Genomic DNA, 144,179 nt, shown 5'->3' on the forward strand with positions numbered 1-144,179 from the left:
AATATTGAATGTGCTACCTATGAAGGCAAAAGTAGGTCAGAGTGATGTGTTTTTCATGCTCCTGTAAGGTTGAGTTCTTTTTATTTAGATCAGTTCTTTTACCAGTATGGTTTCTATGCAGTCATGAAACATAATGGTGTATTGATATTAGGAATGCAATTAGTGATCAACTTTTAAGGTCACAGTGGTCATCTTTTCATTCTGTAATGATTATGCAGGGTTCTTATATTGTACTATGACAGAACAGCTGAAACATAACATTCTGTATAATTATTGTTTAGTAATTGAATTCCTTGTAAATTCTCAGTTCATTTAAAGTAACTTTTGATTCATGTCATAGATGTCAATCAAGATGGACAATAACTGGCATAACTCACAAAATTTCATACAACACATAATTCAAAACTATCGGAATTTGTAATACATTATATTTGTCCGTAGCATGCAACGTTTCCTTTTTCTGTTCCCATTCTATTCATAAGCCACATACGTTCGATTATTAGCATGCTAGACTAGTGTCAAAAACTGTGCGGGCTTGAATCCTACCATCATATCTGTCCAGATTTGTAACTAGGACTCGTCAATGTGTAAGGCAGTTTCTTCAGATTGCCTCAAAACTAAATGATGTACTTGTGTTGCGGTGCCAAAAAACATCAAACCAACCCCATAACACTCTTTGGAGCAGGAGTATAGTGTTTCTTATTTTCATCTGTCATCTCACTTCGAATCTTTTACAATGAAACAATTGCTTTTAAAGGTCTTCATGGAATAAATCAATTAATTCTGCAGCTTAGTATTTAGTAGATCCAGGTGAGGTTGGATGTTTACCAATTTCACTGCAACGTTCAGATTAACAGTCGCAGTTTCACTAACGCTTACTCTTGCATCATAGATTCACTTTCCAATCAATGGGTTTTAAAGGATTTCTCGGACTGAAAACATAATTTTTGTTAGTTGTATATATGAAAAGATCTTTGTGTTTGAGTGTTGTTAAAATAATCATGTTATCCACCCTTGTTTTGCTTAGAAATAGCTGCTTGCGTTTCTGAGTCCAATTCAAGTTTCTACTTTTTGAAGAACTTTAAGCTCGATCACAAGGGGTTGTTGATCCAATGATCAACCATATGCAATCATTTTTTACTGGTGAAGTCATTATATACTAGTCTAAGTTGAGGTTTAATTAGAAGATATATTTGCTTTAAATCTATCATAGAAGAGTTTTTAAGATTATAGACGATCAAGCATTGTCAAGCTAAATTCGATTTTGACCAGTAAGAAAAAAACCGCCACATAGTACCAAAATCGCAATGACTCAATCGTATCCGTGAAGCCAAGAAGGAGTCTAGCGACGATGCAGCAGCGCATGTTTGGTCAACATTCAGAATTTGGCAGGACGATATTTCTGGATTGATGCGCTGATGAACGACCAACCAACATCAACGGTTATTAATTAGCTTGATACTTTTTTAGAATAAAATGTATCCTTGCCTTCGCCAACGTTAACGTTCGGTGTGACGTTATTGATGATGGCATAACATGGATAATCCGTGATAAACGTGATCCTGTCCGAGTACAACACCGCGAGGGCATTGTCACGTAAGATAGAAATTTTATACATGGAATGTTGACTGGTATGTACAAACCATACTACGAGCGTGCATTTCCTGTGACGGCAGTTTTTTATGCGATTTATCCACTGAATGGTGAACCTGATATAGATGATCGTCAACTGATGCGGACTAGTGTTATTCTAAATTGTGTGGCCCAACGAGTCGTGGAACATTTCATTAACGCATTACGAGGAAGGGGTCTCAGATCTATGCCGTGAAAAAAAAAAAAAAAAAAAAAAAACTCGTGGGAGGTCTAGGTCAGTTCAAGTACAGCCACGATAAGCGATATTGCTGAATTGGAAATGAACTTAATATTTCCAATAGAAGTAAGAACATTAACCGGATAGGTTTTATTCACAGCTAAGTATAAATCGAAGGGTTCTCCGATAATAATGTTTGACCATAACGCTCAAGCATGGACGTCGATAGTAACAATATTTCCAAGAGAAAAGCGGGTTTGATATTATCACGGTGATATATTTTAGTATATTTATGATATCAGTAAGCGCGAAACTGTGTCCATGTTATGATTTGAGAGTGATGAGGAAAATGGTATATATGATCAATCCGTGCTGTCGTCTAGTGGTCTTTATCTTGCGGATTCTCTTCATACGTGGATGACCAAAGTCGCATTGAAATACACCGATGACATCTGCGTGATAGAACAATGACTTAATAGTTGTTTACTGTTTTGTCTATTGTAGCTCATTTGGCTCAGAAGAACAATTTATTGAGACCAACACATGCGGAATTTCATGAAGATATACAACGCCGTTGTATCGGATATGGACAAGGAGGATTATGCAATATTAAATATGATTATAATGAAGTCATCTCGATTGACATGGTTGCATGTTTCGCAGGATCAATTCTTGGAACAGATGAATGTCAAAAATATTTTGAAAGATTTTTTCATCCGACACATCAAATGACTAGAGTTGCAACAAATGGACTTTTACTGGTAGATGTTGATTTAACTGAGATTTAGCCGTTTGAAAATTCGAAACATGTCCATGTGATAATCCCTGTCTGGTTTAGTCGTCATTTTAATAAACCTGATCCAGGGATAAATCCGTTAGACTGTGTTGCAAAAATAAACGTGGTTGGACTCCAATTGTGCAGCTGCGATACATTCTCGATGCTGAAATATTATTATCGCTGACGGTAAACGAAGCAATAATTTCATTTAAACCACAAAGAAGAGCACGCGACTGATCATCGACGATGCTGAACTAGATTTTATAATCAATGATAAAATAAACAAGGTCACGTTTGCATATATCGAAAAGATGCATATTTGCAGGATGGAACTAAACTAGGTAATATCGTATGTTATTATGATGGTGATTCGAGATCATCAATATTAGCTTATGTTTCTATACACCTGCTATCTGTGATTAATACATTTCCTAAAGACGCTGTCGGAATCGCCAAAGATTCATTTTATATCAGTAAAGAAAATGTAGTACTGCAAGATGAACGTGATGTAAGTATAAAAGAAGCACCCGGAGCACTAGTGCCCTGGGACACTGGCGAGTAATAAATGAAACGAAACTTTGTTATTCTGAATCCACAGACGTTAAAGCTGTTGATATATAGTACAGCAATAAGATGGCACAACCATCATTAGCGCCATCGGTAAATGATCATAGATCGATATATAAAACTGTTTATCTTAATGCACCGGGTGGTTCTGGTAGAAGATATGGCAGTGCTAACACCGACACATATACTTGCCAAAGAGATGAAACAATCTGGTGCAATATCTTATATTTAACGTAGTTTCTTTCGATGATGCGGTGATACACCTGAACGAATGGGTAAAAAATATATCCGTAAGATTATTATATGGGATGAGATATGCATGGTATCTAAAGGTGTCTCAAAATATTTCTCGATTGGCTACTGCAGTCGTTATGTGTGGTGATCATGGTCAACCACCACCTTTTGTCGGTGAATCACCATATTGTTGGTTACATGAATACGTATACGTTTATGAAGAAATACATGACGACCACAGAACCGTTCGCTGAAAGAGTTAAAAAAAAATAATTAGACTACAGCCGGATTAGATTAATTGTGAGATAATGCGCACCTTAATTCCAAAAACGCCGATTGGTCAATTTAGAATTTACGGCACCTAGCGATCTCATAGTCGCATCTAGGAAATTAGTTCAGGATTGTCTTCAGCGCAGATTTTTTTGCTTCATCGAGAGAAATTTTCCAGTCTACTTTTACCATTGTGTTAGCGTCCGGCAGATACCCGTCAGTAAAACATCAACGTTGAAATTCTGGGATCTTCTGAGAAACAAAAACTCGTTCTGAATGATACTGTTGTTGTTACTAATCAATATCATAGTAACTGGACGCATTTCTGTACCTTACATCTCATACAAAGTACGCAAATATTCAAATATCTATGCTCTGATATACGCATACGCCCATATTAACTAATCTTACATAATTCAACCATGTCTCCTAATTCACAATTCGAGCATGTGTAAATTTTAATATAACACATTAATAAACGCACTCGTTTACTACGAAGTAACCTAATAGCGAATTAAAAAATTAATTCTGACCACAAACTAACAATCTACATAATTCCGCCTTGTATCTTATAATTCTCTACGTAATGTTCAAGCCCATTTCTCAAATACTCATGTAAATGAAACGCTTCAAAGGTAATTATACATACTAAACGATCCTGGTAATTAATTGTACATACTACAAGTGATTAGAATTATGATGCAGTAATATTCTGCAAAAATCGAGCATTTAACTTACTGACCTTTACGAAGCTGTGTCTTTCCTTAGAATCTACCTCTAAATTCTGCCGCCAGATTACGAGTGGCTTCTTTCTCGGAGTAAACCCTATTAATCTTCAATCCTTCCAGGCGAATACTAAATTACTCTTACGATTTCGGCAGGTATCACACGGGTCTGAATTGTAATTATGCCCTCTATCTCAATTTAGGATATCGCTGTGGAACGATCCCACCAACTTAACGGACAACATCCCTCTCGCTGTCTGTCAAAGTGGGGGCGGATACGAACACGCCCCGTTTACTCCGTGGACTTTCCTTTTGATCCTTGAACTAACCTTTAACATATACGTGTGATCAATTTCTTGAAGTTCCCATGCTTATGCATGTGAACTAAAATACAAATATGTGCAGAGAAGAAAAATAAGTTCTGGGGAACGTATAAACAGCCCAATATCACGTATGGAATCGTAGGTAATATCACTTGGTAATGTTGTTGCAAAGGCCATTATTAATTGCCTTTATTGAACATTGATACTCCATTATAATAGCTATGATTACGTTTACATTGTATAAATGATTTACATTGTATGGTGTCACGTTTGTTCAACCCGAGCTCGTAGGACGTGTATAAACTAAGGCATTATTATTACACGCCATGTTTGATGTCTGAACATGCCGCAGGCTAGAGTTAATCTATTACGCAAGGTTACCGAGACTAGAGAGACGACCCGGCATCTTGAATCGGCAAAGGTGATATATCGAGCGACTTCCCACCTATGTGTTACCAAGATCAGAGGAATCCGCGAGGAACCGGGGCGTGTTCTAAATCCGTTCCCACGTGAACAGACAGCGAGAAGGACATTGTCCATTAAGTTTAATTGGATCGAATCAAACAGGCATCCAATCGGAATTGAGATGGGGTGTGTGACCATAATTTCTATCCGAATTATAACTTCTAGCTAGCAAGCGAAAATTTAGTTCTCCTGGGAAGGTTTCTGAGCAGATAAGATTACTCCCGGAAAGCCACTCGTAATTTGGAGGGAAAACTTAGAGAGGATATTCTAAGGAAAGACAAAGCGTCATAATGGTCAGTAAGTTATTTAATCGATTTGTGCAGAATATTACAGCATAGTAATTGTAATTATGTGTAGTATGTATACTTAATATGATAGTTTAGTTCGTAGAATTGCCTTTATAGTGTTTAATTTACATGCGTATTTAAAAAATGAATTGAGTATTATGTACAGAATTGTGTAGATTGTTAGCTTGTGGTCATAATTAATTTTGTTTCTTCGTAAATATTGTACTTCGTAGTAAACTAGTGCATTTATTCATGTGCTATGTTAGAATTTACACATGCTTAAATCGTGAATTGGGAAAAATGGTTGAAATGTGTAAGACTAGTTAATATGCATGTATGGATATATCAGAGCATGGATATTTGAATAGTTGTATCCTTTCTATGAGTTGTAATGTAAAGAAATGCGTCTGATTGTTGTGATATTGTTTAGTATAATGGGATTAGGAATATGAACTGATATGACGCAATTTATTTATGTATGTATGAGAAGTAATTGATACCGTGCTTTTATTACGACGTTGTTTTACCATACAAGAACATATGGGTATTTCGATGTGAATGAATGCGTGACCGAAGAAATTTAATAGCCGTTATCTGATAATAGGCTAGGTGTAGTGTGAGGTGAGAGGGCTTAGGAAAATATTGTACCGTTCTTGTGTTTTCACAGGAAGCTTTTTGGGGGACAGAACTTCCTGTTCAGTGGGTCCAGAGTCACTAAGAGGGGTGACGGAAATAAGACTAGCAGAGCAGTCGGAGACACCAAGTCTAGTCGGTATAGAGTTGAAGTGGAGGAGATAAAGGAGTCAAGGAGGAGAAAGTGGAGAAGGAGGAGGAGTATCTAGTAGTTGGTGGAGTGAAGGAATTTGAAGAATGATGGAAGGAAGTGGAGAAGGAATTGGAGGAATAGGATATAAGAATACAGATAAGTAGAATGCAAGGACAGGTGGAAAGCTATCACACTACTAATCAAATGATGCAATTATCTATCACAGGGTCGATCGGAAGGAGAGTACTTGGGAAATTGTGATCATTTGATTATTGAATTGTCATTAAATTGTTATTAGTTGAATTTCACTTTTTGTATATTCAATCATTTGACCGTTGGCATGCTGACTGGGGATTGGATCTTTACATCTATCTTTCGCTAATTTAACTTCCAACCAAAATCTAACCTGGGTGGGACTTCTATAATAATTTTTAAAAAAAGTTGGAATCACCCTACCCCACACCTACGATAGTGACAGCATAACAAATCCGACAGGCCACATATACATTATGCAATATATTTGTTTTTATATGATCACAGTGAAAAGAAAAGCCAGCCTATATACCACCGCTGTGCGTGCATTTACACACTCACCTTACACTGATTCTTTATATATGCGTTCTAATATGCGTTTTGAAAGAAGTAAACTTGATGCAGGATCAATGCCGGAATGACCATTAAACACACTAAGCACATGCACCAGCCCAACAGGGACACCATGAATACAATCAAATTAATTGTTTAATATAAAACTGAATGAATTATATATGACTATTTCGAGTATTTTTAGATTTTAACATTTTGTTTTTACATTAACATGGGTGGGGACAACCATAATATTTTCAGTGGAGGAGAAACTGAAACTTAATCTGACACTGAGATGGATATAAGCAATGAATATGGGACCAATACACCTCAAGAGAGAGAGAGAGAGAGAGAGAGAGAGAGAGAGAGATTTGGATTTTTAACGTAGCTTTAACAATTTTCAGTCAAATCGCAGTGTGACGGTTTATAGTGATGTCTAGCACTAGGGCATCATGCCGCAGACATGTAGCATGATGTCCCACCGAGCCACATTATCCTGACACCAGGCCGACCAGTCCTAACACTAACCTATTAATGCTAAGGACCAAGCGAGGCAGCTGTTAGTACCATTTTTGTAAGTCTTTGGTCTGACTCGGCCGTGGATCGAACCCACGACCTCTCGCATCCGCGGCGGACGCTCTAACCATTAGGCCACCGGAACGGTCGATATATATATATATATATATATATATATATATATATATATATATATATATATATATATATATATATATATAGTTAGATAGAAGGAGAGACAGACACATAGGCAGAGACAGAGAGACAGAGAGATACAAAAAAAGCCGGTAAACAAGACCAGAACCTACTTACACAAATACATAAATATAAATCCCGGTAACTGGAAAACTATTTCAATAACACAACAATGTGCATCACGGTAAGGGAGACTTTCTCACAAAAACCGCATCATGGTAAAGGAGATTGAAGCAATCTTTCACAAATATACACATGCACATCCCGCTAAGGTATAATTCAACATTCTCTCACAAGCACACACACATTTTACAGTTAATGAGACTGGAACACCCTCTTACAAAAGCACAGATACATATCCCGGTAATGGAGATTGGAACACTCAAATCAAATTACATACATACACAAATCGGTAAGGGAGACTGAAACACTTTCAGAAAGACACACTTACACGTCACGGTTAAGTGGGCTATATGAAGTAAATAAACCGAACAAAAGCAAGAGTTCTTTTATTTGCAACTCATTCGAAAAATGTGTACAATGCAGACAAATCTATATACATGGAGAGCCTGCTATTCTTTTAAGCCCACTAATATGATTGCGAAATAGTTTGTGAATCATGTGGAAGAGTCTAACCGAAAAAGTTTTTTTTTTTTTTTTTACAGGAAGAAACAAAATGGAAAATTCGAAACGGACACGAATATCTATATTATCTTAAATTTTGAGAAAATCAGCATACTGCAAACCAAATTTGTAAATATTAGACACACACTTGCCAAGTTACTATATACATATTGCTTTTCATCTCTGTACAGATTATCATGTTATATAATTATGCGAAACTTAGGTACAATATATCGTTTTGTATGAATCTTGTCCAATATAGAGCGTTGTATAAATCTTGTCCAATATATTGTGTTTGTCTGAATCTTGCCTAGAATATCGTGTTTGTATGAATCTTGTCCAATATATCGTGTTTGTCTGAATCTTGTCCAATATATCGTGTTCGTATGAATCTTGTCCAATATATCGTGTTTGTTTGAATCGTGTCCAATATATCATGTTGGTATTAACCGTGTCCAATATATCGTGTTGTTTTATTCATTGTGTCAAATATATCGTGTTTGTCTGAATCTTGCCTAGAATATCGTGCTTGTTCGACTTTGTCAAATATTTCTTATTTGTATGAATCAGTCCAGAAAGACATTACTCACAACCATCTAAATTTCTCCAATAAAGTAGAGGGGAATGTATATTTCATGTAAAAAATACGCCAATAAAGTACATGAGATCGTTTTGTTTTGTAGCTAAATTACTCCAAAAGAGCAGATGGTATCATTTATATGTTTAGGTAAAAATACGCCAATAGAATAAATGGGATCATTTATTTTTTAAGTACAATAATGAGATAGAGTATATAGGATCGTATACGGTCTACGTAAATTACTCCAATAAAGTACATGGGGTAATTTTGCTTAGGTAATGTACTCCAATAAAGTATGTGGAATCAATTACTTTTTACGTAAATTACTCTAATAGGGTACATGGGATCATCTATTTTTAGGTAGATTAATTCACATGTAATGCTGACTTACTCATCTCAGTGTTAATAAATATGACAAAGATCAACTTTTTCGGAGTTTGCAAAAGGCTTACAAAGTTTTTAGAGCGAGAGAGAATTCTTGACATTCACGTTTCCTCAGAAATACAACATAGTCTTTATTTGAACATCATCAGACTGAAAAATAAAAAGTAATACTGATCACACACTACACTTTTCCGAATGAAACATGCTTCAAAATAACGTCGTCATAAATATTCACAAATAGCAATTTTTGTAAAGAAAAAGGGCGTGACAGATGCCATTAGAATAGTTTATTATCCTGGTTATAATAAATTATAATCATGCATTATGATGCAAAAATTACATTAGCTTAACTTGTGAGACCCATATTAGTTTATTTTTACCCAAAACTTCTTAGAAGATAATATTGCCAATTAGTGTGCAATAGTGATGGAAAAAATCCTTATTTGAATGATATGATAATGACACAGTTTCATTCACAAGAAACGTTGTTTTGTTTGTTTGTTTGTAGTGTATTTTTGCAACATTACTGATAAATAATTTGATATACTTCACTGGGGCATGCTGGCGTCCATGATAACCCTGAATTAGGGATGATATTGGATGGTGATTGACAACGGCTAATTCATGAGTATACTGATCTCAAATCCATCTTAACTTGAGACGATATTTAACTAGTAATGTAAAATATAGGACCCTAGAAGTTGCATTTAAACTTTTAAGAAAGCCTTTTGCATAGCGTGGCGACATATCACTTTTGCTTATTATCCCAAAGCTTTCCATTACTGAAATGGGGATTGGGTGGGAGGAATTTAGTGAAACTCTCCGTCTATTTGTCCGTCCGTCTGCCAATAACTCTTTTCCCCACTAAAAACCGTTTGGTGAACATTCGCCAAACATTGTGCATAATAGATTCATATGATAGTCATATCCGAGCGGAAAATAATATGGGGGTGGGGACCTCCGCATGAGGGGTTAAAAGTTTATTATTGTATGGCGTGTCTTCCCAAACCTGAGACATGATGTTTTAGAACACGAATACTTATCCTATGTACATAAAAAAAATTGTTTTGTTCGTGATCTCTGAATCAGTGCGTGTGTGTGTGTGTGTGTGAGAGAGAGAGAGAGAGAGAGAGAGAGAATTGGGTAGGTGCGTGAAGAATATGCAATAAATAAGCTTGGAAATTAGACATGACGAGACATATAAATACTGTACTAGACTTTGATCACGATGTTGAGCAGTCTTAAGAGGATACCTTGGTAGAATTGATTACACTGGACAACAAATTTTTACAAAAGTCATGTTACTGAAATAAAATTAGTCAATTCTTATCAATTTTTATGTGCTGAACACGAATATGACAGTCAAATTGCAAAATTGGCTCTAGTTTTTTTGTAATCTGCAAGAAATTAATGTTTACATAATGAAATGCATTCCAATAGTAAAAGGTCAACTGTAATAGCCTACCTATAAAAAATCAAGTCATTGACTACATCTTAGATTTCTTCGCCTGTCTCTTGTACAGCTGTTCGGGAGCATCTCTGAGGAGTGTCCAGCAGTAGTCAGCCAGCATTGTAGTGGACCATTTTCCCTGGTATCTTTGTTCCATTGTTGCGATATCTTGATGAAAACGTTCGCCGTGTTCATCACTAACAATACCACAGTTGCTAGGAAAGAAATCCAAATGGGAATGGAGGAAGTGAATCTTTAGAGACATATTGCAGCCAAGTTTCTTATACTTCATCAACATGTCTTCTACTAGTTCCTTATAGTTTTCTGCCCTAACATTTCCGAGGAAGTTTGTAGAAACTAGGCGAAAAGCATTCCATGCTTGTTTCGCGTCACCTTCCAGCAAGTTGTTGAACCGGTCATCTTTGAAAAGCTCTCGAATCTGAGGACCCACAAAAACTCCCTCTTTAATCTTTGCTTCGCTGAGTCGAGGGAATTTTTCATGCAGGTATCGGAATGCTGGCAAAGTCCGGTCAATGGCTTTCACGAAGTTCTTCATCAAACCTAGTTTGATGTAAAGGGGTGGTAGCAAGATTTTCTGAGCCTCAACCAGAGCTGGGTGTTGGATATTCTTCTCTCCAATGGCTACATTCTGCCTGTGAGTCCATTCCTTCCTCATGTAGTGCATTTCCCTTGTTCGGCTATCCCACTCGCATAAGAAACACATGTATTTTGTATATCCTTGCTGCAGTCCCATTAAAAGGGCAACTACCTTCAAATCATCACAGAGGTGCCAGCTGTACTTGTTATACTCAATGGAATTCAGTAGCTGCCTTAAGTTATCGTATGTCTCTTTCATGTGGACAGCATACGCTACTGGAATAGATGGAAGAATGTTTCCATTGTGCAAAAGCACAGCCTTGAGACTCAGTTTCGAAGAGTCCACAAATAGTCTCCATTCTTGTGGGTCATGAGCGATTTTTAAAGCATTCATGAGGCCCTCAATATCGGAACAGAATATCAGATTACTTTCCTTTCTGAAGAAAGGCTCCAATTGCTGGTGGCGCTTTCGATATGCAGTAATTGTGACATCTTCTTCTAGAAGATTCCATTGTTGGAGTCTTGATCCTAGCAATTCTGCCTTGTTCTTTGATAAGTCCAAATCACGAATCAGGTCATTTAGTTCTTCCTGTGTTATTCTGTGTGGGGTTGATGATGCACCACAGTGAAAATCTGGATCACTGCATGCTGATGGACCAGGAGAAGAACAGGTCGACTCACCTTTGTCTTCGTCAGATGAATCAAGAGAATATTCTGCTGGAGGTTCTGGAATAGGAAGTCCCTCACCATGTGGAACTGGTCTCAATGCAGACGGAATGTTTGGGTAGACTATTCTCGACTTCTTTCGCTTCGTTATTCCGCCGGAAAGAGGAGGAACCAAGCAGAAGTAACAGTCATTTAGGTGGTTGCTTGGCTCTCTCCACACCATTGGGACTGCAAACGGCATTGATGACCTTTTGCAATTCAACCACTGTGAAAGCTGTGTTGTACATGTAGCACAGCATATATGCAGAGCCCAAGGCTTGTCTTGGTCACCAACCTTGCATCCGAAGTAAAGATGATATGCCTTCTTCACTTGAGAATTGATACTTTTCTTCTGGTTGGCAAATGTCACTTCCCCACAAATATAGCAAAAATTGTCCGCGGTATTAACACACTTTCGAGGCATTACTGTTCTTTATTGTACGTAAATGGATAAAATAATAAGTTTTATGTAACAGTAGCTTGAACTGTCTCGCACAACGTCTAAAATATTTTAAATGCTGAACCTATCTGATTGGGCTTTATATAGTACACTGCTTACGTCAGCTTCAGCAGCCGCCTGGCATTAGTATAATAGGCCTACACATGTATAGTACACTGCTGACGTCAACTTACTTCAGCAGCCGCATGGCATTAGTATTGCATTGCATCAGAAAATGATGCAATCAACTGTGGATGATGTGAGCATGATGGTATTATGCAATGTTACATCATTATTCCGGATGTTGCTGCAGTCCTACTGGAGAAATTTACACAGTGAAACATAGAAAATGAGGTATATGAATATCTTCAAAACGAGAGCCAATACAAATTTTTCACGGTTATATTCGTGTTCGGCACACCAAAATACTACAGATTAGGGCCTTTTCAAGTCAGTAATGATTTCACTGTTGACCAGTGTTATAGAAGTATTGTTATGGAGTTTTGAAAATGGAAATGTTCTTATCACCGTTAAAGTTTTGATTCCAAATAGAAACTTAAATGGTAAACACTGAATAATAAAATGGTTCAAATCATGACTTGGCTCAGCCATTGCTTAATATAATAATCTTGCAAGCCTTTGTGTATTATACCAACCTAATAAATACTTACTTTTTAGAAAAGTCTTTCTCCTGCCAGAATTCGAAACCTTGAAAAATTAAAATTGCAAATTATTACTCAGTTTCTTATAATCACAAGTAAATTTTATTACAATCATAGGCTAAACTAACTTCTGATACAACAACTACCATGACATCATCATGTTCTTCTGTTTTTTCTTCTTTTCGTGATTTAAGTACACGCAATAGTGGTAGTTGTGGTAGTTTATACAATTTAGATGTATACATACATCCATATATATATATATATATATATATATATATATATATATATATATATATATATATATATATATATATATATATATATATATATATATATATATATATATATATATATATATATATATATAACGCTCATATGGTGAATTATAATAGACTAATTTTAAAGTTCATTCTACTTTTGACATGGATTAATTAGACACTTGTGTAAACTATCCACACATTACGGCCCAATGTACATAGTACAATAATTATATTTATAAGCGAACCTTTTACAAATAGAACCAGAGATAAATCAAAATAGTACTCTATTTATCAGAAGGCATACAAGAGTGAAGAGAGACTTGTAATTGCATCACATTTTCATAGACATGCAAGAGTAAAGAGAGAGAGAGAGAGAGAGAGAGAGAGAGAGAGAGAGAGAGTTGTAATTGGATCGCATTTTCGCAGACATGCAAGAGTGAAAAAAGAGAGAGTTGTAGTTGTTGTTGTAGGGTTTAACGCGATTGTTTCAGCACACGATAGGCTATACATGGCAGCCAGTATTAATGGTGGAGGAAGAACCCGGGAAAACCCCGAAAAGAACCACCGACAGACGAGATGCAACTGGCTAGCTTTCTCACATACCCACATTCGCTGAATCCGAGACTCGAACCCACGCATACAGAGGTGAGATGGCAGTGATCCGTAACGGAGAGCGCCGTAGACCACTCGGCCACTCCGGGCCCCGAGAGAGATTTGTAATTGCAGCACATTTTCATGGACATGCAAGAGTTAAGAGGGTTTTATCTGCAGTGAAGTTTCACAGATACAAGAGTGAAAAGAGTGTTACACATGCAGTACATTTTCATAGATGTAAAAGAGTGAGGAGAGAGTTAGACAGCAGTAAATTGTAGTAGACATACAAGAAAGAAGAGAGTTATAAATGCGGTATATTTTCATAAACGTGCAAGATTAAATGAGACTGAGAGTCAATGTTATAGTTTATTTTCAAAGAAATACGAGCGATATATATATATATATATATATATATATATATATATATATATATATATATATATATATATATATATAGAGAGAGAGAGAGAGAGAGAGAGAGAGAGAGAGAGAGAGAGATTTTCATTACATCTTCATAGACATGCAATAGTGAAGAGAGAGTTTTACTTACATTATAAATTCATATTTGCTTTGATTTTTATTGTAACCATAATAGCTTGGTACAAATTATGAACTTTGGAATTCACTTATGCAAGGAGGCGGGGGCAGCACGTTTCGCATTTTCGCGGATTTTGTCACTGCTACTAACCATGAACTTATAATCCGAAATTATGATTCCCCCCCCCCTTTTTTTCTATAAGATATATGTCCAAGAAAATAAGGTTAATGTCCAATGATAATATTGTTTTAGACATTTTGCAGAACCGCGAAAAGTGACGCTAACAGCAAGTATTCACAATACAATGATTCCATTACCTTTCCCTATCGAATGTCTTTCTACGTACAGTCTATTGAAGCATAACGAAGCTGTAACTTTGTTTTGGCAAAACTATAAAAAGTGACAACGATAAAAAATAAGTCAAAATTGCATGAGGTATAAAGATCTCCGAAAGACTTTTATAAAAGACTAAGGCATCCTTACCTTCGTAAGAAGGAAGCTGTTTCGGTGGTGGTGGCGGCGGTGGTGGTGATTGGGGGGTTGGTAAAATTGTAGGCATTTTCCGAGGTTCTTTTGCTGTTTAAAGAAATGAAAAAAAAAGCTTTTCCCACTCTTTTCTAGTACTTATTTTGTTTAATTATACGAACCAGAGATTTTATCTTGTACACATTGATGTCTGAGACCATCCTGAATTTCTTTAGTTCATTGGTATTAGTACGACTTAGTTGTATTATGAAATTAAAGCCATCTGTCATTAGTAGTTTTTTGCACATAAACTGTTGTTCTTGTCAGAATATAGTTCTCCTTAATTCTACAATTTCCATAAATTAAACGATTCTAAGCCGTTTTACTGAGTAATCAGAATTTCCTATTCATCACAGAATTATATTATTTTGATTATATTTAATCCGTGTGATAAATGCTTCTTTGTTTTTATATTCATGATTTAGTTTTAATATGGAAATCAAAGGCAAAAGTTAATCAATATACAAAAATAAATCTATATTTATTTATCAGCAATGATAATATGAAGAAAACTTCTTTTAACGAACTGAGTGTTGATTCTAATACATAATTCACAAAACAGGGTGCGTTCTTTGTTTTTTGTCATTATTGGAATAAAACATTCGGTTTCTTTGCTAAATTTATCAGAAATCAAATTAATTTAAAGGACGTCTACCAATATTATTGACAGATGTGGCAACCATTTTTCCATATGTAAGGGAGTGGAAAACAAAAAACAAAAACAAAACACAACACTGTAAAAATAACAATAAATAAAAACGACAATCTCTCTGAATCAAACAAAATCATATTAAAAAAGTCGAATGTTGAGAGGGGTGAAAAATTATCCATTTGTAATCAACTTTAAGGATGGCGAATTTTAGATTATCCTCAAAACATTTACGTTTCACAGGTAATCGTTTCTACAGGTGTTTTGATATGCATTATGCCTATGTTTAGCAGCAGCTTGACTCTCTCTTTCATGATTATTTGAGGTTATTAGTTTTCCTAATCAGTTCCATGAATAGAGACAAGTAATACTAAAAATGGCCATGAAATCAGACAGTATTTTTAACAAAACAACAGTGGAAGCTTTCACTATACACGTCTGTTCAAGAGTTCTTTTAACAATCTTTGTCATGATTATCTGTTACCTTTCTATACATAGAAAGACCGCTCCAGTGGCCTAAGTTGTTAGAGCGTCCGCCTAGGATGCAGGAGGTCGCGGGTCCGAACCCACGCAGAATCATACCAAAGAGTTTTAAATATGGTATGAGTAGCTGACTCGCTTGGTGCTCAACATTAAGAGGTTAGTGTTAAGACTGTTCAGGATAATGTGTCTGGGTGCGACGTAATGATACATGTCTACGGCATTATGCCCCAGTGCAAAACATCATTATAAATTGCCACACTGCCGGCATCGTACCAATATGAATGAACAATTGTTAAAGCTATGTTAAAAATCTCAATCACACACATACACACACACTATAAATAAATGAAGATAAACTTTTTAACATTTACAGTTGCTTAATGACAATAAATTACCATTTAAAAAATATATTATTCAAATTAATTCTAATTGTTTCAGTGATTGTAAAATCCTACGTAGTCTATTGCGAGAGATGATTAATTAGGCCTTACGTGGCGGGCTCGGTGGTCTTCTTTGGATGATTTTACGTTTTACAACTTTCTCTCCCTTCTGGCAGCTACAATGGAAAACAAACATTTTGTATATCTGGTACGTACAACTATCTACCATTTAGGTTATCTCTCTACTTATTTATAGTTTATTAAATGAACTGTTTAAGTCTACTGCTCTGTGTATTTGATTTAATTGTATCTGATTTAATATATATTTATTTCAACTTAATTACTGTTTGTCGGTTTTATTTTATTTTTTATTTTTCATTACATGCTTTTGTAATATAAATTTATTCACTACAGATGATACTTTCTCCAGAAAATAGTTTGACCGTGACTGTTAAATTTAGTAAACACCAGGTGTTGACCTAGATCCTGACCTTGAGTCAAAATTAGATGCGAACCACGTAAATAAGTTCTACTTTTATTTTAAAATGATTGGTTCTTGTCAAGGTCATGATGGGACTACGTGATTTAAGATGTAAACACTTCTTTTATTTCTTCGAGTAAAATGATTGGTTTTCGTCAGGGTCACACTGGGTGTACGTGATTTTTAACAAGTAAATAATTTTGACGAAGTTCCTGAACATGATCACGTGATCACCCTTTTGTGTTTTAGAATACGATATAACTTTTGTTTTGGAGAAATAATGAGAATTGGGCTTTTTCTTTACACTGGAAGATGTATGTTCTGCTGTTTGGAGTTATTTAAAAAACTTGGATTCAAAAGGATTAATACTTTATTTTCCTGGAAAATACGTGTGCTCATATGAAATTCTTGAACAAAGACAGCTTTTATAAATATAAAAATCATTCGGATTTCCAACACCGGAGTGATACTTCTTGTTTCTACACGGAACTGTACACTTCAACACTACAGGTTACAGAATATGTCTTCGTCTTCCATCTTGGATTCTTTGTCGGGACTCGAACTTGAAATCATTAGAACATTTTGTTATTAGGACTTCTAAAATTTTATTCGTTGATTATTCTTGGATTTGATTCCTAAGACCGCAAGTTCATATTTTAATCATTTTTACCCAAAAAATTTATAGGGAAATAAATTATTATATTTTTAAAAGCTTGTTGTTTTCACTCTTTCTTGTGTTACTGTTTATTCCAGCTTAAACGTGAAACATAAGACTACACTAACCCTGTGTTACCCTTTATTGAAAATTGCGCTTTCTCTTATTTTCTATAAAACTTTCAATTATGATGAAACGTTTATACAACCGCCAGATTCAGATCTCGTAAAAATGTACAGAGCCAAAGTTTTGATAAATACTCTTCAACATAAAAATTTGGATCTATCTTAAAGTGAAAAATTGTTTAATATGACACTATATAATAAATTGTATAACATGAAACTAGATGAGAGTAATCGTCTGTACGTGGCGTAGAAGATGGATTTTCGACATGGACATTTTGCAAATAAAAGTACATTGTTCGACGTTATGGCACAGATTACAGCATATATATATATATATATATATATATATATATATATATATATATATATATATATATATATATATATATATATATATAAAATCTATGTTTCGGTTGGGACCAAGACAAGGAAATCACAGTCAAGGGGTTATTTTATTTGTCTCCCCACGATGCTTGCCCAGTCTTGGTGAGACATATAATATAACTCCGCGACTGGGATTTCCTTGTCTCGGTCCAAACCCCAACGTAGTTTATTTTTCTGACTCAATATTTTCCTTTAAAGTAAAAATAATTCTTCATTAGTGTTCACGTCCAATGTTTACATGCGGCGCATGAATATCAATATATTAACGAGAGCTGTACTGTAGTGCTACTTAGTACAAGATGTAACGAAGAGTAACATCTTGCTACACTTTCAAGTTCACGGATTCTTTGAAAATTTATTTTTCTGTCCTGGAAATATGGCAAGTGCTACAGTGAAATTTTCTCATGGATTAAAGTGTTGACGGATAAATAATTCCTTCTGGCTGGTAAGTGCATTATTTATCATTAAATAGTGTAGGTATATTTTTGATTCAACCGGGGCACAATGGAGATGCTTAACAAAATTAGAATAAAGCATGTTTTATATAACACTTTTCTGGCTGTTACTAAGTTTTCCGTGGTTTAAGAGAGCTGGGAGGCTATGAAGTGTATAGGTCTATAGTCTGTGTGCATGGATCAGTGTTTTCTGTCATAGTTCATTTCACACAGCATTCAGAATTTTATCCTATTTGTAGCACAGCCATTTTTCAGGTCAGCGTCATTAAATGTATCTAACAGTATATGATTTGTTTCGTAGGAAGTATTTAAAACTAGTTATGTAGCTTTAGCTACATTTAATGACGCTGAACTGAAAATGTATTCAGCTAGGCCTGCATATAGGATAAAATTGACCATGCTGTGTGGAACGAACTGGCATAATACCAGAAAGCTCGACATCGTATGCGTTTGTGTCTTTTTGTCTCTTTCGAATGTTTTTATGGTGTGTTCTCAAAGATGGATTTACCATAAGTTACTATGGTTTGGTTATATATTTGTTGCTGTTGTTGTTTTTGCTTGATGTTAGTACAACTACGTCAAGCACAACAGAAGACAACAAGGGTTTCTTTTTTATAAGTAATTCTGAGCGCGTGGACACTTTGACTGAGACGGCTGGTCTGAGATGACTAGACTGACATAAGAAAATAAAGGTTAGCAAAACAGCTAGATTTCTCTGTCGCATGGGTGATATATATATATATATATATATATATATATATATATATATATATATATATATATATATATATATATATATACTTATTATGTACTGAATTGATACATTTTCTGACTTTGGCTTAATTCAAAACAAATGATGAAGCAACAAAAGCCACAAAAGCACACACACAAAAACACAAAAAAGTGGAAATCATGTTTGATTCAGCAAGAACTATATACTGTGCCAATACCGGTATGTAATAAACTAGTAATATAAATATAGCACTGACAGACAGAAAGACAGAGATTATACCTTTTAAATTTGGGACACCCCTCTCTGTTAATCTGACAAGCAAGCCAGAGCATAACAATGACGATAATAAGCAAAACCAGGGCACACAGCACAATCCACGCAATATTACGCCCATCTTCAAAGAAAGTTCGATAACGATCTGTCGTTGTGGTAGTGGCAACTGTTGTGGTTTGTGCGATTTTTACGATTACCGTTGCTGTTGACGTCAACCCTCCGCCGTCGGTTGCTATTGCTTTGAATAACACCGAGTTTCCAATTCCAATCGGATTAACAGAAGAGCTCACATACAGCTTCCCAGTTGTACCATCAATACCGAAGTACGCCGACGCAAGTGACGACTGATCAAGGCTATAAGAAACGGTCCCATAGGTTCCAAGGTCATTGTCAGTGGCCGTCACACTGCCGATGGACGTGCTGATTATTGCGTCGTATGACGCGAAGAAGGTGTAGGAACTTGGAACGAAGATAGGTGTGTTATCATTTATGTTGTCTAAAAAGGAAAACAATTTTCAGATTAAAGAAAGGAAGCTACAGCAACCATTTGCAGGGAATCATGAGGTAGAGATTACCATGGCACACTTTGGTAAAGACCGTTAAGAAAGGTATTTTACAAACATCAGGCCAGGTAAAAGTGCTGTCAGTTTGTATGATTCAAAATATGCTATCTTAATCTTCATATTCATGACGAAAACGTTGTTGCATCTGTCATAAGTGGCCATAATATAGCATGTTATTGAAAATTCAGTCCTTCTCATCACGTTTTCAGCGATGTTTAAAGGCTTCTAGGAATTCCATATCACTCGCTAATCTTTGAATTAATGCAAAAGTCTGACAAAAATTGCTTTTTAGGACATAATTTTAGAACATTATTCAGACGTCTAATATGTAACCGTGCTGCGAATCTGAACTATTGATGGCACGATTATGTGTTGACGGATAAATGATTCCTTCTGGCTGGTAAGTGCCATCGATCGAGGTTGTTTTGTTTTACGTCGTTGAAATGGAAGGTCACCTCACGGTCACGCGTATTTAAAACTGATATTTTTTAAACGTAAAGTGTCCTGCTTCTGTGCGTTATAGTACGGATGATTTTTAAAATTGTTGGGTAAAATACTAAACTTGATGAGCAGCCTTTTCTGATCTCGATGATTACAATTAAAAACATACAAAGTAACAACAAAACACTATACAAAAAGATCGCAAGAGTATATGTATCGCGGATATTTTATAACTAGTCGTAATGCAAAATCCACACGGTTTGTACTGTACTAACCCCGCTCCCTGTTTTCCGACCTCGATTTGCCTCCCAAAAAGTCCCACCACCACCACCATTACCTTGACTTAATGGACTTAGCCCAGAATACGTATCATATAGTGTGCTATCTCTTGCTGTAACTGCATATATAAGGTATGGTGAAAACAAGTTAAAAAATGCCACTGTATTAATGGGTGCCTTTTTGCTGTCTCATAGTTACCCCCTATCCCAATTTCAATGGTAATTCAGGAAGGGGTCCAAACAATATACCTAAATTACAGATTTGACAGCAGTTAAGGTTGAGATGGAGTTACAGACGGAAGGACGGACAGATTGCTAAAAGTCAGGTGATAAAAATATTTTATTTTGTCTTCTTCCAGCATCAAAAGAAATTAATAATGACATTTTTCATGAAGACACATAATGATCGTCTTTGTGACTTACTTAAAGTAATCGACAAAGTTGCAGTTGCTGTTAATCCGCCGCTGTCGGTCACCTTGACTGTACATGTAACCGTTGTCGGCAGAGTCCCAAGGTCATAATCGTAATCAGACGCCAAGGTCAAACGTCCTGTAGCAGACGACATACTGAACAGACCAGTATTCGTACCACAATCATTACTGAATGATTTAGTGTCCCCTGCATCGGGGTCCGTAACGCCATATCCAGGATCAGGTAAAATTGTCCCACTCTGTAATAATAATAATAATAATACTTTTGGGAATGTCGCTATCAAAAGAGGCAGATTCAAAGCAATGTCATTTGTCTTAAATCTGTAAACGTAAAAGTACTGAGACCGCATAAAACAGGATAGCAGCCAAGGAGGACCACAAAGACCAAAACCTCTGGTTTATAATAGAATTAGAAACTGTAGGCATAACGAGTCAACAGGAGGTTTCCTAGTTAATACAGAAAGGCCATTCAAGGCTGATATCAAAAGATCAAAAGACATGCGGGGCTCTGGGATTTTAACATCTAAACTGACCAAACAGGGTCGGATTTAGACACGGTAAGGTCCTAAGCTATGGTAAGCTGTAGGGACCCTATTTGGTAAGTGTTAACCGAAAAAAAGGATGTGAACAAAATTCTGAAATATTGAGAGGCCCCTTCAAAACGTGAGGTCATAAGCTGTAAGCGTGTTTAGCTTATGCCTAAATCCGGTCATGTGACCAAGTAATACAGAACAATAGCTTAGATATAGTACTGGTTGACAAGGAAAGGGATACAACCTAGAAATCATAAAACATTGATCTTATGTCCAGGGCTAAGTTTTCACTATCAACCATTCAGAAATGCTCTGTCAAACGTAAGGTTATTTTTGATTGGTCGAAACAATATTTAAAGCTCAAACTTAAAAATTTTATGATTTGCACATGTTCCCATACTCACAAAACTGTCTGAGTGTGAGGAAATATAATCATCATTTTTCCATCTTTACGGCCGTGAGTTTAACATCTTTGCTGGCTAAATGGTTACGTAGATCTATGACAGTCGGCTAAAGGCTTTTGCGAGACAAACAGCAAATGACCGGCTATGTGTTTATTTAGTAATTAGATGGCTGAGTCTGCTAGTCACTTCAACGGATTTAAGCTCTTTGTGTCGCTAAGAAGGACATATTTCTGCGCTAACAGTTACAAGTGAGAAGATCTGTGCCCAAGCACCGCTGTGTTGATTTGCGAAAATAGGAATTTAGTAGATTGTTAATTATATCGTATAGCTAATTATTAGGACATGGAACGTATATAGTATAGTTATTGGAGACTATTACATCATCGTTTACAGTTGAATCAATTTGAAAATTAAATTAGAATGTGTGGATTTGTATTTATCAGTATGCAAACTAAGCGTGAAGTGAAGTAGACAGAGTAGATTTGCATGCAAATGTATTTACGTATGTATGTGTATGATTCGTAGGACACATGCAATGTGAACGATTACCGCAGCAACGGTAGATTGCTGCGTCAGAAGAAAACATTTAGACGGTGTGTGCGTGCGTTACGGAATGTAAGACAAGACGAGTATGAAATAAGTAGACGTTAGTGTGTGAAAAGGGCCTGGTAAAGTTTTCACCATTTGTCTGATGAGAACCCCGTGAGAGAGTGGTAGATAACGAAGATTAGTATTAGGAGAACAGGATTTACGTTCCTTATATGTTCTACAGGAAGCTCCCAGTGTGTACGTAAAAGACGGCACTGACTTCCAAGAGAGGGAATGAGAAGGTACAAGAATTGGTACAGAATGGCTCAGAAGGAAAGAGTACAAGAAGTAGCACAGGAAGGGTGCAGGAGGAAGGAGAAATAGCACAAGAAGCGGAACAGGAAGAGTTCAGGAGGGAAGAAGAAGGGAGAATAGAAGAAGAGAGAAAAGAATGCAGACGAGTACAAAGGACTACTCAATGAAATGATATTCTCTTACTTTATGACGTTAGCTTTCATTGATGAAATAAAGAAAAAACATTTGTTAAGAGGCTAACAAATGTATTAATTTATGAATGAAGTGGAACTGGAAGATTTATATCCAGAAAGTACTTGAATAGTTTTATTAATTATATTTACCTTGAGTTGTTCGTGTACTTAGACGGTCGGCATTACTGACTTGGGGGCTCGTAAGTCATTCAACCATTCTGTCGTATTAGTCCTTGAGAATAGTAATGTTCGGGCATTGTTCATGCGAGCCGCACAAAAGGACATTTTTGTTCTAGTAATAAAAGTTTATATTTCACCACAATGTAACCATCAAGAGAGCATCGAAAACCGGGGATGTCTTCGATGCAAATATTATAAACAACAACGCTACCACCCAATTATGTGACTATGTACTTTCTCAGCACAGATCCAAATAAAGACCCACACAAGCAGGGCAATGTCACAGAACAATTTTGGGAGATATTTTTTTTTTATCCACGATCGAATCGTTGTCGCCAAAGGGACAACAACCTAGCACGGTAGCTACTTCAGACCCACCTATGATCATCGTCACGAGCTCATACCATTCGGATGACTTCTGTTTTACGCGGTATTTCAAAATAAATTCATTCAGCTGTTGGTGCGACTCTATTACTGCTATTTTAATGATGCTGAAAAAAAGAAGAAATGCCGGAAAATTGCTACATCACCGACATCATACTGCAGAATCCCGAGGCACTTGACGAGGCCACATCCACCGTCTTAGCAATAACACAGATATCTCCTTAGAACTCAGTGCTTAAAATTATCGGCGTCGCTCGCACGCAAATATTATTCACAGCAGTACAGCGAAAAAAAAAAACTATCCGAGCACGGCATCGTCAAAATCAGGAAGACTCCAACCTCGTTTGGAATCATTCTGCTTCGTGTATGAGCAGCGCCTACTTTAAAAATTTGTTAAAATTATCACAATCCTCAGAATAGAGAGAACATATTGGAGACACGGTACTTCACCCACATAATCTTTGAAAACGGAAAGGATCTCGAGTACGCCTTCATTAACGCTTACCTTCTCAATATCGACATCGTTGTTAATCTGACTCTCACCAAAGTCATAGGACGTGGGCCTGAGAAAGTGTTGCTCACAGCACAACAGCAAAAAGAATTTTACGACCAGGGAACGTTGCACATTACCGATGCTAAGGACACAGCACTTTTCGTATCAGTAAGGATCAACTTTACGAACTGATTCACACCACCACCGTGTAATCCAAATCAGAAATCGGGGGCGGGGCTTGGGCGGCGGTAATCGGGGTACAGGGGCGCCTGAGTTGGCACCAAACCGCTATTTTCACTTCACCTACATATAACCTGCTAAAACCGGTATTATTACACACTGTGGGGTGGAGTTCACTCAGCGGCACAGGGACAACAGGTGTAGTCCGAAAAGAGGGGTGCCATTTCTAGCACATAAGGGGTGTTATCATAACAGGGGTACACCTTATAAAAATAAACCTCTTTATGATAAGGTGTCATGTGTTGTGCTAGAACCGGCATAGTTACATACTATTCTCATTACCTCTCCTTTAATTAATTGCCGTATAATGCACCATTTTGTTGACACTGGTTTTACTCTTGATGCAATTTTTCATCTTTGAGCTTGTTACGGTGGAGGGGGGAGGGGCAACGGCGCTGATAAGGAAAATAATTTAAAAATATAAAAAAACATGTATGGTCCATAATTTGTACTTACGGCAGCCTCGTTTGCTGATATTGAATAAATAGCCTGATTAAAAGATGGGCTTTCGTTCTCGTTTACAACTTGAATTGATAAAATCTTTGAGTCCGTAGAAGAGCCATCACTAACTGTAATGGTGAAGTCGAACGTCGTCGTAGCGAGTGTCTCATAGTTTAATAAAGTACCCGATGTAGAGATCTGGCCGGCTGTAAAAGATAAAAAGGACACATACACCAGTAAAAGAAAACTGTAAAACTTAACACGATATTTGGATTTTTAATTCTGCATTAAACTTAAAAATTACAGACACTCTAAAGACATTGCTGAGACGGGTCTCTTCAAGGAATAATGCTATAATGTTATGTGCGTTAGAAAAAATTGGAAAGGAAACAAAACTGAATGAACACGTAACACGCAGATGTCATCAGTGAAATAAATCGAAATACAGAGGGACAGACACTGACTTTCATTTTACAACTTATTAGAACATATTTCTTTATTTCAGCATTTCTAGCACTCTTTCTTTTCTTCTCAATTTTTCATTTATTCTTCGTGTTTCTTTAAATATCTTAATTGATTTTTCATTTGTCGTTACCTGAACCTTATCAGTACTAATATGAAAAGCGTGTCAGTGATTTTTAAGGACTCGTGCCTAATCTCGCGTTGTCTCATTTCTAACAATAATATTCGTTCAAAGTGCTAGAACACGAACAGTTTATGATTGCATCTGCATCTCATTCTGATGTTAAAAGAGAGTTCTTTATATTTCAGACTCTTTTTTTTTTTGACCATATCCTCTACCAAACACACATGGGGCAATAACATACTTGATCCATTAATGGAAAAGTAGTTCATTCCCGATCCCGGAGATGACGTCATAGTGTATGTGTGGGTATCACCAACATTCGAATCAGTCACACTCACTTGGTATACGGAGGTTGACAAAGCTGTATTTTCAAATACGGGCAAAGCCGAGCCCAGTGGAAGATTGTTAATGCTCACCGCTCCATTTATATCTGAACAATAAAAAGGAAGGAGTGTCTATATTAATCATTCGCAACAGTGGTTGTTTCTTAATTGTTGTTGGTGCTTTTTTATTATTTCACGAATAATTTCCGCAGAAAAGAGAAAGAATCGTTGATAACAAATATAAACAAATGTAAAGAAAATGTAGAATAACGAAACATGTAACTCTTGTGATAGCATAGCATTCGCTTTGCTCCTAAAAGGTTCTTGGTTCGTTTATCCTTTCTGGCATGTGCAATAGTAAACTCGTGCTTATTCAAAGAAAGCGGATACCTGCAGCTTCTCTTATTTACAGAGAGGACAACAAAATAATGTGAATTAGTTTAAAAAAATAGACATTTTTATTTTTTATATTGATTTAAAATTAGGTTATGGAAGATTTTAACACCAAGTAATACAAAAATGATCCCATATTCTAGACACTTGTTGAGCAAGAAATTCAGGCTGGAGCCTAAAGTAGTTTTAAACGCGGTATTTTGCTAACGTAGGCCCTTACTCTAGACTGATGTCAACCTCATAGATGCACGCTCCATAAGCCATCTGTATAATGCGGAAGTGGGAGAATTTTAAAATCGTAAAGCTCTTTTCAATCTCACAGATGTAAACTCCATAACAAATCTGCATAGCATGGAAGGGTGTTGGGTTAAATTGTGCTCCAAACATTTTTGAGAATACAGGTTCAGGTCTGGAGGTTATAAAACATTGAGCGTGAATTCGAAACTGAATTTTGGCTCTCAGCTGGTCAAATCTAAAAAGACTTATGAATGTTTTTTTAACTCTCGTCAATTAATGACAGCTAATTTATAATTTATTGTTATAATTTCCAAACTGATTATCGGACTCAAAGGTTTATGTCAGTCAGCCCGAGACTGGTTTGCGTTTAAGAGTTTCTTTCGGGCGAAAATGACTATTTTTGCCAGCCAATCGCAAATGACTTGACTTTGGAAAAGTAAGTTTTGAAAATGTATAACAGCGAAAACTCAAGCTCAGATTATAATCATCGGACCAGAATGCAAACCAATAATTCAAGTTTGAAGCTGAGAGGCAATGTATGTTACCTGTTATATCAATAGTTAATGTCTTCGAACCAACTAGAGTCCTTCCGTCGTACACCCACACGCTTACGTCGTATCCTACAGTGGTCAGGCCACGAAGGCTTTGTGTCACCTGAATCACCCCGGCTATGGGTATAAAAATGATAACCATATTAAGAATTTAAATGTTATTCATATATGTAATTAATGACTGAAGTAAGACAATTTGATTAATTAATTTAATTAACTCCGAAAGCAGCAGTCTTAGTGTGAAAATTATTTTAATGGCCTTTAAAAAGAATGCCATTGCAGCATCCACAACTAATACGGCTTCAGTTGAGAGAATTAACCATTCCTTAGCACTTCTCAGCAGTATAAATCCAAGACTACTTTGATGGGAGAAAATACATGTACATAATATTTCTGAAAAGGCACGCACAAACACATGCTGACTAAAACTATATCACGGTTATTTAATTTGCTGTAGAGACCTCTGACTTTTCTTTTCATACTCAGGCTTCATACTTCGTACTCACGACTTTAGCCTGGCTAAAATCTGTCTGAGGTACCTCTGACTTTAAGATCTTTTTAAAAGAAAAACATTCAGACTTCAGAATTCAAACTCCTAGCTTCAGTCTCACAATGAAGAATCGAAGGAATTTCAGAGATCAAACGTTATACTTCAGACGTGTATGTGCTTCAGACTTCAGAAGATTATGAAAACGCTGCAATGTCTTCACACTCTAGGCTCTAATATCTCAGGTACTAATTCCGAAGTCTATCCAGTGTTTATCTGCAAATCTGAATTGTTAACGTCCGAAGCCCTAAGACTGAGCTCTGAAATATAAAGTCCATGAGTTTCGTGCAACCTTAAAGACTAGAGTCTTCACTCTGAAACAATAGTTCCGGGATCTAACTAACGAACTTCAAAGTTTAAACGTCGAAATATCAAATCAATCCTGGGATTTCATACAGGTCTAAAGTCTGTCGTCCAAAGTATTGAAACTGAAGGCAGACGTCCTTCCAAAGGTTTATGAAAATTATGAAGTCTGGAATCTCAAGACTGAAGCCTTATATCCATGTTACATGCAATAAAAAGAGGAAAATGGAAAAGCAGAAGTGACTACATGTCTACATTATCACGATAATCTCGAATACATGCGAAGTACACATAATGCAACCATTCTGCCGGCGTTCAATAAGCATTTCAGCGCAAATCCAGGCTCATCTCTACCACCACTACCACCCGTACTACCGCTCCTCCCGATAGTGTTGCAATGTTGCAATGTAAATACTTACAATCCAATATCGTAAACGGACAAGAAGCTGGCGAACACGTCATATTGTAATACAGTTGGTCGTTCTCAGCGTCGGTCGAGGTAACTGTATACACAACGGATCCAGTCGTAGATGCGGTGGATAATGTCTTTTGAGCTAACGAAAAAGAGATAAGAACATATTCCATTACACTCATACCGGCGGTGTAAGGTTTTGGGTATTTATTTATTGTTAAAGTTTACGATAGTCGCTAAAAAAGTGTACGATGTCTACCACGCGTCAGATATATTGTACAATATAAGTATAGCTCATATCTTTCTACTAAAAAGGAGTTAACATTTTAAACTTTGACGAGTTGAGGCCGAGCTCATGAGCAAACACTAATCTAATTCAGGGAGGTGATAACTAATTTAAATTGAAGTTTGTTCGCGCCAATAAAATACAAGAAACGTGTCTCAAAATACTTGATTAGAACAGCTGTTATGGAGTAAAAGACATTAATTAACCACTACTGAATAAGAAAAGTACTTGCATATTCCTATACAGATATTTTCGATCTCGAGATATTTATATCCTTCATACATTGTTTAATTACGCATTGCACGTATGACAGGGTGTGATTTTCTTATCTCGTGTCACTACTCACCAAAATGACCACTTAAGCCGCTTCCAGCATATTAGCATATCGAAAGCCTTCCTCGGGTGTGGATTACATTACATGATGTTATATATGCAATTAGGTTAAATTAATTTACTATTAGACAAAATCTAAGATAAAGGGGCCTAAGACGAGTGTTCATTTTGGTATGAACATTTCTGAAATGAATCCGATAATAAAATACGCCACGATCTTCTGGCAGCAGTGACAAATTAAATAGCAAAATATGTAACGATTTGCTGGCAGCAGATGGCAGGAACAAAATAAATACATATTCCACGATCTGCTGGCAGCTGCTGGTAAATGCCATTATTTAACAAGTTTTATCATTTTACCGTGAGAAGAAGACGTATTTAAGATTCTTTTTAAAGCTTATTTTCAATAATTTTATGGGACTCGCTGACAGTTTGATGTGACATTGCTAAGTGTTTTGTCGCGGAATATAGGATTTGTTTATAAATAAAAGCGTAATAAAGGAGATAGATTAGTTTGCAAAAAACTCTTTTGCTATGTCCACAACATTTATGTTGCACAAAGTCCAGTCATCAAAACTTATATCGACCTCTCTCTGTATCCTGTACACAATCATATCTTCAGAACATGAGGCGATAGGACATCGAATTATACTTAGGTTAACATGTTGGAGGCGATTTGCCCTCAGACGGGAATGGTAATCTCAAAATTGTACATAGGTTTAAAATGTGAATGGCATAATAACCTCAATATTGATAGCTATACCTGTATAAAAGGTTAATGATTTATAGCATCAAACAGGAAATTAACATTATGTAGGTTTGAGGCCATAGCACCTCCCGTATGTAAGTCTATGGAGGATGAGCAATATATATATATATATATATATATATATATATATATATATATATATATATATATATATATATATATATATATATATATGTATATATACAGAGACACACACAGAGTCAACCTGGAATGATAATGACAAAATTATATCTACAATCTAAACATATAACATATGCAATCCAACACCCTCTTTTAGATAACAATCCAAACACACAACATATATTGTCCAGCGACTGAACTTTATTACTATCCAACATACTGCATATACAATCCTGTAATGAACTTTTGATCACCACCTAAACACACACATACACACATACAATCCTACTAAAAAGAGTAGAAAGCATATATACACTTTCACACCAACATACTAGCACACACACGGATAGACAGTGTTTATAGACACACTGTGATACCCTTACATACAAACATAATATCACATAGTGTGATGGTGTGATTTAGCTCTTTAACGTAACTTTAATGATTTCAATCATATCGTTACGAGGTCTGCAATGTGGCAATTTATAGTGATATCTAGCATCGAAGCATCACCAGCAGACACGTAGCGTAATTTTCCACCCAGTCACATTATCATGACACCAGGTCAGCCAATATTAACAATAACCTATTAATGCTGAGCGCCAAGCGAGGTAGCTGCTCGTACCATTCTTTAAAATCACTGGCATGACTCGGCCGGGATTCGAACCCGAGGCTTTCCGCATCTGAGGCGGACGTTCTAACCTTTTGTCAATATCACATAGAATAGAGAAGGTTTAAAAGTTTTTTTTCAGTTTTACATGTCAACAACATAGACATACACAAACATAGAAAATACATAACACATTAAACTCAAATTCTGTTTGTAAATAGGATTATTATCTCACTTTTCTAGTGATCTTGGTGGTTCTGAAAAGGTCACTTTGTTTTTGCTACTCCTCGAATTTGTTATATCTCTCTGGTTTGCCACCGCAGGTTGCACATTGCTTACGCCAAGATGTTTTTGTGGAGACCACCAGCTTCAAAGTAGATTCTTTGATCTCCTTCTCTTGCTCCAGTATCCAGCCCGGATAACCCTCTCTTCGGATTGTTTCGTGGATCTTCATCCATTTTTATTTGAGGCGCTGGTGTCGCACCTCTCCCTTCGGCTGCTCCCTTACCCATCTGTCTTTCGGCGCCGTTGCTTTTAACATCTTCGTCCACCGTCTCTGTGACAAACTTCTTGGCTGTTGTGAGTGACGTCAGTTCCCAGCGAATATGAATTTGATATGGGCAACAGTCCATTTCATATATTTGGTTTAGGAGGTACTCCACCCTCTCCGTCAAAATGATGGCTTTCCTTAAAGTTCCTACTTTACAAATTTGAACGATTTCCATTTATCTTTCTTCATTACGCTAATAGGAACTAAGACCAAAGGCACGACTGATTTGACTTGTTTCGGCCAATTACGTTGGGTTAATGCAGATTCGGTATGCTGTTTAATTACTCGTCGATAATACAATTTAATCTGGAATTTGCTGTATGTACGTTTTTCTAATGACATTTCCAAACTCGATTGGGGGTGGGGAGGGGGTCAAGCTCTGTCGTTTCTTCCTAATTAACCAAGATAAATTTTTTGTCTGACGATTTGTGGATGTTTCTTGGCGTGGGCGTTTTCTGTGTTTTTTTATGTCTTCTACGGTTAAAAGTAACGGCAATGATATGCTAAGCATTCCATCGGACGCTGCACAAACAATTTAATATGGCTTTGATAAACGATTGTTTTTTTCTAGTTCTTTTCTACGTATTTCATAGTCAAACCTTCTAAGAATCGGTACCATTTCCGGAATTTGTCTTTGTCTTCTGAAATCTGACAGGAAGATGGATAACCTTTGTCGACGTAACTGAAGAAACTCCCGGGATTTGAGACGCCGTTCTTTTGATATTATTATGTGGTAGGAGAGTGTCAAGTTTAATATACTTTTAACTCCTATTATCCACAGTCTAAAGCATGAAATAATTCCACACTCACCAACGATCCTTTCATGGTGTGTTCTTCATCCATGTAGCAACAAGGTTGGTCTTGATTGCATGTTTCAGGACCCGTAAGACATAAAGTAAACGCCATATATCCTTGGCATCGATGTGATAAGACAGGATGGTACAATGGGGTTGGAGGTAAGACTTTTGTAATGATCAACCTTCGTATTGCCAACAATTGTGAGGTGCCCGGTGTAGGAAATCGTGCATATTTGCACATACAAGTACACAGAACACACTCATCGATCTTTTTTATTTGCTCTCCTTGGAATTCCGCCATGTCGTACAATAATCAAGTTGCACTGATTCGTCCTCCTAACCAAATGTCGCGGAGATTCAAAGGTTCGATGGCCGTCACGTCGTAACTGTCGGCAAAGCGTCACATTTCTGGATCAGTTTTGAAACATCGACCGTACTCGTGCTTCCGCATTTCTATCGTTAGGTATTCCTGACTTTCTGACCTCAGACCTCGTTTGTTATGTTTGTTCGTACAACTTTGCCATGGCAAACACTGAGAAAAAACTGTACAGATTTCCTGGAGGGAAACACGTGCGGCATCCAGGAAATTAGCATCCCAGGAATTCGTAAACTATATGGAGTTTTCGAAATCAACGAAAAACTTCGAATTTTCTTTTCTCCACTTAGAATGTTGTATCCATTCGTCTTCATCTTCAAACCAGTAATGAAGCCAACACAAATCTTTGATAGACTATAGACGGATGACCGAGATATAAGAATGAGGGTATATGATAGCTAGTTTGTTCTCAGACAGGAACTTCTTTTGATTGACTTATCCACAATGGTAATAGTAGAAAGCTTCATTCAAATTTTCGTTATGCATATCCGTGATGCAGAAAATAATTGTAGACATTTTCCACTGCAACGGTGTAAAATGTCCAAATCAGATCAGCAATATTTCAACATATCTTGAAATTCAAACGAGAATGAAGAGTGCGTTTTATGCTAAGTATAGAATGCGCCTCGGTTTTGTGTACATACCATCGGGGACGTAATACTTAAAGACAGGAAAATGTGAGTCATTGAAAACGTGTGGTAAATAAGCTTTGGTCCTTTCTGTCATTCGATACGTTTTAGGCATTCAATCAAAGGTATCACTAAATAACCCACTGAATCTTTCATGCTGATGAGTTTGGTTTAATTTCTGGTGACTGCGGTATATTCAGTACCTTGTTCTTAATAATATACATTTTTAAATTGTCCATCGTATCCCGAGAAATTGTGAGTGTGAGCCATAACTCTAGTATGTCGATGGTTGCCCTCACAATGCTGGATGTTCTCTTCGGTAGGATCTAAGATTCATTTGGCAAAATTGTGAAATGTACAAGAGCCCCTAAAAAAAGTTCTCCACCTGGAATCTTTCTATTTTTCAGACAGTAAAAATATAAGTTCTTGTATGCACTTCTCCCAAGCGCGATGAGCTAGGAAGTAATTATGGATGTAAATACCAGCATCTTGAATGCATTCAGAGATAAAAAATGATAGAATCCACTTTTTCTAGAGTTGGTCTGCCTTGAAGTCATCTTCAAGTTCATTCTCATATGTTTAAATGAAGCACAGATGTTTAAAGTTCACGATTTGTTCAAACATACGACCTAAGTTTCTTTCCGGGATGTACGTGTACCTTTGAGTTATTGATTCAAATATTCTGTCCACAATCAGATCACAATTTCAATAATTCGCAAGCACTTTTCTGTTGCTGGACGTGTTTCATACAATGTTGTTCGTAACAAGTAGGACTGACAAGCGTTCGCTTGCTAGTCTAGCAATAAATTAGTCCGTTTCCATCAGAATTGCATGGGTTGAAAGCGAAACACCCACAACATCCCCCCTTCTCTCTCTCTCTCTCTCTCTCTCTCTCCAATAAATGTGTTGGTCCCGACTTTAAAAGCATTGATCACATTTCTCAAAAGAGTATGAGTATTACCTTCACTCTACGATACTACTATTGATGTCGAAATGCTCTTGATAACGACAAAAATGAATATAGTTTCATTCTGTGATATCGGGTCCTCAAAAAATGACACCTCCACGAAGACGTGAGGGTATAGTTTCAACCGATAATGATAAGAGCCAACACGAAGTTTTCGCTTTTCATGAATGACACATACCGTTTCTTTGGAAATCTCTGCTTCTTGCTAAATGACTTCTGTTTCTCTTTGTTGTTTGTCTCTGTCCGATCGTTGAATACTTTTCTATGCTCTTTCCATTCTGGGTTTCGTTCTTTTCAGCATACTTTCGATCCAAGACGACGTCAAGGCGTAAGCATATCTAGTCTTGTGAGTTGTCAACTCTGTGTGGAGGTGAAACGTGAGTCATGTGAAGAGTTGCTTTTCCGTCAGTGATGTTAAACCTGTCATTTTATTGTTGGACTTGCTATGTTTTCTCAGTGACCTTGGAATGTGTTATTTCTGCTAAACTCCATCCAGATAGGAGACTACAAACTGTCGTGTGTAATCGAGAATCTCAAACGCTCGTCATCTTTAGAATGGCATTGTCGTTCAACGTCTCTAACAAAAAATCCCACAAACAAGTAATGCAAATTGGCTTCTTTCGCGGGTGGCACTTCGCACCAGACTGTTTAAATTAAACCGTGTAGATGTAAACCGCGGTACTAATTATTCTGGAAGTCAATGATCGCACCTTCGAATATGAGTAGTATCTCATTTCTAAGAGATATAGGAGGCCGTGAAAAGGAACGCTGGCGATATTTCAATCACAAAACGCTTATGAACTTGACGTTATCAGCTTTAACTGTCTCATTCTCTTTCCTCGATCAAATCATACTCCTCCTCCTGACGTTGCTGGTTTGGAGATAGAAATAGTAACTGTTGCTGCTGCTGCAGGGATCACAGTGTCGGTGAGCGTAAATGTGGTGATGGAAGGTTCATAAATTTTGACAGGTGAATGTATCTTTTTGTTAGGTTTATCTAAAGAAATCTGATACATCTGTCTGATACAATATTACCGCTAAAATGTCTTGTAGAACAAAATGAGGTATGTTTCTTCTCCCTTTCTTCTTCCTCAGACCTCAAAGGTGTCCTTCTCTCATCTTCTTGCTTTCTTTCCTCCTCTTGTTACTGGTGTTGAATAAATGCTTCAATTGCTTTTTTCTTACGGTGCAAAAAATAAACCTCTTCAATTCTTCCTTTTGTATCTTTTTGTTCTCAACCACCAACGGTAATGGTGGAGAAGGAGGTGTAGTTGTTACCACACAGTCGGGTAAAAATCAGCCAAAGCTAAATTGAACGCATCCTCTCCTGGAGGAATACTGGCTACATATACAGTAGCAGTCGTCGTCATAGTACTATACTCCGAGTATGCGAGGTATCCGCAGCAGACGCACGCTAATTCGTAGTCCTCATTATTTATATCATGGGTTGTTTTACTCAAACTGCTGAAACGCTAAACCATAGGAACACGTGTGTGTTTGTGTGTCTGTGATTTGGATTTTTAACGTAGCTTTAATAATTTTTCAGTCATATCGCTTCGATGTCTGCAGTGTGGCAACTCATAGTGATCTCTAGCGCTGGAGCATCATGCCACAGACATGTAGCATCATGCCACACCCAATCATATTATCCTGATACCAGGTCGATCAGTCCTAGCACTAACCTCTTAAAACTGAGCGCTAAGCGAGGCAGCTGCTAAATAGTATATGTGGTATAATGGAATGTAATCAAAAAGCCGGTTCTGAATTGTAGGGCTTGCTTTTTGATAGTAATTAAAAAGCGATTTCTAGATAGTATATGTGATGTGATTGGATTGCAGATACAAATCATAACATTAGCATTCCCATTTGAGGCTATACCAACTATTTGAGGCCATGAATTCGAAACCTCCATAGCTTTACGTACGAGATGTGACATAGCCTCAAACAAATTATCCATATGAGGCTACAGACTTTTAACCCTTGGATGCTATACACTTAGAGGATTTAATACCACTCAAATGTGAAACCTATGGACCATTTCAACCGTATCATTCCCGGAGGTCACATTGCCTTCTGCATGTTAATCTCCTGACGTCTATAGATTTATTAGCTGAGGCCCAATCGCCTCATATAATTACGTGCAGTATATATCAAAGGAATTAATACATATATCAGGAGTCTGAGACATGGTGAGGTATGGCAGAAACATAGATTCGATTGTTTGCTTATTTGACTTGTAACATATTTAATCTGCTAATTCCTTAGGGACATGAATACCAAGCAGTCAAAGTTCAATTCTAAGAGTATACAAGTACATGTTGTAATAGACAGCTATTTGCATACTATGTTACTGAAAAAATTAAACCGAAAAAATTAAACCTTCCTCAACAAATGTGTATTAGAAATATTTTAAATATACATCTTAAATGAAGAATCTAAAATCTCTCTCACACAGACTGACGCACACACAGTGCCATGATTGAATAATTTGATCGATTTCGAATTTTGAATCTGCTGATTTCCACCTTATCAAGTGTGTCACTTTGTACCTTACCTGGTAGATTTGTGATATTCGGCGCAGAGTTTCGAAGCAGGTAGACGGTAAAGGTTCCAGTAACAGGATCGTACCCATCAGTACACTGGATCGAAAGGGGGTAGTTGTTTTTAGTGGCATAGTTGAATCCAGGATTACTGTTACTGTATATTCCGTAAGCTTAAATGGGGTGGAAAAGGGAATTATTCGTTCTAGTTATTTATATGTCAGTGTGAATTTAAACAATATGATTAGAATGTAAATAAATGACCAAAGAATGTAGAATTTATTAAAGTAATATATAATGCAACTTTCAGAATGTATTGACATAATGCAAAAAGGTGCATACATAAGCATGTTCTTTCTTTCCATATAAAAAAGTTATGTACTTTGACTTTAAATGCTATTTGTCCACGGGAATAACGAGCGCACTCTAATTAGAAGCAATACATATTTTTCTCGAAGCCTATATTTAATTGATCGAGTCCTTGTCCTCGTCTTTCGGAAGCTAAATTGACTCTGTCACAGGATGCAGGATATATATTGCTTTTTAAGCAAATGTCCTAAGGTGCACGGGCTATATAATAAAATAGTTTTACATACCAGGAAGAGTCGATATTTCAGAAATAGGGTGTTAAGTATTTCGACACCAAACTTTGCTATCACATGAGCACTGTTCATTGGTATTTCTGCTGTTACATAATGTTTATATATTGCAAAGAACTTCTTAATATGGTTAACTAAACAGATGAATGATCGAAATAAAATGATACCAAACAATATTCCACGCTTATTTATAACATTATTTTAGTCCCTGTACTGTCATATTGAACATGAGCTATAAACGGCTTTCTGTTTTCATTTGAGGGAAAACCAACGTCAATTTCAAGGTCCTTTCCGTACATTGTTAACTTTGGGATCAAATTAACAAACGAAACAGAAATGGCGTCAAGTAATTCGATCAATCATTTGAACTGGTGCCATCGCTTGAATAACTTGTTGTCTCTTATTGTAAAACCCTCCAAATTCTCCTGCCTTGAAAGCTCGAATAACCCAAAACTAGAGCAACCGAAAACTCGAACAGCCCAAAATAAAGTTCATTGATTTATTTTGCAACATTGCAACGTTTTAAGTCTTTTGTAATATGACAGTTTGACTACCATGTGTCGTCATTGATAGTACGTTCAGTTTGACTACCATGTGTCGTCATTGATAGTACGTTCAGTTTGACTACCATGTGTCGTCATTGATAGTACGTTCAGTTTGACTACCATGTGTCGTCATTGATAGTACGTTCAGTTTGACTACCATGTGTCGTCATTGATAGTACGTTCAATAAACACATTTGATATTTTTTAATATTGCATGAAGATAATACACTACAGACGTCACAAACGACGCTATCACATCGTATAAGGAAAGGGTCATATCCGATGAATATAAATGTGCTTCCGAATCATGTTGCCTACTTTGATTTGCCTTTTGTTTCGCTAAATAAGATCGGTTATGTTAATAACCAGATAAAACCAATCTTACACTTGTGACTTATTAGCAGCTTTAGCGAAAATTTCATCCACAATATTATATATGCTTTTATCATATTATATTATATTATATTACATTATATTATATTATATTATATTATATTATATTATATTATATTATATCATGTTATATTATATTATTATACAGTTGGACGCCTTTGTTAAAGGGAACTTGAATAATTATTAACCTGCAAACCTCATTTTGACTGTTGAGAAATTGGAGTCAGTGTAATATGATTCGTGGTGAATAAATCTTCATAGTCATTGATATAAAAGTCTACACTTTGTACATAATTTGCAGAAGCAATATTCGATCAGAAGTTGCTATAGAATTTTACGGCATCATTTGAACTGTAAGAATCAAAGGACTTCACGTTGTAAAGTCACGTCATAGTCAATACCGTCGGAATTAAGCAGTTTGAAGAATGAGTATGCTAAATTTACGGGTTATTGCTTTTGTATGGGAAAATATGAACGAGTTGTTTTCGGATTAATACTGCACGGCCTTTGTAGCTTCAAAGAATTTGTCGCTTTGGTCTACTTAATATTGAATTTTGACTCATACTATGAATTAATGCTCATTGCAACATTTCCATTTGGTCTGGAATGGATGGTTTTGGGTTTTATATTGAATAATGGGTCAATTCAGTGCAGTAAGGGTAATGTACTCGAAATTCCAGTACAGTATCGGTGTGTATCACGTTGTGCTGTACATGTTATTCGTATTTGCACAACTAAGAAAGTACCATGTAAGGAAATGCAAGATACATAAATGTAAGTAAATTTATTACGATCCTCTACAGCTAGGCTAACATTGTATTAAAATAATTAGACGAGCCAAAGTGCAAAGCAACTGTTGTGTGACAGAAAATTTAGCCACAGGAAATAATACTTTTTTTGTCTTGGCTTAATGTTTCTGAGACTTGGTTTCCTACCAAAACTTTCAGTTGCATTTTTTTCTTTTTCGAATCTAGTATTTTGACAGACTTGTAAAATGGTACCTCTCTGATAGATATGCGACAGCCCGTGGCCACGATATGTTTTTCTGTGCTATATTGTTTATATACCCTGAATATCACTGGTCATAGTCTGCACCATTATATTTCCAAAAATATACGAATATTTCTCCTGAATAACTGTTTCAATTTTCAGAACGGCATTTTCAATTACTGTGTCTCTCACGTTTGTTTTTGACATGCTAATACTACGTTCATTCTTGTGCTTGTGTGAAAGTTTCGTTTCTGACTCAGTGAACTCGTCCACATCATTAACTTCATCATCTATAGTTTTAAATGGACGAAACAGCTTATTTAGTTAATTCACAAACAAATCTGATCAACCAGAACCTAAACGTCTACTACACGCATGTACATTGTCTGTTTACAAAACAGTTCCTAATGCACTATACTATTTCTAGCCACACGTGTTGTGCACGTGAGTGCAATATCAAGGTGATCAGTATCGTAAAATACTGCACGATTCAGATAATGTAAAGTTAACAGAGACAAAATAAGCATAAAATAAGAAGAAATATCACGTGGCATCATGTCTTTCAATGAAAACACATTTTGCGGGAATCATGCAGTTATATCTTATTTTGCATTCAATATTTTAGCATTATGTACCAATCTAAGTTCAATTTACTCTACTGGCCATTTTTAATCGAACCCTGTTTCTAGTCAAAATATTTATATTAAAATAACTCACAAGTGGAGCCAGAGATTTGCCGAACAGTAAAAGGAACACTAGCTGTGAGAAGAGAACAAGAGACGGTGTCCGTTGGATCCGTGACGGACAAGGTGTACAGCAAGGTGGCCACTTGAGTGTTCTCGCTGATCGACGTGGAATTGTCCAGGTTGTGAATTGTTGGTGGCTGTAATTGCACCGTATTAATGTTATTTATACTAAGCAAGCAGGGAATCACAAAAACGTTTTCTAATTTTACTTTCTGTCTTTTCTTTAAAATGATAGTGTTAGTATTCATTTCTAGCTAACAAGAAATGCAGTGGGAAATATCAACATTATTGAACCAACAAGATCAAATCGTTAAAATGTTGGCTAATGGTTTACCTCTTTTCAATTATATGTCTCCTACATTGATTATTGAAATCTCCATTATTTCTATTTTACACAGAAACAAAACGTATTTATACCGATAAAATGTGCATAAAAATATTATCTACAGAATTTTATTTTTTTAAAAAAACTTCAAAAGAATGAAAAACACAAAGTCCCTGGTTGTACCAATATGTTCCGAGGATTCGTTAAATCAAAGTAGTTTTAACATTGCGTGAAAAAATACACAGGTTTCTCATCAGTCGCGTCACTAAATTCGTGTAAATCATTAATTATTCAGTTTCCTGGAACATAAAATATGATTTACAATTATAATTTTGGAACGGAGAATATTCTTTTGTAAAGGTAAGAGTTGGCTTATTCCCAACCTAATTAACATTTAAGAATTTATTTTGAGAAATGAATCACTGTCATCAGTTCCTGTAATGTTGTACAAAATTGGAATTATATTTGACAATTAAATCATTACACTAGGATACAATATATAACTATGCTTGTATTTTGCTCTGATAACCAGCTTAAGTTATGTACAAATCAGAAGAAAAGTTCTCTTTTTAGTTGTAACTATTGCAAGACGGACGAACATGAGTTAACAACACTATATCGACTATTGACTACATTACCGCGTTGGTGACGGTGATGGTGAGTGTACTGGTGGCCGTGGAGCAAGAGTCGGTCACTTTAAATACCAGCAAATGAGTTGCGACTGCGCCAGCTAAGACAGAACCAACAGTCACTTGTTCTTAAAGAAAATGTTTCCCAAAATTATATACAAATGCAGCAAATTGACAACGAAAAGTGCAAAACAAATAGTTCTTAACTAGAATAAACGCTTTCGTCTCTCATTCAGTATTTATCAAAGTCAAGCAAAATCAAAGAAAAGACAACAATAAACACAAACATGGTTTGAAAATAATAAAAAAATACATAATTATTTCTAACGAAATTCAAACTTCAAAATATATGTTTCACCAATGCCATCTATATTTTAGTGTATAATGATGCAACCGTAAATTATGTCCCGGATATTAAATTGTACATGTCATGCAAGTAATGATCAATGCAACAATTATACCAGGATGAACTTCAAAAATACGTAGTACATCTATGTGAGAGCGTAATGGGCAACATGGTTGAAATATTTTAACTGAACAAGAGATGGCTGTAAATAGATGAGAATTTTATTTGCCCGTGTTTGTCGTTTTTGGTTTATTCTTGGTGCAATGCGCTTGGTTTCACTGCTCTAACGTGGTGTATCCAGCAAGATATATATATATATATATATATATATATATATATATATATATATATATATATAGAGAGAGAGAGAGAGAGAGAGAGAGAGAGAGAGACAGAGAGAGACAGAGAGAGAGAGACAGAGACAGACAGACAGACAGACAGAGACAGACAGACAGACAGACAGAGAGAGAGAGTACCATTTATATACCACGAAGTGAATATACAGCAATTTTGCTCATAATGTAGCGATCTTCTTATATGCATGCGGATATAAATTTTCCTATTTGCCAGAAGAAGAAATCAAATTCTTATGTTTGATCAGCTAGCTCGCGCATTATCTTACGTTTAGTATATATATATATATATATATATATATATATATATATATATATATATATATATATATATATATATATATATATATATATATATATATATATATATATATATAGGTAGATAGATAGATAGATAGATAGATAGATAGTTTCATTAAACAGCAACATTTTAGTTGCCTCATTTCCCACCCTACCACACACAACCTTCATCACTCAAGGAAACAAGCATGGTAAACACATCCTTCACTGAGGAAGTTAAAGTTTAACCCGTATCGCAATGAAAGAAATTAAATTTTCAAACTTAAATGGTAAATGTGCTCAAGAATACTCAAGAAAGTAAAATGCGAGCAAGGAAATCTTAATCACTATGACTGTCGTGTACAGCGCATTATTATTTATCTATAAGCAGCAAAATATGAAAGATTACTTGTTCTGGAAAGTGTGTGTGTGTGTGTGTGTGTGTGTGTGTGTGTGTGTGTGTTGCTGCAGGAACCTTCAACATGCTGACGCTGCTGCCAAAGAACGCGTTAGTTTGCTTGACATCACCCGATCTAGAAATAGCATGGTCTTCACTAGTGCGTGTGCCAACAAGCTCATCAAAAGCGACAAATATTATGCCCTCTGTTCGCAGATTAAGCGATTGTTTGCTATGTTTGTTTCGTTTATGTTTTTTGTCGCCTTTTGGCTTGTTATCTTTTGGAGGAGGCGTCTTTTCTTTATCTTTGGGAGGGGGGACCGACTGCTGTAATCCGGAATGATTCTTGATCTTATTTGTTTCGAAGAATGGGAACCAGTCTAGAAACGGATGAAAATAAACTTGAGTATATATAATAATAATGAGGACTTTATATAGCGCCTAATCTTTAGAAGCTCTAAGCACTTTACAACATTAGACAATACCTACAAGATAAAAAAAAAACATATAATAATATAATTACAAAAACAAACAGAAATTAGAAAATTAGAAATTAGAAAAACTTTAAAAAATAAAAAACATGCTGAGAATATTTCAGGTAGGAAACATTATTAAGTCTTTAAGTTTGTTCTTGCAGTCGAAATAAGTGTGTTTTGAGAGCCCTCTTGAATGTGATCACTGTGTCTTTTTGTCTAAGTTCAGTGGGCAATTCATTCCACGTTGCTGGGCCCTGGTATGCAAAAGAACGCTGTCCATATGACTTTGTTTTCATAGTGGGGATAATGAGTATACAATTCTCAGAAGAGGAGCGTAAGTTTCTTGCTGGTGTGTACACATGGGTGAGATCGGATAGGTATGTTGGACTAGAATCCGACAGTAAAACGTAGCACAGAGAACAAATTTTGTGTTTGATCCTGGATCGAATGGATAGCCAGTGAAGGGTACAGAGCAGTCGGGGGGGGGGGGGCGTGCTCTGATCGTGGTACTCTAAGTATGATCCAAGCAGCTGTGTTTTGAACTTTTTGAAGTTTCTGGAGTAGATATTGAGATGAACCAGACAGAATTGAGTTACAATAGTCCAGTCTTGAAAGTATTAATGAACACATGAATGTTTTAGTGGCATCAACTGAAAGATATTTGCGAATTGAGCTGAGCGTCTCAGCGTAAGATACGCAGCCTTGAATATGTTCATGACACTTTGGGGCAATGTGAGAGTACTGTCCAGAGTAACACCTAGGTTTCGTACTGACTGTGTGAATTTAATGTTGGTGTTGCTGATCTTTATTGTTTGAGGTAAAGGATGTGAATGAGAAAGTCTTTGTGTTGTGATCAGAATGGCCTCCGTTTTATCATCATTCATCTGCAGCTTGTTACATGTCATCCATGAGTTCACATCAGAAATGCACCTCTCTACACCTTGGATGGTAGCATCAACTTCAGTTGGGTGGCTAGATTTGTATATTTGGGTGTCATCAGCGTATAATTGGTGAGACACTGGATGATGATTTATGACACTTGAGAGCGACTGAGTGTACAAAATGAAGAGAACAGGTCCAACAACAGACCCCTGTGGAACACCACAACATAGATTAACTGGGCTGGAGTGTATTTCATTTGCAGATACAATTTGTGTCCTGTTGACCAAGTAGGACTTGGACCACAATAAGGCTGTATCATGAATGCCAAATACATGCTGGAGACGGTGAAGTAATATATCATGGTCTATTGTGTCAAATCCTGCAGACAAATCAAGGAGGGTGAGGACTGTAATCTTTCCGCTATCCAACGCAAAGAGAATGTCAATAACTACTTTTAGAAGAGTAGTTTTAGTACTGTGGCAAGGGCGATATGCAGATTGTACATTGCTAAAAAGACTGTTTGAATTTAGATGAGATATAAGCTGGGATAGAACAACCATTTTTTAAAATTTTTGATATGAATGGGAGATTAGAAACTGGGCGATAGTTTTTTTTAAATTGTTATGAGTAGTGAAGTGGGTCACCCTAGCCTCAATGGGAGTTATCATTACAGAGACTCCTGGGTCACTCTAGCCTCAATGGAAAATTAACATGGAGAAAAATCGTGGGTCACTCTAGCCTCAAGGGGAATTTAACATGGGAAAAAGTCTTGGGTCACTCTAGCCTCAAGGGGAATTGAACATGGGGAAAAAAGTCTTGGGTCACTCTAGCCTCAAGGGGAATTGAACATGGGGGAATAAAGTGTGGGTCTATTTAGAAACAAGGGGGAAATTGAACATGGAATTTGTTTTTTGTTTTGTTTTTTTTTTAATTTAAAAAGAAGGGGTAGGCAATGGAAAGTCATTCTCTTTTCGAGAAATATGGGTGGCCCTGAAAAGGGCCTTTGGTTTTTCTTCTTCTTCTGCTTCTAATTTCTTCTTTTTCTGCACCAACTTCTTATTTTCTCTCCTACACTCTTTCTCTTCTTTTTTTTCTCCTCCTCTTCTTTCTTCTCCTCCTCTTCTTTCTTCCTCTTCTCATTTTCTTCTTCTTTTTCAATTTTTTCGTTCCATGCTCTTATCCTTATCCTTTCCTCTTCATCCTCCTTCTCCTCCTTTATTTCTTTCATCACACCACTTATCATGTCCTTTACTTTTCTTAAGTTGTTAATCTCCATTTTTACTCTATGCGGACTATAAGAATAGTGGTCTTCATTTAGTCTCACTAGCATTTGTTCCATCATGCCCAAATTGTCAAGGACGTCTTGCAATGTTTGCAATTTATCGAGGTGGTTTGAAGCCATCTTCTCTGTAGAATGGTTTGAACGACGAATACTGTGGGTTCTTATACGAAAAGATGGAAAACATCCCCCCAAGACATAAAAATTGATCTTACCTAGATCATGACCAAACAACGCGCGGACGTGAAGGAAAACATCCCCCTACTTTTTCATTTCTACCTACACACATTGGCGAATTGATGGTTACTTCTTTTCTAGAGCATTGGGTAGCCCTGAAAAGGGCTGTTGGTTTTTTTTTTGAACTCCAGATGCACCTATCTAATGATGGCAGCTTCCTGGCCTGGCGCCACACACGCATCTTCTTCCCCAGTCTCCTTTCACCTTTCTTCTTGGGAGTGCAGAGGCGGGATATGTGGCTTCAGAATCCCAATTTTCTGTCTCTGGGATTCTGAAATTTCCTCTCTCCTCTTCTTTGTTTCTTCTCTCCTCATCTTCTTTTCTTCTTCTTTCCTCCTCCTCCTCTTTCATCCTTGCTTCTTCGACAATGGCCTCCGCGGCCAGTTCATTTAGTATGCGCCTGGCATATTCCAGGTGCATATGGAGTTCTAGCAGTTTCACAATTCTTGTATTCATTGTTTTGTCAACGAATGAACAGGGTAGCTAGACTGTCCAGCGAGTTTCAATTTATAGTGAAAGCGCGGACGTGAAGGAAAACATCCCCCTAAAAACATAAAATTGATCTTACCTAGATCATGACCAAAGAAACAACGCGCGGACCTAAAAGAAACACTCACTCACTTTTTTATGCTACCCATTCCTATTCTAAAAAATTTTTTCATTAATCACTTCAATAGACTATCCACATACGCAAAGCAATACAATCCAACCCCAAATCTACTCTCCCCACACCTCAAACAGCCAAAAAAACAAACATCATATTAATCTACTATCCACACCAACGTACGTGAGCACTTACAGACACACAATCTTATACACAAACACATACCTTCACATTTTTAAAAAAAGAGTTAGTGTTTATATTCACACTACTCTACCTACACACACACACACACACACATTGGCAAATTGATGGTTATTTCTTTTCTTGAGTATTGGGTAGCCCTGAAAAGGGCTGTTTTTTTTTTGTTTTTTGTTTGTTATGGCAATCTTTTTTAGTTTCTAAGAATGCGATGTCCTCTGAGGATAGACTTTCTGGTGATAGGTCTGCTTCTTCGGAAAGAGAAGAAGAACTCTTTGGTGTCGATACGACAATCGACAAAGCCTCTGTCAGCTTCAGGTTGCTGCTGCTGTTGTTGTTGTTGTTGTTGCTGTTGCTGCTGTTGCTGCTGTCTCTGAAGTCTGTACTTCTCTGTCCATTCTTCTTTCTCCCTGTTCACTTCTTCTCTGAAGAGCTCTTCTATCAGGTCTTCAGTGACTTTTAACATTCTCACATTCTCTATCTCTTCTGGCTTCGGTATCAGACTGTGTCTGACCCTATGCAAATTCACGTAGGCTTCGTTTAGCTTAGCTAGTTTGGAGCACATCTTCGTAGGAGGATGAGTCGACAATGGATGGTTAGACTGGAAACAACCCCTGTTCTTAAAGTCAAAGCGCGGACGTGAAGGAAAACATCCCCTCCACGGTTTTCGAGCCGCAACGTTCAATGAATGACATGAAAGGGATAGTAAGAAGTCAAAGAGCATCAATCAAACATTCTTATAGGCAAACAAAAGACAAAGGCATTTGTTTTCAAAACACAACATTTTTTATTCAATAATCACTTAACACTAAACAACAACTCTAACATTTTTTAACAATAATCCAACATTATAACATCAAACATTTTTTCAAACAATTTTTTTTCAAATCACAAACATTTTTTTCAATTCACAGTCTACTTTAAACAGGGCTGACAACGTTGTGAATGAAATTGTGATTTCCACTGTTGGAAGTCATTAGGCCATTGATGGACACTACGTTTCCTAGCTTGAGACAAAAGATAAGCATAATGGTCACAGAACCATCGATCTACTTTCACATCGTTTCTAGAAGAAGAACGAGGATCAAAATGAGTCACTAAATGTTCTAAGGAATAGCCCAGGCTGCGATGATGCAGAAAATACACACAATATTGTCCACACACCAAGGAATCTGTGCCTTGTAATTTCACATTATTGAATCGGGTGGTCTGAGCATTTCTTCTCATAAAGTCAATGATATCGTCTTCCAAAGGGGGCAATCCGTACGAATCGAAATATTCCACACATCCTGCTTGAGGAAAGTAAACGGCTACCCAGTGGGTTCCTGGGAGATGACTATCGTCCGTGTTGATCACGTAAGCTTGATGGCCTTGAGGTTTGCGATGAGGGAGTTCATCTTTAACACAGACGACAGGATTCCAAGAAGCCGTATACGAACTGTGGTTCAAAAGGTAATAAAGTTCCCAGGTATCCATTGTTTTGTGTGTTTTCTTCTTCACAGGTAATAATAAGTCGTCAATTCGATCCTGACTTTTTGCTTGAAAATGTCTGACAAATAACCGTTTCTTCGTTTCTTCTCCTCACTCTGATTCAGGAGAGCTTCGATACGATGGATCTCTTGAGTGGTTAATGGTGGACAAGAATGTTCACGCAAGTCTTTATACCACTGGTGCAACACGTCTTCGTCCGAGATGAGACTCCAAGCTTCGTCCAGATACTCGTCCAATTTTTCTTCTTGACTCAACATCAGGCATTTATCGTGTTGAATTTGACTGGGATGATCGTTTTGACATCCATAGCAATTTTTCTTGATCAATTCCGTCATTTTTTCGGCCAAGTGTTTGGCAAAACAGGAGACTAAATGGGCTTCTTGTTCTGGCCATCTCGACTTCATCATGATCACTTCTTCTTCCACAGTCTCTTCACATTTCATGTCCAAAGGTTCTCCACTAGTTAAAGAGGGATAACAGTCTTCCATGGCTTCTAGTAATCTAGAATGACTTCTCTCATACTGTTGATTTCTATGGTATTATCGAATTCTGCATACAGGATGACGTTCAACGTTGGATTAGTAATAGCGGAGTCTCGGAATGTAAACTGAATTTCCCCACGAATCTGGCCAGGTTTTATAGGGTGGAAATGTCCCTCGTCGCTGCCTTGGTCTGGAGTGAAATCAAAACCCTACAAAGCATAGCCTCCTGCATAATCCTCGTACGTAATACCGTGAATGGTGTTGGTTCCTAACTGTCCCGTGGCTTCGTACAGGGACAAGTACGACCTCAAGTAATTGTTCTGGGTAAAGTTAGGTTCGAAAGGTCGGGTACACAAGGTCTTGCCATAGCGACTGACTTCAATCTTCGACACGCCAAAGTGTTGAAACTCAAAAGGACTTTCGTTGTGAACTCCATTGAAAGATGAATTCCTGACGATACCAACGATCAAACGCTTGGGTAACTGTCCTTGGAACAGATGATCTTCGATCATGGATCGCTGTCCAGTGGGAATGGTGAAGGTTTTTACTTCCACTCGTCGGATCGGATACTTGGCGGTGGTTCTGCTCAACGTCTGACTGATGTCGTTTCCCACTGTAGGTAACACTTCCACGCGTCGCACGTAGAGTCTGGCTTCTTGAATGATAGTTTTGTATTGATTGGTATGGGCCATCAAATGGAAAGTGGCACTGCTACGATTCAGTCTCAGGCGGACATCTACTCCGTTCAGCAAATACTTTTCTTGTAACCACATGTCCAAATGCAAACGATCCATCAGTTCTAAACTTCGCCCTTGCAGAATTTTAGTTCTACGTGTGTTAAACCCCACATTGTGAGGACTGTCATCTTCTGTCAGGGCTGTGTCGTTAAACGTGGTTGTACCCGCTGTGTCAGGTTTCCATACCACGCAAGCATCCAAATGAGTATTCTTGGCTTCTTTTCCGTACGTCAAGAGATTTTCCAGGTAGGCACGATATGGGTAAGTATCCATGCTGCTGCTGACCAGTTTGTTATTCAAGTACAAGTCCACTTCACTGAACAAGGAATGCATGAAATTGTTAACAGGAGCTACCCTATCATTGCTCCAGGATTGCTGTTGTCCGTTTTGCTCACTTTGACTTTCAAATACAGGTAACTGCTATTTAGATCGATGTAATCTTCGGGCTGTCCTTTGATGTCAAACTCGATGGGAGCTGAATCCGTCAAAGAGGAGACGGGATGAAATTCCACCCACTGGGATTCTTGCATCGTCATCATCGTGGGGGGCATGGCAAATATATCCAGTTCCGACTTGGAACAAGCACATGACTCTCGGTGCATCATTTTTTTTCTGTATCTCAATAATCGAAAACGTCTAAGTCTCGAACGGTTCTTCTTTTCTTGGCCTTTCTAGCTTGAAGTCTGGTGAAAGGGTGTTTTCTTCGTCGTCTCTTTCTGCCTTGTCCTTGCTGAATGCCTGACTCGGTAGCGTGCAGGGCATTTATAGGTGTGTCTCGTCGGCCCAAAAGGTCTTTGCCCGTTTGCAGCAAGACATTTTTGCCTGCCCTCATGAAGGCTTCTTTAGGGTTTTGTTTGTCGATGATGACATTTTGGAGAAATTCTTTGCCTTGCGTCAGTGCCGCATCTTTCAAGGCGTGCAATCCGCGTGTCACCATCGGTTTCAACACCGGGGCCACCGAACGAAAGGCTGATTTTAACATGTCTCCTAAACCGTGTCCTCGCTGTCGTGCAACCCCTCGGTACACTGGATACATGACTTACGAGTCGTGAGAGAACCGTTTTCGAAAATGGAGTTTCACCGTGACTTTTCCTTTGGTGAATGGAATATTTTGTCCCAGATCTCCTTTTATAGCAATGTTGACCGTGTCCAAATACGACTTGCTGACCGGCAAATAGTGAGGATGGACAAATTCGCGGTGGACGTGGTAAGTGTTTCCACCTTCCTCGTCAGTGACCGTGGCAGAATCCACTTTGAAAGGAATGACACGCAGTAACGGTACGGAGGTGTGTCCCACCGCGTTGTACTCCACCACATCGGAGTACACAAACATCAAATTCAGTCCTAAGTTCAGTTCTACTGGGGCACGAAAAAGCTTGGCAAAAGACTCGTTGTCGTAAATGACTGGTAATTCGGGTTTTTGTTCTACTATCTTCCTCAGCTCCATGTTCCCGCCCAACATGTCAAACAATTCAGGACAAAATACAATGGACACGATTTTACTCCGCTCAAATTTCATCAAGAAGCGACGAGCTGCTTTGTGGTACTCCATAGTGACACTTTAACTGGCAAGCTCCAAAGCTTTCAGAAACACGACATTAAACCTGGAACTTATGGTGCTGACCAAATGTTGACCACTAAAATAATAGCCTGGGGGAAGAAACAAGTGGTAGGTCCACGTTTGAGTTTTCTCATTATAGGTTTTCTTGTCATATTTGACATTATTCAAGTACTTTTGCACTTGCTCGTCATGAACTTCCACATCAAAAACATTTTGATTGGAAAGGACATTGTGGACTTGGGTCGGGTGAATGATTTCCACTAAAGCCACTTCCCAATGGGCTTCGTGATCTAAGGGGATGGCTTGAGGTAATTTGGCCGTGTAACAGCACAACGTGTTGTTGGGAAACACTTCCATGGAACTGTCACTGGATAAGGTTAAGTTAAATTGGTTTTGGTGACTCCTAATTCCAGAGTTATGTGGCTCTCCGAGGGGTTACTGGACGTCAGAGGCGTGTCTCCGCCCAAAATGGGGTTCTGGTTGTGGTTGTTGTTGGAGTGGTTACTGACACTGGCACTGGACACAAGGTTCCCGTTCGAGGAGAATTTCAGGGAGGGATTGGGAAGCAGGTAACCGATGCAACTGCTCAATAAAATAGTCCACAATTGTTTGTCTCCTTCTTGCAAACTCAAATTAGCGATGGCTGCCCCGATAACACAATACACCACGAAGATTTGGCAGAAAAAGACGATTTGCGTTTTAGGCACACGTTCTCCGCACCACACCCACAAAGGTTGTTTTTGTAAATCTTGCACAGAAGAACTGGGTGAAGGAGGAGTGGTCGACGTAGCTGCGTCTGTGTGAAAGGGCATGATGGTCACTTCTTTTTATAGTCGATGACTTGCGAAGCGTCGATCCAAGAATCAAACCTGGGTGGATATCCTTTCCAACGTACTTTCACTTCTTTGACACGTCGTTTGCCCACTTTACGGGTTCTGCGTTCGAGAATGCTTTCGATGTCGTACACGTCGTCTTCTTTTTTGGTGACACGTTGTAACTCGGGTAAATAAAACGTTCCTTTGAGCACTTCTCCGTTCATGTCTTCCAATTTATAGACGGCAGGATGACGGCCATGCACTCGTCCAGTGACACGAAACAGTTCGGTCGTCCAGTTAGGTAAGTAACCTTTGTCAAAAGTGCGTTTGGTTTTGCCAATGCGCACCCAATCTCCTACGGCCAACTCTCCACTTTTCTTGGGGACAGCCCTCGTCGGGGACGTACCAAACAGGCGCTCAAACACCAACACTTCGTTGTCGGGAGTCACTTCTTGCGGGGCACGTCCGATGCTTCGATGGTAAGATTGGTTGTACGCTTGCACTAGGTGCGGTAAGATGTCGATGTACTTCAGAGTGTGGTGATGGGTAAAATATTTCCAGATGCGTTCTTTCAAAGTGCGTTGAAAACGTTCCACGATGCTGGCTTTGGTTTCGGGATTCTCGGTGGTAAAAAAATGAATGGCACGTTTCTTTAATTCTTTTTGGAAAGCTTGGTTCAGAAATTCGGTGCCTTTGTCCGTTTGCCATCGAAGAGGGTGACGACCGCTTTGTTTCAACACCCGTTGCAGGGCTCGCACTAACTCGCTGCTCGATTTGGAAGTCAAGGGCACGACCCAGGCAAATTTGGAAAAAACGTCGATGACACAAAACAAATATTTGTAGCCACGATTGTAGCTGGCCAAACGAGAGACATCGGCTAAATCGGCTTGCCATTGATGATCTATGCCTTCCACTCGGGTGCGACTTCTGGCAAACTTGCGTCGAATGGGTTTGTGTAAAGTGTGGGTAGCTTGTTCTTGTAACCATCGTTGCACTTGAGGTAAACGGAGACTTTTCAGTCGAGTTTTGGCAGCACGATACAATTTTTGAACTCCTGCGTAACCTGCAGGATGCGAGGGATCGTAGTAAATGCTGGCTAAGACTTTTTCCATTTTTTGTGTTGGTTGGTGTGTTGATAAGGCACCCACTCTTGGAGGATGCTACTTTTTTTCTCTTGGGGTATTTTTTTGGACTGCAATGCTTTGCGTGTGCGACCGGCAATAGGTGTTGAAGAGGAGGATGTCTGAGCGGGGGATATCGGTTCTTGTTTCACTTCTGTCTTCACTTCTGTCTTCACTTTCTTTTTCTCTTGTGATGAAGAAGGGGTGGCCATCATCTTTTTAATCCATCCAATTCTGGAGGTAGGTGGTGTTGTTAACTTGCGTACTTTTTCTGGTGGAGTTTGAAACCCTTCTTCTTCTTCTTTTTCTGTCTTGGTCACTGGTTTTGCTGGGACTGGTACTGGTACTGCTGATGGTGCTGGACTTTTGATCAAGGTCTTAAAATCTTTCAGAGTGGGTAGAGCTGTTTCGGCTAAAGCTTTCTGGTGAAAGAGTTGCAGTCGTTGCAAAAGTTGACCGTACTTTTGCGATTTTTCTGTTTCGGAGAAATCTTGGCGATCCATCAAGGACTGCAATTCGTGTTGTAACTGGGACATCTCGCTCAAATTGGGATTGGGAGGTAAATGCGGGGTGCGTTGTTCTTGCCACCGATGGTATTCCATCCATCGTTTGTAAGGTACTAAAGCTAGTTTTCGTCCTTCCATGGGGTTGTCAGGGGTCGATTCTGAGATCTTGGGACTTCCGAGGGCCTTTTTATCTTGCTCCCACCAGTCCTCTCAACATGGTTCCCAAGACTCCTTTCAGTATGGGGCCTAACAAGAGGGGTAAAATGCCTCCACGTTCAACCAACATCTTCTTCTTTTGACGAATGGGAATTTTCTTTTGAACCATTTGGCGAAGAACATGACGATGTTTGCTTAAGCATTGTTTCTGGTGTTTGGACAAAGGGATCGTGCCTTTCAAAACGTTCAAACAACATTCGCACACGGTATCGATGACCTCTTTGGAGGCCGATTGAATGAGTTTTTTTCGTAGAGGTGGAGAAGCTTTGGACAGGACAGATAACATGTCCCCATGTTTGACTAAACGTGGTGGTAGTCCTTTCCTTTTCTTTCCTTGGGGTTTTCTGGAGGGTGACATCTTTGAGTCTTCAGGAGCACCAAAAAACACTGATACCCTACTTGGTCACACACCTTTTTTATACTGGAACGCGTCGCCACTGATTGTCTTTACGTCGTATCAATTTGAGGACAGGTATGACACGTCGTGCAGGGGTGCGTAACGGACTAAATCGAGCCAGTTCTTGCTTGGACAAATCCAGTAAACTTTGTAACATGCCCGATCTTTCTTGGACTTTGATTTTGGGAGAAGGTACTTTGTGAGCACCAGCCACTGCCGCTAAATTGGAGGGTCCTGCCAATGGGGAAGTTCTTTTTGGGGTCATCAACGGACAAGTTCTTGGTGTGATCAACGTCTCCAAGTACTCTTCAGTTCTTGGTGTCATCAACGGAGAAGTGGATGAACGTGAGGATGCCGGATGCCGAAGTGCCTCTCTTGCGACTAGTTTTCTTCTGTGGGCTTTTCTTTTTCTGGGGACTTTTTCTCTGTTTCTTTTTCTGGGGGCTTCTTTTCTTTTTCCGGGGTGGTGTCTGATAAGAGGTGGGTCCTGCCACTGGAGAAGTTCTTCTTCTTGGGGACATGGTCTTTTTCTTTTTCTTCTTGGGGCTTCGTTGGACTTTTTTCTTGAGGATAACTTTAGGGGCATTAGGATCCCATCTTAAGAGAGAGCGAATGATGACCCCTCCTAGAGTACCGCTCCCTCCAGGTTTCAAAATGATTTGTTTTTTGGTTTGAGTGTCGATGCGGGGATCGGCCAGTTGGACCAAAGCGACTTTGTTTCGATCGAAAAAGCGTTTGGTTTGATGAGGAATCTGAATGATTCCTTGGAGTATTTGACGTGCCGTCACCTTGAACCATCGTAAGACTTCTTTGAGACTAGCTTCTAAGACACGAGCTCGTATTTGTGGATTTTTTTCTCGACTGATGCCATACAAGGCACGAATCAATTTGACGGGAAGATGCGACTGAAGGGACATCATGTTGACGTTGTGTGAGACAGACGAAAAAGGGTCTGAGGTTTTTATAGATTTTTTTATGTGGAGTGAAATGAAGTCGAGGACGGAGACGTGTGCAGGACAGGCCCTCCGTCTTGGCACCAGTGGTGAAACAAGTGGGTACGAAATCGCAAATCCGTAGGTTTCAAATCGACGAGTAAATAGGAACACTTTCAACTCAATCAGTCCTTGTATAGCATTCAGGTACCAGTGGTTCAAACACCGGTGACGTAACGGATGCAATTGTTCTTTACGTTTCACTTGTATTTTGACCAGCTCTCGGTAAATGCGTTCTCTCAACTCCACAGGCAAAGCACGAATGTTCTCTTGCAAAGTATCCATGAACAGATTATGGTAAGTTACTTCAATGTCTCGGTCCCACTAAGGGTAAGTAATGACAATTCGGTGACCATCGAGCATGTTCTACGTAGGCCGAATCTTGCGGTTCCCAGTAATGAAGTGACACACCGCAACTGAAGCACTTGACTTTATCTCCTTCGCCCAAGTAGAAAAATCCGGCTCTGGCTAATTCTTCGGGGGTCGGTCCTCCCAGATACTTAGGCCATTTTCCTTTGAACGATTGAAGACGATTTTCAAAGTCGCAGTATTCTGACAAACGCACAGGAAACGAATATTCGTCTTTCACAGGTTCGTTTCGATGAGGGTTGAGTGACACGGGCAGGAGTTTGCTCAGGGCTGGATGACATCCGTAGGGGGGTAGACGTGAAGGTGAACATCCTTCTTTAAAACGAAACCCAGTAAAATGTCCAAGAGGACGAGCGGCATCACTTTCGCATCCCTCAGGTTTGACACGCACAGCATCCCTTTCCATGATAGGGGTAGTGACACTAAAGTTCCCATGATGCTTTACGGCATCGCTAAGGTCACAACGTACAGCATCGTACCCATCGCAAGGCTCACAATCGCATTCCACTTCCGAAGCCTCACACTTGAATTGTGCTTTTCTAAACAACTTGTTCTGTGTTTCTCTGAAAGTATTCGTCTTGATCGCTCGGTCTTGGTAGTCACAATGAACTATCGATCTTGACCATAGCCCCCTTTTTATACTAGTCGCAATGCAGTCTCCAGCTTGTACATCTTTCCTTTTTTATGTTTTTTATGTCTTGTTCTGGAAGGTACCGTCTCTAAGGTACCGTCAACATTGTACCGTAGTGTGATGGGTGGAAAGGCCATAGAAAGGTAAGGGCAGTGCGGAGACCATCGAGTATGTTCCAGAATAGCTGAATCTTTATAGATACATAGATCCATTCGTAACTTCAGTCCGCAAGCGAAACACTGTACCTCGTATCCCAATCCTGACTCAGGTCCCAAGTAGACAAATCCTGTTCTAGCTAAAACATGGGAAGAAGGTAATCCTTCCCTATCCGTAGGCCATTTCTGAAACGTGTCCAATCGACTGGCACAATCACAATAGTCAGGTAAGAAGACTGGAAAATGGTAGGGTTTGAACTTGGAGTTCTCATCGGGTTTCTCACTCGATTCTTGCTGTGGCGAAGTCATCCTTCTAGCGTGTGACTATCCTCTTACAACCAATGTTTTATACCAACGTGTCCATACGGTAAGGTGAAATGATTGGGAAGTCGAACTCGCTTCTGGTACACGATGTGATAGACTTTTTCCAAGGGCCGACTGACGATGTGGTGAGTGGGTAAACGTACAATCTTGCTCGGTTGGTGAGTGGTCACTTTAAAGTTTCCATCCTCTCCCGATTACAAGGCTTCTTTCAATACCCCAAAGTTGACCACACGACTGGTACGATAATTCAGAGTCAGTCCTTTCACTTTGCACGTCGTGTGCACTTCTCCTTGTTTGTCCCGGTATTCGTAGCCATAATTTTTGGGACCGCCACTGACGAAATTTAGAATCTTGTCGTCGGGATGCTCGTCTGTCCAGGCTCCTGAACGGTCTCCTTCGATGTTAGGGTGCTGTTGACTCGGGTGATGGATGTAAATGCAACTGTCCGTGTCAAAGTACAGGATGCGTTCCCCTAACAGTTCTAAAGCTTCGTACAATTTTAAGCGAGCATGAGCTGTCACGTAAGCCGCAATGATGACATTTCCAAAAGGGTCGTCTTGTACGAAGTCCAGATCTTCTTCGTAATTGACCAAGATCAAATCCTCTCGAACGACGTCCACGTGTTTCATGTATTTGGTTTTGTCGTGAATCATCTGGAAGTAGCGGGAAGGTTCTGTCAAATATTCCGTCTTGGGTAAACACGGTCGTTGTGCCATTTTACCCCACAAGCAATTTAACATCACTTTGGCAAACGATCGCCTGCCTTCGTTTTTCTCGATGTGGTCTAAAGAGATGCCTTCTTGTTCATAGTATTTCTCTTTGAATTGTATTTGGTCTTCGGGAGTGTGACACCAGGACGGATAGCCGCTGGCTTCTTGCTTCAGTTTCAAAAAGGCATCCACGTAGTCAGCGAAAATGCCTTTCTGCGTGGGATCACCCTTGTGGTATTGTTGTGTCTTGGAAAAGTGGCAAATTTCGTACACTTCTAACAGTTGGTATCCCATGTCCAGAGCTTTGAACAATTCTACGCTGACCCAGGTTCCCGTCAAGGCACGTTCTTCCTGGGTGTGGTGACAAGGCTGATCTTGCTTGCACGTTTCGGCACAAGTACTGCACAATGGAAACATCAGTTTGCCTTGACAATGGTGAGGTAAGACGGGATGGTACAAGTCTGTGGGAGGCAAAACTTTACACTTGATCAAGCCTTCGTATTGTCGAATGTTTTTCAGGTCGATGTGTTCCGTCAGCAATTGTGGGTGCCCTACAGGAAAGCGACAATATTTGCACACGTAGGGATACAGCGAACACACGTCCAAGTATTTGATTTTTTCTCCTTTCTCTTCGTCGGCTTGGTACAGCAAACAGGTGGCATTGGTCCTTCCTCCGTACAAACTATCCCTCGGGTTCAGGGGGTCCATGAACTGGTAACTTTCCACGAGGCGTTTAAACTCGGGATCGGTTTTCATGCGGTGATCGTACTCGTGTTTCCACATTTCCACCACTTGGTATCCTTCCTGTTCCAACTTTAGGCGCCGCTGACAAGTGTCCTGGTACAAGTCTTCCATGGTTCGTTGTAAAAACTGATTTTTAGTGCTACGATCAGGGTAACAGACGGGACATCCGTGAAATAAGCAACCGTTAAACTCGTACACGATCTTGGGGTTTTCTAAGTCCCAGCCATCGACCGAATACGTTCCGATGGTCTTTTCACCCCCTCCGTTGCGGGCATGCTGAATCCACTTATCTTCCTTGTCACACAAGTAATGCAACCAACGTAGGGCTTTGACCGAGTATTGACGTTTGACAAAGTGGGTCGTTTGAGGGCTGATGACAGCCACGGTGTTTTCAGGCATGAATCGTTGTCGATACACTAAGGAACACGCTTTGGCAATGGTGCAAGCTTCTTTCAAAGGATCGACCCCTCCGTGTTCCATGAACAGTTCTCGAAATTTTCCACAGCAACGCCGTAAAATGTCCACGTCGGAACGACAATACTTTAGCATTTCTTCCTGAAAGTCGAAAGGGTTCGAGGCGTGAGCCTGGTACCAAGCGTAGAAAGCTTCTCGTTGTTCGGTACGCATGTTGTCGGGGTCGTAATAGTGAGCCTCAGGTAAATGGGGTAGAACGGAGTGTTGGTTGGCTTCCGTATCAAAAAAGTGTGGAAAGTACACTTTAGCCATTTCTGTCATTCCAAACGTTTTAGCATTCGACTCAAAGGCATGGCCAAATAGCTCATCGAATCTTTAAACTGCACTTGTCCCACTTGCATGAAAATGATTTTGGCTCCGTTCAAAGTCGCTTTAGGACGCTCGGTGCCTTGTTCCGTATAGTACCTCAAAAGAAACTGTCCATCGTATCCGGAGAAATTGTGAGCCATCACCGTGGCATGACGATGACAATCTCCGTAACGTTCGATGTCCTCTTGGCTCCATGTCTTGTCGATAGGGTCTAAAACCCATTGTGCAAAATCGGCTAACGTGTTCAGTCCCCGAAAGATTTTTTCACGCCCTCCAGGAATCTTGCTGCAGTGAGGGCAATGACTGAAGATAGGTTCTTGAATGCACTACTCGCACGCTCGATGAGCCACGCAGAAATTAGAAATGTGAATACCGGTCTCTTGCATGCATTAGAAATCGAAAAAGATGAAATTGCTTTTCTTCTTGTGACCGTCCTCTTTCTCTGGTGGGGGTTGGTATTTTTGCACGTAGCATTGGTGTTCCAAGTCCACGATGTGGTGACAAATGTGACATTTTTTCTTTCCTCGACATACGTGTGCCTTGGCATTATTGGTAAGTATGCCTTGTCCACAGGTAGGGCACAATCTCAGCAGTTGACAAGCACATTTCTTCTGTGAACCTTGTGTTTTCAAATGTTGTTGGTACAGGTAGGGCTGACAAACGTGCGCAGAGAAGTTGAACAAGGCACTGGTCCTTCGCTCAGACAGGGTGGAGAGGCCAAACATCCTGGGCATTTCATTCCACAATGTTTGTGTTGCTCTCGATTGTTATAACCATAATTACATTTCTCACAATAATAAACATATCCCAGGAATCCGGTGATGGTGGTAATGGTATCGAAATGGTCATCGTGATAATAAACATGAATGTATTTTCCGTCCTTAAAATCTTGGCCTCGAAACAACAGAGGCCCGCGCATTTCTTGAGGGTGCACTTTCAAGGTGTATCGTGGAACTAGGACATCTTGCAATTTTTGCATTTCAGGAATGCCACAGGGTGTGTCTTTGGACAGGCCAGCTTGTTGTAACAGGAGTTCTGCTTCGTTTCGTTGTTTGGCTCGGTCCGATTGTCGAATAGTTTTCCAGGCTCTTTTCCATTCTACCGTATCGTTCTTGTTGGCATAGGTTCGTCCCACCACGATGGCACGGGCTAAACACATCTGGTCTTGAGGGTTGTTAATTCGGACGAGACTTGTTTTGGTGTTGCGAAGGTCGTCCACCAATAAGATCTTTTTGCGTCCAGTCCCTTGAGGAGGAGAGACGTGGGTCATGTCCAGTGTGGCTTTTCCATCGGTGATGTCAAACTGGTCATTAGATTGTTGTACGTGTTGAATCTTGTCCATGACTTTGGAAGCGGTCAATTCTGCAGGGGTGCTAAACTCGATCCAAACAGGGGATTTCAAACCGTCGTGTTGTATGGAAAGTCTTAAGCGATCGTCTTCTTTGGGTTGACATTGTCGCTTGAGTGCGGTGAGCAAAGAATCCCACACCCCAGTGATGAACACTTCTGCTTTCTCTAACGGTACTTCAGCCTTGAAATCTTTAAACTTCACCGTGTATTTGTAAGCCGTGGTTCTAAATTTTCTAGAGGAGCGCTTTTCCGTCTCTCGAATGGAATAGTATTTTTCAGGGTTGACTAAGGGTGGTGAACTTGGTTTAGAGGGTTCGGATTCTGGTTCACTCATGTCCTCTTCAAAATCACTGGCATGAATTTGTGCCAAGACTTCAGCTCTGGTACGAGGCGATAGATCACGTTTCTGCCTCTTACTTTCTTCTTCTTTCTTCTCGAATGAATAGGATCGTTTCATCTTGAGTGCAAAACGTCAAATGACTCAAGTGTAAACACCATAGACTAATTTATAGTCATGGGAAACCAGCGTATATAAAAGGGTGTGTGTCTTATTCTTTCACTATTCATTTCACTCTCAAGCCGAGCACAACGATGGAAGAGACTAACCAAATCGAACGTTTCGTCAGAGCTTTGCGAGGGGTCATTAGAAAATTCTCTTCAGACCAGCCGACGGACTACTCTCCTTCCTTTCGAGATAAAAGCCAAGATACTTGCTATATCTGTCAGAAGAAAGGGCATTGGTCTTCAGAGTGTCCAGACCGTCAAAAAAGAACAAAAACAGGGGCTAAAAAAGACAAAAGTCAAGATACCTGTTATTATTGTCAAGAAAAAGGACATTGGTCTCCAGATTGCCCAAAAAAGAAACAAGAGGAGTGAAAAGAAAAGAGGAATTCTTCAGAAGAAGAGAGGGATTCTTCGGAAGAAGAGAGGGATTTTTCAGAGGAAGAAAGCAGACAGGTGAAGAAAAAGAAACAGGAGAAGAAAAGAAGAAGGGAAGAAAGTGAGGAGGAAGAAGAGGAAAAGAGTGTGACGGTGAAGAAATTTAAAAAAACAGAGAGACTAAACAAGGAGAAAGAAGAAGTCAATGAACTTTTTATTAAAGTGTTGTGTTGTGAATTGTGAATTGGATTGTAACAATGGATAAAAGAATAAATTAATGATATAAGGTAAGTGTCTTTGAGTTTTGATTTTAAAATAAGAAGCTACACTCACGCACTCATACAAAGACACGTACTATGGGGGGGGGGGGTAAAATGGGTTGTTTTTGAGTTATTGGCAAATTGAAAGGGTTATCTCTTTTCGAGAAATGTGGGTGGCCCTGAAAAGGGCCTTTTTTGGTGTAGGGGTGAGTTTAAGCAATCAACTTTAACTGCCTTAAGCCTTTGCCACGGCCAAGGCCTACTTCTGGACTGCGTAATGTTGATGATTGGGTTGAAATCACTAAGGGTGGTACGGTAGACTTAGTCACAGGGTTGGCGTGTTTAGCTCGGGAAGGTCGTATTCTCTTCGGTCGTAATAAAGAAGTCTGATACATTTGTTTCAGACTTCTTAACTCCGCTAAAATGTCCAACAGTACCGTGACCGTTTGATTTTCACCCTCTTGTTTCTTTGCTGCTACTTCTTCTTGCTGTTGTTGCTGTTGTTTTTTTCTTACCTCTTCTTCTTGCTGCTGCTGTAGGAGAAAAGCTTGTTCCGCTTCCTTTTGTCATTGTATAAATTTCTCCAATTTTTTTTCTGTCTCTGTCTAAAATTCTCCACTTGCGGTAATGAAGAAGGTAACGAAGGTTCCGGAACAAATTCTTACGAGGTAAGAAAATCCACAAAATCCCAATGTACCTCTTCTGAAAGTAAGTCCGGGTTCCCTTGGGCAGTCTCCCCTGCTGGTGCACTCCAGTGGATCGTTTTCTGAGTTTCCGTCATGTTGAATCACTGTCGCATAGATTGACTACACACAAGCGCTAGCGAATCTATATAGACCACGTCACGTCACAGACTGCTCTCTTCCGATTGGATGCGGGCTGACTGAATTTTGTAACGCGTGTTCGGATTGGTGAATGAACTCAATCCGTTTCAATCCTTTCTCTACCTATAAATAAGCGCAGTTCACTGCATTGATTCACCTGTTCTCGTCGCTTCAAGATGTGGACCACAGTCGAATCATCCACCCTTGTGTCTTCCATGATGTTTAGGACGGACATGCTCATGTATGTCCGATCCAAGTGGACAGTTGTCGACAAGTCAGACACCAGTCTGTGGATACGAAGAGTGTACGTAGAAAGACAAGGTTGCCTCAAGAGGACACTGATTTATGGCCCTCGAGTAAGACGCAGCTTGAGGACAAGAAGATGCCGCATATGCCCTTTATGTTAATGGATACATTAACATAAACCCAAAGGCCCTTTTCAGGGCCACCTATATTTCTCGAAAAGAGAATGACTTTCCATTGCCTACCTCTTTTTTAAATTTAAAAAAAAAAAAAAAAAAAAAACAAAAACAAATCCCATGTTCAATTCCCCCCTTGTCCCTAAATAGACCCACACTTTATTCCCCCATGTTCAATTCCCCTTGAGGCTAGAGTGACTCAAGACTTTTTTCCCCATGTTCAATTCCCCTTGAGGCTAGAGTGACCCAAGACTTTTTCCCGTGTTAATTTTCCATTGAGGCTAGAGTGACCCAGGGGTCTCTGTAATGATAATTCCCATTGAGGCTAGGGTGACCCACTTCACTACTGTTATGGTCTAGTGTTGGTTTCTTCAGCAGAGGCTTTACAATGGCAGATTTGAAAAATGATGGGAATTCCCCAGATGAGAGAGAGCTATTAATAGCATCAGTTAGTGAAGGCAATACTGGATCTAAGCACTCAAGCAGCAGTGATGTTGGAATTGGATCAAGTTCACACGACTTTGGTGCACTCTTCATCACGATTGTACGTACAAAATCCATTGAGACAGGTTAAAATGCTGCTAATGGTTACCGCTCAAATTCTGTATCCCAGTCAATTGAAATTGTGGTGTCAAGCTTATGTCTAATGGTTTGTACTTTGTCACGAGCAAAATTTGCAAACATGTCCGGAAGGTCGACTGGAGAAAAGGTAGTTGGAAGGGTGTTGATTTGTTCCTTGACGTTAGCTTGTTAGTAATCTCGAAGAGCTCTTTGCAGCTGGAACTTTCCATGATCTTAGTAGTGTAGTGGGCTGATTTCGCTGCATGGACTATATCTGTGACATTCTTCTTAGCGACTTCATAGATTTGCTTATGAATAGTGAGTCTGGTGGAAAGCCAGAGCCTCTCAGCTTTACGGCGGTCTCTTTTAGCTGTGCGAAGCTGGTCCCTAACACTGCTATACCATGGAGAACACTTTTGAATTGATACTCTGCACTTGGTAGCTGGGGCATGTTTGTCAAGTAATGAACGCAGACAGTTATCGATTTGTTCTGCGGTAGGAGGTAAGCAAGTTGGTAGGTTAGCTTGGATGTCGTGCATTAGTTTGGTTCTATTTATCATACGGAGGTTTCTCTTAGTAGCAGATAAAGGTGGAGGGTTAGGGACTGATACGTCAATATGGCATATAATGCAGAGGTGATCTGATGCAAGGTCATGAGATACCAGGGAGGACCGTAGAAATGTTATCATCAGGTCTATGAAGAATCCAGTCTAAAATGTGACCATGTTTATGGGTGGGTTGGTTAACTAACTATTTGAGGTTGAAAACATTAATGGAATCTATGAGTTTTGATGTATTTGAGTTTCCGGGACAGTCAAAGTGACAGATGAAATCTCCAAGAATAATCAGGTTGCCACCTATCGAATTTCCATACTCCAGGAGATTCGGAAACTGCTCTAAAAAGAGAGAGTCAGCCACCTTGTTTTTTCTACTAGGAGGAGGGCGGTATAGGCAGAAAAAATTGACTGACTTTTGCTCCAATGTGAGTGTTGTTTGGACTAGTTCAAACGATGTGTGATGGAAAGTGAATGTCGTGGTGTAGGTAAGATGTTTTATCATGGAGTGCTTTGTGATGACAGCAATTCCAGCTCCGCGAGAATTACGGGGTAACGACTTGATGGAGTAACCAGTGGGTGTTAGATCCGCACACTTGGGCTCATCGCCTGATGTTTATAGCCTGGTTTCTGTCAGGAAAATTATGTCATTATTTTGGTCGTTGATAAAATTAACTATTTCCGTGCGCTATTCCGGTGGTCCTGCTGACTGGGCATTGAATAATGCAATGCGCAAAGGTATTTATTGGATAGTTGACACAAAGGTTGACGAATTAATAGGGATTTGAATTAGGTTATCTAAATTTACGGTCGAATTGTTTTTAAATGGTTGTGCCGAAATAAGGGATATAACTGGGGATCTTCTTCCTGTTCTACGCCGGCCAGCTTTGAAACAACGTTTCTTTTTTCGCTTCTGTTTACATTTAGGTAATGATAAATGTAGTCCCAGTTCGTTTAGTGTAGAGCACAATGTAGTGTGGAGAGCCAAGGAGTGATCATTTAAAGCAGTTAATGAGGGTCCGTCGTAGCATAAACGGGTTGACTGGCGAGTATCACGTGATGGCGATTTGTTCAAAAACAGTGGAGAAAGACAGCTGAGAAAAAGTCTAATTTTTCTAGTCTCCAAAACAAGGAGATGAAGAAACACATACGAAATGAACAGCCAATACATAATGAATACAATAACGAAGATGAAAACAGGCAACAAGCACAAATATCATGAAAACGGCACTAAAAAACGGAAAAGCTGCTTCAAGCCGGTTAAGCGATAGCGGCCATCTTGTCATCTATCAGTCATTGTTGTTTACAAGTTCCATAAGTTGCGTATTGCTTGATTGCTCGTTGCTGTTACACGTTTTGATTAGTTCCATTTTCGAACGATATTATTTGTTACATCAGTTGTTAGACTCTTTGTACTTAATTTTGCTAAATATATTGTTGGACTTTATGCGCAGGAGTATGGTATCAGATTATTTCGTCATTCATTGAGGCCTGGGGCGTACTTTATGTTGGAGATACACGTCACGGTGTCCTAAATGGTTAAAATTGTTTTGCATCTCGGCGTTTCAGCACAGGCCTTTGGCAGGATCTTCACCTGCTGAAAAGATGTCGGCGTTGTTGCTTCGTCGCAGAATGTCGTAGCATTCGTGATCATCCGCGCTAGGCGCAACATCGTTATGCCTGTTCTATTTCATCCACCAGGTCAGGAGGTTCACCAGCAGCTACGTCTTTCGACATCCAGACAGACCAATAACCAGCACCCGTATGCAGTTAGGAGACAGCGCCTAGTGGTGCTAAGGCTCTTTTGTTGCTGAGAAGTCAATAATGTCCATGCAATAAAATGGTTGCTACATACTTTGCAATGCTTGAATTTTGTCTACACTGCACACAAAATACAAAGACTGCAGACGTTCACGAGACAGAATAACACAATGGGAAACACGCTCTCCAAGGAACGTTCGCGACTCAAAAAGTCCACCATTATTGCGAGTGTTTCTGTTAATTGGTCCAACGAAGCTCGTATACGTGGTGGAGTTTGAGTTTCAAGTTTCTCACTTTCTAAGGAACATCGAAACGTTTTGCGCTCAACATTTTCCTCGACTGAAACGCAAGATCGGAAATCAGGCAACGCAGCATCTATTTGTCCCCTTCAAGTCCCAAAGATGGCGCTTTCCTAGTTGTTTTTTTTTTCCCATTGTCTTTCCAAAGACAGAGTCGCTCCGCAGCTTGTAGAAGTTTTTCTGAAATTCCACTACACCTTGGTTTATATGTCTCTTCAGCTGCATGTATGGTACATTTCCCGCACTTTGATGAAATTCTCCTGTTCTGTGGACGTTGGTGAAACGCTACTGCTGTGAACAATTAAATAGCAAAAGTTACATGAAAAGCCTGACAGTTGTTTATCTGTTGATTTATTATTTCGATTCCGGGCAATGCTTTCCATACGCACACGTGATGGTGTCGGTCTTGGAAGGCCAGGAAGTTCCTGACTGGACTCACGCTGAAGATGTTCGCACATACCTCAGCGGTCTTACGTGTGGGCTTCCAATACGTCCGCGCAGCTGAACACGTGCAGGCACTGGCGAGAGATGTGCTTCGTTTCGTTGTGTTTCTTGTGACCCCGTATCAGGCTACTATAGCAGGTCTATCGAATATTGCCTATTTTTGTGACTCGCTAATGTGCCGTCTGTATGAACCATGCTTTTACAGCCAAAGACACTGACTGTGTTAGCTTTGTTGCTGCACTCAAGTTTTTCCATGTCACTAACCTTAAAAAGAAAGTCAATATCAGCAAAGCTTGCCAATGTGTTGGCTGTACTTACCTGGCCGATTAAAGTTTAGATCGACTGCCGGTAGGGTCACTAAAATGGCTCACAAAGAACAGTGGCTAATCTTTGTTCTTCACGTTAAAACTGATCGTGGTGGTATGCACTTTGGTGATCGGATTCAACTATGTCCACTAAACGGTGATACTGTGCTTTACAGTATTCTTCGATACAGCCATTCTTACACTTCTCTGTGCTACCCAGAGTGAGTCAACCGCACGTGTCTTTACCTGTGGGCATTTTCGCTGCATAAAATTTATCAAGGTATATCTATATGAATATGATATGTGTAGGTTTATGCCCGGCCGGCCAAAATTATATAACTTGTGCCAGCTGGTAGTGAAAAACGTGGGCAAAGTTTACAAACGGCCCCGTGAATAAGAACAAAAAAATGCAATGTTATCCTTTACACGAAAAGGTTGAACATCCCTGGTATAAATGTGTGTGTGTGTGTGTGTGAGAGAGAGAGAGAGATTTGAATTTTTAACGTAGCTTTAACGATTTTTCGGTCATATCGCTACGATGTCTGCTGTGTGGCAGTTTATAGTGATGCCTAGCACTGGGGCATCATGCCACAGACATGTAGCATGAGGTCCCACCAAATCACATTATCCTGACACCAGGTCGACCAGTCCTAACACTAACCTCTTAATGCTGCGCGCCAAGCGAGGCAGCTGTTACTACCATTTTTGTAAGTCTTTGGTTTGACTCGGCCGGGGATCGAACTCACAACCTCCCGCATCCGAGGCGGACGCTCTAACCACTAAGCCACCGGAGCGGTGGTCTAAATGTATCAACAACAAAAAAAAATACTACAAATTTTCAATGACTATATAAAGCAGAATTGACTCCCTTCAGCTTTTTCCCTCGCGTTTTGGCACTGTAACCCCCTTTACGAGCCAGCCGTTTCGTTTTTCGTGTATTATATAAAACATTTTCATTTGCCCCTTGAGGTAATGTTAAGAAACGAAAATATTTACTTCATAAAAGCAGAGAGAGAGACAGGGGTGCATTAGAATGTATATGTGTATATAATATGAAGTCCTTTTAAGAAAATCTTACTTGTTGCATTGTCAAATGAGAAAAAAGAATTAACATCCGTTCTGGTTACGGTCAATGTTGCAACATCATTGACATCGGCGTCTGTAGCAGAAATGGTGTAGACCGATGTACCCACCGCGACTGAGTTTAACATCGTCTTAGTTACTGGCAAGTTGGTGAAACTGGGACTGCTACCTGCAAATATCATAAACAAATGATCTTGTACAGTGCTCATTGCATATCACATTGATGCAAGGACATCAATAATTACATCCGTTCACGCAAAACAGTGATTGAACTTATTCGGTGAGTGTCATAAAAAACATAAAAATCGCAATAAACGGAAAAGTCTATTTACCACAAGAAAATACTGATTCAAAATGTGAAACGTTTTAAATGGTTCATAAACCTTAATAGGACGGTAGTCACGTGGTAAATAAAGTTATTCAAACAATGCTTTCAACTCCAAACATCACTACTATGTGGGAAATACAAATGTGTTTGAGTATTTTATTAATAAGCCCTCCCACCCCCATTCAAGACACTATGGAATGGCAAGATGAAGAAAGAAAAACAATCATCAGTAAAACGTAATGGCTGACCACTACATGTTATTATCCCCATCCCCGGAAAATATCTGCGGCGCACTTGTGTGTATTTAACTTTGAAAATGTTTAGAGTCTGTTGTCTCTATTGAAAAACTGTGTTTCTTGGTTTAATTGGGTAAATTAGCCTGGTCACTAGCTCACTTGTTCCATATGAGCACAAGTGTGTGTGTGTGTGTGTGTGTGTCCTTTATACATAACATATGCAATAAATAAAAACATTTAGGATACGAGAGTATATTAAACATTATGCAAATATAAGCGACACAACTTATCTAGAAAGGCTTGCAGGCAGAAAGCAGGTTATCAAAATTAGGCCTGTATAAAGTCGTGCATGTAAACTAAATCTTACTCGAATTCAAGTGAAATTTCATCGCATACTGGGGACTATTGGTCGTGGTAGCAGAACTCCAATCAACCGTCGTGCTCACTGTGATAGCGCTGGTGAACGTCTTGTGTCGATTAAGGTTGGAACCAGAGTTATCGTTTTTCACCAGGTTTGCACTAGCACTGTACCTTTAATTACAAATGAATTATCCTTATTTTTGTTATAAATACCACTGTAATAATCGAGTTATACCACTTAAACTGGAGCATGAATAAATGGATATAGTGACCTACTACTGGAATATTTCATTAAAGCATAATGGCAAATGTGTAAATTTGGATAGTTTAGACAGACAATATAGTAGGTCATTCAGTTAAGAAGAAAAAAGAGCATTTAACATATGTAGCTAATGGGTTCTAACTTCTTTGGATGACGAATATATATATATATATATATATATATATATATATATATATATATATATATATATATATATATATATATATATATATATATATCTGTCTGTGTCTGTGTCTGTGTGTGTGTTTGTGTGATCTGCCTGATCTGTGCCATTCAATTTGGTGGCGAAACCATTGAATACGAAAACCAACGAATAATCACGAAAGACACATTCGTAACAAAATCAACACGAAAGACGTTAACCACTACAACTCGAATGGACGTTCAATCGAGTCCCACGAGATGTTACCGACTGAGTCTAGCCTGGGCATTTTTGTGATTTAATGTCCTTATTTAGTTATTATTATTATCATTATTATTATTATTATTATTATTATTATCCTGAGTCTTGAACTGTTCGTAGATTTTGTGCTACGTGTTTGTTTTGTGTGTGCATATATATATCAACTGTAAATGCGTTTAAATGATTGAATTACCTCTTGCTTTTTCTCATTTTGCTTAGTTTATACTTCCACTTCGTTTCAATATCCAAGCCGGTATGTGAAATCGAACCGTACAGTGTTCAATCAATTAACCATGCTGTACTCGACTTCCTTCATTTAAACCATTTTTTCTCGTTTAAATCATAGGTGTATTTTATATTTAATTAGTCAATATCAGCGAAAATAGAAGTTCAAAAACTAATAAAAGTAACTTATTAATTTGCAAAGGAGGTCGTGATAACTCACAGACAGTGGTGTAGTGTAGTTTCCCACAACACTATACCCCTCCCCGCAAAACGTCAAGAACTATATTTTGTAGCGGAACAAACTTTGAACAGGGCGCTGCAGTGTTCACTCATTCCGTCAATACACAGTCGCTTGTAATCAAGCTTAACCGCGTTGGAAATGCAAGAATGTGCATTTGTACGTGTTAGAAATAAAAATATATGAACAGTATTTGCTGTATCATTCAATACCACTCGTTATATAAATTTTCAGGGAAAGGAAACTCTGCAAGCCTCATTTCCTTTAATGAAAGCATTTATATTTTTAAAGAAACAGATGACGCCTATATATTTATAAACAAATAGGTAATTGACACTAACGTCGTAAATGATATGCATTATCATAACAATCACGTATGTATAAAAACTGCATCAATAAAATCACAATATAGAGATAATTAGTCATATATATATATATATATATATATATATATATATATATATATATATATATATATATATATATATATAAAACTTTGATACCAATTTTTTTAAGCAAAGTTTATTCAGTCCTAATTATTAAATGTTTTGCACCATAACTGTCATGAAGAAACTTCCAGACAAAAAATATCAATCTCTTTGGACTTCTTTCTTTTTTTTAGGAGGGTGCTTTCTCCTGTTTGATCTTCGCAGTCCAGCTAGGGAGGCCCTCCAGCCCTACTGTTACTGTTGCAAACAGGCATGTATGCTATGATTTATGATTTTGTAAGTGCTTTTTATTCGTTCATATTACTTATATATATATATATATATATATATATATATATATATATATATATATATATATATATATATATATATATATATATAAAATCTTGTATACAAATCTTTTGATAATTGTTATTATTTTCTGTATTTATTTTTAATCATTCAGTATTACATTCCAGATATTCATCGTAGTCAAATAAGTATGTTTCCATTATTCTATGCTCTTCCTGACTCCTTTGCCTTCTTTTTCCATTCTTCTACTTCTGTCTAATTCTAGTTCTTTTATTTGGTCCTCTGTCAAGGCTAAATGTTCTATTTCACTTGATTTCTTCTCTGTTAATGATGTTATTTTGGTTTCCGATTTCTTTTGCCCTGGTTCGTCTTGTTGACCCTTTTGTACTGGTTGTATTTTGACTTCATCCGTTGTTGTTTCCTTCTGTTGTTGTTTCCTTCTGTTGTTGTTTCTGCTTTTCGTCTCTTTTTGTTTCTGATTTAGCTTTTGTCCCAGTTCTTATTGTTGTTTTTCTCGTTGTTGTTGTTTGGACAATCTTCGTCTCGCTGTTGTTGTTGTATGTGTTTCCCCGTCTCTTGTTCTTGTTTTTTCTGTTGTTGAATTTGCTTATGTCCTGGCTGTTTTTGTTGTGAATCTTTCTGCTGTTGTTTTGAGCTTTGGTTTTCTTCTTTTTGTTGTTAATTTATTCCTTGATGTAATTGTTTTTGTTGTTGTTGCTTCTTCTCTTCCTGATACTTCGTTTTGGGAAGATGTCTGCCGTCGCAACATGGGTTTGTGTATTTTGTTCTTTACTTGTCGCGCCTTGTGTCTCTTGATTTTTCAGACGTAAATGTTGTTGTTGTTGTTGTTGTTGTTTCGTCTGCTCCTGGTGCTTTGTTTTTGGGAAGATTTCGGCCGTCGCAACGTGGGTTTGTTTGTTTTGTTCTTTAGCCTCTTGACTTGTCGCTGCTTTGGTCTCTTGATTATTTGGGCATTTGTGTGGAGTGTAGCCTGCTCTCTCGCATCTGTTGCACGTTATATGATGTATACAGCCTTTATACCAAGATTTAGTTAAGAAACCTTGGAGGTAAAAGGCCCTTTTCGTTTCTTTAAGTTTGTTTTTCTCTATTTCCAAGATTCTTATTCCATTGTATTGTGTTGTTTGTGGAACAGTTGCCAGTCTTGAATTTCTACTTTTATCCCAAATGACCTTTCAAAGCTTTCGACTGTTACTTCTAAACGTATTTCCAGTGGTAAGTCTGATAGATGAAGCTCTCCTGTTTGTTGTTTATTTGCTTTAGGATTGGAGCGGGCTCTTTTACTATAACTGTTTTTCCCGTGATGTTTATTTCTCCGTATGGTATGATCGGCAGGTTCCCTCTGGGTCTTAGTATGTAACCTTTGTAGCCATTTCTGGTTATTGAGTTGATTTGACTCATATAATCTGAGTTTATCACTTTCAAAACTATCATGACTGTATATGTCGATAGTATCCTATCTCTTGGTGTAGCTGACATGTCCAACTCTTGGGTGCCTTCTTTATAGGAAAATTCGAGGAATGATCCGTCGTCTTTTTCTGTCTTGATCTTGAAAAAAATTTTCCAACCTTCTTATCTCTTTGTGTGCAGCTGCCATGTTTTCTTGCTTTTTGTTTTCCTTATCTTCGTCTCGTGAATGCAGTTCTCTCCTTGTGGTTTCTAATCCAATTTTATATTTTGATTTAAAGTTATTTTTCAATGTTCTTGATTCTATTCCATCTTGTAGAAGTTATGCACTTTTACTGTTTTCCGGTGGCATTCGTTACTCAACTTGCAATTTTCTCGTTTGCTTTGTACGTGCCATTGCCGATGACAAAACAGACTTTACTTCTCAAGAAGAAGTATCAAAATGGCGCGTTTGGACTTCTGGGTAAAAAAAGAACACGTCAATTCTGATCGCCACAATATAGGGTTAGTACGAATTTGTTCACAGACAAGCAAAACTTTCATTGTGACATCACACCGTGCGACATTCAGTCGGGATTGTGCTGGATAACACCTGTAGATTGGTCTCGGCCACAAATGTCCACGTACTTTAACATGATTTTCCCGCATGTATTTATCTGGACATATAAATAATGAAAGAAATATGGATTTATGAGGCTCCAGATAAAGTGAATAATTGCCATTTAAAGTTATGCAGAATCAAATTCTAAAAATGTTCACCCATTACTGATATAATCATATATTTGTACAAGCTAAAGATAGGTATGTACAAGTAAACAATCTCCACTACGCATATATACGTACAAGCAAATGATCCATACTGGGCATATATATATATATATATATATATATATATATATATATATATATATATATATATATATATATATATATATATATATATATATATACAAGCAACCGATCCACACTACATACATATATATACAAGCAAACTATATTAAAATCAGATCTCCATATCTATTATGGAAACCATCAAGCATTACAAACACGTCAATTTGCTTATTGTCGTTTATATAGCTGAATACATTTTTCAGAAATCATTATAAATACTGTAAGTCATTTTAAATATTATCAAAACCCATGAAAAAATCTATTTTATGTACAATGTGTAGACCACGATCGTCTATTGGGCTTTCACAGTGTATCATTTTCTCTTTGTATCCTTCCACTGTCATGTATGCATTCACTGCTAAACGCCGAATTTAACAGTTCAATTATGTTCAGCGAAGTGTTAGAGATTTTCCTCATATCTTGCAGGCCAACGATCTGTTACCGATTTTCTCCGGATCATGTACAAGCTTTCTTTATTTTCTATGTCCCTCCCCACCCCAACCATTAATATTATTATTTTGGACGATATAATTGTAATGGGTACACTTACCAGCCTACGACGTCCCCCACTTTTACAAGCACCTGATCAGCCAAGGGAACATCATAGGTAACCTTGTTAACTAAGTAAATAGAAAATGTACAGTACTCAATTAAAACACAATTACACACACACACACACACACACACACACACACACATATATATATATATATATATATATATATATATATATATATATATATATATATATATATATATATATATATATATATATATATATATATGAAGCAAAACGATTATACAAAAGATGAATTACTCTGTTGAGAGTAAAATGAAAACACTCATACGAATTTAATTAATATATATGCACATAAGGGCATTTTGCTGATTATATTGCTGTGACATGCGAGGATGCGTTTCAAAACCCTTGTAATGCATGAATAAATTGCTTTATAAACTTAGTAAAGAAGAAGGTCCAAAATAATGGTATGACCACTGACCACCTTATTTCATTCAGATGCTATTGGTTCAAAACGAACCCATGTATAGGGTTATCTCTATTTGTAATTTCTTTGACCAGTCCATCTTTGTTTACTCCATTAGGATATTAATAAAAACAAAGAGAAATGGTACAGACACGAGAATGGCTTTAACTTGACGTACAAGTATCACAAATTCATGCATGCATAAACTATAATACAATTAGTTACATGTTATGTATATTGAATTAGCATTCTTTGTTAGGTTTTTTTCATTTATTTATTTTATGCTGTGGGTTATGTAAAATTGTATTTTGTTGCTGACCTTGTCCAAAATCAAGATCATTGTCTACCAGACTGGAATCATTGGTTTTTTTAATTCTGTAAGCAACTAATACAGAGTTTATATTTCTATGTGAGTGTAAGATACATATTAAGATCATTATCTTAGGCTGAGTCATGGACATTATGTTTATCATGTTCTTTAGTATAATTTTAGTAACATACTTTCTAATTATGACTTGGATTGTTTTAGAAACGAACTTCTGGCCCTCACCCCTGTTATTCGTTTGTGTTAATTTTTTTATGATATTATTTACTGAAAAAATTAATTATTCTTGCTGTACGATCTTGCATAATCTTTGTATTGTTGTGTTCAGTAACGTATTTGACTTGCGTGAAATTTTTTAATTCAAATTATTCTTCCCTGGAAATACAAAGTGCTCTAAAATATTCTTGGATATATATATATATATATATATATATATATATATATATATATATATATATATATATATATATATGTTAGAGAATTTTTAATTTGTACTCTACATGCACCAGTCCATATTCCATCACGAATAACATCACCAAAACTGATGCTACTCAGTCTGTGAGGCATTAGGAGAAATAGTATCGAAATACTTACCTCCAGTGATGTCAGTGGTTCCAATAAGGGTATAACTTGACCCGCTGGTGGGTCGCCAGACTTGCGTAGTTGTAGTTCCAGTTTTATCGTGATAGGCCTCGATTTGTTTCACAGAGCCGCAGCAAGTGGCTGTGTACGAAGTAATCAGGTAGCCTGTACCTGTGTAATTTACAATAAAATAAAGATGTTCTTATTTTTGTTTGTTGATGAAGATATAATGTGTATGGTGATATTGGTGTCGCTGATTTTCAATCAATAATATAAATGTAATTTGTTTTTACAAATATCCAGATTTGATAATAATATGTATCTAGCAATAACTTGCAACCGGATGGGTTAAAAATTTATACAAATCCATCTGACGTTATCCCCAAAGTACAACCTAATGGTAAATGGTGATGGTTAGTCATATGGAATGGCTCCCACATATATATCCAGAACCTGACAATGGTTTCAGACCTAATTCTATACAATGAGTAAAACGCTAAGACCTGCAAGAGTACTTTTTCTCGTCTGTGCTCCTTAAGGCTGGCGTTTTGGTGTCGCACGACAAGCACTTTTAAATATGGATTGTTATTGTGGGGCGTCAGACAAAAGTTCACAGTATAGACTACTAGCTCCTTACGGCCAATACATGCAAATTTAGTTTCACACATAACAACGGTTTGTTAATCGAGATATGTAAACAGGTTTACAAGCTTTGCTTTTAATTCAGTTATAATGGCATTGGCCAGTTAGTGTTTACGTCTATTTACTCTATTTTACCTCGTTGGACACGTGGTTTTTTTGTAACAGCAGCCGTACTCAAACATCCGAATCAAAGGTGCTGTTGGAATACAGCTGTCATGTAGTTCAAACAAATGATCTTTTGTATGTACATGTATCTGGTAAATAATTTATATAATAAATAATTTATCAAGGAAGAAATCATGGTTGTGCAAGGCTCGTTTTGTGCAAACATTTACTGGAGCACTTTCGACAGAGACTTTCAACACCAGGACTCCAACAAGTCTCTTGAACTCCGGCACACATTTACTGGAGAGCTTTGGTGGTATGTAGATTTATTATATATTGTGTGCTTGATTTTTATCCGTGATTAAGGATTGTGAGTGGAGTTTTTGCGTACCTGGCTTTTCATGATTGTAGATTGTATAGTTGCTTGAGTTTTCAAGTCTTGACGTTGCTTACAAGATTGAGGAATTTACCATTAGAATAGTTAAGTTTGCCAGAAAAGTTCTATTACGTCTTAATTCAAGTGAAATATGTATAAATATTGGTTTGGTCAAAAACATTATTCCCTTGGTATTCTTTCGAGCATTATCTCCGTCGAGGGTAAAGCTGTAATTTTGGATCAAAGACCGATAAATTCCATGATACGTTTTCCATTGATTTCTTCCTTGAATTTTCGGATGATATTTTTGTTTGTCGGCGCAGTGGAACGGCATGTGACGTCCACAGTCCAATAAATCAAAAACAGTTCTCGATGATCGAACATGTTCTGGTAAAAATCTTCTGTTTAAATTTCGTAGACGAGGCTATCTGTCTCTCATGAGCAGCTTTGAGGACCTTGAATAGTTACCCAGCTTAAGAATGTGTTCTCTGGATTCGATCGCGACGAGGTTTTCGCGGAAGATTTTCATTTGAAGAAAGGCATCTTCGGCGATTCTCCTTTTTACAACTACTGACAGATTGAGCCCATGCTGTGCGATAAGACAGATACAATTCTTCGCAATAGGACTGAACGAGCTGCTGATTGTAACGTGAATTTGTTTCAAATGCAGTTCCAACAAACTGATATGACATTAATGATTTTGAATGGCACAGCTGACGCTCTCATCTAAAAACCGTCAGAGGATTGGATTGTTAAAATTATGGTCGTTTATAGGCAGATACTGCTATGTGCGAATACTTTAGTTGTGGGCTTTTGTATACTCATTAATTTAGTTGTATTGACTAAATGTTGTATATACTACCAAAGCAAAACGAGGGTGACACTGTCCTGATTGCCTACTGCATCTTTTCTGCCCACCTCATTTTGTTCTTCCAGCTGTTGGTTAGATTTCTCATGTCCAACCAGCTGTCACATTCGCTTCGTTTTATCAAACATATTCCTAGTTGCCCTTCTTTTTTCGGGCGGTCCCTATGTTAATGACAAAGATGTGTTAGTAGTGTTTCCGATTTGAGTGTATATGGGGTTTCCTACTAAGTAGTTAGTTCTGGCAGTGTACTGTGCGTACGTCTTTCTTTTGATCGATTTTGGTGCTCTTAATTTGGGTCTCGCATTAAGCAGTGTTTTTTCAGGGCCCCAGTTTTAGGCTGAAGATGACATTCGCGTGTCAGATTGAAATCCTATGTACGTATGAAGTAGGATGAGATAAATATGTTATTTCAAAATCTTGATATATGTGCTGTCGTATGTTTGTGCTATATGTTTAGAACGGGTGAGAGAGGTTGTTTCCTTTCTTGTATGTATGCTATATGTGTGTGCTATGTAGTATGTATACTATATATGCATATGTTGGATTCTGTGCTAAATGTATGCTGTATATATTACACATGGCTTGTTATCTATTTTTTTTTTTGTGGGGGGGGTCATTGTTACGGTCATCATATAATTGGGAATGGGGTGTCAAAAACTTTCTTATCGTTTTTTTTTTATAGTCCTAGGAAGGGCATTGTACTTTGTCCTGGTGTTATTTCCTCTGCTTCTTCCCGGTGTTCTCTTCTTTTCCTTGCTCTTCCCCTGTCCCTTCTGAGCTTTCTTCTCCGCTACTGTAGTAGTTTTCCTCACCCTCTGTTATTAACATCTGCGCCATCCCGTTTGTCTTATCCTCTTTTTCGTTTCCTTCATCATCCTTGTTTTCCCCCTTCTTCAGCTATTCGTCTTCTTCTCATTCTGTTTCTGCTCTAAATGCGCCCTCCGTTTATTATTCCTTTCTTGTTATCTTATGGTTTGCCTCTTCATGCTATTTTTGAAATGAATGCTAGGAGATCGTTACATGTAGCTCCTAAGTTTTTGTCTTCGGTCCCGAGATATTCAGGATAATTTTTGGGTAAACCAAAAGTTTTTTTAGGGGTTTTGTTTGCAATATTTTTAACACTTACTTTCTTTGTCATACTACAGTTGACATTTAGCACATGTTTAAAGAGTCGGACAGAGTGGGCATCAAGTTGTGTGAACAACCAAACTATTTGGTCAAAAAAAGGCTTATAACAAAGTTGGCCGTACAAAGCGGCGGAGGGGGGGGGGTGCTGATGCGAAGGAGGCGGAACAAGCCAAACATGTGAAACCATATTTTGTTAATTTAGGTTTATAACAAAATTAAGAGTGGGAATAGACCACTTCTCTATATTTTTTTTTTTAATTTTTTTTTTTATTAACCCCGTAATAGGTTGACCAATGGGTCGGGGAACCATCCCAGGGTCACCTTACAATCAAACATTTCTGGTTATCAGATAATCTAGAGATAATAAATATGATCTACAGAGAAAGTAAAAAAGAAAACACACACACACACACACACACACACACACACACACACACACACGCATATACACATGCATATGGCACACAATCTAGGTGACATGGCCTTTGTGATATTACAGTATTTTGTTCCTGTTTACCATCAAGTCAGAGACAAGTTAAATGTTCATTGTTGAGGTCCATTTTGGAAGAAATTGGTCCTCTTTTTTATTTACCTTAGCAGTGTATTTTTCAATGTTCTTATGCATTGCAACTATTTGCTTAAAAGCAAAAATAGAAGGATTTTTCATATTGAATCTGCAAGTATAAATATAATATTTTGCCAAAATAAGCAGAAAATTACCCAAACTGTCCAGTTGTTCACTTCCTAAAAATGTTTCTTTTTTGGACAGATGTACAATATTTGGGCAAAAAGGTGCAAAAACTTCAATAAAACGGTACCAAAACTGTGAAGTAATACTGCAGTCATAAAAGAGATGCTCAATATTTTCAGTTTCACTCTTACAGAAAGTACATTTGTTGTCATCTTTTATGTTAATTCTTTTAAGAAAATCATTAGTAGCGATTATTCTATGGATTAATTTAAAGTTAAAAGAGATCAACTTGGTATCCTTGGTACAGCATTTTGCACGGCTATATATATCAGACCACTCCTCACTACTTATATTTTTATTAAATACTTGCATCCAAGTTTCTTGCTTCGCAGTGTGTTGCCTGTTAGCTTCCTGTAAAAGATCTTTGTAAACAAACTTGAGTGAATCTTGTTTTCGCAAGTTCGTTATTTTATCCTCCTGCTTATCAAACTTATTATGTACTAGGTGGTTTTTTATGGCATCTTTCCATGCTTTAGGAATTCTGGATATTAAGGAGAAGCATTTCAAGAAATCATCGCTTCCAGTTGTTTGTTTTATTATCTCAAAAGGTATTAAATTACCGTGATCATCTACTAGATCGTTCAGAATTTCAAAACCATCTCCTGTTCAGGATTTGTATTGATAGATCATTTTAGGGGGGACAAAATTTAAAATACTCATTGATAGATACTCGTTAGGACTTTGCGGTTCTTCTTTCCATTTAGATACTGCCAAAATTACATCTCTCCAAAAACTATTTTTAATGAACTTACTAAATTCTTCTAATTTCCTTCTCCGTAAATTCCAAATATCCTTTTTATTTCTGAGTATAGTTGTATTGACTAAGTTCTGCCACGTTCCATTTTCCTTTTCCAGCAATCTTTTAACCCATCTTAACTTAATATACCTAATGAATGAAAATATGTATATCATATTTAGTCCTCCCTCGTTTTCTGGGGAAACTAGTATATCACGTTTTATTCTCTCTACTTTTCCACCCCATACAAATTTAAATAACGTGCGATTTAGTTCTGCTTCAACTTTTGCTGATGTGTTAGGAAGTGCTGAAAAAAGATGTATGAATATGGGCAGAACAAGAGTCTCTACAGCAATTACTTTACCAACTATTGACAGATGTCTTTGACTCCAGCTTGCCAGTATTCGTTTTGCCTTTGTTAGTTTCTTCATATAATTAATTTCCACCATCTGTTGTAAATCTGGAGAAAATTCTATGCCAAGGAGTGTAAAGTTAGAAGAGGACCAAATTAGGCCCATTTCGGGACATATTCTTTCATTAGAAAATTTCCTGTTTCCAATCCAAATAGCTTTTGTTTTTGTTATGTTACATTTAAGTCCCGATAACAGAGAAAAACCTTGCAAGATATTCATAGTTGCTTCAAGAGAAAAACTAGATCCATCAAGAAGAATAAAAGCGTCATCGGCATACTGACCCAATTTATATTCACTGGCGTCAAAGATTACTCCCCGTACATCCACGTTTTGCTTTAAAGTTATAGCTAAAATCTCAACCCCAATGATAAACAAATAAGGTGCAAAGGGATCTCCTTGACGGCATCCTCTTTCAAGTCTAAAAAAAGATGACATATGTCCATTATTTATAACACAACTATTAGGAATGAAAGACATCGACGTTGTTCGTGACAAAGCTTTCGGTGCCTTTGGTGATGTTACTGGTAAAGCACTCTCAGCTATCCGAGACAGAATCGCACAATTAATACTATGAAAATCGCAGCCAGTAAATCTGCTCAGTACCAAAGTGACGTCAGCAAGTGTGAGGGAAATAATAAATCAAGCTGAAAATAAACGGTTGAAGGAATTAGCTGGTGTGCCACTGACAAAACAACCAAGCTGCCGAGAGAGAGAAAAATATAACATCAAGTCTGATAGCAGGAAGTGGTCTGACTCAACGTCGTTATTGATCCACGAGAGATAAGTAATTAATCGTGAAGATCTCGAGAGATCCTAGGCAAATCATTTAAGGCAAGAGTAAATATAATAACATGTTCAAGCGTGTGTCTGATCCGGCATTTGATATGGACTCCTCAAGATGAATCAGTGCGTGATTATCAGTATTATTTTATGATGTACATGTGAGACTCGAACTACAAGTTGAGGATACAAGCAGATATTTCTTCCCTAACGATGTATTTATTGAGATCGGAGGTCAGCTTCGGGAATGCAGACACTGCATCATATGGAGTTGGAGATCGAGATGGTTTCGTTAATAATTGTGTTATGGCGTTGTTTCACAGTGCCACATACATGAAAACGTCGACGTTGCTACGCCGATTATTGGGCTAGCGCGATACAGTTATTTGCCGTCCGCTGGTCTGTCAATGATGTTCACCAAGGATACCACTGATCAACCATAGAGTAGCAAAGTGAGAATGAATGCCGCCGGAACTCAAGTCGCATCAATGAATGAAAATTTCAATAATGAATTCGCTGCACGTCGATCGATGTTGAACGATGAAGAAACATTTTCATGTGCAATTATATACATCTTTGGATTTTATAGAGGTGTTTTAAAAATTATTTTCGGTACTAATTCAATGTGGTGCTTGTGCGAAATTGTACTGACAACGACGCAATCTAGTAATGTGCTGGGGTTGATGGTGATAAGGTGATACTAATAAAACTTTCGTTGTTGATGCCAACAATGGCACCATCGTTGACTGAAGAACAACGGATGATCTCTTTCATGGATAGTGGAGGAACAAGTCAACGCTGTTATGGTTGACGGTGACCGCAGACAGTATTAAAAGTTATGTTGCTGGGTTATTTACATGGCCGATAGGTTATTTCAGCACCACGACATATATTCATAGTGCTTCAGGATAACACTGAAGGATTCACGGGAGCGAATTCAAAGGTGTTTGACAGGCTTGGGGCTAGTGAATATTCTCTACGTATAAATAGAAAGAACCATTTGAAGAAAAATTATTGAATTTTGATAACAATCATGTTGCACGTGCATACCATCGTTTTATGACATTTATGGGGCCGTGATCGGAATGTTTTTCTGGTTTGCAGATATCTCAGAGGGATTTCACAGCAATATATCCGATCTATTATTTCTAACTGGAATACTTGGATTTGTTTAGATAATCTGTCGTTCACATGCATCTTCGAGTTCGTATAGCACAACCAGCTATTGGTAATTATAGAGCAATCGCTGTAATATTATCCGATAAAACAATTCTGCTCGAGGGTGTTGGTGAACGAATGAGGGTCGTGGGTGCATCTGTGGACAATATGTAATTCGATCGCAAGCGGTCCGCAATTAAATCACACATCAGGTTGCATAAATGTCATATCGACACGTCAATGTTACTCTGACACCTGGTCAGATTAGAAGGCTATAATCAACATCGAAATATAATTCTGGAATAAAAATATTACAGAAATCAACAGAAGTTGCTAGGCCCAAATAAATTATCACTGACATAACGTCAGGCACTTCAATGACGCCAAGAAATCAAAGACCGATATTAGACTTAGTCTTTCTGCGACTGCCATTTATGATATAGCAAAGACTGGTGGTATATTTCCACTTTTTGCAGCTATACCAGCATTTATTGCTGTTGTAGCCCCGGCTGTTGCAAAGGCAGCCTCACGTGGTGCCATTGGAACTGTAGCCGGGATGACATTGAGCAATGTGATGGGTCAGGGTCTAGGTACCTCAAAATAAAACACGGACAGGGTCTACGACTGCCAGGAACAATTCCGTCACGTTAATGCCCCTTCACAACCTTACAATTAGTTGATCGATTGATTAGCGCCATATAATAATTTGACATAGAACACAAAGAAAATGAAAAATGTGCAGAGAACTTTCGTAAATAAAGCAGAAAAAGAAATACAGCCGATTTTGGCGTTTGCTAGTTTTTTATGGTAATAAAATATGTTCAGTGCTTAAATATTACGTAATCCGGATGGACAATTGACACAACGTCACCATTTTGTGCTTAGAACGTTGAAAAACTATGTGTCCTCATCACATACAGAACTAATTTCGTATGGCATTAATTTCACGGCTCTGGAAGCTAAGCAGGTAAGAATGTGTGTAGGAAACAACATCTTGAAACCAGAAACCTGTCGAGGTCTACACATTCATCGCTTAAGAATGGAGTCTATAATGTGGACATAAATCTCACCATCTTACTGTGTTGACAAAAAAACATTAATTTTAAGAACAAGTTCTGAAATCGTAGCATCAAATTAGATGTATTCATTGATTAAAAATGACCCACCTGCCCCATATCCGTCAAGTTGTTTCCCAACAGACGTTGCATCACCACTACCTGGCCAACCCATGTACTCGCTCCCTGTGCATACTGTGAAATAAATAAATAAATAAATAAATAAATAAACAAATAATGAAATAAACAAATAAATAATAAAAAAGGAAAGCAAAAAGGAAAAACTGGTTTTAAGTGTTATTTATTTTTAAATAAATAAATAAATAAATAGAGTGAAGGAATGAAGTTGGTAAGAAAGAAAAGAATTGGTTTTGAGTGTTATTTAATTGTGAAAATACTTAAATAAGTCAAAATTAAAAATAAGTAGATATCTATGGGCAAAACTAAGTACGAAGGTATGTAATTATTATTCTGAATTGGTCTGTATTTAACTTATGTGAAAAGGTTGTTTGATATGTTTTGTTTGACATACCTTGCTATTACAGTCACACAGAAAAATGAAAACTAGAATAATCTAAAATCGATGAGGACGTCACTACATAATACGAGTCTTGACAACTCGACATGGTCTCAAATTGATGAGGGCGTTATCTACACAATACGAATCATGGAAACTCGACATTTTCTCAAATCGATGAAGGCGTCCCGTATATGATATGAGTCATGAAAACTCGACATGGTCTTGAATCGAAAGAATCATCTACACCATATGAGTTGTGAAAACTCGACATGGTCTTGAATCGAATAGGACATCATCTACATGATACAAGTCGAGAAAACTCAACATGGTCTCAAATCAATGAGGGCTTCTTGTACATGATAAGAGTCATGAAAATTCGAAATGGTCTCGAATCGATGAGTACGTCATCTCCAAAATATTAGACTAGTCAAGAAACGAAACAGGCTCTTCAGCGATGTTAACGGATTTCAGTTTTGAGATGCTACCGCAAGATCGTGGGCATCTCATACATTGGCCTTGTAACCAACAAAGAGGTCCACTACAGGATCCAACGTGCATTCGTAGCAGAGGAAGACCTCTTGACCGCTGTAAAAATGCGCAAACTGAAGTGGTACATTCATGTCTCAAGATCATTTGGACTGGCTAAACCAATCCTTCAAGGTACAGTGCGAGAGTGCAGAAGAAGAATCAGATAGAAAAAGAGGTGGGAGGACAACATATGGAGTGGACAGGTATAGGATTTGGACATTCCCAAAGGGCAGTAGAGAACAGGGAAAGTTTGAGAGAATTGGTTGTAAAGTCATATGTGGTACCCCAACGACCTCTTGGGTTAAGGGATTGATGATAATGATGATGATGAAAGATATATAATTATTACATTGTCAAAATTCTCTTGAATGCCAAGCATTTTCTTAACTTTGAAATAGCCGTCTGGTGTAAATATTAGTTAGTCCGAAAATACTTCTACTAATTATGTTGGTGATATAGATTTGCAGATCTGAATAGTTCACTTCCTATATTGCTGTTTAACAGATACTGATCGATTACATTCAAAACTAAACCATGAAACACGTACGGATCTCATACAAATGGTTTTTACCAATTGAAAAAAAGACGTTTCTGCCCCCACCCCGCCCAAAAAAACTACTTAAATATGATATAAATATTCCTATGTAAAGCTATGTATATAGGAAGATATTGGGAATATAATGTTTACATTTTATCACCTGTTTATATTATACGAAGAAAATATTCGATTAAATTAAAGGTTTTCGAGAAACGTTATAAATTGTTTAGCTACTCCATTTCATTGGTCTTTATAGCAAGTTGGAGACTGAACGTTTTAATTCCCCCACCATCAATAGAATAATATCATAGTCTCACATAAGCCATGAGGAAACATCTCTCTCTCTCTCTCTCTCTCGAAATAGTAACGCTAAACAAAACTCCAGCAGAACCAAACAAATTTTACTGGTCGGGTAATGAGTGTGAAGTATCAGAATTACAAAACCGACTGCAAATATTACGATTCTTTCAGCTGTTTACTTGATAAATAAAATAGGTAAGTAAATATAAGAAGAACAGTATGGCAGTAAAACAAAGCAAATAACTTTTTGATTCGACGTATTTCTCTATGGAACATTTTTTCCAAACATTTATCATAAAACATCACGTTTTAGAAATCTGTACACATGCATAGATGAATCAGTAGCTAAATATTATAGAGAAAGGGAGGCATGAAGAACAACACGACACTGAGATTGTACGTATTTCTCTGCGTGACAAAGGTACGATATGTAAATTAAAAACGTGTAGATAGCCATCTTAAGTGAATGCTGTATTGGGCATACCTGTGCACGGTGCCTTAAACAAACTTGAAATTTCGAAATTATTCAATAGTTAACAGCTAAAAGTAGCCAAATAATCGTTTTCTGTTGCCTTTGAAACATTTTGGAAACGTACAACTCAACCAAGAACTTTATCCCAGTGTGTATAGTGTACTTATTTCTTACACAAGTGTAGGTTTGCGATGTTGCCTTTGAAAAGTTTTGGATAGGCATAACTCAACCAAGAACTTTATCCCACTGTGTATAGTGTACTTGTTTCTTACAAAGTGTAGGTTTGCGAAGATGAATAAAGCATGTGAATAAAAATTATTCTTTAAATCCGTTCAAAGGACAAAATAGATCCGAATTGTTTTAGACAAGTGTCTTTAATTCTAACCAAAAACAAGACTTGTAAAGGTATAACGAAATCAAATGTTTTTCATCGCAAAACAGAGTAACATTGTTCTCCAGCCCTTCTGTGTTATGAGTTGAGGAAGGATCTAAATTTCATTGCAGCTGTTTTCACTATACAGGAAACTGTACAAAAGAACTTGCATAGCCTTTTAAGATAATTGATATTGTTCGGAAAATGAGCTACGATTTAACTTCTATACGTTTTGAGTGCAGCCTTAAACATCTTTTCTTCATTAGCAGTCATAATTTTTAACGTTCTATCTAGGCGTGTTGTAATAAATTCTACGATGTCAATAATTATTTCTTTCAAGCAAGAAGAATATGCAATTTGCACCATTCCATTCAGCTAAAATGAATAGGGATAGTCGACTGATTTTTTGGATACTACAGTCTTTAAAGGATCTAATGTCATGGTAACGGGTTTATTAGACACGGATGTCTTTTTTAGCCTATGGACACGCATCAATTCCTATAGAAATCTTCCTCCAATCCATATCATATTATCGGTGGAATTCTACAATCACAGATTAGTATATGTCGTAGACTTTCTATTTCAGTGGAGAATTTTCCGAGGGCGACAAAAGCTTTGATTAAGGCGCTTTTGATAAGAGGAAAGAGCTTACTAGAAAGGTTTCTAAGAAAATTACACTGAAATTATGAAGGAAGTCAATACATATGCTTTCAGAACAGCTACAGCTTACCACATTAGACGTTGTAGTAAATACCCAATTGTTTTTAACTTCTTTTTCGAGATATACTAATAACCAACTATATCCATGAAAAAAACAACGTAACACTTGTCTGCCTAATTTTCTGCACATAGTGTGGCAAACACTATACTTGGCGAACTAGCCTGACACTTAGAGACCGTTTCACCTCACACAAATTTTATATTAACCACAACGAAAATAAATCAGTGGCAAATCACTTTAACAGCACAGACAATTCGCTGAACGATTGAATCAGATACAAAAGGAAAAAGCTCACCAGAAGTGATTTATTAGATCAAGAAATTGAAAACTTTAAGCCACTGGAGTCATAATAGAAAAGTACACATGAATTTCAATAAAGCTGCATGCTCGTTACATGGATGATAATAATGCAGTGACACGTTTGAAAGTATTAGAAAAGTGATATAGGAATTGTACCACAGTTCGGGTGGTATATATTTAAAATAACACACACACACACACACACACACATATATATATATATATATATATATATATATATATATATATATATATATATAACAACTTAGAGTAAAGACACAAGTAGTGATCAAGCAAACAATGTCTGAGTTGAAACTTTGTTCTTATGGCCCACCTTGAAGAACGACACGTTGAACTCTAAAAGTGTTGCTAAGTATTGGTATCACGGTACTAACAGTTTTTCCAAAGAATTTAATTTTAAAAATGTATCAATTAAATATATACTCTGTTCCACATTGGCATGTGCACCGTATTCTAAGATGTCAATAGCTGACTGACTGATTGAGAATCCACAACATCATCCTACGTTACTTCCACAATACTCAACAGAGCTAACTCCGTTAGAAATGTACTGGAGATAGACACTGGGATATTCAAGAAAAACCGTCACTCGACAGCAGTCACAAAAATTCCAACTATAGGAGGAATAAAAACTATTAACAACTAAATTGATATAATTTAAATTTATCACTGTGACTCAACTTTCTTATGAAAATTACAAGATATAAACACCAACAACTTTTACAAAAAAAGCAATTACAGCTTGCCTAAACGATTGTTTAATGCTTCTTTTGTTCCCAAACTATCAACGTTTGTCCACTTTTCATAGTACTACAGGTTCTCCTAATGTGCCTTTTGAAAAAATTAACTAGCATCACATATTTATTCCCTTGGAGGATTGTTTACAAATGATAATTATATGGTCCGGTAACACGAGTTTTGACGTTGTTTTGGTAACATTAAGAAATCTGTTTGCAAAAATAACAATTTGATCAAGTTTACGTTACCCATAACAATAAACAACTGCGTCGAAGGAATGTTGAAACAAATCGATCAGCTATATCGTACAAAACGAATTTCCGTGATAAATACGAAATAAAAGGATAAATTAGAATATAAATATTTTGTTCATTGATAACGCCCAATATTGGTCACAAATTAATACTAAAGTTTGTACTGAGCAGTTTGAGACTTACATTCAAATTAAAAGAGACAAACAATAAATCAGGTGTTAAATTCCCTTGAATTCTAATTAATTAATGATCAGTGATATATTCATTCATGGTGTATACTTTAAACTAATAACTTGTACCATTGTAAAGCAATAATTATTTTTCTGACAAATAACAGTATTGATCATAGTTCAAAAAGAGTGTTCATCAAAAAAAAAATTTGTCTGAAAAAATAGCAGCTTTGATGATATTTAAAAAGAGTTTACATTTTAATTTCAATGTGGAAGAATGTAATGCTTAAAGAAATTGTAAACAGGAAATATTTTACAAAGATGGTCAATGTACGAACAGTTCATAGAGATGTATGGTATATATCTGCCAGCTATTTGAATCACCCGTTTCTTGCCTGAGTCTGCATACTGGCAAGCAAACATATGCTTTCCAATGTATATTACAAAACCGTAAAGATGGCATATATATATATATATATATATATATATATATATATATATATATATATATATATATATATATATATATATATATATATATATATATATATATATATAAAGCTAAGTTTAAAAGTATGTACATCAATCAGTTTCCTTCTCTGTCCCATTTTTCTTTCTTTTATAAGATTTTATCTATAATTTAACAGTGACACACAATCATTGTTCAGAATTGCCAGCAGGGCTTGTCTTAGCAAAAGTGGTTTTAATACTGTGATAATATTTAATGTATCACATGTATGTGTAACATTCTTCATGGAAATGTGTGTGTGTGGAAATGTGTGTGTGTGTGTGTGTGTGTGTGTGTGTGTGTTTCGTAAGATATTCTATTAAATATTTGGCAGGAATATTAAGTTTTGCAACAAAAATATTTAAACAGAGGAAACAAGAAATAAAACTTTGCTAACGCTAAACAATTACAGTCATACCTTGAGATTGGACGTATTTCTCTGTGATACAAAAGCACAACAGCGAAATATAAAACTAATATCCAGTCGTCGTAACTTAGTGTATCATTGGGCCTGTGATGTTAAATCCAGTATGGTGCAACACTCATTTTCAAATGCCAATTATTGCCATATTTTTGAAGAGTTAACAGCTGAAAGCATCCAGACAATCGTTATGGTATCACCTTGGGAAATTAAACGAAAATGTACACCTTATCTACAAACTTGATATTGTTTGTGAATGAAAGCAAAAAAGTGGGGTAATGTATATGGATAAATATCTTAATAAAGGCGACCCTTCAAGCCGTTAAAGACAAGACAAAATAGAACCAAATAAAATGTACCCAATACCCTTTGTGATTAATCATACATAAGTGTTTTGAAATCGTATTCACAAGTAGGATCAATTGTTTTTCAAAATTAGAAGAAAGTTCGTTTTTCTGACCGTTGCAGAATGCTCTGAATTGCACGACGAATGTTATCATCATACATGATACATTGTATAATAATTTAGAAATAAATGGGAAACATTTTGTAGCCATTCTCGATAATCAGAAATCATTTTGTCCTGCTTGACATGATGGGCTAACGTCCCAACTGCTTCCTTTAGGATTCCGTGTTATGCATGGGGTACTATTTGCAGTTCATACTTACGTGATGTATATTTAATTCATATTATGTGCTTGACTTTTGACCGTGATTGAGGGTAGAATTTTGCCATACTTGATCATTGTCATGTATTGTCTAACGGACTTTTTTCATAGTTTCAAAATGGTATACAATATGTTTACTAAAATTTATGTTAAGGCCTGATGTTGGTTACGAACTAATGAAAGCGATAGTTTTCCAGAACATTATGTTGCTTCGTTGGCAATGTGACACTTTGCATATAATGCTTTAGTAAAGAAGTTTTCATTCCTGTTTCACACTAGATTCAGTATACTGGTTGGAGAGAACATTTTGAATCTCAATAGCCTATATTTGACCAGTAAGTCTCTATCTTCTCTGTAGTATTACATTAAAGGAATTGCAAATATTAAACACCGATATGACTGGATTTAAGCAAGCTTCCGCATCAGAAAGAATCTTGAAAATGCGAATTCAGCTAGAGAAAACGGAGATGCAGAACGAGAAAAAAAAAGACGTGGAAGAGTAAATGTAGAGGGATAGGAGAGAAGAGAGTAAGAGAAATACAATACAGGCATTCCTTCGAACACTCCCCTTTCCAAACAAGTTCAGGTTTTGATATTACCAAAAATATTAGGTTAGTTCACTATTAAAAGAAAAGAAGCAAATAAATATTTTCCGCAAAATCATGTTGATGTTGCTAATATTTATTGATTTGGGTAAAGAATGTGAATGAGAAAGTCTTTGTGTTGTGATCAGAATGGCCTCCGTTTTATCATCATTCATCTGCAGCTTGTTACATATCACCCATGATTTCACATCAGAAATGCACCTCTCTACACATTGGATGGTAGGATCAACTTCCGTAGGGTGGCTAAATTTGTATATTTTGGTGTCATCAGCGTACAATTGGTGAGATACTGGATGATGAGCTATGACACTTGAGAGCGACTGAGTGTATACAATGAACAGAAGAGGTCCAAGAACAGACCCCCATGGAACACCACAACATAGATCAACTGGGCTGGAGTGTATTCCATTTACAGATAAAATTTGTGTCCTGTTGACCAAGTAGGACTTGAACCACAGTAAGGCTGTATCATGAATGCCAAATACATGCTGGAGACGGTGAAGTAATATATCATGGTCTATTGTGTCTAATCCTGCAGACAAATCAAGGAGGTTGATGACTGTAATCTTTCCGCTATCCAACGCAGAGAGAATGTCATTAACTACTTTTAGAAGAGTGGTTTTATTACTGTGGCAGTTGTGATATGAAGATTGTACATTGTTGAAATCAGATGAGATACAAGCTGGGATAGAACAACCTTTTCTAGGATTTATTATATGAATGGGAGATTAGAAACTGGTAGGTAGTTCTTTAAATCGTTATGGTCTAGTGTTGGTTTCTTCAGCAGAGGCTTTACAATGGCAGTTTTGAAAGATGGTGGGAATTCCCTGGATGAGAGATAGGTATTAATAACATCAGTTAGTGAAGGCAATACTGAATCTAAGCACTCAGTCAGCAGTGATGTTGGAATTGGATCAAGTTTACATGACTTTGATGCACTCTTCATCACGATTGTACATACGAAATCCATAGAGACAGGTTAAAATGATGCTAAAGGTTGCTGCTCAAATTCTGTATCGCAACTGAATGGTAACGACGAGTCAATTACAATTGTGATGTCAAGCTTATCTCTAATGGTTTGTACTTTGTCACGGAAGAAATTTGCAAACATGTCTGGAAGGTCGACTGGAGAGAAGGTAATTGGAAGTGGTGTATATTTGTTCCTTGACATTAGCTTGTTAGTAATATCGAAGCGCTCTTTGCAGCTGGAACTTTCAATGATCTTAGTAGTGTAGGGGGCTGATTTCGCTGCATGGACTATATTTGTGACATTCTTCTAAGCGTCTTCATAGATTTGCTTATGAATAGTGAGTCTGGTGGAAAGTCAAAGCCTCTCAGCTTTACGGCGGTCTCTTTTAGCAGTGCGAAGATGGTCCCTAACACTGCTATACCATGGATACACTTTTGAATTGATACTCTGCACTTGGTAGCTGGGGCATGTTTGTCGAGCAATGAACGCATGCAGTTATCGATTTGTTCAGCGGTAGGAGGTAAGCAAGTTGTTAGGTTTACTTGGATGTCGTTTGGTTCTAATTATCGTACGAGGTTTCTCTTAATAGCAAATAAAGGTGGAGTGTTAGGGACTGATACGTCAATATGGCATATAATGCAGAGGTGATCTGATGCAATGTCATGGGATATCAGGGAGGACCGTAGAATGATATCATCAGGTCTATGAAGAATCCAGTCTAAACTGTGATCATGTTAATGGGTGGATTGGTTAACTGACTGTTTGAGGTTGAAAACATCAATGGAATCTATGAGTTTTGATGTTTGGGTTTCCGGGACAGTCAAAGTGAAAGTTGAAATCTCCAAGAATAATCAGGTTGCCACCTATCGAATTTCCATAGTCCAGGAGATTCGGATACTGCTCCAAAAAAAGCGATTCAGCCAGCTTGTTTTTCTTCTACTAGGAGGAGGGCGGTCTAGACAGAGCAAATGGACTGACCTTTGCTCCAGTGTGAGTGTGGTTTGGACTAGTTCAAACGATGTGTGGTCGAAATCGAATATTGTGGTTTGGTTAAGACGTTTGATCATATAGTTCTTTGTGATGAAAGCAATTCCAGCTCCGCGAGAATTACGGGGTAACGACTTGATGGAGTAACCAGTGGGTGTTAGATCCGCACACTTGGGCTCATCACCTGATGTTATTAGCCATGTTTCTTTCATGAAGAAGACGTCAATATTCTGGTCGTTGTTAAAATTAACTATTTCTGTGCGGTATTCCGGTGGTCCTACTGACTGGGCATTGAATAATGCAATACGCAAAGGTATCTCTTGGATAGTTGACACAAAGGTTGACGAATGAATAGGGATTTTAATTATTTTATCTAAATTAACGGTCGAATTTGTTTTAAATAGTTGAGCCTAAATAAGGGAGATAACTGGAATTCTTCTTCCTGTTCTAAACCGGCCAGCTTTGAAACAACGTTTCTTTTTTTCTTTTTTTTTTTTGTTTTGCTTCTGTTTACATTTAGGTAATGATGAATGTAGTCCCAGTTCCTTTAGTCTAGAGCACAATGTAGTGTGGAGAGCCAAGGAGTGATCATTTAAAGCAATTAATGAGGGTCCATCATAGCATAAACGGGTTGACTGGCGAGTATCACGTGATGGCGGTTTTTTCAAAAATAGTGGAGCAAGACAGCTGAGAAAAAGTCTAATTGTTCTCATTTCCAAAACAAGGAGATGACGAAACACATACGAATTGAACAGCCAATACATAATGAACACAATAACGTAGATGAAGACAGGCAACAAGCACAAATATCATGAAAATGACACTAAAAACGGAAAAATGCTTCAAGCCAGTTAAGCGATAGCGGCATCTTTTTAAGTCATATAAAATATGTACGTAAAACGTTTAATGAATAATATTGAATACCGGATTCATACCAGGTAATTGGAATGAAGAGTTTGTTATACCATTTCATGAAAATAAATGTGACAAAACATATATATTCAGTTATAGACATATTCCTTTAGTTACCTGGTTTTGCCGCTAAATTAAACTTTATATTGCCTAGACTCCATGACGATAACATAAAACTATCTGAGACTCAAGTTGAATTCAAGAATTTGTGTATTCCATAATAGATAATATCACTTTTCAATAGACCTATTGAATTTATTAGGCAGAGCAACATTTCTAAACTTTTGTTGATTTTCACAGTGCCTCTAATAACGCATGGAGAACTGGATTATAGTATAAACTGTATTTGACAGGTATCAAGGGAAAGAGTTTTGATGTAACAGTAAGCATAAATGATGATATCAAATCATGTATCTGTGTAAACATTGAATTGTCCGGTCTTTTCTTTTGTGAAATGTTTTTTTATATTGTACAACTTATTCTTTAAAAAAAAACCAAAAAAAAAAAACCTTAGTGATAGATATAGAGGTTGTTCCGCACATCGATCTGATTAAAATCAGATCTCCACTGTCCCACGTGAAGATCTGACAGCGACCGCTAAGGGTTAATGTTCTGGTAACCTATATTAGTATCATAATCGCTAATTTTATCGACCAATTAAATGAAGTCTTATATCATCCCGTTCGGAGAAAGAGCATTGTGGATGAAGAAAATCAATGTGTACCGATTGATTTGTTTCACATTCAGATTTTTGAATGCTGCATTTCCATTGGCTAATTCAAAGGTCACCAGAACATGACACGTCGTCAGATATTTACGTAGGACAGCGGAGATCTGATTTGGTTGGATTGTGCCACACCCTCCCAACATTGTAATTACGCAAAAAGGTTGAATGCTATCTTACTTTTGTGTGTTGACCAAACTAATCAATCTGACATGCAATAAAACTTTGATATGTATGGTAGATACTGCGATGTTAGGAAATATACAATCACGACAGTGGAAACAAACCAACCGTTGAATTTGGTTTAACAAAAATATTTCACATAGGATTGTAAGATACGAAATGCTTATACTGGTGCTTTTGATGAATACAAATACTGAAGTCTTGTATATCAAAATAATGGAGGCTTTTCCTTTGACTTGAAAAATCTCGTATTTGTATTGCTAATAAATATTTGCATTTACTTAAAAAGGCGTACACACAAGGACACGATTTAGAATTACTTTGATCGTTAGCTAAAACTTTCGAATAGACCATTGTACATATTTTAGCACTATTTTAGAAGTATATGGAAATATAAAATGTATATATATCTATATATATATATATATATATATATATATATATATATATATATATATATATATATATATATATATATATATATATATATATATATATATAGTGTAAGCAATAAAAGGTAATTATGCAACTTTTTGACTGTTCTACCAATCACCATAATTGTAATGTTTTTCTAAATAAATACACTCTCTTACTTGGACAAGTACATCAAATAATGCCCAAGACATCCTGGCATTACCAATCAATTAAAAATTTCAAAACCACCCATAACTGGGCACTCCTGCATACTTAAAAAACGTATCTTCATCAAACTTAGAACTGTGTGAAGAACTAGAATTGTCAAGAAATAAGTTCTTGTCTTCATATGAGCCATTAAAATATATCATTTTTGGTTCCTCAAAATGAAATATATCCGGTATTAACGTAAGAAAAGAAAATTTTCTTTCTACTATATACCAAACTAAGATTAAACTCACTCTTCGGCACAACACGCAACCCTACCACTTTTCGTAAATTCACCTGGCTTTCATAGCCTGATAATAAAAATATTCGTGACTTACGAAAGCGGTAGGATTGGGTTGACATACTCCGTGACAGTAAATTACATATTTTGTCATTCTGTGAACTATCTGACCCTATCTGAAAACAATGCAAGTGTGATTCAGCAATGCATCACAGCGGTTTTTTTGTCGTTGTTCTCAAGGGAGTAATTGAACTAACTTCAGCGCAACGCTAACGGCGTCTCCTACAATTTCATTATCAAAAATTAATTTCCATATATAAATTTAATGCAGTTTCTTTTTATTTATTCTAGCTCCTATGGTAATCCTTTTTCGTTGTTATTGTTGCAGATACAACTTTTGTAGGCACACACAATCAATGATGGGAAATCTTATATTTTCACATTTGAAAGTACAAGGACATATCTTTTACCTGAGAAAATATAGGAATAAAAACAAAAGAAATGTATTTCGCTAATCAATACTATATTTCGCAATTATATATATATATATATATATATATATATATATATATATATATATATATATATATATATATATATATATATATATATATATATATAATTTTAGTTGAACAATGAGGTTCGGCTCTCTTCCAGGAACGACATCATTAATATCACTTATAAAATAAGACAACAAGCGTGTTTATCCATACCAATGCTTTATTGGTGTACTCCCAATATAATAAGTTCTTCCCACTTACCATATGTTACCGTTGCACCGTGTACAACCTTCAGTGACGTTAGCGCCCTACATGGTTTCGTACCCATGATAAGTGCATAAAATTATAATCATGTAGTCCGATAACTAGGAGGTGTTGTGGGTTTTTTTTACTATTTAAACGCCTGTTTTCAATTTGAAAATACGTTATGTTTGTGCCTATCATATCACGTTCACCTATAAACTTGAACTTAGGTATGTGCAACCAGCCAGTCAAGTCTTGCGTTGATCTGAGTTAGACTTGTTAACGAAATGATTCATGTCCCTATTATGTTTCATTAAAGCAGGACTGTCAGCCAGACAATGCATATAGAGATATCTGAACAGATATATATCAATGACTATCGAATGCAGATATAAGATTGTGTAGCGGAATGGCCAACTTATAACGAATTTTGTATATGTCTAGTTTAGTCATTTCATCTTTATTATCACAACCATGAACTCAGACTGAACAAACGAACATGCAGCTAGTCATCAAGACAAGCAAAGAGAAAGACAGATTCGCGACAGATAGATAGCGATAAAACAACGATTAATATATGGAGATAAAGGGTTTTACAACGGTGAAAGTCTGACTTTGTTTTACAATGTTAAAAAGAAAGAACGATTTTTTTTAAATAAAAAGAACAGAAAAAAGGAAGTAGAAAGAGAAGAAGTAATTCTGCACCGTAGGAAGAAGGAAGTCCAATCAAAACGGTCAGTGTATTACATTACATTTTACAGAATTAAAACACACGAGAAAAATGTACCAAACGTTTTTTACATTGATAACAGTTATCTTTATATTGTCTTTTATTCACTTGTCTGGGTGGTTCCTGTTCTTTGACGATGTGAACCAATGTCCATTCTCTCGATGTACTTTGCATGCATATTAAATTGCCAGCCAAAGCTTTGCGCTGAATACATTACTTATGTGAATACAGCACTCTGGAAACTACGGAGGAAAAAAGAATTGATCTCATTCAATGGCTGATTGAGATTTAGAAATCCACAGATCCAGTACTAATTTTATATTTTTCATGGATGACATACTTGTCCCTATAAAAGTCCAGAAACATAATTTCGCAGAATCCATGATTGAAGTGTTGTACGATTTAATATATAAATCACTCCAGAATGAGGGAAAGTAAAGGAAACTACGTAATGGAAACATGGACACACTACTATGATCCATGTTTTCAAATAGATCCTAGGGTCCTACAAAACATCGTAAAGGCGCAGAGACGGGCAAGGTCACGCAAAGACAGCAAATATGTTACAGAGACGTTATAAACTGACAATACCGGAAAATATAGAATGAAGATTCCAACTGTATGATATTAAATATATTAGAATTATAAATCTTTGTATTGCTTATAAAGTGTTCTTTTCTTAATTTTTAAATGTGTTTTCGCACTAAGAGTTGTGCTGAATTTAAAACGTTTATTGGTAATTTGTAACATACTCTATCTCAGTTAATAATGATGCAGATAATTCATTGGAATTATATATTTTTTATACATATGGCAAACGTTTGGGATCGAGATTTACGCAAACACACATAAAGAGATTTTGAAACTTTACTTAAGTGGATATTGTCTATTACTGAAATAATAAAGTAGAGACAAATATGTATACAATTATATGTTTTAAAGAATTTACAACATATCATTTTTGTATTAAAATTTAAATCAGTGTTATGCATTGCCTTGGTATTAAGGCCATTGGGATATAAAGTGCCTAACCTATGAATCCCGTATATTTATTTCATTAGTCTGTTCATCTCTCCATGCACAATTTTAGCAGCAGAGGGGGCGATCAGACCACTTAAGGGAACGGTCACCTTGTGTTTGGACCAAAAAAAATAATGACACTTCATAGAGGTCAAATACCACGTCTACGATTATTGTTTGTCCCAAAAATAATTGTAGACGAACCCCCTCTGCTGCTATAATAATTAAATCATTATGTTATAATAAAATGGTACATCCGGAATCTCATACTGCAAGAATAGCTCGAGAACGATTAGAAGCAATCAAAAAATTTCTTCCTGTTAGAGATTCATTTAGAAAAAATCTACAAGCGCAGCAAGAAGCACAAATTGAGTACGAAGAAGACACTAAAAAACTGTTTAAGCCCGTTACTGCAGCTACTGAGAAAGTTACAACAGTCATCAAGGAAGATCTTCTTCCGGTATCAAAACAAACAGCAGAACAAACTGAAAAAATAGCAAGAAGAACTAAACAGACAAAGAAGATTTTACGAGATCTTCCACCTGACATAGCCAGGGAAATAGCTGCAGCTCAACCTTCACATGTCGGTGAAGAAATACTTGAAGGCATTGGAAAACTTCGTACTGAAGGTGCCGGCGTGCAAAAAGAGCGTGCACGTAAACCCGAAGTAGAAGTAAACGTGGAATTGATTGCAAAATTTAGGGAAGGAGTTATTGAAGAAATTAGAAATATTAAAGAAGAACAATTACCCGAGGCAATATTAAATATCATATTTAATAAATCTAGTATTTTAAAACCCCGTCATGAAAAAATAAATGATGATAATCTTATTAAATATATATATCGCTTATATTACAACAAAAAACAAGCTAGAGGTCAAAAATATGAAATTATTAAAGAAGAAGTAGAAAAACTTAGAGGGGTACTGAAACAACAAGAACAACTCTCCCAGTATCAGCTTCCTCCACCTTTACAACGTAAAAAAATTTCTGCGCCGACAATGACATATTCACCGGTAGAATCACCACGTGGATTTCAAAAAAGTGACCCCCCGGTCACCACTGAAGTACTTTCTCCGGTAATGCAACCACCAGTATTTAAAACACCTCAAGATGAACCTAAAACAGGATCTGGTTTATGTCCTGATAATATCCTCAATGATGTGTCACAATTAGAAGTTCTTATAGCGGGGAAACGTGCGGGAAATAATTCACCAGAAATAACCAATGAGGCATCTGATATTTGTCGGCGATTATTTCAAGGTGGTGTCATGGATATTGGCGTTTACCGAGAGCTTATTGATGAGCTCGTTGATGATTAGTCACCGCGATTAGATAAATGGTAAATAAAATAAGATGATCATACACAATAATCATCGTAAATCCGTATCGGTCAGAGCGGTGAACTCACGATTACCAATCTACAGAGCTACTTACGGAGATGGACTTGGTGATGTTATTCAAGGATTATTTACAAGGATAGCTCCAAAAGCAGCACCTATTGCAAAACAATTATCGATGAAAGCTATTGATATTGTTCGTGATAAAGCTCCTGGAGCAATTGTCAATGTTGCTGGTAAGGCGTTTTCGGCAATCAAAGAAAGACTAGCACGATTATTGCGACAAAAACAACAACCACCAGCAAAACTGGCAAGTACTGAAATTATGCCAGCAGATGTCAGCAGAATAATAAATCAGGCTGCAAATCAAAAACTAGCGGCGATATCTGAAGAAGCAGAAAAAAATATAACAGCAAATTTAATAGCAGGAAGCGGGCTTCGTCGACGATGATCATCATTTGGAAAAATGGTAATTATAATAAAAATGTTCAGGCACGAATCAGACCCAGCATTTGATATGGAGGCACCTGTCCTTAAGTATGAATCTATACGTGATTATCAGTTTTATTCTTATGACGCAATACAACCAAATCAGCGGGGGAGAATCGAATTACAGGTTCATGATACAAGTAGATATTTCTTGCCCGCTGAGGCATTTATTGAAGTAGAAGGTAGACTTGTAACGAATGTTGTAGCTAATACGCCATATGCTGCTAATTTACGTGTTGGTTTTGTCAACAACGGGATTATGGCGTTGTATGATAGCGCCACATACATGATTGATGGAAAAAATATTGAATCAATTCAGAAGGATGTTGATGTTGCCACAACAATAATTGGTCTAGCGAGATATTCTGACGACTTTACAAGATCAGCCGGTCCAACAATGATGTTTGCCAAGGATATTACCAACAACGCTGATCATGTTCAGTATACCAAAATACGAACACCACGAAACACTGCATCTGATCCACAACCAGTTGATTTTGAACACGCAGACAGACCAGCTGATGTTTTTGATATTATAGGAAGCGTTAATGCGACTTACAACCTAGGATTTGCAACACGCCGAGCAGCGCTGTTAGGAAACGATAGAAATTTTTCGTGTGCAATTCCATTATCTCACATCTTTGGATTTTGCAGAAATGTTAGAAAGGTCATCTTTGGAGCTAAACACACAATTGTGCTCATAAGAAAAGGTGATGATAATGATGCAATCTGGCGAGGTGCTGGTGTTGCTGATGGTAAAGTGAATATATCAAAACTTTCACTGTGGATGCCAGTAATGACTCCATCTATTACTGAGGAACAAAAATTACTTTCTTTTATGGATCAAGGCGGTAAATCATTGCTATCATGGTTAACAGTAACCACAGATGCTATTCAAAGTAATGTTAATGGTTCATTTACATGGCATATGGCATCACAACAGGGTGTTTCTTCACCACGACATATTTTTATTGCGCTGCAAAATAATGACCGGACGAATAATCAAGAACATTCACATATGATATTTGACAATCTTGGAGTTAATGAAGTTTTCTTACGGATAAATGGACATCAAGAACCAGCCGAGGATATATTGTTAAATTTTGATCAAAATCATGTAGCGCGCGCATATCATCGTTTAATGTCATTCATGGGACGTGATCAAAATATAGATACTGGTTTGCAAATATCACAATTAGATTTTACAAGTCTATATCCGATTTATTATTTTTCGCTGGAGCATCTTGATTTATCCAAACAATCTGTCGTTGATATACACTTTCGAGCTCGTGTTACTAACCCACCAGGTGCTGGTGCCTTTTACAGAGCAATCGCGGTCATACTTAGCGATAAAGCCATGTTACTTGAAGGTGGTAGTGGTCGAATGAGGGTCGTTGATGCACCGGTGGAAAATCTTTAATCGTGTTATTTAGAAAAATATATTTTATATAAAAATGTCGTATGGTCATGTTAATGTTACTCTGACTCCTGGTCAGGTCAAAAATCTTCAATCAAAAACCACCAACAAATGTGGAACTAAAATATCACTAAAACGAGATCAAATTGGTGGTGGTCCAAGCAAATTATCGTTGACAAATAATCAGATTAAACATTTCAATAAAGCCCTGGAATCAAAAACTGGAGGTCAATTTCATCTTTCCCCGAGCGCCATCAAAGACATGGTTAAAACCGGTGGTATATTTCCACTTCTTGCGGCTATTCCAGCGTTAATAGCTGCTGCTGCTCCAGCCGTAGCAAAAGCAGCCGCGTTAGGTGCTGTTGGAACAGCTGCTGGAATGGCTCTAAAGAAAGCAACAGGGCAAGGATACAAAAAAAGGGACGCGGCTTAAGATTGCCAGGATCTCGTTGGGGAAAAGGTCTGAGGCTTCCACGTTAGACGCTCCAGCATCAAATTTTGATTTACTTGATGCTGCTAAACGATTAAAAATAAAACACTTCAGAGGTGTTTTCATGCGAGATCAATTACCAAAACAACCAAACAAACTAGAAACAGGTATTATTAATCTCGATGAACGTTCAGGACCTGGTACTCATTGGGTATCATACGCGAAGTTTGGTATTCAACGTTACCCACACAAACAATGACACATCCGCCAATATGCGGCCGTGAAGTAATTAATGTACTTAACGCTATATCAAAATCGTCCAAACCACCACATAAAGTCGTGCATGATTATACAAGCAACCGCTTCGTTGCGCGTAAAGCGTTTTAAACAACAGGTCTTATTATAATGGTTGATATTTACGGAAGATCTTCTTCACGTGTTAAAAGAACATCCGGCGATGTTGATTTGTCAAAGTACGCGACTAAGGATGACCTCGCTGACGTTATGAACCTGGCTGGAGTTGACCCAGATGAGGTTGTTATTTTTCAAGATCGATATGGTAAACTAAAAACGAGCAATATCAAATGGAATGATATAATTCGACGAGTACTCGGTGCAGTTACGGATAATATACCCGTGTTTACTGACAGCGGCAAAATCAGGGATTCAAGTATGTCACTTAAAACCATCAGATATGAAGTTGCAAAAAGTGTTGCTAATCGCGTAAAAAATACCGGTGACATAATGACAGGTGAACTTAGCATGAACGGAAATAAAATAGTAGTTTTAAGAGATCCAACATCCGGTGAAGATGCTGCAACGAAAAGGTATGTTGACACCGTAGATAATAAATTATCCACGTTACGGGCTGAGTATGATGTTCACGTGGGCGCTTTTGCAAGATTTCGCAGATACCATCAAAGAACCACAGAAGAATTCTTCGGCATTCCGTTTGTCGTTGACATAAAACTCGTTGATATCAAAACCAACATTGACACGATCAAACAAACACAGCAAGATATCAAGACCAACATTGACACGATCAAACAAACACAGCAAGACATCGTAGCGGAGATTCCTGAGATCGTCAATAAAACCAGTCTGATTAAAATCCCAGCCGGAATAACTCCCGGACATATCACAAACATCGTATACACAGTATCATCGGGATTTGCAACATGGTCGCAGCAAAATAATACAATCAAATATACCGCAACAGTCACTGGCGTGTACAGGTTGTCCGTGTTCAGTGCTGCGCGATTTGAGATATTTACAACGTTTCCATGGCGTCATTCCACCGACAGGTTTTCCGGGGTTGTATCCGTTATATTAAATAACGGAACTGAAGAAATATTTATTCTGGAAGCAGCTGATAAGAAATTAACCGCAACATCTTACTGGTGGTGTTTGGAATTTGTAGCTGAAACACCTCAATTGGTTACTGCATAAAAATATATGGACGGTGCACAATACAGGTACAATCAAGCGCGTGAATGGCAGGCGGCACTAAAAGATCAAGTCGAACAATATACAGTAAAAGTAAAAAAATATCGACGACGATTAGTTATCGTTGATGTGATTATTTATTCAGTATCCGCTGCTGTTGCTGGAACGGGTGTTATATTATCAGCGTTGACAATGATGGCACCAGTAGCTGTAACTATTTGTATTTCAGCAGCAACAACTATTGCAGGTGTGCTTAATATCATCGCAAAAAAAATATGTACTTGCACGAACGAAAAATTATCCTATTACATAATAAAATTACACACAGCGACGGTAGCATACTCGAAATTATCCTCGTTGTTATCAGCAAGTCTCAGTGATGGAATTATATCTGATTTCGAGTTTTCAATGATAACTAAAATATACGACGAAGGTATCGGTATTAAAGATACAAGTATTAATAATGACGGAATTACTCCAGCAGATCGTGACTAACACAACCCCGCACAAGACAACGATGATCTCGGTAAGCTCGATTAATCCTGAATTTAATATCAATTTTCCAACTGCAATTCACGCTAATGAAATTGCACTAGCGCAATTACGGGTATATTACAGCTGGCCAAATATCAGATCAAAATCATTTCATGGTACACCAACAAATAATTCGCTCGTATTTGCTAATAAAAATAAACCCGATGGAACACCTGACTGGGTTGTTGTTGGAATACCCACTGGTAGTTATGAGATCGAGGAGATCAATGATGAATTTCAACGTAGAATAAAATCAATAACAGGAAAGGAAGCAAAAATATCGATTAATATTCATGAGCCGACGCTGTCCTCGACGGTAGAGATACATTCTCCTGATTATGCCGTTGATATTTATCAATCTTCAATCAGATCCGTACTAGGTTGGCCTGATGTTCCCCCGGTATCTGAAGGACCACCAGAACCAAAATTAATTGAATTTCTTACTGACGAAGCCAGGTTTATAACAACTCTAAAATACCGAGATTCGTATCCATGGACTGCTAGGACTTACATTTTGAAAGATGGTAAAAGATATCCTTCACTACCGTTTTCTATCATTAATCTTGATGAAAAAACTTTAACTTATATCGTTTTTGAAGATTTCAGATCTCGTGCTAACAGAATTAGAACTGAATACACAACTACATTAACGACATTAGCACCGTTGTTTAAAAACTATATCCTGGAGTATCCTAATGACGATCTAAGACATCAGATCATTGCAACGATACAACATTTAAATCAAATTGTATTAGATCTTAAATATTTTAATCGGATCATTGTTGAGGCAATAAATGCTCATGATTATATAGGTACAAGAGAAAAAAATATTTTCAAACAAGCATACATTGATCATTATAAAATAACTGAAGCTGACTTATTAGATTTTACACTACCAGTATCTGAAACCGACGAATTAAGAAAAACGCTCAGGGATCTTATCACGGAAAGTTTTTCTGAAATACTCGATGCATGGAGAAAAATAGCCCCACTAGCAACTGTTCTTAGATATAATAATGATCCACTCGGCGGTGGAAGACACGTATCTCCGGGAATCGTTAATATAACATCGACAATCGCGGTTAATCTAGTTTGTGACGTAATAGAAGGCAGTTATCAAATAGATCTTGGAAAATCAAATCAAGCTCAACAAGGATATATTTTATATACATTTGCACCACAAGTTCCCCCTGGAAGTTTAATCGTGCAAGTACCAACCAATCCTGTTTATTTACGCACGCATAATCAGTATTTGTCACGAATAAATTTCAAACTCACAGACCACCTTAATCGCTTAATTGACCTACGTGGAGAAGAGCTTGTGATAAATTTATATGTAAAATCGTAGATCTTTGATCAAGAATCTTCGATTCTAAATTAATCCAATAAATATTATATAATGTACCAGCACGTGAGGGTTTTTATACATGACAAAGAAGCACTTGAAAACGCCATCAGAACAGCGTTTTCACAAAACACAGAACAATTTAACGTTAATTTAGTTATTGATGAATACGGAAGCGAGGATTTCTTATTAACACAAGAACAGTTAGATGAACTCCGTCGAGAACATATTACCGAGATCATTTGTGACAGAGATCAGATTCTAAATTATGCACACTCCTGTATTAAAGTCGATCAACTTAAAAAAATAATAAATAAATAAAAATATTGGTGCAAAATATATCTGATGAGGTAATTGTGTTGAAAAATTCATCTTTTTTGAATATTTTATTTTTTTTTTCTGAAAATTTGATCATTTCACATAAATCTGAGTCATCAACTAACACATCAAATTCAGAATAAATAATAATAATTCAGAAATAAATATAATAATTCAGAAAAAATAATAAATCTGAGTACCAACTAACCCATCAGAATTATAAATTTGATCATTTCACATAAATCTGAGTACCAACTAACCCATCAGAATTATAAATTTGATCATTTCACATAAATCTGAGTACCAACTAACCCATCAGAATTATAAATTTGATCATTTCACATAAATCTGAGTACCACCTAACCCATCAAATTCAGAAATAAATATAATAATTCAGAAATAAATATAATAATTCAGAATAAATAATAATAATTCAGAAATAAATAATAATAATTCAGAAATAAATATAATAATTCAGACATAAATATAATAATTCAGAATAAATAATAATAATTCAGAATAAATAATAATAATTCAGAAAAAAATGATAAATCTGAGTACCAACTAACCCATCAGAATTATAAATTTGATCAGTTCACATAAATCTGAGTACCAACTAACCCATCAAAATTAGAAATTTGATCATTTCACATAAGTCTGAGTACCAACTAACCCATCAAAATTATGAAATTTATTGGTTTGCATGATTCTGAATACCAAGCAGCCCATCAAAATTCAGAAATAAATAATAATTCAGAATAAATAAATAATAATTCAGAATAAATAAATAATAATTCAGAAATAAATAATAATTCAGAAATAAATAATAACTCAGAAATAAATAATAATTCAGAAATAAATAATAATTTAGAAAAAATAAATAATAATTCAGAAAAAAATAATAAATCTAAGTACCAACTAACCCATCAGAATTACAAATTTGATCATTTCATATAAATCTAAGTACCAACTAACCCATCAGAATTACAAATTTGATTGATTTGCATAAATCTAAGTACCAACTAACCCATCAAAATTATAAATAAATAATAATAATTCAGAAATAAATAATAATTCAGAAATAAATAATAATTCAGAAATAAATATAATTTCAGAAAAAATATAATTTCAGAAAAAATATAATTTCAGAAAAAATATAATTTCAGAAATAAATATAATTTCAGAAATAAATATAATTTCAGAAAAAAAATAATCTCAGAAATAAATATAATTTCAGAAATAAATATAATCTGCACGTGGTCAGAGCGAATTATTTTCAGCAGAATTATTACTTTGGACGGGGTTGCTCGCTAACATAAGTTTTCTCAGTAGTCTTATGCGAGTACTAATTGTTTTCTTTTCCTCGTACTCGTGGGATAACAACGATCTAATTCTTTCTACTGCGGCAGAGAGAGGAATGAATTCCTTCACCTGATTATCTTCTATGGTAGCTAGCGACTGAAACATTGCCGCCTGAATCCGTTTCATGAGCTTGTATTCAGATCATAGTGTGTGTATTCCTTGGTTTTTACGTTCCTGTAAAATCTCAAAATCAGAAACTATTTTTTCAGGATTTAGTTCATTAGATATATTAATTCCATCTTTTTTCAATTTTTTAATAGCAACAATTACATCATTGATATTTTCATGGTTCATTATTTAGTATATAAATCTTTAAAATAAAAAAAATTATCCCTTTAAAACCCCTAGCGAGTGTTTAGCGAGTTCGTCGGGATGTTTCAAGGACGGCACAAACATATATTATGAAATGTGAACCTCTATTCGAGTCTTTTAGCAGGTTCATTAAGTATGCAATGAATGAATTAAGGACAGCACAAACATATATTATGAGTGAACCTCTATTCGAGTCTTTTAGCAGGTTCATTAAGTATGCAATGAATGAAATGAAATATATATAATGAAATGAATGAATGAAGAGGCCATTTTCTCCGCTGAGAACCCACCAAATAATCAACCCGTGGGTGGTACAAAACATGTATCAACCACCAGTTGATATATGGGTGGTGTTTCTCGCGGAGAGAGGCTGGCGGTGCCCCAATTAATTATAAAAATCGCTAATATGCGCAACCACCCGACCAATTGTCAGTCATGGGATTCGATCCTGGACCGCGAGCGTCACAGTCCAATACGATACGGATTGAGCTATCGAACTTTTCTAACACTATATGTTTCGGAAGTTAATATATAGCTGAAAAGGAACTAATTTCGAATAATACAATTCTGAATTCAAGAAATACGTTTATATAATATATTTTCACCAAACAAAGCTGAATTAACGAATTCCCCCCCCCCCCCACATCATCTAACTGCTAGATTTTTTCATCCTTCCTATAACATAACTGCTAGATTTTTTCATCCTTCCTATAACATAACTGCTAGATTTTTTCATCCTTCCTATAACATAACTGCTAGATTTTTCCATCCTTCCTATGACATAACTGCTAGATTTTTCCATCCTTCCTATGACATAACTGCTAGATTTTTCCATCCTCTCTATAACTGTTCAACGGAGAAATATATTTACGAGATTTCCCACGCGTAAATCCGTGTCATAGTCAAGGGAGTATTTAGTTGCTAATATTACTCGAACCACACATACGCATAAATACACACGTACACAATCTCGCTTTATATTTCTGCACTGAACAAGGAAAATGCAACTGATTTTTAATTCCAAATACTATATGCACGTATTTCTGTAATCGAGTAAATGCACGCAGGATCCCTGTGCTGTGCTGTAGATCTAAAATTAACCCCACGATCGATACAGACTAGACGCTGGATTCTGCACTCAGTAAGCTGGAATATACATGACGGTTTTCTGTAGGTTAGATAAAATATACATGTATTCTACGTGCTGCGCTGTTCTAAATGTTTCACGAAAGGAACAGAAAAATACACGAACTGTATATTTTTGTAAGTTAGAAATCATAAACGGGTAGACATCACAGACCTTGGATGTTGTATATGATTACCTCCCTTCATGAACCAAAAAATAAGTAGTATAATAATGATAATTTCTGACCCCCCCAAAAAAATAAATCTAATTCGAAGTAGAGATGATAATTATTGATACTGAAAGGTGATTTTCTGTTTATATTTTTTTGAGAAAGCAGATCTGGTTATATTTTCTGCGATAAATTGTACCAAACGCGGATTAACATCAAAGTATTTCGCAGCCGCGCTCATAGACTGAAATGTAATTTCTTCACCGGTTTCCATGTTTGTGGACTTTACTACCCTTCTGGAAACTGTCTTACATCTTCCAGTATTACCACGTGCAGAGTTCACGCTTTGCGTGACAACACGAAGGTTAGATAAGGAGTTGTTTTGAGGATCCCCGTCAATATGATCAATAACAAAACCATCTTTGATCACTCCGAAGAAACACTCATACGTAAATCTATGACACAGATAATGTTTCTTTCCCCCCCCCCGCATGTGAACATTATATAACCAACATTAGTAATATAACCAACCAGTCTTTTTAACCTGCAGTGTCTGATCATACCATTAATATCTGATTCGTAATTCTTGATGACAGGATGTTGGATAAATTCATTTTGCTCCATATATGATAATATTATTTGTTTAAATTATTGTTTGTCTGAAAACTTAGTTAGATAATCCTCCACGGATTTTATGGCGTTTTCACTATTATTATTTTTTTTGTCATAATATCTTTTAAGCTCTCTGTATCGTTTACCACCGCACGTTCCACATAATTCTGTTTTTCCTCGCAGGTATTGGTCCTAAGCTTCCACGGTTAACGCACTGCATGTGTTGTCCGCAAAATTCCTTTTTGCAGGATTTATTACAACGAGTCAGTGAACCCACCATGAGCCATTTGCATTGAGACATTGTATACATAATATTATTTATTTAAATATTTGTTTGAAATATAATATGAACGAATTCGATAGATTATCCCGAATAAAACCCTTAAGTGGAAATAGATTTAATCTTGACAGAATATCTCCTGGCCTACCGATACGAGATTTGGTTGATCCGAGAAACAGAGGTTTGATTAATAAAATTCACGACGCCAAGAAAGAATTTCACACAGATGGTGCATCTCATGTCTGGTCAACGTTCAAGATTATACGCAACAAAAATATCATTAACGCTATGATGAACGACAAACGAGCAGCAATTATCATTAACTATTTTGATAATCGCAAGTATCTTTTCAGAATAAAATTCGTCGTGTTGACAGAAACAGATGATTGGATTATCCGTGACAAATATGATCCTGTCCACGGTAATAAAAAAACTGTCGTACTAAGTAGAAATTCCAAACCAGGTCTATTGACTGGCATTGACAAACCGTATTATGAACGAGCATATCCTGTGACCGCGGTTATTGATGGAATCTATGTGATAAATGAAAAACCCAGCGTTGATAAACTATCACCGATGAAATTTTCAAAAATAAATTGTGTGGCTGAACGAGTAACAGAACATTTTACAAACGCGGCCCGTGGAAACGGTCTAACGGATAAAAGACGTAAAATAATAAACACGTGGGGAGATATGGTTAAAGATACCGGTGCGTCTATCAAAGATGTAGCTGGGTTAGGAAAAATATTAAAATTTCCAATAACCGTAGCGACGATAACAGGGGAGATTTTGTATGAATCAAAATATAAATCAAAAGGAGCCTCAATTACAATTATTGATCATAACGCACACGCGTGGACTAACGCAGTAACAGTGTTTCCACGAAATCGAACTGTTAAATGTTATCCCGGAGGTATGTTTGATTTTATTAACGAAATAAGTAAAAACGATCCTGTGTCAGTATGGTTATTTCAGAGTTCTAACGACGAATCAGATATGAAATTTGATCAGTTTGTGAGACCAAATGGCGTTATTTATCGAACAAATCCTCTTCACGAAAAAATGAAAAATCTTGCACTGCAATATACTGATGACGCTGACGAATTATTGAGCAGCTGTTTTACTGTTCCGTCAGTTGCGGCTCATTTTGCTAGAAAGAAAAATTCGTGGAAACCAACTCGGTTTGATTTTCTCAATGACATAGTATCCAGTTGTGTCGAATATGGACACGGCGGATTGTGGAATACTAAATACGATCACAGAGATGTTATTTCAGTTGATATGGTTGCGTGTTATCCCGGAAGTTTTCTTGGATACGGAGATTGTTCTGTGTATTTTGAGCGATTCGGTCATCCGACGCACGAAATGACGCGAGTATCGATAAATGGACCATTACCGGATTTTGACCTAACTGGATTTGCTCGTATCGAGTCATTCGAAATGTCTAAAGGACTTCATCCAATTTGTTATGTTTGGTTTGGAAAACATTTTTCAGAAAAAATGTGGACACCAATAGTACTATTACGGTATATGCTTGATTATACGATATTAACACGGTTGATTGTAAGTGAAGCAATTATATCATATCGAAAACAAACCGAGGTTTGGTTACCACATTCGGACGAAACCGATTCGAAGGATCTTGGTAGAAAAATAATTGGCAAGTTTACACAAGGAGCAGCATATGATCACAGACGACATTGTGCAAGATTGATCATGGACGATACTGAGTTAGATTTTATAATCGTTGATACAACGAACAAGAACACGTTTATAAGTCGAGAAACAGTTTTCTTGTCAAATGGAAATAAACTAGGTACAATTGTGAGCTACATGGACGGTGAGTCACCTCAGTATACTCATTTAAGATCATCGATGCTCGCGTATGTTTCAATAAATCTATTATCGATGATAAATAAGGTTTCTGCGCATGCCGTCAGAGTTGCTACTGATTCGTTTTATATAAATAAAAAACATTCAATACTGTTAGAAGGATTAAACATAGGCACTCATACATCGTGGGGTTCGTGGAGAATAAAAAATGAATATATGCTCGATTATTCCGAATCCGCTGATGTTGCGGTTAAAGATATTTACTGTAAAAAATATCAAACGTTGACAACTTCGTTGTTACCATCGGTATACGATCCAATAACTAGACACAAAACGGTTTACCTAAATGGACCTGGCGGTTCTGGTAAAACCACTCGAGCTATCGAACTATTTCAGAATTCAGATATGATTGTTCTAACACCTACACATAGACTAGCGAGAGAGATTAAACAACGCGGTGTTAATTCCTGTACTTATCACAGCTTTTTCCGATGGAAGGGTGATGCATGGACTTCTTTAAGGATGGGAGAGAAATACATTCCAAGGATCATAATATGGGATGAGATATGCACTGTACCGCTAGAAACATTAAAAACATTTCTTGATTGGTTGTTAACAAGAAATACTGCCGTGATAATGTGCGGCGATCATGGTCAACCACCACCCGTAGCTGGGCCATCTCCACATGATTGGCTGAAAAATTTCGTTGACCACGCTGAAGAAGTATCTGATGATCATAGAGCACTTGATGCAGCGTTGAAGGAATTTAAAAAATTAATCAGACTACAACCGAATAAAATTCAATGTGAAATAATGCGTGAAATAATTTCAGAAACACCCATGAAAGACTTTCTGCAAACGTGGCGACCAAACGATTTGATAGTTGCAAGCAGAAAGATAGTTCGTGATAAACTTCAACGGGAATTGTTTCAGTTACAACGAGAAAAGTTTCCAACGTTGTCAGTTCCGTTATGTTATCGACCAGCAGATACGCGACGGCAAAATATCGACGTTGATATACCAGGAGAGTCAGAGAGGAAACATAATCTTGTATTGAATGATATTGTTGCAGTTGATGTTGATGTTGTTGAAGATGCTCTACGTGCTGATAAATCCCCTTGGACGCTTGGATACGCGATGACGATTCATTCATCTCAGGGATTAACTATTACTGATACAGTTGTTTGGATCGTTGATGATCACATCGAATGGTCGAACTTGGTTTATCTCGCAGTGTCTCGAGTTAGAAAAATATCTCAATTGAGACGAATCGTCATGGACTCGTCAGTGATTAATGATGATGATGTTGACAGTGATATAATAAGAAAAAAATTATCTGGTTATGAACAGTGTGATAAAAAAAATAAACACAATTTTGATCTTGATGTTGATTTTATTAATGCGCTGAAACAACAACAGAATAATCATTGTGTAAGTTGTAATTGTATAATGCTATGGCGGTATCTGAAAAATGATCCAAGACAATTTACCGTAGATAGAAAAAATAACAATCTTGGTCATACACGAGAAAATATAATGTTGACCTGTCTTGAATGTAATCGACATAGAGGCGCCAGCGTCTTGGGTGCTAGTTAAGTGATCGAAATCACCGAAGTGATTTTGGTGGTAATTGTGTGTTATCGGGAATTATCTGTAATTGTTCACGCACAAATCCACGTTGAGGAGCAGCCGAATCCAGTCTGTAGATTGCAGGTCTACCTGAGGATCTTGTCACGGTGGATATCTTATGTGTGGTAACACTCCAAATAGGATCAGTTGCTCTTTTTTTACCGCCTTCAAGTTCACCGGGCTCGTATAAATACCTAACAGTGATATTACCTAATAATGGTTGTGCTGAAAAATCACGTTGTTGTGTAGGTATGTGCGCGCTTGTAATTGCATTAATAGGTTTCATGTTGGTCGTTCGAGTAATCTCATTATTTAATGCAGCTATCACACTTGGTAATCTTGCCACCCATTCACGAGATCTTTTATCCTGAATAAATTCCTTCGCGTATTGATATCCAAATAACCGCTCAGCGAGTGTTCGATTAAATCGTTCAACAATTGCCTGATCACGATGAATTGCAGTATGTCCTCGTCGTATTTTGGCATTATGTTGTTTCATCAACGATGATACTGGACCAAGAAATTCCTTGCCAGGATCAACCTGTAGCAGCTGTGGCCATCGTAGACCACTTTGTGATCCACCACCTCGTTGATAAATTCGTTTAAACGCGTCGGCTACCTCAGTTGCTGTTTTAGTCGTTAACGGTTCTGCATCTTTATATCTACTTGCAACATCAACAACAGTTAGCGCGTATTTGTACGTTCTTCTACGTAAAGTATCATGTGGTAAAAACAGAATATCAGCTTGATGAACCTCATTAGGAACACTGACACTAAAATGAGCAAATCGAATTTGCTTAGGACGTGGTAGATAAATTTGCCATATTGCCTGCCTGGACAACCACGCTTTAGCAGTAGAATGTTTAACCGCTGCTGCATCAGCGAGTTTACTAATTGCTGCTTTACCCTTCCAGTATCCAATTGGTGAATAATAAATCGATTCCATTTATATATTACCAGCCCCTAGCGCTAATTTACCTTTCATCGCGGATTTTACTAACCAATTAGCTAATTTTTCTTTGATATTATTATTTTTTATAGCATTTAACGCATGAATTAATTTCACATCTGCAATATGCCTATTTTGTAGATTTTTACTCTTATAAGCTACATCATGAACATGACAAGCTCGATCAATAGTGTTTACTGGTTCTTCGCCTGGTTTTGGTTGATCCTGATTATCAAGCCTGATATCGAGTCGAGTACCAGGGCCGCAATAATTATATCCTGGTAGATGTTTTTCTCCCGAGTATTTAGCCCATGGAGTACCTGGAAACTTTGACATCAAATTTGCAATATCACCACCGCGCCTATTAGGTAAAAACGAAAATTTCTTTCTACCGCATATAGAACATTTTCCACCATATGCTATTTTTTTATTTTTTGTTATAACCGTAGCTAAATCAGTGGTTGGAGTTTTAACTTTACAGCGTAAGCGATATAAATCCATAGATATTTTATACAACATGGATATAATTGATTTCTCAGCGACAAGAAAACAAGAACCTGTCAAGCACCATCCTGCGTTACCAAATTCCATCAGAATGATAATAATAGGACCATCTGGAAGTGGAAAGACACAGTTGTTACTTAATCTTATAATGAGATGGTTAAAATGGGATAAATTATATTTGGTAGCCCCGTCAGTTGATGATCAGCGATGTTATAATGTACTTAAGGATTTTAATGAAAACGCTAACGACGTTATCGAGTTTATAACCGATATTGATGAAGCACCATCAGTTGATTCCATAGACGGACTTATTAATAATTTAGTTGTATACGACGATTTGATGCTGGACAAACAATCAAACCCAGCCAGGATTTTTTCTCGAGGTAGACATAAAAATACCGATGTTATTTATGTTACTCAACGATACACACAAATACCAAAAGTGATCAGAGATAATTGTAATATTTTAGTTGTGTTTAATGGCGTAGACACACATACGTTGCGAAATATTCATCAAACCTGGTGCAGCGGTGACATGGATATAATTAAATTCAGAAATTTCTTTTTACGAGCGCAAGCTACTCCGCATGGGTTTATAACAATAAATTTACACGATCCTAGAACAAGATATCGTATTGGACTTGATAAAATATTTGGATAACAGGGGTGATGCTAAAATTAAACTGAATTAAAAAGATATCATTAATATAATGAACAATTGTGCGTGGCTGCGTCAAGGAACCACTAATAAATGTGATAAAAAAATGTCGTGGAGAATATTGCAAAAAACATAATTATGTTATAAAGAAAAACTCTCATGCTGGTCCACGAAGTTGTGTTGGATGTAACAACGGCGTTAGAGGATTATATCAGATTTGCAAAAATTGCGGTGGAGATCGATACAGAAGTTTAATGATATATTACAGGAAAAGAAAGAACATAAATCCAAAAATAGAAAAACCACCATCAGAACTTGAATATTACTTGAAACATAGAATAAATTCCCAGGATTCAGATGAAGATTCCCAAGATTCAGATGAAGATTCCCAGGATTATTGAGCAGCAGAGGGGACTCGTCTACAATTATTTTTGGGACAAACAATAATCGTAGACGTGGTATTTGACCTCTATGAAGTGTCATTATTTTTTTTGGTCCAAACACAAGGTGACCGTTCCCTTAAGTGGTCTGATCGCCCCCTCTGCTGCTATTTTCTATTGCCATGAAGAAAAATCACCTAAAGAGCGATTATTTGTATGAAAATGTATTGAAACATTTAAGGCGAACTGGGAAACCATACATTCCTTTTATATGAAAGCGAGGATTATCTTAGAAACTTGTTGAAGTGCTTGTCCAACATATTGCACGCTACATTTTTGTACAGGCTATGAAATAAATCACATCAGTTGATACTCGGTCAGTGTTGTACCGTACAGAAAACACTTCTTTTGTATTGGAGCTACTAAAATAAATACTTTGTCTTATATTTTGTAAATTGATATGTTGTATATCTTTTTTAAATATACAATTGTATGTATGACTGTCTGTACTTAATTATTTTATACACACACACACACACACACACACACACACACATATATATATATATATATATATATATATATATATATATATATATATATATTTCTAACAACCAAACTATTGATAGATCAACAAAAATCGATATTTTCGGGAGGTGTGCACATGACTTTGATCTATTACAAAAAAAAAACATTTTTGCAAACATTCATACAAATCATCATTATTAACTCACTTATGTTTTTGCATGAACTTATCGTCCAACTGCACGCCGACAGCTCAAACGGTAAAAAAGAAATTATGAAAATACTCGTCAAATTGCAGCATCTGTTGTACGTGTCTGATTGTAGGTCCGACACATTAATGCTTGTATATTATGTGAATGCTCTAATTCCACCCACATGCATTTAAAATATCAGATCAACTCTCCTACAATCATTGCAAATATACTAATTTATAAAAAGTCACAATAAAAAGAATTTTTGTTTCTTGTAGTAAGCGGAACACGGATGGCACACATCTCTTTTAACTTCTTTTTTCTTTTCTTTTCTCTCTCCACTTACATTTGTAATATCATACAAAATACTCTCTCTCTCTCTCTCTCTCTCTCTCTCTCTCTCTCGTGCAAAACAGGATACGAAATGAGATAGGTCGGATGCTGATTGTGCAGAATCATATTTGCAAACGCCACTGGTACATTAGACTAACTGAATAGTTAATGTTATTCTATCCCCTACTTACAATGCAAATATTGGGTTTGTTAAATTAGCATGCGTAAATAGAAGGAAGTACCAATTAAATATTCGAGAAAATAGAAAAGGAGAAATACGTAAAAGGACACTAACCTTGAGATTTGACGTTTTTCTCTGTTAGACAAAGATACAATACCCAAATGAAAAACATGTATCTATTTTTCATAACTGAATGTTGTATATTGCTGGTCACATATACAAGTACTATGGTATAGTAGTTATTTAGTAGGGCTCGTAACAGATCTTTCTCATTGGATTCTCACTTTCACATCCACTCTGGTTTAACAGTGCTCTTAAAATGCTCTTTTCTTTCTATATCACAGAATATTTAACAGCTGATATACAATCGTTTTATTACGCCTTTGACAACTGCGTGAAAGAAGGGCCCATCTACAAACAATACCTCAGTACTTATAGTGCACTCAGCTTGTTTGTTACGTATTTAACATAGGTGAATAAAGTGATTCAATAACGGTTAAAAAGATTGAAAATCGCACCATCGCCTTTACAATCTGCTAACATACGACACTGTCTTTGTGCATTTCATTTTAAATAGTAATTATCTTTTTTGTGCTTGTTTTGTCATTATTTGATATAATAATGCAGTTTGTGTGTATTAAAAAATTCTGAACTGTTCAGATAATTAAGTGACGAATTAATAATATGGTCGTGGCGCATTGATCTTTTAAAGACTTGTTTATTTATGCGTGCTATTATATATACCCATAAGGTTTCACAATAAATGAATAAATAACGACTAAACTGGATTTTATAGAGCAAATGCTCAAATTAAATCACGTATAGAAATTTGGATAATACAAGTTTAAAATCAACAAATTCGATTTGCTGTAATTTATCGTTTTCACTATGATATGATCATGAAAGAATAAAACCTGACAAAATGCTTTGTTCAGGACTCTTTGTGTTGGGATAATGAACAACCTTGAAAATATAAATGAAGGTATAGAACGTCATAAGTGTGTTTCAATCCGTAGCTGACATACTGTACAGTCTTAGTGTTTCAGTTCATAACTGACACAATGTGTTGTCATAGTGTTTCAATCAGTAACTGACATATTGTACAGTCTTAGTGTTTCAATCCGTAACTGACACAGTGTACATTCTTAGTGTTTCAATTCATAACTCACACAATATGCTGTCACAGTGTTTCAATCAGTACTTGACATAATGTACAGTCTTAGTGTTTCAATCCGTAACTGACACAGTGTACAGTCTTAGTGTTTCAATTCATAATTGACATAACGTGCTGTCACAGTGATTCAATCAGTACTTGACATAATGTACAGTCTAAGTGTTTCAATCCGTAACTGACATATTGTACAGTTTTAGTGTTTCAATCCGTAACTGACATAATGTGCTGTCATAATATTTCAATCAGTAACCGAAATAGTGTACAGTCTCAGTGTTTCAATTCATAACTGGCATATTGTACAGTCGTAGTGTTTCAATCCGTAACTGACATATTGTACAGTCTTCGTGTTTAAATTCATAACTGATATAGTGTACAGTCTTAGTGTTTCAATCCTAACTGACATAGTGTGCAGTCTTAGTGTTTCAATTCATAACTGACATTGTGTACAGTCTTAGTTTTTCAATCAGTGAATGATATAGTGTACAGTCTTAGTTTTTCAATTCGTAACTGACATAGTGTAGTCTTAGTGTTTCAATTCATAACTGACGTAGTCTACAGTCTTAGTTTTTCAATCCGTAACTGACATAGTGTACAGTCTTAGTGTTTCAATACATAACTGACATAGCATACAGTCTTAGTTTTCCAATCAGTAACTGACATAGTGTACAGTCATGGTGTTTCGATCAGAGCCAGAGCTGCCTAATGCACTAAACTATCAAATTTAACATTCGCCTTTCTATATATAATTTAAACCCAACATTGCAAACATTATTGTGTAAGCGCATTATACGATGGTAGATACGGGTCTAAGTAATTCGAATCTCGGTGCGTGATATACACTGATAACGCATTTGGCAACCCGATCAGTATATGTCTCATTTATGTTTTTATTTTCATTTCCTTGAAGATTTGCAAAAGAGCTATACATTAATGTTGCTTTCAAATAAGTTTTATTTAATGAATCAGAACAATCTGAAATTTGTGTAAAATCGTTTTTTTTTTTTGATCTTCCAATATCACAAATGGCCTCTTCGTCTCGTGCAATGGATCTCAGCTGATTGAGATTTCCTGATCTCAGGGAGCATTCCTTAATACTTAGGTAGAATTGTAAGATGGTGCCACTACAAAGCATTATGTATATCAATTAATGACCCTTAATCTTCTTATGAGGTGTAGAATTAAACCTCGCGTTGGCAGACTAGAACTGTACCCTACATTTTGGGTAAAAATAAATATACATCACCACCAATTATACGGCTATTCCTACCATGTACCAACACCACACTCATTCGCTATTGAACACTCACTAAAGCTGCAAAATATAGATTGTGAATAAAGTTTACATTGAAGTTAATCCACGAATGATTCAGCGTTTTTCCTTTAATATCGGGCTTACCTTTGTCAAGTAAAATGACACTTGCCACATACCTTATCTAAGTCAAATTCCTCTGTTTATGAGTCATATTTTTAATTTATTTATATAAATATACATTATGTTGCAACTGCCTACATTAGGAGGCAACCCTGACTACTTACAATAAATGTTTACTTTAGACAGGTTCGATGAAGAGAAAGAAATGTAAAGGTTACCGATTGCAAAAACGTAATGATAATAATCATGATAAATTCCAGAAGATTTTCTTAACCGCTTTTACAAAGGTACAAATAAAGTTTAAATCTACCGATGGACGTTTATACATTGTATTTGCCTTGGTGGGTCATCAACCAAATTAAAATTTCTCTTAGCCGAATCTGCCAATACGTCATGTGGTGACATGTCAGAATCTGAGAATACATAGTATGCTGACATGTCAGAATCTGAGAATACATAGTATGCTGACATGTCAGAATCTGAGAATACATAGTATGCTGACATGTCAGAATCTGCAAATACATAATGTGCTGACAGATTAGAATCTGTCAATATATAATGTACTGACATACCCAACACTACCAATACCTAGAATGCTGACATATCAGAATCTGCCAAAACAGGTGTGTGTGTGTGTGTGTGTGTGTGTGTGTGTGTTTTGAATTTTTAACGTAGCTTTCACAATGTTTTAGTGGGGCCCCGAGTGGCCGAGTGGTCTAAAGCGCTCTTCGTTACGGATCACTGCCATCTCACCTCTGTCTGCGGCGGTTCGAGTCTAAGATTCAGCCAATGTAGGCATGTGAGAAAGCTTGCCAGTAGCTTCTCGTGGGTCGGTGGTTCTTTCCGGGGTTTTCCGGGTTCTTCCTCCACCATTAATACTGGCCGCCATGTATAGCCTATCGTGCTGAAAAATGGCGTTAAACCCCACAACAACAACAACAACAACAATGTTTTAGTCATATCGCTACGATATGTATGCTGACAGTACCGAATCTGCTGACAAATAATGTGCTGACATAACATGATCTGCCAATGCATAATGTCCTGAAAAATCATAATTTGCAAAAATTGAATGTGCTGACAGATCAGAATCAGCCAATACATAATGTGCTGACAGATCAGAATCTGTCAATACATAATGTGGTGACATGTCATAATCTGCCAATGCATACTCTGCTACATATCATAATCTGCCAATGTTTAATGTGCTGACAGATCAGAATCTACCAATACATAATATGTGGACAGATCATACACTGCCAATACGTAATCTGCTGACAGATCATACACTGCCAATACGTAATCTGCTGACAGATCATATACTGCCAATACGTAATCTGCTGACAGATCATACACTGCCAATACGTAATGTGCAGACATACCAGAATCTGCCAAAACATAATGCGCTGATAGACAATAAACTGCCGATGCAAATTGTGCTTACAAACCAGAACATATCATTACTTAATTTGCCGAAAATCAGACACTGATAATTTATAATATGTTGACAGATGAGTCTCTGTCGTTATTTAACGGTATCGTTTGTACTGTATCCTATACTAAATGGTGTTTTCGTCTAGTTTCTAGTTTCCCTACAAGTATTTACGTTGGTCACCTTTTTCATTTCCATTTATTGATGGACACACTCTGATCGAAATAGAGAGATAGAAAGATACTATTCTGTCTATATTTTGCAGAGGTGTCACTCTGACGATAATGGTGTTTGTTTTGTCGCCGGTGGGCGGATAGATACTGGGCTCGAACTGCAAAAGTCTGACTTTTGAAACCCAATGACATAACAACTCTTTTATTAAAATCAAACAATACTCAGTACAGAAGGTTTACTTTATATTAAGACCTAACCATACTCAATAAGGAAGGTTGCACATTTAAGTTGATACGTTCAAGATATAAAATTTAATATACATTTATTATACGTATTCAAAGATAATCCTCCTCATAAGATTCTGAAATAACTGTTCCGTTGAGCTTGACACAATAATTAAATATCTAATAAACCAATAGACAGACAAAATATACTTCAAATATAGTACGAATTCAATATTTATAATACCAAACCAAATGTTGGATCTCAAATACCATATTGTGTAGCTTCAAAGATATTTCATTTTTAAATCAATCGCTATTGAGCATGTAGCTGGCAGCAAGTCGCTTTAACGATTAATCCAGACGGCAATTACAGCACATGTAGATTTATATTAAGTTCAAACAATTCGTGAACATATTTCATACTTAATATTAGAGAACAAAACAATACAGCGAGTTACAAGAACAAAAGTGAATAACTTTCCACAATGCTTTTCAACAACAATTAAATGCATTGTGGTAATAGTTAAAAGTCTTTAAACTGTAATAAGATATATTTTTCCTGTCTGCAAGAAGACCATCAGCATTCGGAAGCACAGTGGCGTAGCAACTGTTAGTTGAGTTCTCTGTGCTGTGGAAGGCATGGAACGCGCATGTCTGCACATAAAAGGTAATGATTGTTCTATACTCATCCACAAATAGTTTGTCCATCAGATGAGTATCACGCCACCCCACTTCAGAAACCACGATCTTTCTAATGTTGGTACGTTTTCAACCCATTGTATCAAATAAATGCAGCTGCTGTCATACGCAATACTTCTGAACTCAATGTTCCTTAACTAATGTGAAATATAGCAAGAATTACTAATCATTTCAGTGTAGATTGCAATTACTACCAGTTCTGCTTTTATTGTGAACTATAAAAATTCACTTTATTCTGATCAGATGACAAAATCAAGTGACTGAGTAGTAAAAATAGGATCTATGTGATTAATACCTCTTCATTGTTCCATACCTGGATCAAAATTGACATCATCCCCCTTTTCACAAATTCGCCTCGCTTTCATCTGCTTATTATATAAATATCAGTGACGTTAACGTACACATGAAAAATGGATCCATTTTGTTAAAATAGTTAGGGAGCACTGTGTCATAGATAAAATTATGGTTTCCGTTTCCGTGCCTTAGCTGATGAAGGTTAAATTTAAACAGGGTAAAATACTGTAGTCGTGATCAGTTGAGACTAGTTCTACATACCTAACATTTCAAACGCATTTCTTTTCTATTTTCTTTCCTACTAGGCCAGCATTTAATGTTTAGTTATTTATTAAGTTCCGGTCAGTGTGCTATCTGGTTATATATTTATTGGAACATTTATTCTCATTTGTCACAGCAAATTGTACCTGGTTCAGTGTTACTGTTATTCTATATCTAAACAGTCTCCGCATTTCAGTTGAAGTACAAATAAATCTTTACGTACAGGATCATCTATATTCTAATTTTGAGCTGTGAGATAACGAATGAAATATTCCTTGATCTGAAAACTACGTAAATCTCCAGATCTTGAAAACAGCGGAAAGGGTGACAACACATGTTACTATATGACATCACCTACCCATTTTTAATCTGCACACGACCAGTGAAAATCACCAATGATCCGTTTCTCATTTGCACACGGTCAATGTGAATCACCAATGATCCGTTTCTCATCTGCACACGGTCAGTGTGAATCATCAATGATCCGTTTCTCACACGGTCAGTGTGAATCACCAATGATCCGTTTCTTATCTGCACACGGTCAGTGTGAATCATCAATGATCCGTTTTTCACACAGTAAGTGTGAATCACCAATGATCCGTTTCTCATCTGCACACGGTCAGTATGAATCACCAATGATCCGTTTCTCATCTGCACACGGTCAGTGTGAATCATCAATGATCCGTTTCTCACACGGTCAGTGTGAATCACCAATGATCCGTTTCTCATCTGCACACTGTCAGTGTGAATCACTAATGATCTGTTTCTCATCTGCACACGGTCAAGCTTGCTTCACTAAGGATCCAGTTCTCACCTTGACATGATTAGTGAGCATCGCCATGGATGCATTTTTTCATCTGTCACTGTACTGTTGTAAAATGCTAGTCAGATAGGTTGCCGTGTGTTGTTGCGTTGTTTAAATAGAAGTGCACGAAAATTAAAACATTAGCGTTAATCAGAAGCATATTTCATCTTTACATTTTGTATTTCACAGTACATTTGATACTGAAGCCACATATCCAATTGACATACATATAACAAATCGTAAATGAGATTCTGAGAAGGGTGTGGTTAATGATGACCAATGGTCAATGGTCAAGATGACAGAAGTAATTCAAATACGTTTTAATGAAACACTTGAGCGTATCAAATTTAACCAATTCTGACATAATATTACAATTTTACTCTTTATCTCACGAGCGTACACAACAAACAAAACACAACAACAACAACAACAAAAACACTAAGAATATTGTGTTATTATTGGCAAAAAATACATACGAGGAAGTTTACGCCTGAATTAGCGTCTAGCATTCAGATCAAATTATATTTATAAAAAGAATAACTTTGAATGTATACAGTGCGATTAATGTTTTTGATCGCAACAAATTTTAAAGCAAGGCATAACTACCTTAATAGTAACATACACAGTAGCCCATTTGTTGCTGATTGTAATATGCAAAACAAAAAAATATTTAGGTAAGTTTGCAAATGGAATTATCTCTGATATGCTCCATTTTAGTATTCAATGTATTTTCATTTTAATACCGAGTGGTGGTCTGTACGTTGTCACTTCTTAGTAACGCTAATCAAAGAGTAGCAGATTGTACGTTGTCTCTTTTTAGGCACACAAATCACCGAGTGGCAGATTATACGTCGTATATTCTTCAATACACTAATCACCGAGTGACGGCATCACCCAACATTTCTTGATAACTGGATTTTAAGAAGCCCTCGCTTTTACCCAGAAGTGGTTCATTTTGCTTATAATTTCTATTTTCTAGATGACAAAACTATCTTCTTCTTCAATCTGTATACCTCTTGATCTCATCCTCACTCCATCCATCTTTTTGATGATAATATCTTCGAACTATTTCTTCTTTTCCTCCAATTCTGATTCTTCTTTGGCACTACTTTTATCTTCTAAACTTCTTCCATGTCGATCTTAAGGCTTTCTTAAAAGATGTAGCTAAATTGTGGATTTCCTAAATTGCTAATAAATGCATTTTAAAGAAAAACTGCCTTTTTATTTCACATTTAAAAGCTGATTAAAGTATGTAAATGTACAACAGATATATATTGATATTTAAATTGTATGAGAGCTTTTTGATTCTTATTAAATTTCCAGAATATCGTCCCTTTGTTTAAGTTTGCAAAGCTGTCTTTACTTTTAAAAGAAATTGATCAGTTCTATAGTACAAGTCACACGGGTCATGTAAGTCCACTTATTCATTTTAAATTGATATGAATTGTTCTTTTAAAATGTGACACTATTTTTCTTAACCAAAGTCTATTCCATCCGGATTATTGAAAGCTCTGCACCTGAACTGTCATCAAGAAAGGTGAAAAATATCGATTGATATGGTCTTTTATAATGGTGGAATCGTCACAATATAGGGTAGTGCAAATTTGTTTATCCATATGCGCAGCATTTATTGTGATATCACAGCGAACAACATTCAACCCGGATTGTACTGGATCGCACCTTGAGGTTCATTTCATCCATAACTGTTTTTTAAGATAAAAAGTTTGATTGAGCAATGAATTTGATGACGCCCTTGTAGCATAACATTGGTCGACTGGATTTGTTCCTCCTCCATCTTAGGGCTTGTTCTGAAAGCAAGCTAGACTGAAAGCCATTAGTCGGTTTCTTTTGTATAACGTTTCCATTAGCTCGTTCATGGCACGTTCGAGTTAACATTGGCTACTTTGCCCGAATTCGTTTTCCATATTTCAATAACTGCTAAAGAAAGTGTAATTTAAACTTATTCAGGCTGATTGTTCGAACACATGGGAGCAGCCATATCTGTTCGCTGTGTGCTTAGATTAGGTACGAGTTCCACAAACACATTATGCAAAGAAATTCCAAAGTAACACAGGTTTGCCAACATTCTTTTCACTGTGCATGTTGCAAATTTATACAACTATACCTTACAATAGTCACTATCTAAGAAGTACATAATCTCTGTAGAGCGCCCCTATAAGCTAACCCAACATGTAGTAGCAATAAAAAGAATCTAAACCTACATGTAGTAGTAATGATCAAAAACAACAACACGTTAATTGAGCTGAATGGCTTTCATAAGGTCACATTGAAGCAACCGCACTTCGGGCCTATGCAGATATCAAACCCTACTCCAATAACTGAGCCATTACATAAGGCGGTTAAAACATATGAAACTGCATGAGTGAGAAAACATGAATGAATGAAATTCCAGAGAAGAATGCAGCAAAAAAAGAAAAAACATTGTCATGAAGTGAAAGTTCTCTGGAAAAAAAAAGAAAAGAAGGAAAAGAAAATTATATATATATATATATATATATATATATATATATATATATATATATATATATATATATATATATATATATATAGAGAGAGAGAGAGAGAGAGAGAGAGAGAGAGAGATAAGTATAGTATATTGACTGCTGTAAATTATATTGAAAATCTCGTTAAGTTTTTCAACAATATATTGTGAGTTTATAACTTATGCGGATTACATTATGTTAGATTGTTTCTTTCGTTTATCCTACTTATATCGAATTTAAGAAAAATGTGGTAGGAAAAACGTATTTAAAACCTAAATCAACCTATGCAGTTTAACTGTATGTATATAAACACCTGTCTCTGGAACTGAGGATATTGCAGGTTCTTAAATCTTACTGAACATATTTACTATACCTGCTTCGTTGCTTATCACAAATTACTAAACTGAATACAAAGGTGACAGAGAAATAAACATGCATTTATTGCATTATAAGAGGAGGTCGAAAAGAATAAATCAACATCAGATTAAACGTTAAAAGGTACAAGACGAACTTTTCATTCCAAAAGGCATCACTGTTTTATAAAGTATGTCTGGAATAACGAATGTCGACATTTTCATTGCCCTTTCCATCAGTGGAATTTGACAGAATTCTTTTAAAAAGGTCTACATTGGTGACATATTGCACTTCCAATTTTATCAACGCAGTCATATGTTCTTGCTAATGGAAATGAATTTTGGTTTAGTTACACTGTTCACTTTTCCATAGTCGGTGCACATGCGGAAAGCTTTATGTGCTGTCGGTACAATAATACATGGTGAAATTCAGTCACCTTAACTCGGTTCTATTCTCCGGGATATACTGAATGTCTGTTTTCAAACATTCCTGTTTGGGAGGATCCATTATGTATGGATGCTGTTTCACAGGTGTGCAATCTACATTTCAGTTCAATGTTAGAATAGTATTTGTTTTAGTAGGAACATATGGAAACAAGTACTCATATTCAAATAATAGTTGTCTTAGTTCATATATGTACTGTGATTGCAAATGTGAACGTTTCTGGTTCCAATTATTAAATATTTCTGAATTCCAAAGATTGGTTTCACCTAGGTCAATACAGTCGATTCCATTCCAGCTTTTAAATCATAACAATGTTGGACACGTAATACTTAACTTAATGCATTATTAGTAACACGGTTACCTCTATCAAAATACCCCATAACATTAACATTCCAGGAGTATTAATTCTGTGTAACTTTAAAAGGACCATTGTACTTAGCCTCAAGAGGGCATTGATGTATGGGCATGAGAGCCAGAACGCTATCACTAGGCTGAAAACGCATTTACCTTACGTTTCTGCCATACCTTAGTTTTATTGTTGACTTGTACTTATGTAACGGACAGACAGGTCTGCCATTATTCTACCAATTGGTTTGTCAAATGCAGGAACAGGTTGCAGATAAGCCTTAGGTATCTTTTGGTTAGATTTTCTTACTATTTGACAAATGATTAAAGATCTTGTGAGAATTCTTACTGAACTATAAATGACCAGCCAAAGGAGCTTCATGGACTAGAAGCATGAGAATGTCCTGTCTATACAACTTAGGTTAAAGACGTTGATAGCTCACTGACAACCCGTCACCATCGGCTACTTCAGGTGGTCTAAATTTGGTCATAAGGACCCCATTTTAATAAAATAACAAAGAGGTACGTCTGTGGATTCATCTTCGCTAATAGTCTTCTGAAACAAGCTGGAGAGATCAGTATCTTTTTCCTGTTCTACAATGAGTGATTATCGTTTGTCAATCTGATAAGAACAGAGTAGTAAAAAGAGGATCACTTTGTCCAATACATTTTGATAGACGAATACCAGGAGGAAAGGTGACCTCATCTAATGCCTGACAAGTACGTGTGTCAGCTAAAATAATAATGGCAAGATTATCGTCATTCTCAACAGCTCTCTTTGTCATAGCTCAAGTAACTGCGCAAGATGTGTATAAATCAGTGATTTCATATCCTATAGGATCGACTTTATGATCCAAACAAGGCTTGTCAGTTACAAGCTGATTAACCAAAACCTAATCTTCAGCTAGGCCATTCGCTAGTAATACATGCTTACCCTCAATGGGTAAAGACTCAACTATTCCAACTGTCGAGGGTCATGAGACTAAGTCTGATCACGAATTGACACAATGGATAGGAACATTAACAAAGCTGCACTCTGCTACCTGAATAAAATGAAAAGTACCTGAAAATAAAAGACTCTAAGTTGCTTCCCGTCTCCCTACAAATGTTAATATGGATAGAATTGACAGACCCGCTAATACGTGATGTGGAACCTTTCCAAATAAATGATTCATAATTATCCATAACAAAATCTGACTATGGTTTGTTTGACCCAACCAATGTATTACTTCAATATTAAACCATGATCTCGTTCTATCAGAAATAAGAGCATATGGAATAACTCTGTCTTGATTTTATTTCTTTTTCCAATCTGTAGCATTTAGAGATAATGTTCCCTTTCTTTTTGGTATAGTTGCACGTATGAAGATATAAGGATTTCTGATCAGTCTTATCAGAAACTTGATTTCTAAATGTTGTGGCAGATTGAGATTTCGAAATGCTTGTATGAGACTGCAATAGATTTTATCAGTAAACCTCTGAATGGAAGAGGTACTGACAAAAGAAATATTTTGTGTCAAGGAACAATCGTCAGCTGTATGAACAACATTTTTTAAAGTTTCGACCTTTTGTTCACCAAGTCAGGTCTTTTGTCAATGTGGACGTAGTTCATGGATTCTCCAATTAATGTGTTGTCTGATATTCTCATAGTCTTGACCAACCCTCTTGTCTGAGCACAACCTATCAAACAATTGTTTTTCTCTGGCAAATTCAACATGAGTCGGTCCAGTTTCTATTTTATAGTTCCTAAACCTTTGTCGATATGCCTCAGGTACTAACTCATAACCCCTCAAGATACATGCCTCAAAAACATCATAATGAAACACGTTGTTGTACTGACAGTGAAGTATTGACTTCATGAGCGTTGTCAATAAGTATACTTCGTTATAACAGAGCTCATGCTATAATGACCATTTCAAATTTTCTACATTTGTTTTCAAAATGGTGAAAACATTTATCTACTTCCTTTCTTTAAGAGGGGGTACTAACCTAATATTTTTGGTAGCATCAAAAACTGAACTTCAGTGAAAGGGGAAGTGTTTTCTACTTGCCAGCAATAATACTTTGAATCTAAATTGAAATTTCCTTTCTCCCCTTTCTCTTTCGCTTTGCATCTGTATTAGCCCCCATTCTTTCGTCTTTCTGCAACTGCAATTTTATCTCTCTTTTCTGTCTCTGCTATTGCAGTTATATTTCTTCTATCGTTAGCTGCCTTTGTCTCTCTTCTTCCTGAAACCGCAATTCTCTTTCATCTTTATGTAGTTTCATTTGTCTCTCTATCTTTTCTTTTCCCCCAACTTCATTAGTCTCTCGTCTTTTTGTTTCTCAAGTTTCTTAACTCTTCTTTCCATTTTGTGTCTTATTTTCAATTCTATTACTTTCATGTTACAGCCAGATAGAAACTTTTTAATTGAACCCAAAGCAATTGTATCCAGAATATTCTTTCCAAGCTAATATTGGACCAAAATATTTTTCATTTTTTTTGCTTCGTTAAAGAACCATTCGCCTCGGGAATATCATATTGTCTGGAAAACTGGAGTAATTCATCCTTTTTCAAGGACTATAACCTTTCCTAGCTATTATGTAAAATAAAGCTATCCACTTTAGATACCATTATGAAAGCTTGTTTTGTTCATGTGAAATCATGCCTGGAACTCAGAAAATTCCGAAACAAAGTGAATATCAAAACCAAATATTTTAATGAAATTCGTATCTCTCGGAGGAGCTCCCAATTTTCTGTTACGACTCTATGGCCTCAACACTAAGTAGCGGAAAAGAGAAAGACCAACAAGTTTTTTAAAAGTCAACAAATAATTGTATTCCCTGGAATACAAAGTGAAACTTTAAAAATAACTTACAGTATTGTAAATTAAATCCCAGCTAGTCCTGCAATTTCTATCACAAGTCCAAATAAGGTCTAACTAAATTCCACTTGTATTACATTTACATTTCAATACTTAATTTGTTGATGTACCTGTAGTATTGAATGCAGTAGTGTGCTAATAGCCTGGATTGTGGTGATGTGCTAAACTCTTTGGATTATCAAAACAATATAATCGAAAAATGTTAACCGCTCCGGTGGCCTAGTGGTTTGAGAGTTCTCCTCAGATACGGAAGGTCGTGCGTGCGAACCCCGGCCGAGTCATACCAAAGACTTACAAAAATGGTACTAACAGCTGCCTCGACTGGTCGGCCTGGTGTTAGGATAATGTGACTGGGTGGGACATCATGCTACATGTCTACGGCATGATGCCCCAGTGCTAGACATCACTATAAACTGCCACATTGCAGACAGCGTAGAGATATGGTTGAACAATTATTAAAGCTGCGTTAAAAATCCAAATCACATCACAACACATCCAAAAATGTTCTCGTCTAAATTCATTATAATTCCAAATTAATTTTTCTGTCCAAGAATATTATTGCAGAGTGCTATGTATTTAAAGTGAATAATAAATTGATTTAATAATTCCACCTAACTGAAACAATGAACACAACAATAAGACTTATCCTGCTAAAGATGTTGATACAATAATTAATAATTACTCAAATTAACAGCATTATGTAAAAAGCTAAGACAAAAAAATATGACTAGGACAAAATCTCACTTACGAAACATTCTAAGTTGTCAGCAAGGTCAGGTCTATAACTAATATTATAATATAAAACATGACAAACATGAGATTGGCCAAGCTTCTCCACCGGAGAACTTCAATGTCCTGATCTCATATTAAGATAAATATATTTACTTCCATTGATAATGGTCCTAATATTTAATATATTCTCACAGAGAATTATTAGCTGTTTTATGTTATTTGCAATATCAGTAACCCTACTCAAGTTGATTTGATTTTGGACAAGGTCAACTACAAAATACAAATGTATTTAACATCAAATCATTAAGAAAAGCCAACAATTAATGCAATTATGTTTTTTTTGTTTATTTAGTGTTTTATGCCACGTTAGCAATTCCTTAACCACATCATAAATACCAGTTTTTTTTTTTCCGGCTGATTGTCAAGAGGGACCCAGCAATCTTCAACAATGATCTCATCATTTTCTTTAGTAGATATATAAATGATTTGACAGTCTTACTGAACACTAAACGGCCTTCTTCAATTTCATCAGGTCTGATTGACATCGTTTTCTCTGCATAAAATGGACAAGTTTCCTGGTACGTTACATCCACAAACTTATGGTTATCTGCACTTAGCCCAACAAGAAACTTGCGAAAACTAATGCTTTTAGATGTTATCGTACATCATCACATCGGACCAGTGTCCCATGCTGTCTGCCTACTCCGTTACCTTACGAAAATCCGGATCCATTAAAGATGTCATGTCTGCTGTCATTGAAAGTAGTTATACTGATTGCGCACGCACTGAGTTTGCTTTGTCACTACGGATATGGAAGACACCACTGCAATGCACCTTGCGAGCGAAATCTGTGCATCGAGCGAAATGTTATTTTTTTTTAAAAAGTGTCCGTTCTTGTGGTATAATTTAGTTTCTTGTTGTTGTTATTTCCTCAAGTTTAGAACCTGCCTGCTTCTGATCAACCCGTTCACGACACTGCATTAATTAGTAAACTCGAACTAATGCGCTACAGTTGCAAAGTAAAACAAAATATAAAATATATTTAAACAAACAAAACAACAATAGCACGTTTCCCGCGACGTGCAACGCTCCTAATGCAATGCAATCAATGACAATTAATCTTTATAAATATATGTTTCTCAAATGGTCTTTTTTTTTTTTTTTTTTTTTTTTTTTTTATTTGGGGTCGCTTAAACACCAAATGACCTATAGATAAGGTCAGGATATAAAAATACCCGAAATACACTATAATTGATGGATGTGATGAATTAGAGTGCAAAAATGAGGGTTTCTTTAAATTTGAAAGGAGGAAATTGGGCGAGAAAAATAATCCCTTTTGGGGTTTTGCACAGACACAAGAAGCTCTACGCCGAGGGGTTACGTGTCTAATAACAAATAATGTAACAACTCTGCCAAGATTTCTTTGTCTTAGTGCAGACCAAAACATAATCGTTGCTCTAATCATGCGCATGCAAAAACAAAGTTTTTGTTTATGACGTCCTAATAGTTTTCGATGCGGTCAACACTTTACACCGAACCTGAATAAGATTGGGAAAAGACTAAAAACATGCCACAACATAGCGTCATTGGTCGATGTTAAATTAACTTTAAAGGCAATAAATTGAATCACTGTACTCAAAATTCAATAAAATTAGAACGGGAAAGTCCCTTTATAGCCAAAACATGAAGAATAAAACTTTTATTTAATATATATATTTTTAATATGGCACTCTTCTTTTCTAAAAGTACCCAAGGGGAGTAAATCTCACTTGAATAAATGTATTAACTAATTCCATTGAAAATTATATATATATATATATATATATATATATATATATATATATATATATATATATATATATATATATATATATATATATATATATATATATATATTTATGCATATATATAATGAGGAATTTGTATATTGCCTAATCTTTAGAAGCTCTAAGCACTTTACAACATTAGAGAGCACTTATAACATAAAAAATGGGTAACGATATGATTACAAAACGCAAACACCGTGAAATTAGAAAATATAAAACATGCTCAAAATGTTAAAGTTTGTTCTTGAAGTCGACATAGGTGAGTTAATATTAATTCTCGGCGAAGTAATAGGTAGGTATAATATATATATATATATATATATATATATATATATATATATATATATATATATATATATATATATATATATATATATATATATATATATATATATATATTGATTGATTGTTATGTATATTTAATTTAATTTAATTATTCGTTTGTTAGTTTTAATTTTTTAAACTTATATTACACGCTATTGTAATGCAATATTGTATATTGAATTTGACCTTGTCCAGAAATTCAGTTAAGTTCTGTTTCAGTTTTTTTAGTTCATTGACAAACACCTAATAATAGAAACAATGTATCTAGTATCTGACCCTAATTCAGAAGCAGTGACAGTTTTGGTAAACAACTTTGGTTAAAATTTTCTTTCTCAGAGTAAGAGTTTTTAAGTTAAGTCAAGGCCATACCTGGACGACGTGCTACTTATTATGTAACAAACTTCCATTCCTTCTGGAAAGATAAACTCTTGACCCCCATCTGGATATCTTTTTTGCCTTTTAGTTAGTCTTGTAATTCATTTTATGATAAGAATTTTGTTAGTCGTGCCTTAACACTTGAGAAGTCAAGTTCTTCTATGTTGTAACCAGTTTGGGGCTGAATTTTTATTTTCTTCAAATTATTGAATTTCAAGTGATTGTTTTCCCTGGAAATGCTAGTGCTCCAAATTAATTCTTGGCCAAGAACATTTACCGAAATTCATACAGAATTCAAACACTGGAATAATATTTGCTGTGATTCAACAAGAAACTGTTGATATGACAGCACTTTGCAGGTTACAACAGACGTCGTCGTCTTCCATTTTGGATTTCGTCGGGATTAAAGGACTTTTTATTACTAGGACTTCTTTCTGATATTTCTTGGATTATTTTTGGACTTGATTCGTGAAACCGTAAGATCCTTTTCTCATTTTTCACTTGATATTCTAGGGAAATAAATTATTTGTTAAATATTACAAAGATTGTGGTATTCATTCCATTCTGTTACTATTTCTAAGAGCATATATATATATATATATATATATATATATATATATATATATATATATATATATATATAGATATAGATATAGATACATACATACATACATACATAATAATAATAATAATAAAGAGCGTCTGAATTTGAGATGGCGAGCAATCAGAGTTGCTCTGGTTTCTTATTTCATGTATTGTATTTTCTGTATTGATTTACCCCTAATGACCTTTTTTGTTTTAACTTTTATATTTCTAACCCCACAAAGGGTACACGTTACATATATATATATATATATATATATATATATATATATATATATATATATATATATATATATATATATATATATATATATATATATATATATATTGAATGTGTTAACGTGAATATAACAAAATCGGGTAGGTTACCAGTCACATGCTTTTTGTATCTGCAAAAGTCCTTGTGAAGAATGTGCATCGAATTTCTCAGTGTCAAATTTCAACAAATGTATATGAAGGAAACTTTTTATTGCAGTATTAAAGACATGCAAATGGATGTGAATTCCTTTCCAGACTTTCGTTATGCTTGTTTCTATCTATGTCTCGGTTTGTGGTGATGTTGATAATTCGCTGAGTGTAATCGACACGTCGGGCGTAGTCGGTACGTCAGATGTAGTCGGGCCGACGGATGTATTCGGTAAGCCGGATGTACTCTGACTCGCCATGGCTAGAATGAAGAACACAAATACAAATTCTCTCTCTCTCTCTCTCTCTCTCAAAAGCATATTATATGGAGTAGATAACATTTTCAAGCCACAAAACAATCTAAAAATGTTAGCAAGTTGAGAAATATCTAAACATCTGCTGAAAGGTTCCGTCGTAATGTAAATCAAAGTGTCGTGATTTTCACCAGTCTTCGACAGTAAGGTTTTAAAAATCTATTGTATGTTGGGAGAATCCTAAATTACTATACAAATCAGTAAAGGTTTTTAAAACAATATTTCATGGCGACCACGAGTCACTTCACTAAGTTTGGTCATTTTGGACATACTCCCGGTTCTTCTAAGGAATAGCTTAATAAAGGTCTAATTCCGCAAAAGCTCAACATAAAATGGTTGTCCCTTCTATTTTTAACTCTGAAAAAGCCCACCATATATGGATCTATTTTCGTAATTCTAAGTTCTTTGAAGGCCTCATCAAGCAGCTTATGCGTGTTGAGGATAGGTCTCGACTCAGGTGGTTGTTGTCGTTCTAGTGGTTTTGCTGCCTTAGTGGTTTCTCTTGCTTGGATGGTCAAATCACTGCTTATTGTTTGATTTCAAACGATCTTGTTCTTTTCATCCACTTTTCGTCAATGCCAACCGAATATAAATTTCTAGTATAGATTAGATCGTATTTCGCTTCAAAATTTACATGCCCATCAAGAATGGGCTGAAACTGAGCCGCGAAGAGAGCGCTATCTTTCATCGCTGTTGACATGTGGCTCGAGATCCTATTAGGTCCTTTTGGTTTTCACAGTTGGCGGCTAACGAAATTTCCTGCACTGAAAACTAGATCGCAGCTTCAAGAAGTTACTTCACTAACAGTTGCAATGGGTGCGGCAATAATGGTTGACACAATGTAGATGCCCGTCACGCCAAAGTCCAGATATACGACTGTCAGTGTGGTCTCAATGCAATCCAGCAAGTTTACTATGGTTGGTTTCGGGTGCTCGGGGTGGTCCCAGTGCTCAGTATCGGTTTGCATTGCATCATTGTTCAATCTTAATGTGAACTCGTACGTGTCAACCCCGTGTTGGCGCAGTAGTAATTTTGTCGATGTCAGACACGCGTTTCATGCTTTCATGCTTATCCAATACTCAGTCGTCTATAATAGGATTATTAGGTGGCACAAACTATTCCTTTCTTGTCTATCTGACTACCTCTGTGGCTTTAGATTTTCCGGGTCAGATGCCCTTTTAACCCAAAACCTGAAACAAACAATCAAAAGGTTGCATTTGTCAGCACGTCAATTAATTTCAACGCAGCCATAGGTGCGTCCAGTTTGTACCACTTTCATTCAAAGCATGCTTTTCAAATAGTTAGTAGTATTACGATAAAGAAATTATTTCCGTCGCGGGCGCCGGCTCGTACTTCATTAAGCTCCACTGGGGTCGTGGTAACGAAATGTTGCCATCGTTTGCAATCCGTTTAAATGGGTCGTTAATGGCACATAATGGCAGTACCACCGCTCGTGCTAACGTCTCACACGAATACTTTACAACTAGGCTTAGGTTTCATGTTTGCTTCTTAGACGCGACGGTCTCAAGGTCAACCTACAGACAATGGGATTCTCAGCCACTCTAATCATTAATTAGAATCTGCTGCCTAATATTTGAGCTGACGTTCAGCGACTACACACGATGCGCTAATAAATTGGCAGGTTATATCATTAGCGGTATCTCTATGCAGTTCGATATCCTGATCTACTCACATCTCACGCGTATAATCAGTCACAATGCATATGGAAAAGATTCTATCTTGTACACCCGAGTGCTGCGCCATTGCAAGTTCGTGATAAAGAAAAAAATATGACTCATATTGAACATCGGCCTGATCACGCCAGCAAAATGCCCCGAGGCTCTGATGCTCTGTGAGGACGCGCGCGATTCTCAGTAATTTTACAACCAGTTTATTGACAAGGTGCCACAGACAATCAAGAGTTTCCCAAACGAAATATATGCCAATGGCAAAACGCGATACAAGCAGTTGAGGTAGGTTCTAAAAGTAATTGCGAGGTTGTCTTTCGAACACTCCGTTGGAGACTTCTGTCAAACAAGTTTGTCCTCGTCATTGACTTGAGGCCGACTGATGACAGGTCGGAAACACGCATCGAATCCCAAGCAGCGGAAGTCTTACATGTGTAAGGCCACTTTCTGTCAGATATCTCCTAACGTCTAGGCAAGTCTCCTCAGTGGGGCATGTTCTATAACCTTGATGAGTTCCTGCAAGAATTCTCAACATCTTAGTGTGTACTTTCAAACTGATCGACTTGACTTTAAACGATCACTTTGCTTTTGTCTTCGTCATCTGCTCTACTATTTGCATCATCAAGAGATACAAAAAGCCGTGGGCTCGTGGCGAAATATGCACTTCAGCATATCTGGTCAACTTTTTGTGTCTTTATCTGGATGCAATGTTTTGTAAGCTCGCTACCATCAAGCATCCTCTATTCTGCGATTATGTCTTTCTTTCTGTCGTATATTTTAATGGAACGACCCTCGCTTAGCTCACCTTTTCAGCCGCCATGACCGCATCAGCATGTGGTTCATAACCCAAAAGTACAACGGCGGTGCCTGTGAGTTTTGCGAGCAGACTTTGCTGATAGCCCTGTTTTATTGCAAAGACAAATGCTCATTTAGAGATATGCTGAGAGAAAACAAAGTTTGTACATTTCTTAAAAAGAACATTTTGGTAAGTTCCTTCTGTGCAGACTCACCAGTGCCCTACCTGTGTGTTTCCACCTGCCATATTGCGTAGTATGGCATAAATCTTGTGGCCTTAGGTTACGTGCTTCATAGAGTCAGGTGATCTGAGAACCATACCCCAACCTTCATAAGTGACATATCAAAGGCTGCAAGTCACCTTGATATTGAGGGGCGGTCAAGCTAGAAGTAACAATAATAGCAACAAATGAAACATTAGCAAATCAGCATTTCCACCTGTCTGAGCAAATGGTTATATGAGCGGAGATATAATGTATATGATATGGATTTTTAACGTAGCTTTAACAATGTTTCAGTCACATCGCTACGATGTCTGCATTGTGGCAGTTTATAGTGATGCCTAGCGCTGGGACATCATGTCGCAGACATGTAGCATGATGCCCACCCAGTCACATTATCCTGACACCAGGCCGACCAGTCCTAACACTAACATCTTAATGCTGAGCGCCAAGCGATGAAGTTGTAAGTACCATTTTTGAATATCTTTGACTCCGCCGGGGATCGAACTCATTACCTTCCGCATCCGAGGCGGACGCTCTAACCAATCGGCCACCGGAGCGGTCAGAAATAATGTATAAACCTACTTCTTACTTTTGCAGACATAAAGGCGAGAAGATGAAAAGGTTGCAGAAACGCATGCCACATATAAGGCTAAACTGAGGCTAGGATGATTGCTTTCTTTGGGGGTCGTATATGCTTGGCCTGTACATTGCCGACGTCAGCCACTTACTGAGTTAGACAACCGCTTGAACATTGCAAGGGATTAAAAAGATGATCCGCTCATCCGGGCTTCTTTGACAAGTATCAGCAACCACCTCGATTTCAGAAACGGTCCGATACTGGCGCCAATTGTAGATGGTATGATAACATACAGGCATGTTGAGAACAGAATAAAAAATAACAAACGATGAATGCGACAGTGGAACCGAATGAAAAGCGTTAATTGCTGCCTAAATCAGGACCGTTAGCGGTACCAAATTCAATGCCGTCGGCGCTACCATATCAGGAAGTAACGCATATGATACAATTTAAAAGCCTAAGTGGACTTATTTCTGGTAAAAGGCTTGCAACAACACTCTTGCCGCTCCCGTACAAGCAAGAACAGCAACTGCTGAAAGAGTGCTAGATAGCTCAATACGATCTTGTGTTTCCTGGATATGTCTAGTTTTGGTGGTTGACCTCGCCTACGCCTTATTCCACCGCTCACCATATTAAAAAACAGCAGTAAAAGCAGCAGTTCCACTGGATCAACGCCTGGCACTTTTTATATGGAATGTCAGTACGCAAAATACAAGAGTTCTGTACCATCGTAATTCAATGGCTTCGGAAGCATCCTTTTTCATGAAGCAAGACTCGGTGGTCTTGAAGATGGGTATATGATGCTTGTCAAATGATGACAAGCGATGAAACAGGCGACAGCCTGTATCTCGGTGACAAGCCAAAGCTTTCTGACTTCTACGCCCCTCGTCCCGACAATAAAATTAAAATATGATGCGTGCCTTATGAAACTACTAACAAGCCAGCACACGTGTTTTTGCTGTCCACGTAGAACATTGACCCTTGGAGAAGTTGATATGATAAAGAACACTATTTTAAGCCGCTCCACCTGGCATCGCCCTGTTCATTCCAACCGCAGCTAGCCGCACACATTGTGGAACTTATCTAGTTTTAAGCCCCGTCGCATTTTGGGCCTGATCCTAGTGTTGTGGTCTCAGCCGTCCTTTCAAAGAACATTTCAACCCCACCTTGAGTTCGTCCCCAATGGCTGGCTGATGCAAGACATCATTTTAAGGCTGCAGGTAGAGTGTGTACCAGACCAGGGACATCGTCCAGACCATATCTTTGGTTATGGGGGCCCTGTAAAGATATTTACAGCTAATTTGAGGCGATGTCCGTCTAGGTTCAGAAAGATAAACATGATGACAATTATATTGATGTCAAAACTGTGTGTTAGAGAAGGAGCATCAACGGACTCCCACGAGGACTCTTTTTCTCTCCCTCTTTTAGCTCAGTGAAGAAGGTAGTTATACATATAATATGTATATCAATGTATATATTATTTAACAAATGGGGGTATCTTATCAACTGGTACGATTTGAGATTAACTTTAAGAACATTCTAGACAGATATTTTGCCTAATATCTCTTCCCACTCATCTTTACGTGTATCCGCTGAAGACTGAGTGTCAGGCATCAAGGGATGGCATGTTCTGCCCCTGTGTTCTGTGGATTATGAGAATATATAGAGTGAGATATCAATCTCAGAATCATTTTCCAACTTGACGCTTGCATTAGATATACCTTGGATCCAGCTTGTAATGGTCTTTGGAGAAGTAAAGATAGGAGATATAGTTTTTAGACGCGGATATTAAAGCCACCTTTTTCTATCATCTTCCTTTGTGAATTCATTAAGTATATCCTTGGCATATAATGTGTTTACTATTGAAACCTGTAGCAAAACATATATAGCAATCACTATAATCCTCAGGCAGCAGTTAGCGGGTATGACGTCATCAAAAGAAACTATCCAATGAATTACGAATCGCTTTGCTTACTTTTGCAGCGCTTGTTTCATATCGACGAAAGAGCAAGTCATGCGAAGGACTTATATTGAAAGAATAATTAATAAAGTGTAATTGTCGAAATATGAGAGGATTTACATTCTGCAAAACGATGGGGTTACACGTCAAATTGCAAGCATTTATAGCAAGCAATGCCTAACATTGAATACAATAACCCCCACCCCCCGAGACGCACGATGAACACTTGTGGTAAACAAGAGTAGTATTATTGACTCGATTCAAAATGTCTGTGTTTTGTGTGCATATTTTGATTTGATATGGTAGCGTTAACAATTATTCAGTTATATCGCTACGAGGTATACAGTGTGACAGTTTATAGTTATGTCTATCACTGGGGCATCATTCCACAGATATGTATTATCATGTCCCACCCAGTCACATTATCCTGACACCAGGCCAAACAGTCAGTGCACTTGGGGGAAGGGGCGAGTGGCCGAATGGTCTAAAGCGCTCACAGTGGTTCTACCAGGGGTATTCCAGGGTTCTTCCTCCACCAGTTATACTGGCCACCATATATAGCCTATCTTGTGCTGAAAAGAGGCGTTAAACCCTACAACAACAATAACAGCAAGTCCTTACACTAACCTCTTAATGCTGAGCGTTAGACGAGGAAGCTGCTAATACCATTTTTAAAGTCTCTGGTATGACTCTGCCGCAGTTAGAATCTGCGACTTCCCGAAACTGAGGTAGACGGTCTAACCACTTGGCTACCAGTCTCAAAATGTCTTTAAAAAGGCGGGTAACTTTCTGGTTAACATGTAAGAAGGGAGATACTGAGAAACATTGACTACGGATTATAACGATAGCTGTCTTGGAATGAAAATAAATAGCCATATTTACCACGATAACGTATTTCGCTTTCTAAAAATATCTTAAACCAATGCATCCAAAGTGCTGGCTATTGCCGGAAATACCGTACATAATTGCAAGTGTATGACTTTGCATTTATACGTAATGTATTCATATATAGCAGGGGTACACCACCTTTTTCGACCAAGGGCCAGATTGCATTTTCTATAACCACTAGAGGGCCTTAAACACTAATTTCTTTGATATAATTACTGTTCACGGGCGAGATTTCTGTGTTGTTTTAATTTGCCCTGAGGGCCGGACAGAACATCCCTAATATACGCATATACTGTACTATATACTAAGCATAGTTTTGAAAGTGCTTAGAAAGGGTACATACGATATTGACAGATTCACTCATTATTCTCAAGCAACCAGGCTTTACTCTGACAGCGCTTGGACTGTGTACATATCATGTTGATATATTCACCCATTATTCTCTGAGTATACATAGACTATACTATGACTGTACTTTGAAAAGGTACATACCATATTGACAGATTCACTCATTTTTCTAGAGAACAAAGCTATAATACGACAACGCTTAGACAGGGTACATACCAAATCGACAGATTCATCCATTAGTGTCAGTTAGAAAGGCAATCCACTGAGCATACATAGACTATACTATGACAGTGCTTAGACAGGGTACATACCATATTGACAGAATCACCCATTATTCTCATTCCAAAGGCAATACACTGAGGATACATAGGCTATACTATGACAGTGCTTAGACAGGGTACATACCATATTGACAGAATCACCCATTATTCTCATTCCAAAGGCAATCCACTGAGCATACATAGACTATACTATGACAGTGCTTAGACAGGGTACATACCATATTGACAGAATCACCCATTATTCTCATTCCAAAGGCAATCCACTGAGCATACATAGTCTATACTATGACAGTGCTTAGACAGGGTACATACCATATTGACAGAATCACCCATTATTCTCATTCCAAAGGCAATCCACTGAGCATACATAGACTATACTATGACAGTGCTTAGACAGGGTACATACCATATTGACAGAATCACCCATTATTCTCATTCCAAAGGCAATACACTGAGGATACATAGGCTATACTATGACAGCGCTAAGGCAAGGTGCATACTATATCGACAGATTCTCCAATTATTCTCAAGTAACAAAGCTATACTATGACAGCGCTTAGACAGGATACATACCATACTGACAGATCCAGCTGTAATTCTCCATTAGCAAGGCGATACTCTCACATGGATAGTCATGCCAGTGACCAGAATCTGCATATTTCAGCAGAACACAATCCTCTATTCCGTGGGCAAGGTGAAGGACGCCAGCATTCGGTCCCTGCCTCGCGCCCCAATATGTGAACTGCGGTGACTCGCCTGAATAATAATAATAATAATAATAATAATAATAAAATAATCATAATCATAATAATAATAATAAAAGCAAAAGCAAAAAATACCTGGATTAAAAAGGCAATAAACATGCACATGTTTGAATGCAGTTCTCACATGTTCGTAGTCAGATGAAACATTATATAACAGAAAATGTGAGTATTAACTTAAATGTGATATTTCCGTCAAGTCGAGGATGCATGCCAAATGGAATCGGAGATTTAGGAAAGAGTGGCATAAGAACCAAAAACAATTTGTGATATGATGTGCTTGTATACATATATGAAAAGATCTTCAACTTACCCGTTATCCACTTGAAGACTCCCTCCTCAGCGATGTCATTTAGACCTATCCACACACCGAGACCACCGAAGTTTAAGGACCCCAGGACGGACATTATGAAGTGTTCTTCTTCGATACTATTAATCACAACTAGATGGCCGCCTTTGGATGAGCAGTCCTTCTGCGCGTTATACCAGCTATCATGGCGATGAGACAGGAACTCATAACAGGAACCGCTGTGCTCAAACACTCTCAAATTAGGGCCTCTTTGAAGGTTATTAGGGCAAAGGTCAGTGATGTCGGACACTGAAAGTTTATAGAAAAATATGGTCCAATCTGATTAAAATCGAATCTTCACTGTTCTACGTGACTATCTTACTGCGACCGCTTAGTGGTCATGTTCTAGTTACCTGTATTATTACTATAATCGCTAATTTTATTAGCCAGTCAGATAAAGCCATATATTCACGCTTGGTCGAGCAGTGTTGCTGATGAGTAGCAATGTGTACCGAATGATTCAATTCACTTTCAGATTTTGAAAGCGGCATTTCCATTGGCTAATCAAATAGTTACCAGAACATGACCCTTAATAGGTCGCTATCTGACCTTCACGTGGGACGACGGAGATCTGATTTTAATCAGACTGCACCATGGTCCTCATGGCCAGTCACACGGTTACAATCTTTTTTGTGCATTTTGGGTGGCGCCCATCAGTTTCGTATTTATATCCATAGGGTTAGAATTTTAAAGAAAAAGAATTTGCTTCGGGTTTCCTCGATGGTTATACTGGCTGTTTAAAAAAGACCTTGTATATCTTAGCTATTGTTCAAAGAACCTTAAATTCCCTTTGTATGTATGATTGATGGGTGTAATGTGGGTTATAGAGTATACAGCTTAGCCCTACTCCATGTGTACATCTTTCAAAACGCTGCTAGCTCCACTTGGTCATTTTTACTTCCTGAACGTCAGAGGTAAATTGTATAAAAAAAAATGTGCCATAACTTTTTTTTTTTTAAATGTTATATATTTGGTAATTCATTCATTGCACTACCAGAAGGTAGTATTGTCTAGTCTGGCAAAATTCATTTTCCCTATTTTAATAGCTGTAAAGTTAGGGTACATTTGACTAATTCAGGCTGATATTATTAGCACAAGGGAACAGACATTTTAGTTAGCAGTGTGCTTAGTTCATGTATAATTTCCAAAAGTACAATATTCAAAGAAGTGTCAGCCACATTACAGCAAAGTAACATAGAGGTATGCCAATATTCTCTCCACTGTGCATGTTTAAACTGCAGACAACTTCACCTTACTTACGTCACTCTCAAAAGTACATACTAACTGGTGAACGCCCCCTTACATATCAACGTCGATAAAGCCGCAATATGTACACTCTTGGTTATCTATACGACAACATGGTGGGTTTGTGGAGATGCAGTGGACCTCTAGTTCGCATATATACTGGCCCTATGCATGAAAAAGATTACTAGCCGTGAATCGTGGCTTTAAGAACATTTTGCGATACTTTATTATTTATGGTCACTATGCAGATTTTAACGAATCATTGGGATTGGTTGTGTATTTGTACCTTGATAAAGCAAAAACCAAATGAACAATTATATCACCTGCGATGAAAACGAAAAATAAAAATGAAGAAATTTATATTATGATGTTCAGAAATATGAGCATCTGCCATTGCAGAAGTAGTAACTAACTGGTACTTGTTGTGGCAGAATAACCAATGGTATGAACAGCGGTAGTCAAAGCAGCAGTTGTAGTAGCATCGTTGATAGTAGTAGTAGTAGTAACAGCAGCGCAGTTGTTCATTTTATTTTATTATGTGTTACTGCAGGTAACAGAGAGAAGAAACAAAAAACACAAGCACTGTTACCAGAACAGTTCAAAGGTAGAAATACTGAGCAAAGGTTTAATCGTCTATGCGTTTATAGTTTATGCCAAATTAAAGGTCCTGGTGGCTCGCTTTGATCAGTTTTTCATTCAGTTCTATTCTACTGAACATGTAAATTGTGTACTTTTGAGAGAGAGAGAGAGAGAGAGAGAGAGAGAGAGAGGTGTTAATCCTTCGTTAAAGATTGTGTTATAATTGTACGGACTACCTACAGCTCAGAAATGAAATAATTTTCGAACACTTGTGTAAAACAGTCATTCTGGGTTTTGTTGTGTCGCGGTGGGATACGTGTTATTGTAAACAGTGTTGACCAAAGCTGGCAAATGAATCAAAATGTTGAATTACGCTGTCTGTTTATCCCAGTATGCAAATTAGCATAAACTTACCATATATCTTTGCAAACAACACAGCTAAAGATATTACAGTTTGGAACGCCGCCATAGTATGTGTCCTTGCTAACAAACCGCTTTTCCAGTCATGGTGGGAAGATTAAGGTCGATGACGTTCGATAAGAGTTTCTTATCAAAGTGCACCAAGGACACGGCCGGCTAGAACGTCAGCTGGTACAGAAAGGAAAATAAAGAGATAGGCACTTCTTTATTATATCCCTTGATAACTGTTCATTTATTTCTTTATTGCGTTCTGATAGTGATATAATCTTTGTGACATCATCGATGACGATGATAGTGATTACAGTGGCGATGATAATGAAGAAAACATCAGTGATGCTATGATAAATTTGATATCGACACACTTCGCATTGGAAACGTAAGGCTAGTTTACACACTCGTGCTAGCAGGATACAATTTATCAGCATGACTGAAATTCAACTGAGCAAAACTTGAGTCAGAATTCTTATTTCCTCGAGTTTAAACACTTCGTATGCAGTTATTACCTTTAAGCTTGTTAATGTCATCATTATATGAAATTATCGGATATGCAAAGAACAAGATTAATTTTGTGGGTCATTTCGGTTAGAATGCAGGGTTTGGGGGTAATGTCGAGTAGAATACATTTATCAGAACAAATACATGGCATATGAGGTAATATCGGTTAGAATTCATTGTATAGGGAGTAACATCGGTTAGAAAATAATTGTATGGAGGGAAATGTCGGTTTGAATACGTTCTATAGGGATAATGTCATTTAAAACACATTGTACAGAGGGTAGTATCGGTCAGAGGACATTGTATAGAGGGTACTGTCGGTTAGAATACACCATATAGAGGATAATGTCGGTTAGAATGCATTGTATAGGGGGTAATAGCGATTGCAATACATTGTATAAGGAGTAATATCGGTTAAATATATTGTATATGGGATAGTAGCGATTACAATACGTATTATAGAGGATAATATAGGTTAGAAAACATTGTATATAGGGGTAATTTCGTTTAGAATACATTTTGCATGGGGTAACAGTGATTACAATATATTGTACAGGGGGTAATTTCGGTTGGAGTACATTGTAGATGGGGTAATAGAGATTACAATATATTGTATAGGGGCTAATTTCGGTTAGAATACATTGTATAAGGGGTAATATCGGTTAGAATAGGTACGAGTGTGTGTGGGTGGGGGGTAAATCAGTCAAAATACATGCATGGTATATCCCTTATTCTATGTATGTATTCTTTTCGATATTACTATATTCAGTTGATTTTGTTGGTTTAACGCCATTTTTCAACACATGATGGGCCATACATGGCTGGTATTACATCTTGTACAGGAAAAACCCGGGACGAACCACAGGAAGACACCTAGGCCATCCCTGGGGCTAACAGTAAAATACATGGCGTATGGATCAGACCAAATACATGGTTTAGGAGGTATTAATGATCAGAAGTTAGCTAAATTCATATGTATTTTAGATAAACATTGTTTGCATATTTTACAACCTTTTTAAAATCTCTGATTTGATCTGTAAGGACGGTATATTTAAGTTTATTTGAATGGGTTTACCTTCCTATAGTTTAGGATTTTATTTTTTTTGTAAATTTATATTTTAAGAACTATAACCTGAATGACACTATACAGCCAAGATTGTGCTGACGTGCCGTTAAACACTTAATATAAATACATACATAGTTTTAATTCGAAACCGCGAAAATTATTTTTTATTTGGAATATAAACATGCGCAATCAAGCAGAATTATTACAATTCTTTTGACAATTTCTGTTTTAAGTAAACTGTGCATTATATGGCAGCGTGTACTGTCATGTGACGGCATGTACTGACATAAGTGACAACATGTACTGACACAAGTGACAGCGTGTACGGACATGAGGAATTCGTCAATGGCAGTGAAATAGCACATTCAACGAAATCTCATTCATTTTCGTTTTCTAAGGGACACAACCCAGTTTCATCTCTATTTTCTCGGTATGGGTTGTTTCCATTTTCATGTGTACCATGTTGCTTAAATCCCCAATGTCACCGATTATCATAAGCTCACCATTCTTCCAATCTAACCCAAGTTTGGAAGGATGGGAATGATTTGTTACAAAAGCTATCTGACATAAACCGTTCTTTTAAATAATTAACCTGTTAGATTCAAACGACGTCCAGATATTCAGTTTTGAATTAAGAGGTGCAACCCCTTAATTTTTTCATCAAAGTAGCTCGTACTTCCGTTCTTTTTCGGGAGTTGTTAATCCTTCGTTAAAGATTGTTGAAACAAAAATCAGAGATTATTAAGGTATAATGTTGATACTGCAGGAAAATAATATTGACATAAGGCACATCAAAAGAAAAGACAATTTAACAGCAGATGCACTTTCACGTGTATGTTGTTTCATGTATACTTAGTGTCGTTCATAAGATTAGCACTCGGCTAACGTGGGTACGTGAGAAAGCCTGCCAGTAGCTTCTCGTGGGTCGGTGGTTCTTCCCGGGGTTTTCCAGGGTTCTTCCTCCACCAATTATACTGGCCGCCATGTATAGCCTATCTTGTGCTGAAAAATGGCGTTAAACCATACAACA

The 144,179-nt window shown here is 37.1% G+C and overlaps 2 protein-coding genes across 2 annotated transcripts; both read right to left on the reverse strand.

The window, feature by feature from the left end:
* Positions 1-8,014: 8,014 nt before the first annotated feature.
* LOC149774465 (cadherin-23-like) lies at positions 8,015-114,232 on the reverse strand. The gene is made up of 19 exons (XM_089945123.1): positions 114,063-114,232; positions 81,430-81,513; positions 73,319-73,477; positions 71,964-72,033; positions 67,216-67,379; positions 66,280-66,453; positions 40,470-40,588; positions 39,478-39,643; positions 36,248-36,406; positions 28,264-28,398; positions 26,989-27,111; positions 25,732-25,920; positions 24,920-25,110; positions 21,206-21,452; positions 19,507-19,996; positions 16,506-16,570; positions 14,841-14,933; positions 12,972-13,008; positions 8,015-9,259 (listed from the first exon to the last, which is right to left on the reverse strand). The coding sequence occupies exons 1-19, from the start codon at positions 114,133-114,135 to the stop codon at positions 9,241-9,243; spliced, it is 2,757 nt and encodes a 918-aa protein (XP_089801249.1). The 5' UTR covers positions 114,136-114,232; the 3' UTR covers positions 8,015-9,240.
* A 16,973-nt stretch (positions 114,233-131,205) lies between these two features.
* On the reverse strand, positions 131,206-141,739 carry LOC149774466 (C-type lectin domain family 10 member A-like). Its single transcript, XM_089945172.1, has 4 exons — positions 141,583-141,739; positions 139,309-139,593; positions 138,808-138,990; positions 131,206-131,421 (listed from the first exon to the last, which is right to left on the reverse strand). Exons 1-4 carry the CDS (start codon positions 141,635-141,637, stop codon positions 131,291-131,293), a joined length of 654 nt encoding a protein of 217 aa, XP_089801298.1. The 5' UTR covers positions 141,638-141,739; the 3' UTR covers positions 131,206-131,290.
* Between the last annotated feature and the right edge of the window lie 2,440 nt (positions 141,740-144,179).

This window comes from Sinohyriopsis cumingii, unplaced genomic scaffold, assembly GCF_028554795.1.
Source record: "Sinohyriopsis cumingii isolate HCF-2022 unplaced genomic scaffold, ASM2855479v2 utg000229l, whole genome shotgun sequence".
Lineage (NCBI taxonomy): Eukaryota > Metazoa > Mollusca > Bivalvia > Unionida > Unionidae > Sinohyriopsis > Sinohyriopsis cumingii.

What these genes read in the sequence shown, in the direction of transcription:
- LOC149774465 (XM_089945123.1), bottom strand. Translation starts at nt 114,135, where the DNA reads ATGAAAAATAGATACATGTTTTTCATTTGGGTATTGTATCTTTGTCTA. An exon ending in CTCATTTGACAATGCAACAA is followed by an intron (nt 40,589 to 66,279) that starts GTAAGATTTTCT and finishes ATTTTCTTTAAG; the next exon opens with AACAAGTGACTGTTGGTTCT. An exon ending in TATCAGCAAACGAGGCTGCC is followed by an intron (nt 21,453 to 24,919) that starts GTAAGTACAAAT and finishes TTATTATTACAG; the next exon opens with AGTGGGACAATTTTACCTGA.
- LOC149774466 (XM_089945172.1), bottom strand. Translation starts at nt 141,637, where the DNA reads ATGGCGGCGTTCCAAACTGTAATATCTTTAGCTGTGTTGTTTGCAAAG. An exon ending in GTTGTTTGCAAAGATATATG is followed by an intron (nt 139,594 to 141,582) that starts GTAAGTTTATGC and finishes ATAAACTTTCAG; the next exon opens with TGTCCGACATCACTGACCTT. An exon ending in AGTCTTCAAGTGGATAACGG is followed by an intron (nt 138,991 to 139,308) that starts GTAAGTTGAAGA and finishes ATTATTATTCAG; the next exon opens with GCGAGTCACCGCAGTTCACA.